At 35.5% G+C, this 144179-nt stretch overlaps 4 protein-coding genes across 9 annotated transcripts; 1 reads left to right on the forward strand and 3 right to left on the reverse strand.

Moving 5' to 3' along the window:
• Nucleotides 1–15888: 15888 nt before the first annotated feature.
• Nucleotides 15889–54526, reverse strand: LOC129266637 (sushi, von Willebrand factor type A, EGF and pentraxin domain-containing protein 1-like). Of its 6 annotated transcripts, none has more exons than XM_064104005.1 (19): nt 54244–54444; nt 49693–49757; nt 45961–46279; nt 42318–42422; nt 39705–39914; nt 38200–38388; nt 33217–33447; nt 31757–31909; nt 27164–27439; nt 25406–25552; nt 24070–24255; nt 23217–23396; nt 22322–22429; nt 21371–21445; nt 18766–18852; nt 18558–18632; nt 18185–18232; nt 17721–17799; nt 15889–16846 (listed from the first exon to the last, which is right to left on the reverse strand). In XM_064104005.1, exons 4-19 carry the CDS (start codon nt 42370–42372, stop codon nt 16558–16560), a joined length of 2388 nt encoding a protein of 795 aa, XP_063960075.1. In that variant the 5' UTR covers nt 42373–42422; nt 45961–46279; nt 49693–49757; nt 54244–54444; the 3' UTR covers nt 15889–16557. The 6 variants fall into 6 exon arrangements, with proteins under 6 accessions (XP_063960075.1, XP_063960076.1, XP_063960073.1 ...); XM_064104006.1 differs by having other exon boundaries at nt 45925–46279; nt 54244–54357; XM_064104003.1 differs by lacking the exon at nt 49693–49757 and having other exon boundaries at nt 45925–46279; nt 54244–54515.
• Nucleotides 54527–56209: 1683 nt separating this feature from the next.
• On the reverse strand, nt 56210–76539 carry LOC135154931 (uncharacterized). The gene is made up of 14 exons (XM_064103173.1): nt 76092–76539; nt 74098–74316; nt 73224–73412; nt 70852–71034; nt 69533–69682; nt 68483–68629; nt 67377–67649; nt 65743–65883; nt 64613–64798; nt 63643–63819; nt 63071–63247; nt 62558–62620; nt 60014–60092; nt 56210–59575 (listed from the first exon to the last, which is right to left on the reverse strand). Exons 1-14 carry the CDS (start codon nt 76153–76155, stop codon nt 58360–58362), a joined length of 3264 nt encoding a protein of 1087 aa, XP_063959243.1. The 5' UTR covers nt 76156–76539; the 3' UTR covers nt 56210–58359.
• Nucleotides 76540–77852: 1313 nt separating this feature from the next.
• On the reverse strand, nt 77853–97980 carry LOC129266639 (uncharacterized). The gene is made up of 11 exons (XM_064104008.1): nt 97409–97980; nt 92697–93110; nt 91886–92365; nt 88095–88331; nt 86979–87128; nt 85797–85949; nt 84392–84541; nt 83667–83906; nt 83190–83406; nt 82209–82382; nt 77853–80008 (listed from the first exon to the last, which is right to left on the reverse strand). The coding sequence occupies exons 1-11, from the start codon at nt 97464–97466 to the stop codon at nt 79861–79863; spliced, it is 2421 nt and encodes an 806-aa protein (XP_063960078.1). The 5' UTR covers nt 97467–97980; the 3' UTR covers nt 77853–79860.
• Nucleotides 97981–121523: 23543 nt separating this feature from the next.
• Nucleotides 121524–131070, forward strand: LOC129266547 (uncharacterized). Its single transcript, XM_064103174.1, has 9 exons — nt 121524–121880; nt 122587–122846; nt 123119–123215; nt 123927–124274; nt 125347–125460; nt 126987–127049; nt 127605–127877; nt 129264–129527; nt 129867–131070. Exons 1-8 carry the CDS (start codon nt 121859–121861, stop codon nt 129524–129526), a joined length of 1440 nt encoding a protein of 479 aa, XP_063959244.1. The 5' UTR covers nt 121524–121858; the 3' UTR covers nt 129527; nt 129867–131070.
• The last annotated feature ends 13109 nt before the right edge of the window (nt 131071–144179 follow it).

The raw sequence follows: 144179 nt of genomic DNA on the forward strand, positions 1-144179 counted from the left end.
GGTGTAGTTTTTTATGAAAAAAAAAACAGGTTGAAGAAATTAAAATGACAGTGGGCAAAAATACGTTTGCATTTTATGAAAGAGTGGACATAGTAGCTGCCACATTGATATGAGACTCTGTTAGGAGGAATCGTTGAGTGTTTACTCTTAAATCTTCTTTTCAGCGGCATGGGCACCGGGACGATATGGCCCGACAAAGTTTTCGAAGGGTCTAGCTACATGGCACGGCACTGGATGGCGGGGGTGCTGGAAATGCACCCCCAATATTTACATTGGAGTGATGTGTGTGTTATTTCCAAGAGGCAGCAACCCTAGAAATGCGGTGGGAATGGTAAATAGCAGAAATGTTAGCAAATTCCCCTAATTATCTTAGCGAAGTCACCCCCACCCTCTTTTCGCCTGTCAAATTCTTTCTCGACCTTATTTTCTGTTTTGTTTTGTTTTGCTGGCTTGACAAATTTCTCGTGACCAAAACGGCCTTCATGTTGTAGTTAAAACCTTTTTTTTAGGGGAGGGGACGCTTTTCAAATTTGAACTTCCGTCCCCGTTACAAAATCGTTCACAAGGCCCTTTAACTACGTGTATTGTAAGGATTCGGAACGCAATTGTCTGCAGAGAGTTCTCGGCGCAGGGGTTCGAGGACACCATTACTTGCTGAGTGAGACACAACCCTGCTAGTAAGAACACAGCGTGATCATAATGTGTTCACTTAGGTGACTGTGTTGAAATATTATTCATACTGTTAAAATGGTCAAGTTCAACAGTGTGAGGATATTTTCACACAGCGGACACCTCAACTGTTTCCAGCATGCTCACGTGGTCAGTGAATATGTGATTTTGTCTGTTGAAATGCTCACATTTAACAGTGTAAATGTTCATATCGTGTTCCACATCACTGCACACTGTAAACACACACTTTACGACGCTAGTAGCAGAGAAAGTCCTATTCGCGGAAGTGTTCATCAGGCGAGGTGTGTTCTTAAACAGAAATGTCCTTTTGGGTATTTTTTTTTACTATCTTACTCTACTGTCTCCTAAGCATTATTTATAATATTTGAAATCTACCATGTGAGTAAAAACAAAAAACAAACACACACACACACACACACACACACATGCAAACCCTCGCAAATCCCTAATTCAAACAAGATATTTAATGAACACATAATATTTTTGTATGGCATATCTTCTCCCAAATAATTTGATTCCATATTTATGTAGTACGTCTTCACGCTTCGATACTTAGCAGGTATCCCTTGCAATGAAGTACATTTTGTCTTGCGCCATGTAAGGCATGACTTCTTATTATCAATTCTCAAATTGATTTGATTAAAATGGGTTTGCACTCATGTGTGCTAAGTCATACAGGTTTATGACATCATTGGCATCTGGATTCATTCACTGCAGCTATGCCTAATACCTCGGTCACATTTGCTCTACAGCGGCCGTACGGCGAGTCGAAAACAGCCATTTTAACATTTGTTTGTACCAGCTATACATAGTTTGATTGAATAAAACGGCTGTTTTCGACTCGCCGTACGGCCGCCGTAGAGCAAATGTGACCGAGGTATTACTTTAGAACAACCCAGACTTTACATCACAGTAAAAAAATAATGCCTCCTGATTATCCAAGCATTAATACATACCTCATAAATACTGTATCAAATTATTTGGGAGAAGATGTTCAGACAATATATAATTAGTATGTATTCAATAAATAACAAAAAGAATATTTGTTAGGTGTCATTTTTTTATAACTCACACGGTAAGTTTGAACACACCATACTTGCATTTAAAGAGATTTCGGAAACGATGAATTGAATTCAATTGCACTAGAGTAAAATGGCTTATTTAGAAAATATCATAATTACCAAAGGCTGAATCGCCAAAATTTTTACAAATTAAATTGCAAAATATATGCGGTATCACTAATCATCACAGAATATGACAAGCGTTAAAAATACAATTATTGTTGTAATATTATATTCGTATTATGATCGTATTAGGTGAATGTATATATATGCGCGAGGGTGTGTGTATGTGTGTGGGTGAGAGGATGTGTGTGTTTTAATGGGATAACAGTAATCTGAACTACTAGTATTTGTAAGAATAATTTCAGTTGACATGTAATTTTTACTTATAAATTAAATTGTAAATCATATTAACGGGTAGGCTGATTCGTCTAACGAATTGCAAATAGAATACACATTGGCGTTATAAAATTGTACAACTTTAAAATGTGTATTTAGTAACTTAAAAGGCTGTGGTGTCAATGTAATGTTATTGATAATGTATTCGAACTTGTTTTCGGCATATATCCAATCGGTCCACAATGAGTTGATACGTCGTGTAATAAGATATACGATATATAATGGTCGGATGACATCATCGGTTCGGGACAATTGTCTTATTATGGTCGTTCAAGTGTTTGAAGGGTAAGTACCCCCCCCCCCAAAAAAAAAAAGAAAAAAAAAAAAAAAGATGTATATAAATTAAATTACAAAAACACGAATCAATGGAAACACTTTATCAAAGTCGGATAAAAAAGGAGAATCTACACTTGTTTAAACCGAGTTTGTTATATATACATAACCTATTTTGTTTCTTTAAAAAAGTACGATTCCCCCTCTCTCTCTCTATTTCTCTCTCTGAAGAGCAACAGCGTCCGTTACGGTCTTTAACAATAAAAACTCTGTAAAATCATGATATGCTTACATCATATTATGCACGTTTATGAATGGACGAGAGATCATGGTCCATTTTTAAAAAATAATTCATGGCATGATACCCTACTCTAACAACTCAATGAAGAGAGTGACATCAAGTGCCCTCGTGTCATGGTGGCATATACCATGCAGTAAACACCAATCCTTTCATTTCCAATCACCAAGGATACAGCATATTTGAATTGCCAGGACCAAATAAACGAGACACACCTGCCAGTTGAAGGCATGCAAATCTTCAAAACGGGGTTGGTGTGCTATTTCATGAACGTTCACGTGTCTAACAGCAGGTCCAAGCGATATATTCACTTTAGACTAATGCTATAACATACTTAAGTGCCATTCATTATGTTTAAGCTAGTAGGCAGGCCTTGTTGACCGGTTTTCTTTTTCTTGTAATATTATAATTCTTTGCAATTAAAAATAAGAAATTGGTAGGCCGTGAATGCTTAATTACAGATTGTGCCTGTATGATTTATACAGGCACAATATGTAATGAAGCATAATCTATGTACAGTTTTATATATATACAGTGCGTCCCAGAAAAAACGAAACCGAGATTAAGCGGTGATTTATCATAACTTAATCACAAATACAATAGACAAATGACCTACCACTGTAAAGCTTAGAATCTCCTCTTTCATCTGAAATTACTTAGATTATTTCTCATTCACGCATGAGTGAGCAAAAACAATTTGAAGAGGGGGTACCAAAAAGTCACTCGGCGGGCTGTATCTGGGTTTCAAAAAGAAAACCACATTGTTAAAAAGTTCAATATCTGCTCTTTAATTTGATACCTCAATTACAGAAAATGGTCGAGAAATAAAGTTCTGGTCATTTGAAATAAGGCTTGAATTTCAATAATTTCATAAAATGAAGAGGTTCTTTAGGCAACCGTTCAAACTCACTTGACACTCCTTTTTGTTGACGATCAGCCATGCATTAAGTCTTCTGTTAACCATGCGATAGCTTCTGTGGGAAACCGGTGAAAACACGTTTATTTAATGAAATTATGGAAATACAAGCATTGTTTCGAGGGAACATAACTTTTTTACATCTTGACCATTTTTTTGTGATTAAGGTATCACATAAAAGAGCAGATATTGAACTTTTTAGGCATGTGATTTTCTTTTTGAAATTCAGATACCCCCGCCAAATGAGTTTTTGGTATCCTTTGTTTAAATTGTTTTTGCTCACTCACGCGTGAATGAGGAATAATCTAAGTAATATCATATGAAAGAGGAGATTCTAAGCTTTATATTGGTAGGTATTGGTCTATTGCAGGGGTCTATTGTATTTGTGATTAAGTTATGATAAATCATCGCTTAATCTCGGTTTCGTTTTTTCTGGGACGCACTGTATATGTATGTACAAATATGATAAACTATACATGTACAACAGCTTTGACAACTCTTGCATTCAAACATGCTATGAAAAGAAATGATGTAGATACCAATGTAGGCGGTCAATCGGATGTTGGTTACCATGGCCACTAACCCGTCTCTGTGGTCAAGGTACCGGCGTTCTAAAGCGGGGGCCCTGATTTCATGACTTTAATCATATGATGAAGCTACGCCTACCATTATATACACAACAAAAAAAGTTAGTCCCCCCTTAATCAAATTGCTGTAACTTTTGAACGGAATTATTTTGAAATATGATATTTCGTAGGTAGTTTTCTACACTTATAAGGCAACTCCTGAAGAAAAATGAGATTGATCAATTGAGTCATGCATGAGAAATTAAAGATTGAATTAAAAATTACAATTTTTGAAAGTCACAAGAGTCGTTTTTCAGATTGTGCAAATACAGAGTTGGGCAAAAATTGTTTTTAGGTGTATTTTATGGTGTTAATGCCGTATTAATATCCATCATTTAGCCACTCCACAAGTTTGATATCGTATGTTTATGGTTGAGTGAGCACAATGTATTGCAGGGGCCGCGGAAGTGGGGGGGGGGGATGAAGCCCCCCCCCCCCACTTTTTCCAAAAGCATGTACAAAATGTAAAAATGACCATACGATTGTGATTTTTTGCATGGTCGGCCCCCCTACTTTTGGCTCAGCACCCCCACTTTAAAAACCGTTCTGCGGCACCTGTATTGTGACGTATCATCAAAAGGGTTTATGGTAGTATCCTCTACAACTTGTTAGATCATGTTAAAATTGGAAAATGTTGGTGGCTCCCCCGATTATAGGCCCCTCCCCCATTTTAAAATTCTGGATCCACCACGGATTTGTCCATACATTAAACTGATCCTGAGAAATTGTTAGAAAAAGAATACATTTATGCAGTATAAAGAGTATTCATTCCTAAGTTTTCGAATGTGCTCGCTCAACCATGAAAATGTTAAAAGATCGGAAAGTGTGTGGTGATAGAAATGATGGATGATAAAAACAACAGCAATTAAAAGTCACATTTGAAACCGAATTTGCCCCCAATATTCACTTTATTACCCTTTAAAATGAGTCTGTGTCATTGAAAATACAAATTTTCCCACTTTGATGCGTGCTCACTCATCCATAAATAAACAAATCGATTTAATTTTTGCACATAATTCTGCCCATAGGTTGATAAACATTACTGCCAAATGACATTGCTAAAGACAGCCTTGAAAATAAGTTCCACCATATTGAATAAGGGGTTACTTATTCTTAAACATATGCACCTAAATGTACACATTGTCTATGAGAGAGGAAGTCAAAATTTTAACAAATGTGAAATGAGGGTTTGTTTCATGGACGGTTTTTGTTACTTCTGCCAACAGTTATTTCATGGAACTTCGCACATGGCTTCAGAGTAACACTATGATCCAAAAGGCGCGCACACCAAAATAACCATTTGATACGGCACAGAGTGGGGCCAAGGCCTTGAACTTTCTTCTCATTTGCATAATTTTCGAATATTGTGTGCTCACTGACGCATGAAACATCGGAATTTTCATAAAAAATCTAATCAAATGAACTATGCAAGGAGGTTTGTGGCAGATATCCATAGTTACAAATTGCATTTTTTTCCAATAACGTAAAAAAGAGCTAATCACATTCCACATGTTCATTCAAGCGTGAATGTTTAATTAAACGCCTTTTAATCATTGAAACATGTTAATTTGTCATGAACATAACGAAAAAGTTGAGAAAATATCATTTTCAGTTACCAAAATGAAACAATACTTGCCTATGATATTTGTAAATCGTATTTTTTGTTTTCAATAAATGTTCATTGAAACATGAAACGATGAATATTGTTGAAGATACTCTTCCCAAAAATAACTGTCATCATATTCGATCATTTTAATTGATAGAAATGTGTAAAAAATCGAATTACAGCAAATTTTGACTTGTGTCTATTCGACCGTGACATTTAGCCAAAAAAGTTGTATCGTCTTTTAGAAAGTACCTTTCACAAGCCTTCTGACTATTTTTCATGATGAGAATGTGGAATTAGTTCCAATAAAATGGAATCAAAGTCATGATATTTGGCTTGTGACTTTTGAAAAGTGACATTTTTGCCTTCTGACGGTGCTCACTGAAGCATGACGTAAAATATGTCCATAACATTTACTCAGAGGGTAGCTTATAACATTACCTACACGCTCATGTAAAAATATATTAAAAACTCGCATTGGTTCGGAAATTATTGATGTTTGTTTAAGGAGGGACTTACTTTTTTTGTTGTGTATACATATAGATGTGTATGTGCGTGTGGGGGTGTGTGTGTCGGTGTGTATTTACGTGTGTATAGGCCTACATATATACACTCATACACACTCGTAACCCGCAGTCATTCCCACACTCACACTTGATTCGCTACAAGAATCTGTTGGATGGGCATGTTGAATGACCAAAGTCTTCAGTGGTTATTAAGCTGTGGAATTTTAAAATACTGAAGTTCATTATTAGAAAATGCTGAAGTATTCGTATATGATCGCTAGAAGGTATTCATTTGTCTCGCAATCTACTAGGTCAACAAGGACATTCGTGATCACTCTCGCAAAAAGTGTTCACTGGCTTTCTAGGAAATTCGTGATCACTCTCGCAAAAAAGTGTTCACTAGCTTACATGTTCACGGCGTTTTAGACATCATGAGATGTGTGCCATTTACAATGTGAGCAAGTTTGTCTTTTACATTGGGACTGCTCCATGGTCGTAATAGATCTCTCAATACCCTCTCACCAGGCGCAAACATGAAACTTAAAGGACAATTCACCCTAAACAATATTTGATTTAAGTAAAATGAGACAAACTAAACAAGCAAAACACTGAAAATTTCATCAAAATCGGATGTGAAATAATAATGTTATGACATTCTTTTAAGTTTCGCTAAATTTCACAAATTAGCTATTTGCACGTTCTGGTCTGTATGCAAATAAGGAGACTAATAAAATCACACACTTTTTTAAAAATTTATTATTTAAAACATAACAAATTCTAAATGTTCCCTCATTTTCTTGTGAGACAACGTTTAATTCCTTCCTGAACAAGTACAATTACCATTGTTTAAACACTTCATGGTTCAGTCAAATTGGTCATTACTGACAAATTTAACACAATTGAAATATTGTATGATTCAAACAATAAATAACAAAATAAATAGTAAGTGCAGGTCATCTACCCTTTCATTTGCATATCACTGAGTTTTTAATATAACTGTTATTTGAGCAAAACCTTAAAATGTCATAAATTTATTATTTTGCATTCGATTTTGCTGAAATTTTTTAGCAGCATTCTTGTTGGATTTTTATCTTTTCATTCAAATCAAAACTTGTTAGGGTGGTCTTGACCTTTAAGTTTCATGTTTGCGCCTGGTGAGAGGATATTGAGAGATCTATTACGATCATGGAACAGTCCCAATGTAACAAGACTAATTTGCTTGCATTATAAATGCCAAACATCTCATGATGTCTAAAACGCCGACCATGTGAGCGTTCTTTAAATGGAAATTTGCTGTTATAAACTCTGGACATATATATGACACCGGCCCATTATGCTCCGAAATTATCATAAAATCCACAGCGGATACTTTCGTTTCTATGATTAATTCCTCCAAACGGTAGCGCTTTTATATATTACTAAATTAAGAGCATACATTTTATATCAAATCTGGACCTGTCTAATGCCGACTATTGCAATGGCTAGGCCAAACTTTAAACTGGTTAATGTCCAGCTTTGAGATAAAATCAATGCGATATCCTTATCCTAGCCAAGCATTTTGTCTTGTCATTATTGGAAATTTGATAAGTGTTTAAGAATTGGATCTAGATATAGATCAAAGCCTAGGCTAAATTTGAGGGTGCTGAATCGTTCGTGGCAACGTCCCGGGGGGGGGGGGATCAGTAAAAATGTATTGCTGTACACATGCATGACCAAATTATTTCCAAACACCCCCTAAACAAGATTTTTTTGCGGGCTTCAATTGCACATTTTGGCCCCTAAACAAGTTGTCGCCAGAATATGACCCCTAAACAAGTATTGTCTGCTTGCTAACAATAACCGTTTTCCGTTTCCAAGGCCCGTTCCCAGGGTCATTGCTTACAATCGGGAAGAATCCAAACACTTTTCAGAAAAAAGGAGGACAAAGCCACGGGAAAAGGTTTTGGGGAAAAACATCCCCTAAACACGTTTGGCTAGTCTTAAAAAAAGTTTTGAAACATACCCTAAATACGTTTGACCCCGCGATTGACTATTGACCTGTCTTTCAAAACCACTCTTTTTTTTTTTTGGGGGGGGGGGATGGGTATTTTTGATACAATTACCGAGTGAACGCGCGGCCTGCGTCCAAAAACGAAAAAAAACACCCCTTAAACGCGTTTTGGGGGTCACGCATGTGTACAGCAATTCATTTGACTGCCCCCCCCCCCCCTGCAGTGGAGAAAAATTATTTTGCGCCCGGCGAAAGCAGTTTCGAAATTAGACAACATTTTTAATGTGCATGTCAGACCAAAAATTGCTCAAAAACGTGATTCCGTGTACAAAGTCAATGCAAATTGTGTTTTTTCAACCAACATTTTTAAATGTATGATTATTGTTTTATTCTAATTTCTTTTATGATATTCATCTTCACAAAATGGTAACAACAAAGTTTTTTGAAAAACCTAAAAAAAAGTTCTAAAAAAGGAATACATAAGAATTAAAAGAAAACAATAAAATACATTACAAATTAATGATGTTGAAACATTTTTTGTCGATATTTACTAGAAATGTAAAAATTGATATTTACACAAAAAAATGATATTGTACTTTCTTTAAAAAGTGAGTTACAGGCATAAACACACAAAACAAAAATGAAGGAAAATTTCCTACGCGTATTTGCATTACAAATTAATAAATACGTAAAAATTTATTCTTGGATTTTAGAATGAATGGAGATTAATTCTAAACTTTACCGAGGTCTTAAAATAAAGCTAAGTTGATTTAAATGACCCCGTTTGCATCAGCGCCCTAAAACTAGTTTACCATGTTTACTGGAAACTAGTTTACCATGTTTACTGGAAACTAGTTTAATGTGAAATGAGAACTGTCGAAGCGGTCTTGGAAACGATCTTCTAGTTTAATAGTTCAGATAACCCCCTTGAAAAACCATCTCACGATGTAGTTTTCGCGTAAGGACACAACCGTTCTTCGGGAAGCAATATTCGCATATTTTGAGTGCGTTTCTCCACGCACAGTGTGTACAATGTTTACGCTGCGGTTTCGAACCTCGCGCAAAACATTTGTCCCCCACTGAGTGCGTTCCTTAGCAACAAGGCCACTTTACCGATTTCCAGTAAACACGTTAAACTAGTTCCACTAAGCTTGTTTAAGGGTGGTAATGAAACCGGGATCTAGTTTAAGAAAGTATACTGATAATAATTTTGCTTGACTATTAATTAATCTGAACAGGATTTCTCGAATTTAGCGATTAAAAAGGAATAACAATTTTTTTTTTCATTTGAAATATCACCTCTCAGGCAGACAGCGCATTGTGCAGAGGGCACTTCAAAGAAGGCAAAATATACATGTATCAAATGAGGATATGGTGAGTGGAAACTAAGACATTGCCAATTGGAACCATATAGCTCTTGTAGAATGCCTATGAGAATCACAAAACTATGTGGTCAACACGTCAGTTTCAAATTGATCGACCCACATTTGTATTTGACATTTTGCATAATGGGACCTGAAAATGCAAACACTCACATCTCGGACAAACGTCTTTTTTGTTTACATTTTTTCTGTAAATTTACTCAGTACTTTATGAGCGGGAATGTTAGAGGGAAAGTTTGAGTTCTCAATCAAAGCGTCAGTTCACACCGAATAAATGATATAAGATTGATCACATGTACTTGAACCTCAATCAATATCAATACCTTAGCTGATATCCAAATTAAAATGAGAGGGGCTATAGTATTTTTACAACTAATACCTGATCACCCCTTGTCCTCTCGTGATGAAAATTACTCAGGTTTTGTCGCAGAAAAGGGGATTTTTACCCAACGTTATGATCACGTGTGGGGTTTGAGAAATCCTGTGCAACGTTTAGTGAAAACGGCACCGTTTAGCTTTTAACGTTGGAACCTCTTTAGTTTTATCCGTTTCGTTAAAATCCGAAACGATTCCGTTTTAAGCTGAGACTTCCTGACACGATTTGGTTCTTTAATGCATATTGTACCTAAGACTTATTCGGCTGAATTTTAGCTTGGAGAAAATTAAAACATCCATCCCCTCGTCTAAAAAATCTATAATAAAAATAAATCCATCAAAGTGTATTTGTTACGTTGTACTGCGTATCACTTTTTTTCCTATATGACATGTATGGAATCTGTTAAGGTATTATTTACTGGCGGATCCAGGGGAAGGGGCACATCCGGCTCGTGCCCCCTTTGAGAGTCACAATAATTTTTTAATGTAAACATGCCATTCTTAACCAGGTGTGCCCCCTCCCTCTTTGAAATCGTGGACCCTTGTTTTTTTTTTTTTTTTTTGCGGACGAAATGATTTTAAATTTTAGGTGCAAAACTTATCTCATTTTTGCTCGTCAAATTTTCATCGAGGAAATGTGCCCTCCCCCCCCCCCTCCCCTTGGAAAATCCTGGATCCGCCCCTGATATTATTCATCGGTGAATTGTGACAATGCGTTATGTAAAGTCACACAACATGTACTATTATTCTACAATAACAAAGGCATTTGACAGTCTTTATCCAATGTCTTCATTGTTTACCTGCAAATATTTCTAAATCTTATTAATTGTTTCTGGTTACACAAACTGGAACTTTAAAGTTGAAAAGAAAATCTCAATTCGGAGCAAGCATTTAAGACTTTTGGAATAAAATCTACATTCACGACGATTCGTCAAGAACTTCTTCAACTCTTCTTGGATCAGAAACGAAATGTAAGGTTTTATTTAACATCATCACATTACAGTGTTATATTTAGTGCCTAAAATATGTAAAGATAGCACAGTTATTGACACCGTTAACATTAATAAATAAATGAAAACAAATGAATTCAGATGAATTTGATTTTTCCTTCATTAAAGTAATGAAACTGACAAGCCTTTTTTTTATTAGAAAGTCAAAAAGGGGCCTAAGCTTTCGATCCTAGCACAATCTTCGTCGGAGGCAAAATGACAAACATATAAAGTGGAACAACCGTAATATAGACCACAAACAAGCTACAGCAACACTAGAAACAAGGAGACAAAAGGGGCATTAGTGAGTAGAGAAGACCAATCAGGTTAGTTAAGTGGATGAAAGAAAAGGAGTAGGCAGACACAAAGGGAAGTTAGTGTAAGTAAGGCAAGTAAAAGACCTCAAGCCAAGAGAGATTAAGATAATGAGGCAGGCAACATCAAACAGGATCTGGAACAAAACAGTGATAGAGGGATGAATAACAAGAGAATTAGTGAGAGGTGGGTCAAACAGGTTACAAAGAAAGGCATAATAAACTGGTGCTTAAGAGTGGGGGGGGGGGAAGGAAAAGAATGGGGAACAACTGATAATGTGCAAAAGACATATAAGTATATATGAAAAAGCATTAAACAAACTAAGAGAAGAAGGTAAGTGTAAATATGTATCTATAAGTGATATGTATATAAATATATCAAAAAAAGAAATGAATATGAAAAAATATATAAAAACATATGGTGTAACTGATATTGTAATCCGCTAGGTTTGACGGGAAAAAACAAGACTATATAGTAGGAAAAAAAAACTGTATATGTGAAAAAGAGGAAGCAAATTGCCTAAAAAGGTAAAAGCAAATATAGAAGAGAGGGGGTGTATATGAAGAAACCATAGTATACATGTAAATAAGCAAATGTGGTCAATCTAAAAGAGGTGAGTGGAGAAAAAAAAAATATATATAATAATTATTATATCGCCTGAATAAGGAAGGAAAAATTGGAGCTGAGCTTGTATGAGGTATGGGAGGAAAGTAGAGGAAGAAATTATAATGTAACTATTCAAAAGAGCTGAGGGGAAGAATTATATGTATGTATAAATTGAAGTGAATAGGAAAGAATAATCAGTCGTCCCCCTCTTGGATGTTCAGGCCATGAGGTTGGGTGGTGCGAAGTCGTCTCATCCAGAGCTTCTCTCTGCTAGTACGGACTGAGTCAGGACGGGTACCTAAAGATTCGATGCCCTGTAGCATCATGTCAGTGATGGAGTGGTTGGGGAGGTTAAAATGGCGGCCAACTGGAGTGTCCAGTGTCCAGTGTCCAGTGCTGTGTTGACGGTGGATCTGTGCCCGTAGAATCGTTTCTTGAGTGTGGTCTTGGTTTCCCCTATGTATTGTACCCTACAAACTCTGCAAGTGATGAGATATACAACATTAGTGGTAGTGCATGTGATGATGTGATGTTGCCCTTGATTTGGTGAGACAGGCTGGTAGAGTTGCTGGTGAAAGTGTCGCCCTCGTGAAGGTGTATTTCACATATGATGCACCTGTTGCTGGTGCATTTGAAGGTGCCATGCTGTATGGGAGAAGAATGGTTAGTGAGGGAGGGCACTTCAGCACGAACAATGAGGTCCCTGATATTCGGTGGGCGTCGGTATGCTAGAAGGGGAGTATCGGGAACGGCCTGTTGGAGACGATCAGAAGTGTGTAAAATGTGGTGGTTATCACACAGGATTTTGCGGAGAGGGGGTAGATTGGGATGGAAGGTGGTCACAAGCGGTATTCTGTCGGTAGTCTCCTTGTCACTTTTTGGTTTGAGAACTTCAGATCTGGGGAGAGAACGAACTTTGTTAATTGCCAGTTGGACTGCCCTGGCCCCGTGGCCCCTTGCACAGAGATGTTTCTGCAAATTCCTGGCATGGAAGTAAAAATCAGGGTCCTCGGAGCAGATACGGCGAAGTCTGAGGGCTTGACTGTAAGCGATGCCGGTTTTGCAGTGACGGGGGTGGCAGCTGGATGAGTGGAGGTACTGGTGGGTATCTGTGGGTTTAGAGTATAGGGTAGTGGTGATACCGTTAGACTTTTTCTGGACTGTGACATCAAGGAAGTGGGTTTCATGTTGGGAGAAATCAGAAGTGAATTTGATGGTCCTGTGAAAGGACTTTGTTGATATTATATGTGATGTTAGTTGGATCTCCCTTTTTTGCAAACAAATTATATTTTTTAGTATTATATATTAAGTTAGTTGAAGCTCATTTTTAAAACATATTTTATGAATATCAATAGTACAGTACATGTATTATCCAAACATCAGGTACATAATTTTAAGAAGAACTGGGTTATTTTTTCACATGAAATGTATTCAATTGAATGATAAATACTGATATCTTTAACTTTTTGTCAGAAAAAAATGTTTATATACATGCTAAGCTATACTGTCCCTATGTTAAATTTAAATGCGCCATTTATCTTTGTCTATGATGTATATACGTACATATATAATTCAATTAATTGGAAATATGTCGAAAATGCATTGATGTATTACCGATTTGTACGATACTGCTGTATTTAATAATAATAATAATAATAATAATATAGGGTATTTATATTGCGCACATATCCACCTTGTTAGGTGCTCAAGGTGCTCCTATATTACCCGGCTAAGCTAATTTATACACACACACACACATATATATATATATATATGCAGAAATGGAAATGCGCACTAGAGAGCTGACCTCAAGAAAACTGACCTGAAGTCATATTCGTGAACTTAGAATTGTTTCGACCTCGGAGAGTGTACTATACCCTAGCTATATATATATATATATACACATATATATATAAACATATATATATATATATATATTATATATATGAAGAGTTTAGTTGCAAAAGGGGTTAGGTCCACTTTGTACCATTCCGAGAAAAAACATGTGTTTCATTCTCACTTGTTGCAATATTCTTATGAGAAACTAAATTGTCATGATGTAGTAACCTATCATGTGATCATAAATTGGGTATGAAAGAAATCTACCTGTCTTCAATTCTTTTCAATATACTGTATATTTAAAAAATATTATTGTGGACCTAACACCTTTTGCAAGCAAACTGAAATTAATCCAATCTGTTTTGATTAAACAATTGGTTTTTCTTTGCCACTTTCATTCACGTTTTCATTTGAATTTCAAATTTTCTTTGATATCATCAGAGCGACTAAAATTTTAGAGGTTTAGAGACAGAAAAAAAATTTTAAATTAATGAAAAATGGACATAACCCCTTTTTACAAATGAACTCTTCAGAAGAGTTTGGTTGCAAAAGGGGTTAGGTCCACTCCAAGATTTGTTTCCCCCATATTGCAATATTCTTATGCGAAACTGAATTTTCATGATACCCTACCATTCGAACATAAAGCTGGGTATAAAAAATATACCGTTTTTATATTTTTTTTAGATATTCTTTTCAAAAAAAAAAATTATGTGTGGACCTAACCCCTTTTGCAAGTGAGCTCTTCATATAAATATGTACATATATAGTTGTATATATATATATATGTATATATATACATATATAAAAAAATATATATACAGTGCGTCCCAGAAAAAAACGAAACCGAGATTTATCAATAATTTATCATAACTTAATCACAAATACAATAGACAGATGACCTACCGATGTAAAGCTTAGAATCTCCTCTTTCGTCTGATATTACTTAGATTATTCCCCATTCACGCATGAGTGAGCAAAAACAATTTGAATAAAAGAAAATCACATGCCTAAAAAGTTCAATATCTGCTCTTTTATTTGATACCTTTATCACAAAAAATGGTCAATAAGTAAAAAAATTATGTTCCCTCGAAACAATGCTTGTATTTCCATAATTTCATAAATAAACGTGTTTCCCCGTGTTTCCCACAGAAGCTATCGCATGGTTAACAAAAGACTTAATGCATGGCTGATCGTCAATAAAACGGAGTGTCAAGTGAGTTTGAACGCTAGCCTGTAGAATCTCTTAATTTAATGAAATTATTGAAATTCAAGCCTTATTTCAAATAACCAGAACTTTGTTATTTCTTGACCATTTTCTATAATTGAGGTATCAAATCAAAGAGCAGATATTGAACTTTTTAAAAATGTGGTTTTCTTTTTGAAACCCAGATAAAGCCCGCCAAATGACTTTTTGGTTTCCCCTCTTCAAATTGTTTTTGTTCACTCATGCGTGAATGAGAAATAATCTAAGTAATTTCAGATGAAAGAGGAGATTCTAAGCTGTACAATGGTAGGTCATTTGTCTATTGTATTTGTGATTAAGTTATGATAAATCATTGATAAATCTCGGTTTCGTTTTTTCTGGGACGCACTGTATATATATACATGTTGTACATGTATAACTTAATAATACATTTGTATACTTCCTCCCACGTGTACTGTATCAAAGCAATACCTTTGATCCAGCCGAGGCATGGCGGCTTGTCATTGTTCAAAACCCCCCTTCATCCGACAAAGGAAATTATAATTGGTATAGTGTCGAAAATCTGTCTATCTGACGTTCAATCGGATTGGGGTCGCCCTAGCCACTAACCCATCTCTGTGGTCTAGTGGTTAAGGCACCGGCGTTCAAAGCTGGGGGCCCGGGTTCGATTCCCGGCAGATACATTTTTTTTGCATCACCAATTTTTCCAAAGGGTAGATATCTCTGGGGAACCTTGATTTAAGCTACGCCTACCATTGTTCTCTTCATCCATTTCTTTCACACAATATTTAAATAAAAGAGTTGCAAAAGCAGTTGTACATGTATAACTTCACACATTTATATCTATATATGTTTTCATTGCATTCATTGTAAAACAAAATGTTCATGTCAAGTGAATGAAGTTTGTTGAAAAATTCAATTCGAATTCAACACCTGGCTAATACATAAAACAAGTCCGAGTTATATCATCTGTAAGGAAAGCAATCAAGTCCCTTGAACAACTAAAAATATCAAAGGGGTAAGAATTAAATGAGCTTCTTATATTGTTTTGATAACTGACGTTCGGAAATGCACATTCATTTGCACTATAACATCACAAACGAGGTCTAATGACTCGATCGCTCCACTCTAAAGCTTAATTATATTTAACAAAATTCTATATTTTTGCAACTTGAGAACACGAGTATTTTTTTATTTGAAAACAAAAATGATATAGTGTAAATGCGTCAAAGATACAATAATATTGGCGTCTACTGCCATAGCTGAAGTGCGCAATGCATATATTTGTTCGTGCTAAGGATACTCTCCTTTCCGGAATGCATATTTACGTGTATATTTGACTAAAAAACTTTGTCTCTTCAGCGAGTGTCAGGGGCGTAAAGTTCATTATCAACTTTACCGTCGTAGGGGGCGCTATTCATATCAATCGGAAAGGTTGACGAGTTTTTAAAGTAAGATGCCTTCTGCCCGGAGTACCCGTCACTATCGCCAGCTTTTTCCGTACAGCTCGTTTTCCACCATTTCAGTTTTCTTGACCCGCGCATAGTTTGGGATTGACCCTGATGAAGCACTTCCGGGTTGTTCCTGTGAGACATAGAGTCCATTTATTTGTCCAATTCCTGTTGCATCTTCTCTAAAGCCTGCTTGGTCTACTTCCTCTACTATCCCAGGCGACTCAAGCTCACTCATGTAGTAAGTGTTTTTCTCCGCTTTCGTGTCTGGTTCGCCGCTCAGGATAAGCGCCCCGCTAGCTTTCGCACGATTTGATTTCCTGGTGTCGTAATAAAAAAAGAGAGAATGCATCATGAAAACATTATATTGACTGCGCTACTTGTTTTCTTTTCATAACTTATCCAGCCAGTCATAAAACCATGATGAACATTGGCTTTATACAATTTAAACAATAATTAAAAAAAAATGTACATTGAACTTTTTTTGGTAAAGAGTGACTTTGACCCCTGCAACAATATTTAAGTTTCGAAAATGGAATTGTGAAGGCGTATAATGATGGTAAAACATATATGGGAGTATATACAACGATCTATATGAACTAAGAGTTCTCCTATGCAATATTGAACTTAACCTAGTTGAATGGAAAATCATTCAATCGTTCTTCCTTTCGTTTAACACTATTTCAGTAACGTAAGATTCATAAGGTTCATATGGTAGTATTTATTGTCCAAATAAATAAATACATGGAAATTTGCATTTGTTCATGGTATTGATCAGAGAAAAAAAACATATTTACAAAAGGTCAAACACTGACATATTATAATTCATACGAATGTACACGTGCATAGGATTTAGAACGTTTTGTGTAATTAAAGTGACATTAAAATTGAGATTGCAATTGGAACTCTTACTAATATTGGAAATTCGAATGGAATCGGAACTAAAGTCAGTAATACATGTAAAATAAATAAATATATTTTCACAGCATCAACTTTACATACATTTAGTACGTCGTGATCAGTGATAACTACTGTTGTAAGTACGTACATGTAGAATATGTTGAGGTTACGTCATCTCTAATATTCATTACAAATATTCCCATAAGAGCATACGAGGTGACACCAATTTTTTTCAGAAAAAGGGGAATCTGATAAAATCATAATAAGCGGGTTTTATTATTCAAGTTTCTTTACCTTTTCTTGGTTAACGCAACAGCCAATATCAGCAGTATGATGACGATGACTGCTGCTGAAACACCTCCAACAATTGCACCTAGGTAACAAGAAGAAACACACGGGAACAAACGAGAGAGATATGGGTAAGAACAATAAATTGTAATGTCGAATTTATCGACACTGACATACATTTTTTAAACCATCACTTTACAGGTTCAGACGATATCAAAATGTAAGAAATTAGTTGAGCTTATACACTCCTATTTTCAACCCTTTGGGTGCGACAGGCTTCCACAAAAGCCAAGCTCCTTTACATTTGCAACGTTACATTTCGGAACTTCGGAACTGAAGTGGCGACCCTGGGCAAATATACTGCTATTATTATTATTATTATTAACAGAAGATTTTTGATACAGCAAAGCAGAATTAAAGTCAAGTATTAGGCTAATGCACTAATCCATAAAATCACCGAATGTACTTACCAATATTTGGCTGTGGGTCCCCGTTCGATGGTTCGGTGGTTATTTCCCCTGTCAAAGGTTAATTAATCGAAGGGGAGAAGTTAATAAAAATCATGCGCTTTTACCATCGATTTGACGAATTTATGACAATAATGGTAGTATTTTATATTCACTCATATTTTCTTGAATACTACAAAAAATTGAAAAATTTCATTTATATTAAAGAAATAATGGAATGAAAAAATGAGCTACCCACAACGCACAATAATAAGTCTTGAATCCTTTATATTTCCTTGATTGCTCAAGTACGATTTAGCATGTTTATTTGAGTCATATCTCAAATATCATATTTGTTATTTTAAAACCTCTTTTACTATATGAAATTAAGTTTTACCCTTTTCAGTAGGTGCAGTAGAGGATTCTGGAGTTGAAGAAATCTTGTCAGTTTTTTTAGATGAAGCCGGATAATCTGTAAAGTAATATTGTTATAAAATTAACTCATGAGCCCTTAATTGAATTTACTTCATTGGTCATTGAATAGGTCATTGAATTCATAGCACAACTTTAAATAATCTCCATGGCAAAATTCATTTTATATTTACCCTTTGTGATATGTGCAGTAGAGGAGTCAGGAAGTGAAGAAATCTTGTCAGTTTTAGAAGACGTGGTCGGCGAATTGGTCTTGGGATCTGTAAAATAGTATCATCATTATATTTATTCATGTGCACTCAATTGCTTTAAATCCAATATAACGTATTTCTTAAAGACTATATCGAATTAAAAGCGAAATTTAAATCTCCATGCCTACATCGTGTTTAGAAGACGTGGTCAGAGAATTGGTCTGGGGATCTGTAAAGTCGAATTGTTTTAATTTTAATATATGCGCACTGAAAAATCTTTCAACTTTCAATACACTGTATGTTTAAATGACTATATCAAAATAAATCACAATTAAAATTAATCTAACCTAGATCCATTTTATGTTTACCATCTGCGGTGGGTCTTGGGATCTGTAAAGAAGTAGTAGTAGTAGTAGTTGTTGTAGTATGATTTTGATTCATGTGCAATCAGTCTATTACCGGATATAATATACTTGTTAAATGAAGAGATATCACAACTAAACGCAGCCATCATGTTAAGTGTTGCAAATAAAATGGGAGGGGGATATTGGATTAAAGTATTTTAGAGTGTTGCTTTTCTTTATCATCAACCGAAATCCTCGAACCATATTCTTTTCACCTGTTTCTGAACACGAAATTATAGAAATAGTTAAAAATCTACCGGCGAAAAAAAGTTCTGGTTTTGATGGTATTTCTTATGATTTTCTCATTAAAATAATTCATGAAATCGTGATGCCCTTGACGCACATATACAATATTTCTCTACAGTGTGGTATTGTCCCTAATCAAATGAAGGTTGTTAAAGTTATACCTATCCATAAAAAAGGTTCAGAGGATGGATTGGGTAACTATCGCCCTATTTCCCTGCTGACTACTTTCTCCAAAATTTTAGAAAAAACAGTATATTCTCGTACAATAAAATTTCTTACGAATTGTAATGTTTTTATTAACTCACAATTTGGCTTTCGTAAAAAGCATTCAACCGTTCATGCAATAATGTTATTAATCGATAAAGTTACCAAGGCAATTGATAACAAATCTCATGTTGCTGGTATTTTTCTGGACTTCTCCAAGGCCTTTGACACGATCAACCATGAAATACTTTTATACAAACTTTCTCATTATGGAATTCGTGGAAAGGCCTTGGAGTGGTTCAGAAGTTACCTTATAAACAGAAGTCAATTTGTAGTCATTAATAACTCCAATTCTGAAATACAGCACATTGCATGCGGCGTGCCTCAGGGTTCCATTTTGGGTCCATTGCTATTTATTTCATACATCAATGATTTCCAAAACTCATCCTCTTTATTATCATTTCTTCTTTTCACAGATGACACGAGCTTATTTTTTTACACACAGCAATCCTCAAATCCTTCTCGAAAGACTAAATGTTGAATTATGCTCTGTGTGTGATTGGATACAAGCTAATAAATTATCCCTAAATTTTAAAAAGACACATTATATGGTTTTTAGCAACTCATTACACACATTGGCAGGTCTTGTTTATATGAATGGTAATGTTTTAGAACAAATCGTATCAACAAAATTTCTTGGTATCTTTATTGATAAATGTAAATTATCATGGAAAGTTCATATTGATCACCTTTGTAAATTGCTCTCAAGAAATCTTGGAGTAATTAATTAACTTAAGCCTCATTTTCCTCATCACATTTTGAAATTATTGTATTCTACTCTATTGTTACCATATCTGAATAATGGAATTTTAGCCTGGGGAAATGCCTCTAAGACAAAACTTGAATCCATACTTAAAATTAAAAAAAGAGCCGTGAGGATAATTTCTTCTTCTGACTTTCTGGCTCATACTAATCCGCTATTTTATTCAAACAAGTTACTGAAAGTAACCGATTTATATTATTATTTTGTTGGTATATTTATGTATCAACTAAATAAACAGGAATTACCGAGTGTATTCTTTGATTTGCTTGTTCAAAATCAAGAAATCCATTCCTACCCAACTCGACAAGTACACAATTTCCACATTTCCCCAGTGCGCACTGTTCTTGCCCTTAAATCATTTACTTTTACAGGGCCTTCCTTTTGGAATAATTTAGACACCCATATAACTGAGGCGCCCTCTTTATATTCTTTTAAATGTAGGCTGAAAATATTTCTTTTACAATCGTACGCTAGAGGGTAAGCGCCTTGCTCGAGTGACTATCATGTAGAACTCTTTATAATGTATTATTTTTCTACATTTGATTTATCTCGCTTCATTGCGTTAGGAGTTTTTAATCCTTGATTATTTTCTTCTGGGAACCTATATGTCTACAAGCTTTGCTTTTTAATAGGTTCCTCATATTTCACGACATTGTATTTCTTTGTAAAACACTACAACTATGTATTTTTTGTCATCTTCTCATAATTATGTTAAAGATGTATGTTTTTGTGGAATGTGAAACAATAAATAAATCAATCAATCAATCAATCAAAACCCCACTTCTCTCTCACAGTTATCCACATTCTAACCACACGACGAACTCACAGCCAAGAGACCAATGCCTAAATAAAATAATGTAAAGAAAAAAAAATGAGACACCAAGTATCCAACCACCTATTTTATGCTTACCTTCTGAAGTGTAAGTTGTAGAAGCTCCAATAGTTGAGGAGCCTGTTGTTGAATCTGAGATTTGTGACGTCATATCTGCAACAAAACATATAATTTAAAGCTCTTCCAAAATGGCATACGTCACTATTGCTATGTTACCTGATAAATCCATTTATCTGTCTATTGTCACATTTCAAGTCAAATGATTATTGTAGGCCATATGTGGATTCGCCATATTTCAATTATATATCATTTAAAATTGGTCCTAGGACCCAATCTTAATTACCATACCGCAGGGAGCAAATTTTCTTTATCCATTTTGCACACTAAGAAATGGTAGCCCTATATGAAACACTTGTACCAACGTTTCAGCGTGCGGTCTAAAAGCCCAAGTGATAAATGGTGAAACAAAAATGCACTTTTATATTTTATTTGCACCAAGAAATGTTCATTTGCACCATAAAATGCGCAACCTTTCACCGTTTAAGTTGCATAATACTTGACCTTAAAAATAAATCAATTCTAAACCTTTATTACATGGTTCAGCTCTGCAAAAAATTATTCCTAATAAAGACTTTATATACTAAACCCTCAATGTACACAAATGAGCATAATTGCACTTATAATCACGTGTAACAACCAATAGGGTTTAAATTTGTACCTCTTTTTAGTGTGTGGGTATTGAACCTGTGTATTCATGCATCACTCAAATAAATAATAATAATAATAATGATAATAATAATAATAGACAGATCTTTTATAGCGCATATCACATTATGAATAACGTCTCCATGCGCTTCCAAAGGACTTGGATATTAAGTTATAAAGATTGATGGCAAATAGTACCCCTTTCTGTTCAAGAATTCGCATTTATCTTGAAAGTAACATTCCGTCTGAATGCAGGATTTCGGCTAATGGTGTGTGATATAATGTTTAGCCGATTATAACACGCGGACATCTTTATACACTTACCATTAGAGGGTGAAGTAGTATAATCAGCGAAAGTCGTCGAAGCCTCGTCTGTTTTATGAGAAGTTGTCAAGGCATCGGTTGTGGGCTGAGTTGGTACTGCCATCGCAACTGCAATGGAGTGTGAAGTTGTGGTTTCATATTCATAAAACTTACGACATACACTGGTTTTAAAATTTGTGCATTAAAAAAAGTTAAAAACAACAATACAAACCAAAAAAAATAAAAATCAAATGATATATGAATAAATACTGATATGCAGATACGCAGTCGTACGAGGGTGTAGAACCTTGTAGAGTAAATTGTCCCATGTGTTAATTATGTTAATATTTGCATCAAATTGTAACTAAGTTTTATTCCTAAATCGAATTGCAGACCGACCGTAACAATCGTAAGGTCTACGATGGCCTATATACACACATATATATTACTTGAACACAGTTTTTTTTCAACACACACCTCCGCCCGCATGCGCGCACCCACTCACTTAGCATAAAGGTTAAACAAAGTTAGTAATCGCGGCAAACTATCATTTCATGAGAAATCAATGTTAATTGCTACTATATTATCATATATCTAGATTCGGTACATTAATTTAAACGTGTCTTTGTAATATCATGAAGTCTTGGCTCAAAATTCTGACGATCGCTAACACAGAAAAGCATATGTGGGACAGTGTATTAATATTGCTTGGATAAATACCCGAAATTTAATGGAATTCTGTGCGTATTTTACTAAATTCTCAGCAAATTCCATTTTCTTCCACAGCCATTTGGCGCATTTTTTTCTTATTTATACACGCAAACTCTTGGATGGAAATTTCATTGGATTGTTTGCGACCCCATTTTGAGATAGTTACTTCCCACAAACTGGTATTTATCTTTAAACATGTACTTACGAGTGCATGTAAAGTTAGGATTACTCCACGTTCCATCTGCCTGGCAGTAACTGACTGGAGAGGCATCGGGCACGTAGCCCGTGGAGCAAGTATAGACAGCTACCCCTCGATACGCGTACGATGATACCGTCACGTTCGCAGCGTTTTGCACTTCGATAGTCGAATTTGGGCAAGTAACGGCTGAAAATGCAAGAAAGAAATCAAAACACAAAATAGCAGGGTGGTATGATGTGAAAAGCAAAAAATTAGTGAGCAAACTATTCGAATTCCCCCCTCTACTTATCACCTTAGAGAGTTTATATTTTAAGTTTAGCTGAATATCCAAGTTACTTTGACTTCCTCCCCGGGATGTGTGTATGTTTACTATCCAGATATGTAGATTGGTGTCCAATCACAGCCATGGTGTAGTTTCCTTCAGCAAGAAATCATTCCACATTGTTCTGCACTCGACCCAGGTGAGGTGAATGGGTACCTGGCGGGAATTTATTCCTTGAAATTCCGAGCGCGTAAAAGCTGATTGAGCTACAACCAGGGTAATACTATCCAAGTCCTTTGGAAGCGGATAGACACGTTATATTCATAATGTGCTATGCGCTATACAAGAACTGACTATTATCATTATTATTAGTATAAACCTTTAATAGCTTCAGTTCCATGACATTTTCTCGGGCGACAATTTCTCCGCTGTAAATTCCAGACACTAATCGAATGACCAACTTCAACCCTGGGTATAGCACCATGCCCTACACTTAAACTTCATCCTAAACCTAACATAAAACCCTATTGCAACCCCAATCCTAACACTACATCTTAGACGAAATTAAACACAAGAGCAAATGTCGTGTCACTTTACCTTCACACCCCGGTCTCACTGAATCCCATCTGCCATTGAACATGCATGTAGCTAAGGTGTCTCCTTTGACCTCGTAACCTGGGTCACACTCGTAGTTTACGGTAGCTCCGTCTAGGAAAGAGGGGGTATCCGACGGCGACCTGGATCCATGGAGCGGCTCCCCGGGATCCCCACATGTTGGTAAACCTAGGGAATATATAAAGGAGAACATTATTATTCGCTCACATCAGTGAGAATTTTGGAAATTCTGATATTTATAATATTCTTCATTGAAAGTTTTTGTCACACACTAGGTTTTTGTGGGGAGGGGACGCATTTTATATATATATATATACAATATATACTATATACATATATATATATATATATATATATATATATATATATATATATATATATATATATATATATATATATATAAAGAGAGAGAGAGGGGGGGGGGAGAGAGAAAGTAAAATTCACTGGATAAGCGCTGAATATGTCATAAAACCGAGGTAGCAAACAACGTAATTATTAACATCAATTTTATAAATATTTTGAGAGAACAGTTACACTTTATACGCGATCAAAATATTTTATACCACGTCATAAAAATGGACAATCACCCCGGGGGGGGGGGGGCACTTCCATTGACGAGTGGATACCATGCGCGACCATGGAGTCTCGAAAAACACCCTAAACACTTATTTTCCATATTCTGAAAATGCACCCCTTAATAAGTATTGGCGTGTGAAACCCGACCGTTAACAAGCATTGGAAAAAAAAAACGATATCCCCTGAATTGAACCCCTAAACAAGTACAGCGATATTTAAATTGTTATGTCACGGACGCCGGTTGTCGGTTTTACCTTTACCTACATCATTGGGTTTAGTACAGCCCATAGAGATATATCATGAAGCTATTAATAGCTTCATGATATATTGGTACAGCCCCACCTTCCACACCTCGCGCAAATCGTACTCTTAACATGTATTGTTGACTCTTGGGGCAAAAAGTACATCTTTTATAAAACATTTTAGTCTTAATTTTTGATACCCTTGCACATTTGACCCTAAACACGTAGCTTTCCTTCATTATTATAGCGTTTTTGACACCCTTATTACGTTACGTACATTAATTTTGATTACGATACGTGCCCTATCTTGAAAAAGACATCCCTTTTACGTGTTTTTTTTTGGTCGCGCATGGTACCCCCTCCCCGGGACAATCACAAAGAAAAAAATCTCAATAGATCCCCATGTGACTGCCCTTTCCTATCTAAATTCCTACAATGGAATTATTTTACTAAAGTGCAACGAACATTGACGGACATCAGTTTTCCGCATTTGTATTTACCAAACTGACAAATAAATCGCCTAGGCTCGCTACATCGCTCATCGTTCCATTTAAAGTCTTTGTCATATGAAAGCTCAATGCATTCGTCATTTCCAAATAAGTCGTTCGGCTCCCCAGATGCCCACTGGAAGGTTGAAACTCTGGTGTCTGTGGAGCAGAGGAAATGACACATGTTTAGTATTAAATGGATCGTTTCACTTTGTGAGCATCTGATTTAAAACATTCGCAATCTCAGATGAAACATGATTGTGTATGAATGCGTGTATTTGTCCTCGAAACCCTGGAGCAGACCACAATATAGGATGAAAAATTCTAATTTATATACAAGAAACTAAATATTTGCCTGATTTTGAGAACCGTCTGGTAGACGGTTTCAGCTTATGACGAGTTTTCTCCAATTCAAAAATTCCATTGGCTGTGTTGACTGCCGTCTACTGTGTGTATCTCCTATACACACACCCTTATTAGCTGCACTGTACATTCAGTGTATACCTTGCACACAAAGTGTGTAGGCCAGGCTGTGTTCATCTAGGGTTAATGTGTTGTAGCGCACAGATTCGCTGTATACACACAGTCATTGAAACCAACCAATTATTTTCAAACTTTGGTTTACATCTCCAATGTTTATTAAAATCAACATTTTTCTGAGGTGGACTTGACCTTTAAAATTGTTCCTGTAGATATGATACTTTGAAACTTTTGGGATGGTGTTTTTACACCATAAGCCTAATGTTCAGCCCGTTTTCAAGAACCAAAATGAGCATTTTGTATACCAGAACAAAGTGAAATGATCACTTTAACGTCTTGATTTCCTAAATATCCTGACCTCTTTATGAATCCTAAACTCTTTTTGACTCTGAATACTAACGGCTGACAGCCGCTGACTATTTATTTTTACCCAATTTCCCTAAATGCTTACGCACAATTGGATTTTGCGAGGTAAAATGGTGAATGCTTTTGAATCGTAATATTGCTCTATTCATTTTAAATAAGATATGTCAACAGTATTTTTAAGTTGCTTTGTTGAATCGTGGGCAAAACCGCATAAGTACAATGAGAACAAAAATCACAAGCAGGTTAGTATTCCGCCCACCTTTTTATATTTGTATTGATAATGAGAGTAAGATTATTGGCACTTGATAGACATTTTATTTGCAATGGTCTGCATTTGGCAAAAATATTGACAAAGGTGAATCAACAACTTGCTCAATACTTATTTAATTAAATTCAATTTTTTTTTTCATTAATAATAAGGCATTTAGGAACGCTATACATAGTACACTATATCATAGCGTTTACACTGTAGATCAATTTACAACACTTAAAAAAGCTACATCTATCCTAGATACAAGTACGTTTTCAACTGTTTCTTAAATCTAAGAAGAGACGTTTCAGATCTTAATTTAATGGGAAGCTTGTTCCATTCTTTTGCCGCAGCAACAGTAAAACTACGTTCACCGGCCTTGCTCCGGGTTGTCTGATAGGTTAGTCTAAAATGATCTCCACCTGACCGCAAACCTTTTCGTTTAGGATTATGAACCTGAAGTGCCCCCTTGATATACATTGGTACATTTCCATTCAAAACATAATACAAAGTAATATAAATCAAAGCTTCGTATTCCAGAACTGTCTTGTCATTATGTATCATTGTGTTGTTAATTGATTATCATTTTTTTTGTAACAACATTTTGTATCCCCTGTTGAATTAATAAAGCAGTAATGATTTTTTTTCTTGGGGGGGGGGGACAATATACTTACTGTCAACCCAAAACCACGACCTAGGTTCTCCATTTTCTTCTTCATAGCCGCCGATCCACCACTCTATTCCATCTCCATACACTCTCTTTACCTCCTCTGAAATGAAATCCTGTGTACTCATATCCAAGATTTCAGCCAAGTATCCACCCTGATATTCGCAGGCAGTCGCTGCGCCATCCCATGTGGAACTGATGTTGAAAAAATGATAACAGTCTCCACGGTAGAGAGCCGTGTAATTTTGCGGATCCAAATAGCCGTCAGAGCATACCGAGCTGTCTTTAATCAAGAATAAAATAACGTATGGCAAATTTACGAGAATCTGAGCAAACAGGAAAAAGCTGATTGGTTGAAACGTATTGCCTATTTCAGCAGCGTATATAGGCCTTATCAAAACAAAACAATGTCGTCTGATAGAGTCTGATAGGTCAAATCTATACAGCTGCACAGAAATAAAATAAGATTTAAAAGAATGGTTTGACAAAATATTGTATGAAAGCTTACAAGGGTTTGTAAAATATTGTAAAATAGAACATACCATGTATTCTTAACTTGTTAGAAGCAACAATAAAAAAATATACATCTGAGAGGCTACCCCCCCCCTTTCTCTTCCCAGCCAGATCAGTATAACGGATAAAATAGTACCGTTTTTAGTAATTCGCTGGTCCAGACCAGGCCCGGGTTATGTCGTTAAAAAATTGAGTTCATGAATGGCGCGTGCTAAAATAGCCCTCGCCGGGCCCGGGCTATTTTGGCGCTGCATTTATCAGCACCAAACCTGCACCATCGTAAACGTATCGTAATAGTAACGCGGCTCTTCTAACATTACTGAGCGCTTGTGATGCGGACTATTTAAGTGCAGCCCTGGTGCTGTCTAAATACTTTTCAATTCAATTCAGGAGATGAATTTATTTCACAAATTCAATTGCATACATTGCAACCAAATGGATGAAATTTTAGCGTGCTCGCAATAATTAATTCTCAAACACATTACATTTCAAGTTAGAAGACTATATACAGAAAAGCATGATACCATTATACACATACAAACATTATGAGAATAATAAATTTCATTATAAATTCTAAAAATCAGAATTGCTATTAATATTTGTTAAATATTAACAAGTTAACACATTAATTAAACAAATATTAACGGAAAACGCATAATTTGCATTAAAATTCTGAGGTAAAAAGTGAAAGTGAAAGACTTGTACAAGGTATTGCACAGACAGACATATTAGAATTAAATTAATAAATTATTGTAAATTCAAAAGCTTGGTCAAATAATGTATTGCACTATACTGAAATCTCCTCGTTTTTCACCTACGTGTTTATTTTTCAGTTATTTCTTCTACATGTATCTTCTTTAGTGCTTTTTTATCTAGCAACTCATTGGTGCTACCATTTTTTTCAAATCCAATTCAATTCAATCATGGCCTATTTCGTTTATTAAAACAATAAACAGGTGCATGTAAGGATTTGTGATATAGATGGATAATACAAAAAAATAAATAGCAAGTGTAAATTTAAATATAATAACATAGAATGAAAAACCAATGCAATATTAAAAATCGATGAATATTAGACAATTGAAAATTCAAATAGTAAAAGGATTCAAATGGAGACTAAAACAATGATAAAGATTTGAGTTGATTTCAATGCTTTAAAAATAATTCTTAGTCAGAATCTATTGAATGTGGGATTGCATTTTTTTTGATGTGTTTTGCATTTTATCTGAGCAAAGTTTAGAATACTTCTTAATGAGATTGAGACATTTTTCCTTTTTGGTAGCCAGTTATTACAGTGAGGTTTTTTTTTAAAGAGATTTACAAACTCCATACACATAATTTTGTTTTTCTTTTTAGACATTCTAATTCACATTTTGTTAGTGCATAATGGTGAATATTTAGAAAGAGTAACTCTGATTACATTGCATTTATTCGGATTTAGTTTCATATGACAAGGTACCATGTTTATTCATATAGATGACATTGTAGTACGGAAGGTGTTTTTTATTGAAGGATTTTCATCTGTAGTAAGATCGTCAACATATTTCAAGTGTGGTAAAGATTAATTGTGACACGCATCATTAAACACGATCAAGAATGATATCGGGCCTAATTTTGTGCCTTGAGGCACTCCAGCATGATTTGCAATATCCGAATATAATATGCCCTGATATTTAACAATTTGTGAACGATTTAAAAAAAAAAACTAACTATCCACTCAATTATACACTGTCAGGGTCTTACACTAAATTCAATTAATTTCGAATCAGAATATTATGGTCAAGTCTATGGAAGGCTTTTGAAAAGTCTGTGCAAACAATAATATATATTGATTTAGATTTTTCACAGTTGTCCAATACACAATGCAATAATTTTACCAAATAATGGGTAGTTGATAGTACTTGTCTGTTTCCGTATTGATGTATGTCAATAGATGTTGAAATATCTTCCAATAACCATTTGTAATAAATGATTATGCAATTTAAGCGAATTGACATGTAAGATATATAGGTCGAATTTCTTTGATATACGGTGGTTGTGACTTGGGAATGGGAACAACCTGACTTCTATTCCATTGCCAATGTACTAACCCTTGTTGAAATGACGTATTTTAATATCATTAAAATGATATTATTGACAGGATGGCTTAGTTCACATGCGAATTCACGAATTACACGAGGGGTTAAGTCATCTGTTACTCCTGCTTTACTGCATTTTATTTATTTAGCATCAGGGGCCGCAGAACGCTTTTCAAAGTGGATTGGGGGGGGGGGGGCTGACCATGCAAAAAATCACAATCATATGGTCATTTTTACGTTTTTGAACACGGTTTTGGAAAAAAGTGGGGGCTAAAGCCCTCCCCCACACATTTTTTAAAGACTCGTTATACAGTATGCACAGCGCATTGAAATATGATAATTGCGATATGACAAGCAGTTTATTAAAACAATCTGAATATCATGTTTTTATTATTACCATATCAATGTTCTCTTTTCTTTAAAAAGTAATACAATTTGGGTATGGTTTATAAAGGGTTCAGAGGAGGTTTTGCCACATGTTTTCTATTGTTTTTTAGCAATGATCTCGTCCGTATATCCTTGCTTTGTGGAACTGCTTTTTGAAATCATCACATTTCGTTAGTCAGGCACATATTTTAAATCTCACTAATGGAAGAAGCTTAGGATCGAAACATTTTATAATAATGATAAAAATGATAATATTAATTATTGTTATAATAATAAATATAACAATTATTATTATTATCATCATAATCATCATCATTATTATCACTAATATTCAGTGATAATTCTATGAAAAGGTATCTCTTTTCTACTTAAAAACTAGTCCACCCCCAAGAAAATATTGAATTGCTAAACAGGGGAAAATCAACTTGATGTGTAAAAGAAGGGAACCGGTGAGGTCACTATCTGACTGTGTATTTTGGATGCTGTTGAATTAGGTATGAAATAATTTTTTTTTTCATAATTACAATGTCGTCCGTATTGCAATAGTCTTTTGTTTTAAATCCATATTATTAAAAAAGTGGGGAAAAATGAATAGATAATCGCATATGTTTGATTATGACCCATTTTACTGGTATCACTGTTCTATGAAAATGGAGCAAAACTGTTTATTTTGTGTTATTGTACATCATAAATTGAGAGATTTTGAAGCAAAATGGATTTATGTTTTGTGTGTGGGCTTATGCAAATCTATTCTTAGTTCGGGTGAATCAAAACCCAAATCCTTAATATCATATTTACCTATACATTGCGGTTGTTTATAGGGTTCCCTTTCGTGGGGGTGATGTTTATACCCCACACAAATGGATTTATGTTTTGTGTGTGGGCTTATGCAAATCTATTCTTAGTTCGGGTGAATCAAAACCCAAATCCTTAATATCATATTTACCTATACATTGCGGTTGTTTATAGGGTTCCCTTTCGTGGGGGTGATTTTTATACCCCACACAATCTGGTGATATTTGTGTAAGGAAGAAAAAAAAAGGCCCTTAACTATTCAGGGACAACTCACGAAATTGGCATATGTATCCCTTTTCTTCTGAATTTCCACAACTCTCATCATTCCAATTCTGACGGTAATTTATTAAAAAAGTGGGAAAAAAGATAAATAGATAATCGCATATGTATGAATATCACCCGTTTTTGGGGTATCACTGTTCTATGAAAATGGAGCAAAACTGTTTATTTTGTGTTATTGTACATCATAAATTGAGAGATTTTGAAGCAAAATGGATTTATGTTTTGTGTGTGGGCTTATGCAAATCTATTCTTAGTTCGGGTGAATCAAAACCCAAATCCTTAATATCATATTTACCTATACATTGCGGTTGTTTATAGGGTTCCCTTTCGTGGGGGTGATGTTTATACTCCACACAAATGAATTTATGTTTTGTGTGTGGGCTTATGCAAATCTATTCTTAGTTCGGGTGAATCAAAACCCAAATCCTTAATATCATATTTACCTATAAATTGAGGTTGTTTATAGGGTTTATACCCCACACAATCTGGCAATATTTTGTGTAAGTAAGAACAAAAGGACCCTTAACTATTCAGGGACAACTCACTAAATTGGCATATGTATCCCTTTCCTTCTGAGTTTCCACAACTCTCATCATTCCAATTCTGACGGTAAATTAGGTCTCTCATCTCGACGCACTTCTCACTGGTGCTGCTCGGCTCCCCCTCTTTCCAAAACAGTCGCGTTATGTTCCTCCCATCTGAAAAATATGGCAGTGATGCGTTTCATATTGAGGAAATAATCTGTCATCTAAGGATGATATACGAAAAGTTGATGGGATCAAGGGGATGATGCGTTTCAATAATGAAATTAGTTGAGGTTCTGGTGATTGTGATTTTAGTCTGTCAAAAAGAAATTTTTGTTATAATAATTATTATTTTTATTAGTAGTATCACTATTATCATTATTATTACGATTGTTGTTGTTAATAGCATTATCATAATCATTGTCATCATCATCATTACTATGGACGTTGTTATTATAATGATTAGAACGTTCGCGTTCTCGATGCAATATTATACACAATTAACTGTGAAAATTTACAATTTACCACTTGTCTTATTTTAATCAGCTTAGATATCATATCATAAATATGTTACTTCATATTCTTGCCCTAGCTTGCTGATACAAGGTGTTTAATTTTAATAAAATTATCAAAACGAACCCATTTCCTCTTAAAATTCAATGTGTTGACGATGGAAGGATATCTGTATTCGGAAAACAAGTTTATTTCTCTTAGACTTATCTATTGAATAGATTTTTGAAAATATTTTGGTTTGTTTGTTTTATTTACTTTGTCAAAAAGACGGTTTTCTTTTACCCCACCATCATATCCAGCTTCAATACCCTTGGACCCAAACATGCTGAACGGATTCCGACCACTTGAAACCGTTCTCTGAGGTCTCTGTTTAATGCACACCGACTGGCAATTAGGGCTAGTCGTTCTAGACCCCCCCCCCCCTTTACAAGATCTTAATCGCGTTTTAATTATACAAATAAAAAATAATTGAGATTGAAAAATTATGGGTGCATGCTCAATATTAATTTCTTCAAATAGAAAATGAACAGTACACAATTGCTAGTTGGAGTAATCCTTTGAAAATGCATTGGTTCGTCTAAGTTCGATTTCGTAGGATCTTGATTAGTTGTTGTCCGATTTTGATGAAATTTTCAGCATTTTGCTCTGTGAATTTCCGGACCGGACCATCCCTTTAAGAAAAACATGTATTGTTTAATCCCACTTTCAAAACATAAACGTATGGTGGAATAGCTACAGCATGTACAGGGTCCCGTTTCATAAAGACTTGTCATATTAAAAAAAGGGTGCACAATTCTATAGCATATTAAAGAGTAAACCAGATTTAAGGATTTCAGTCTCCTTTAACCGGCCCCCTTTTTTGGTAAATATTTTAATATAACAAGTTTTAGGAAGCGGACTGCAGGTCTGCGACCTACACATTGCGTTGATCAGTATTGGTGTGCAAACTAAATGCGATATATATTTACCTCTTCTCCACTTCCAATGCCTTCCTTCTTGTCCACCAATCCAAAATTGCTCATTAAGCCCCGCTAAAGTTTCATTGAGGAAAGTTTGAATTTCATCATCTTTGACAAGAGCGAGGAAACCCCCTTCTCTATCGCAGTAATCCCTGGCACCAGACCATTCGCTAACTCCAGAGGATACTGCAAAGCATGTACTGCGTTCGGGGAACGAAATTTGACTATCACTGCAATTGACTGGAAAGATAGAGAGAGAGAGAGAGAGAGAGAGAGAGAGAGAGAGAGAGAGAGACAGCGAGAGAGAGTCATAAAATACGTTGACTGGTATTCTGATAATTAAACCTAGGTTTAATCCTATAATTTTAAACCGCGCTTTTATGGAATGCTGGGCTTCATAATATTTATTCCATAATTCATAACTTTTATTAATTGATTAATTTGAATTCATATTTTGGTACTTTAACAATCTTCCCTTTTCATAAAGTTTTAATGCCTTTTTTGGCAACGGAATAAGAAAACCAAAACAAAGTTGGCAACGGACACTCTATTTAAAGTGTGATCTAAGTTAACCCTGGTTTAACTATAATCTTGAAAGCACCTATTGTGTTTAGGAATGTGCGTGCATTAGAGATGTTACAGATGACAACCATTTAAAATAAGTTGAGATTTTGTCGCAGGACGGAGTGCAGACTATCAGAGCGCTCCATAAATGTAAAAGGTTAACGGGACACCAAGGAAAGAGTATACAGTATTCCATTTTAATTACTTGTTTTATCTCGAGGCAAGATGACAAACTGGGTCCTGCGACACAAAGGGTTGTGATTAATCGCACGCCTGATTTTCACGATTGGTTATACATTGTATTCAAAGCAATCAATCGTAGAAAAAAAAACATGTTCTATGATCTTTGCTCCTGATTGTCGCACTCAGAGACAGAATGATACCAGTCAGTGGATGACTGGGTAGTTTCAATGGCTTGTGTCATAAGAAAAAAGGGAGTCGTAATAGTATTGAATGAATCATGGAGAGTTCATTTCCAATAGGGGTTAGGTCCACTTACGGCCATTCTGAACAACAAAAAAAAACCTATACTGCAGTGTTTCTGAATTTAATAAACTCACCATAGCATAAAACACTAACGTGTAAATGTAAAATGACGTTTAGAAAAACAAAATCGAGTGGTCTTTATTTTTTTTGCTTTATTGTTAACGATTGTTAATTCTGTTCAAACTGAATTTTGGCACAAAAATAAACCAAAATTGCTCACTCGTTATCAACCAATGCATCATCATATGATTCATAAATGTTGAAATATAAGAAAGGTTAATAAATACGTCTGGTTCGGCTATATTTTTATATTGATTAGCAACCTATGGCTACTCATTTTACTAGCAAGGAGGTATATCGTAAGTTAGTAACATTGTTACATGCTATACGTCTCTTTCGAGTCAATGTTCAAAAGTACATGTGTGATAAATGTTTTAACGATCTCAATTTTCAATAAAGTTAAACAACTATATTCACACGAATTCATAATAAAAATAATAAGAAAAAAAAACCACGCGTGGCTATTGTTTTTTTCAAGTATAGACATGTTTTGTTGTTCTTTCCCTTTTCAAACACTTGCAGATTTATATATATATATATACATATATATATGTATATATGAAATTTGTAAGTATTTGAAAAGGGAAAAAACAACAAAACATGTCTATACTTGACAAAAAACACAAGAGCCACGCATGATTTTATTTTTTGGCCAATTGTTTCTTTTGTACCTCTGATACCTGAAGAAGGCCCAATTATGGCCGAAAGCTTGTGATTAAACTTGATGAACTGAACCCCGGCTACGACTCATTGGTTATTCTCGCTGTATCTATAGCATCCTCTCATTCAAATATAAATATATATATATACATATATGTGTATATATATATATATGTGTGCGTGTGAGGGTGTGCGTGTGTGTATTCAACAGGGATACAAGGGTAATCAATTAACCCATATGTCAACTGTCGGTAAGGGAAAAACAATTTGGCTTCATTTTTTATTTCACTAAGATCGAGTATAAACATGATAAAGATGCTTGTTTAATCATAAGATTTGAGCAAGAAATAAGCGAATGAATAGATAAATAATTAAATACTTTGACTCAAGACTTGACAATAATGACAATGTTAAACAAAACAAAGATCAGAACGCAGAATAGAAGAATACAAACATAATGAGCCTGTTGAGGTGACTTTTCTTATGTCAAATGAGATTCATGGTCAAAGTAATTGATTACGTAATAATATGTAACATGGTTGTGCTAAATATACAGTGTATATCAATAAAAAAATACACTGTAAAAGTCCTGCGAATTGAAAAAGATTCAACATGGGAATACTTTTTACACCTAATTAGGTTTGGGTCTCATGGGGGGGGGGGGGGACGAATCAACAAAAAAGGCACTTAATATGTCAAAATTGGCATTTAGATGCGAACGGATAATTTCACAATGAGATTATCATCTGCGTAAAGCAGTTGTGTTATAGAAATCAACTTGAAAAAAAACCTTTTTGAGGTAATTTCTTATTGATAAAATATTCAGTGGGTCCCGCAAAAATACGGAACCGAGATTTATTGATGATTTATCGTAACCTAATCACAAATACAACATACAAATGACCTACCATTGCCAAGCTTAGAATCTCTTCTTTCATCTGGAATTACTTAGATTATTTCTCATTCACGCATTAGTGAGCTAAAAACAATTTGAAGAGGGGATACCAAAAAGTCACTTGGCGGGATGTATCTGGGTTTCAAAAATAAAACCACATTTAAAAATGTCAATATTTGTTTTTAATATTACACCTCAATAAACAGAAAATGGTCAAGAAATATAAAAGTTCTGGTTAGTGGAAATAAGGCTTTAATTTCAATAATTTCATAAAATGTAGAGGTTTTACAGGCTAGCGTTCAGACTCACTCGACACTCCGTTTTGTTGACGATCGGCTATGCATTAAGTCGTTTGTTAACCGTGCAATTGCTTTTGTGGGAAACCGGTGAAACCACATATATTTATTGAAATTATGGAAATACATTCAATATTTTTTACTTCTTGACCACTGTGATTAGGGTATCAAATAAAAGAGCAGATATTGAAAATTTTCGGCATGTGATTTTCTTGTTGAAATTCAGATACCCCCAGCCATATGAGTTTTTGGTATCCTTTCTTCAAATTGTTTTTGCTCACTCATGCGTGAATGAGGAATAATCTAAGTAAACTTAATTTCAGATGAAAGAGGAAATTTTAGACTTTACATTGGTAGGCCATTTGTCTATATATTGTATTTATGATTAAGCTATGATAAATCATCGCTAAATCTCGGTTTCGTTTTTTGGTGGGACGCACAAAATATTTAGATTTAAACAAAAATAAAATGTTAAGTTTTGAATCTCGCTTTTTGGACAATTATCGCGCAAATTAAAGTTAATGGACATTCTTGCAAGATGTTGCGAGCACAAATCGCGAGCTCAATTGTTGGACGTTTCATGTACTAATAAGACCTGGAAATTAAACATTTATCATGATAAAGATGTGTATCCAACTAAAGAATTGACGCAAGTGCGACGCGCAAGCTGAAATTTTAATATTCTGACCAAAAAGGAAGCTAGTCAGGACTGCATTAAGTGACTAATGCATAGGATATATATTCCACCAATCGAATTATGCGAGCGCGAAGCGCGAGCTTAAAATATTTGATATTTCAACCTGAAAACTTGACATTCGAAGCACTCTTTGTAACCAACAAGAACAGAATGAGTACCTTGCTTAACAAACGTTGATGCGAGCTCGAAGCGCGAGCTGAAAATGTGTGATATTCCAACCTATAAACTTTACATTATAAGCAATTTCGATAACCAAGAAAAGAATGAGTACCTTACTAAACAATAATTGATGCGAGCGCAAAGCGAGAGAAAACAATTGTGTGATATTCTAAACCTAACATGTATTTTTTTTTTTCAAACAAGGTGTTTTATTCTGAAGAAAGAGCACATATCATTTTGAAAAAAAAGCATCTTTCCATTTTGAAAAGAAACATTTCTTTTCCTACTGGGATTTTTATTTTGGGGGAGGGGCAAGTGCCCCCTGCCCCCCCCCCCCCCTCCCTGTTACGCCGCCCCTGCTAAGCTGAAATAATAATTTTCAAACTGTGTTAAGGCGAAAACAAACTGGCCGTGCGGGACATTTCTCATATTTTGCTTTGGCATTTTCAGCCAATTGAAATAAAACAAAATGTCAAAATATAGCTGTTAAATTAGCTATATTTTGACATTTTGTATGACATTTGCCACTCAAATCAACTTTTCAATTCTAGGTCACAGAATCCTAACCTTTCTTTTGTGCGAGCTGGATTTGAGGACATAACTAAATATAAACAAAAGTTTTGTTTCAGGCATCTTGAGCAGTTTTTACCAGGTTTTCATCATTTAGGTAAATTTATATTTCATATTTCATTTAATACTCGTTTTCCCACACTTTTTCCTAGGTATAATAATCACTGCTAGGTGTAAAGAAAACATCATCACGATCATGACGATGCCCTAGGTGTGTGAGGGTGGGGGTGCTTTGTCGCTTGACAAAGTGTTTTTGGCACCGAAACATGTTGGAAGAACTATCTTCAAATCAATTTTCTTAGCTAAGGTTCATGTGCTCTTTGTGTTTAACGTCTTATTTTATCCATATAACTATTTTTGAGTTATGTGCACGTCTTTTTTTCACGAACTTTCTAAAGTAATTGAAGCTCATTCAAACGGAAAGTTATTATTATTACTTTTTTTGTGAGGGAGCAGTTATATCATCATTCGCTTAAAAGGGATCTGTACCAATGTATAAACTCGGGAAAAGGCTTCAGGATGTTACAAATATATCATTTCAAGGAATTAATTCTAAGTGATTTTTTTTATACGCATTGTATAGTCACCGAGTCATAATTGCTTACTTGAGCAGTATGGTTCCACATTGGACCAAGAACCGCTTGGAAGGCACGTGCTGGTTAGGTCTGTGTTATTTGAGTAATAATTTGCATTGCATGTATATTGGATCACGTCACCGGGTGTGTAGAAGTCCTTCTGAGTCCCGTTCTCAATATCGCCATTGGCCGGGACAGGAGGGCTGGGACACGTGATGACTGCATTCAGAAAAAAAAAATGATTAAAAGGGACAGGTCTACTAAGAAAAAAAAACAAACAATTGAAGTAAAATCGAATATTGATAAGTAATATTTTAGATTTGTACAAAATATTGAAGCTATTGATCAAAAGATTCAAAAATTGACATATGTATGGAGAACAATTATATACAGTTGAGATTGTCGTAGTCAAATGTTAAGTTTACCTTAATCTAAACTGATTCGAATTATATAGGAGACAAAAGCCAAAAAAACTAATAATGCTGCAAAAAGTTAAATCTAAATCGGAAGTGGAATGACACAAATTCTGATATTTTGAAATATTGTATCTTTGACTGTTTTTTGGTTTGCCCATAATGCACATCATAAATGAATGAGTCGGTGACATCCCTCACTCTTTATTTTATTTTGCATTCCATCAATCAAATTTCCAGGGACCAAAACGCCCTTCAATTAGGAATGAAAACACTTTTTTTTCCTTGTCAAATTTACTTCAGCATCCTCACCAAAAAAACCATTCCCAGGAATGATTTGTCGTTATGAAGCATAAACAATCAAAACCATTAAACATAAAGAAAAACACTGAAACAGAAGAAAGGTGATTTTAATGGATATTAAGTCATAACGTTTTCAAAACAAAGGTTTCAAAATTAGTTCTGATGTAATTGCAGCCCGCGTTTGGCTTGTATCATATGTAATCAATTGCTATTAACAAAAAACTATTGATAACTTAAAACTATGCTTATTTTGGGAAGAGAGTTTCCAAAGACCCAGGAAATCCCCTTTCATTGTAATTCATATACGGCTGCGAAGTTCCATTAGCCAATTAACTTTTGATTTTCCAATCAAAAAGGGCTACGCGAAGACCAAAGCGGGGAGGGGGGTTAAAAGGATATTTTTCCGGGGGAAAAATCTAAACACTGGTAAAGACCATTATCTCTGCAAATGAATTGCCCCTCAGCTTGTGCTATACATCAATTTAAAGCTTGAGAAACAGTTCATATGGGTTATTAAAACATTATAATATGATAATATTCTGTCTGCTTATGATGTGACCCCAATCACAAATAAGTGTCCACGGAACTTAACAATAAATATACACTTTCAAACATTTATGTGTGTTTTAATCGTAATGATTTTGCACATTCCATTTCAGTATTGTAGATCTATCAGGACCTTGTATCGACCATGGGAACTATGATTTTATATGCTTTATATACATGTATATATCCTGGAAGCAATGCGTTGCGTTTATTATTCTTGCCAAATGAAAGTTAATAGTTTCTATAAAACAATAATGAAAACAAAATAGTTACATGTGCAATTAGGTTCGTCACCCAGCCACTCCCCATCTTCTGCGCAAACCCAAACGACGGCGTCAGCATCACCACCCATTGCAAATCCATCATTGCACATCCATGTTATGTAAGAATTGGCAGGGTAGGAGTCTACATCGTTGAGGCCGGGGCTGGAGGTACAGTTTGAACAGGTAGCGTTCGGCGAAAGGCATTCTGAATTCACACCAGCTAAGGCAAATACATAAAATGAGGATGTGAGCATGATCACGATAGTAATTGAAAACAAAATGTCTAAGCAAGACTTGAGTCAGCAAAAACTGTAAACATTACACTGCAAAAACTATGGTGTTGATTTAACATCAGCACGGAATCTATATTATATCCACACCAGGAAAGTATTAAACAACACCAGATAAGTGTTTGTTTTTTTATTCATTCATTTATTTATTCATTTTTCCAACAAAATTTACAATGCAATAATTACAATAAGGAAAATATAAATGACATAAACATTCAAATAAACAAAATATAACGAATATACACCTGATATACAATATACAACACCAATTAGTATTAAAGCAGCATCGGTTTGATTCCAAGCTGGTGTTGTTTCAATACTTCTCTGGTGTGGGCATATATAGATTCCGGGCTGGTGTTAGATCAACACCGGAGTTTTTGCAGTGTACCATGATTTATCACATAAGTTCAAACAAAGATGTGTATTTTAATGGTACGCTTTGATAGTAGAACGTACTTGATCATGATTTTAATATAATTTGTATATTAGTCGTAATTTGTTATTAATACTCCATGGCGTAGCCTATTCCTTGCATTAAAGATAAATACCTTTTGTGGTAACGATGGCAAAATTAGTTCGAAAAGCATCTAACGATATTACCGCCAAATTGTTTGTATGTATAAATAAAAAAAAATATGTGCCAAATGGCTCTGGAAGAAAATACGTAATTGCTGAGTAATGGTCAAAATAATTCAAGTCAAACTTTATTTTCGCAAATACGATAAAATACAAAGAAACATCAATTATTGCGATTAGATAATAAAATAAATTGTGTGGCTTTCCATGAAGTTTATGAGAAACATGTAAAGGCTGTTTCTCCAGAACATAGTAAAAACACAACAATATTAATAAAAACAATCTCAAATCATTATATTAAAGTCAATGCAGGAAAAAAGGAAATAAAGAGTACACAAAATACGAGTTGAAGGGGGTGGGGTAAATACCGTACGAGTAATGCATTGATATCAACTGTGAAACTTAATAATCATTTACTATAAATTTCCATACTGTTTTCTAAATGAAGATATAAATTATGAAATGGTTATTATTTGGAGAATCTCATTCAATTGTTTGGGACCCACATAACTCAATTAATTAAATTCTGTGACTAGACTTGATAGACCATAAATAAAATTAATTGGAAGAACGGGTATTATAATTATGTACTTGATTATTGTATTGGAACAGGTCTGAAAAAGGAGTTCATGCTTATTAATATCGTATATGTTAAGTAAGGATATTTTCTTAAATAAAGGTGCGGATGTTGCTAGGTAATGGGAATTGGTAATTATTCTTAAACATTTCTTTTGAATTTTGAATATTGAGTCTAATTCATATAAGGTTACATTGGTAGTCCAGACAATATTGCAATATCTTAAATTAGATAAGGGAAAATTATGGAATGGTATAGAGTTATCAGATTTAATATGAAGCAAACACTGCTTAAGTTTGTAAATCAAATTGGTATTCCTACTTATCTTATGTAAAACATTGATCATATGGTACTTAAAACTCAAAAGATTATCCAATATGACACCTACACAGTTAATGAAATCACTTAATTCGATATGTTTATTGTCGATATAAATATGAATATGGGCGTTGTTAATTAGATTATTATTATAAGATTCGTCAGTAATATGGGTTCGTGTTAAAGATTTATTTCTTTTTCATTTTTTTTAATAGATGCATCTAGTTTTATTGATACTTGATTTTAACCAGTCGGATAAATGATTTTCTTTTCACTGACAAGTTGTGAAGATGGCTATTTGTTCTTAACATCAAACAGATCCATACAGTAGATGCACATATTCGCCGAATTTCACTTTTGTATGACATGTTACACAATTATTTATATTATTACAAATTAACTTTTCTTAAAGAACCTCCTTTGTTAACATCGTTTTCTAGACCCAAAAACGTCAGTTTGAAAAATAAAACGGTAACCACGTAGTTTGTACAAGAGCAGTAAAGATCATTGTGTGTGACAAAGCTTTCGAGGAATTATGTTAAATGAAACCAAAACCCAAGAAGAAAAGCAATTTTATTGGAAAGAGTAAAATGAGAGGAACAATTAAAAAAAACGTTTCATCAAATTGGTTATGAAATAAGCAAATTATGGATATTATTATTATTATAACCATCATCGTCATCATCATGCTAGAATCATTAATGCTGCTATTTTCATCGTTTTCAATAATTTGTGTGGTTATTGTTCATTATTGTTTTTATCAATACTATCATTTCTGCTATTATCAATTATCTTCATCCTACACACATAATCAATAGTATATATTAAAGTACTGTGATACAAATGAGTATGGCATACGTACCGAAGGTAAGTGCGCCGGCAACAATCAAAAGAAGGAGCTGTATGCATCTATCCATATTTCCAATCTACGAATGACCTTGGGAGCTGGCATTATTCAATATATGAGCTGGTCAACAAGGAAACAAACTGGGTGTGTTATTAGTATCATAAAAACTATTAATAGCATTGTAAACTTACAAATTATTAAATATCTCGATAAATCAAAGGACTTTGCTCTTCGCGCAACCTTTTAGGCTAAAAGCATCAATACCACGCAAACTTCTGCTCGCGATCATCGTTTTAATGCATGACCAAGGAGAGAGAGAGAGAGAGGAAACGATATATATGTATATATATACACACACACACACACACACACACACACATATATATATATATATATATATATATATATATATATATATATATATACATATATATAAAGAGAGATAGGGGGTGTGTGTGTGTGTGTGAGAGAGAGAGGATAGACAAAGAGAGGCAGGGGCAGTGATTCTGGGAGGCCAGGGTGTACAGTGCCACCATTGTTTATAGCACTGAAAAAAGTGCCCTTTTATGCAAGAAAAATGCCTCTCGGGAACGTGTACTGCGCCCCTTACACCTGAAAACGACTCGTTTTGTGTCTGAGCAAGTTCCCCCATTGCCTTTTTGTTAGTGCCCTGTCAGTCTCGTATCAGTTCCCCCTTTTACCCCAAAAAAGGCCGCTGACGAACATGATCTGTACCCCTAAGAAGGACCCGTTTTATGTGTTAACGAGTGCCCCTATGAAATAAGACAACAATATTCCCATTTTCGTTATCTCTTATGAAGAAAAACAAAAATTGTACGAATAGTCCTATGTGCCTTACGTTTCATGAGTCATGTGAGTGGGGTAGATAAACAGTGGCGTAGAGATGAGGGGGGCTCTCCCTCCAAAAAAATCACAACCAAGAAAAAAAGAGAAAAGGAAAGAGAGAAGGGTGAAATATGGTACTTTTTTTTGAAAAATATTCAAAATGTTTACGTGTCAAAATTTATCACAAAATTGAATTTTCGTTTAAAAGTGTTAAAATTTGTGCTCGCTCGCAGCTTCTTATAAATCGTACGTGATACGACATATCGGGCCACCACAATTTTTTTTCTCTCATTACACATCTGTAGAATAGTCTTCTTTTTGTTTCCTTTGTTATAAAATAGTGCCCTTTACGAGTGAAAATGTGCAATTTTCCCTGTCCCCCCCCCCCCCACTTTCAAATTCGCTCCGCCGCCTCTGAAGAAAGGAAGAAAATTTTCAGCTGCTCTATATTAACCAGTTTAGTCATTTAAACTACCTCGAAGAATTTGTAAATGAAAATACATAATTTACTGGTTCAGTGGTTAATCACCCTGAACTTTTTTTTACAAGTGCTAACTTTGAATAAATTAACATTTTATACAATGTTTGCGGAGCTTTTTATGTGCAATGATAGGCGGATTTGTTCGTTGTGTACAATAAGGGTCTATTTTGACACCAGGAAACAGGCATATCTAAAGATTTGTTGAACTTGATTTACCCTGACATAAACATAGCCGACGGACTAGTAAATACATCGTTTAAATATTATATAAACTTAAAGAGATCACGCGAATGTTCGTTTACAGGTTAAGTAAACCATCAAAACAAACATCGAATGATATCATCTTGTCCAAGCTATTTAGATAACTGTTTTAACAATCGTTGTTTGCATGATCTGGTCTAACAACCTAAAATAGAACGCATGCAATTTGTGTTAATACAAGTCGTGAAACGATCGCAAGAAAAACCATCAGAAACAAAGAGGGGGCGATTAACTAGCCGATGAACTATGATAATTTACATAATTAAAATTCCGCAAAACAATATTTGTATGTAGATCTTGACCTTCTTGATCAAACTTTTGAATTATTTTCCCCGCTTTGCGGAATATAAAAAGTAAGTTCACCAACTGTTTTGTATACGATCATTATTGCAAAATGCTATTTTGTACACTTGATTTAAAAAAGTTTTGCTTATTCGACTTGACTTCATTTATTACTGTTATCTTCGGTCTAGAAAATCCCTTTGATATGACGCTTCGTGGTGACTCCCTATTAAAGGGGCATTTCGGGCAGAAGAGAGAGAGAGAGTAAAATTCGCTGAAAAAAAATCTGACTTGAATAAAGAGGGAAAAATCAAACGAGCATAATGCAAAAAAATAACCGAAATCGGATGTAAAATAAGAAAATTATGACATTTTGAAGTAAAAAAAAAAGTTAAGCTCATAACTCAATGACATGCAAATGAGAGAGTCGATGATGTCCACCACTCACTATTTATTTTATTGTTTGAATCTTACAATATTTAGATTTTTACCAGTTTGACATAAATGACAAACTTTAACTGAACAATAAAATGTTATAACAATGGTAATATCACATGTTCACGGTGGAATGAAAATTTATTTCATAGGAAAATTAGAATATTTCATAATTATTATAATATACAAAATAAATAGTGAGTGAGTGATGTCATCAGTTCTCTCACTTGCATACCGACCAGGATGTGCATAATATCTGGTTTATGAAATTGAGCTAAACTTTAAAATTTCATAACTTTGATGAAATTTTCAGTGTTATCCTCATTGAATTCGTCTCTCTTTCTTCAAATCAATTTTTGTTGGGGTTGACTTGTCTTTTAACGGTATTTTTTTTTCTCTTTAAACCTCTTTCGAGGGACTTTATTTAAATCTCTATAATACAATTTACAAATCACAAAGTATGTACAGTAATCAAATTAATCAATCAATAAATGAGTTCCAGCAATTTGTCAATTTCTTTTGTATCCTTATTTTTGGTAACATATTTTGAACTTAAATACCATCTTAGTTTCATTTTCAAATTCATCCATAATCTATTTACATTAACAAAGTAATAACCCTTTTTCATACTCGTTTCAATATAATTTCTAAAAATGGTGTATTGAGTAAAATTCAAAATTATATTAATTAACCAGTATTTCGGTTCCTGTATATTCCAACCTAAAATTACTATATTTTCATTAACACAGACCTGTACTTTAGAAACAGAAATAATTGTGTCTTCTACCATTTTCCATAGAGGTTTTATATTCTCACATTTTATCAACATATGCATAATTGTTCCTTAAGTAAACAAAGATTACATTTATCATCATTTTTTAAACTCCATTTAAATAAATTTGACTGGGACGGAAGTATTTTATGCAGGAGCTTAAAATTAAATTCTCTAACCTTGTTATCTTTTATTTGTCTAAGTTTAAAATACAGGACTTTGTCCCAATTAATTTCTCTCTGAAGTCCAAAACATAAAGAACGGTCTTTTAATGGTATAGTGCGCATGCGTAAATGCATGACACACACAACGCGTACAATGAAATCGATTCGTTGCGCAGCATAGAGCACAATGAAACACAACGAACAACCTCTACATGTCAAAGACTTAAATACGATATTAGTGATGATGCCATAATTTGGCAAGTAATATGACTTGTTCAATCACGTTTCTCCATCTTATATATTATTATTATTATCATTTTTTTTTTTTTTTGGGGGGGGGGATGTGATAGATGTTAATAACTATGGAGGTGGCAGGTGTACCAGAACGACCGGGAGAGGTTCCTGAAAGGATCATACTCAATATTGCAAAACACATCAGCCCAGAGCTTGCAGCATCCGACTTCGATGTGGTTCATCGGCTGGGTTCCAAGCGCCAAGCTGATAACAGAGCCCGTCCAATCATCGTGCGATTCACCACAAGACGTGCTCGGAACATCATGTATGATGGAAGAAGAAAGCTGAAGACCCTCAGCACAAAAGATCTTGGATACAACAGCGATGGCAAGATCTACCTCAATGAAAACTTGATCGCTTCCACTAAGGAGCTAATGAAAGATCTCAACAAGGCCCGCCGAGATGCCGGATACAAGTTCTTGTGGACCCAGAATGGCCGAATCTATGTAAGGAAGGATGAGAAGTGTCAACCCATCATCATTCATTCCAGAGAGGACTTTTCCAAACTGTAGTAGGACTATCCTTCATCCATTCCATGTTATTCGATTTTCCAGTATTCTTTTCATTTATTATGAAATTCTCGTCCCAAAATGTTTCGCATTGTTCAATATCTGTGTTATTTTCCGTGGTATATTTTGCATTCCCTCACTGCCCTTTCAATAATGTTTCAATACCAGACATTTTATGGAGGTCATTTTACTTATTTTTGTGTGCAAATATTCTTCATCGCCCGTTAATAATTGTATTAGATAATCTTTATTTTGTTAACTATTACAACTGTAGTATTTTCCGAACTCGAATTTTGGGTCATGATGGTATCAAATCTAAAAAATGCTTTATATGCTTAGCTTACAAAGATTTTGTTTTAAAATGGCAATATATTATATTTCATAATGGTGGATAATATGCGTGATTTCCCCTTTTATCATCTGAATAATGATGATTTCTTATTACTAAATCATCAAGATAAAAGCAATGTTATCTCAAATCATCATACTCCATTTGATAGATTTTCTACTGATATTCTTACAAATAATTTTGATGAACTTCAAGTTGAATTCGATATTCATGATAAAGCATACAATCTTTCCTCTTCTCCATATTATACAGAAAATTCATTCAAAGACTATGCTAAATTGATTGGAGAAGATGATGTTTTTATTTTGCATTTGAATATAAGAAGCGCTAACCAAAACTTCGAGAAATTACGATTATTATTAGAAAATACACAGTTTGCCAATCCCCCAATTATTGCTCTTACTGAAACTTGGTTCACGGAAACCCCGAATTCCTTATGCACCCTCCCGAATTATGATATTGTTATAAACAATAGGAAAAATAAAATTGGAGGTGGACTAGCATTGTATATTCCGTCTTCATTTGATTATGCAATTAGACATGAATTTGAATATATGAATGAAATCATCGAATCCTTATTTGTAGAAGTAAAAATTCAAAAAGATAAGAAAACTCTAATAGGTGTCATCTACAGACCTCCTCAAACTTCTTGTATAGAAGATTTTTTACTTGCTACTAATGAACTTTTGCAAAACGGAGAATTGATAAATAACAATTGTATCATCACTGGTGATTTCAATATTAATCTCTTGACCAGTAATCACTCTTTAACAAATGATTTCCTTGAATTAATGTTATCTTCTACTTTTTTGCCCATTATTTCTAGACCAACCCGTATTACTGATCATTCTGCTACGCTTATAGATAATATATTCTGTAACTCTCATCCTCTTCCGAAAGCTGGCATTGTAACGACAGACATATCCGATCATTTTCTTATTTTTACCCATATCCAAACAATGCAATCACTCGCAAAAATGGAAAAGAAATATAGGATCTGTCGCAACTTTAGTGATAAAAATATTGAACGCCTTCAAGAAGATTTAAGCTCTGTTGATTGGTCTGACGTTTATAACTCGAATGTGAATGTCGATGACTCATTTGACATATTTTTGAAATCTTTCAATGACTGCTTAGATTCTTGTGTTCCTTTAAAGAAATATCGAAATTACGATTATAAACGTGTTCCAAAGCTCCCATGGGTTTCAAAATTGATATTAAGGTCTATAAATCGGAAAAATAATCTGTATGTTTCTTATATATCAAATCCAAATGATATTTCAAGGAATAGATACACGTCTTATAAAAATACCTTAACAACTACTCTCCGAATAGCAAAAAAGAGGTTTTATTCAGAAAAATTAAATTCATATAAAAACGACCTTAAAAATACATGGAAAACAATAAATGGGGCCCTAAACAAAATTAACAAATCTAGTGCTGTTCATAAATTATGTGTAGATGGAAATATGGTTGAAGATACTCAATCTATAGCAAATGAATTTAATACATATTTCTCTCAAATTGGACCAAAGTTAGCTGGAAATATTATGCCTGTAGAAAATTCGTTTAAGGACTTTTTGGATAAACAAAATGAAAGTTCAATATTTCTTACTCCAGTTCATAGAGAAGAATTACTTGAGATTGTATTTAATTTGAAAGCAGAAAAGACTCCCGGTTATGATGGCATTACAAATAGAGTTGTGAAAAACATTATACATTCTCTTGCTGATCCTCTGCTTCATATATTTAATTTATCGTTGCAGCTTGGCCAGGTCCCAAAGAAGATGAAAATAGCTAAAGTTATACCCATTTTCAAGAAGGGAGACCAATTAATCACTAGTAATTACCGCCCAATATCTTTGTTAACTTCGTTCTCAAAAATTCTTGAAAGGATAATTTATAAAAGGACAGTTGCTTTCCTTAAGAAATATAGTATTATATGTAATAATCAATTCGGTTTTAGAGAAAAACATAATACAACTCATGCTATATTGACATTAATAAATAAAATATCTACTTCTTTTGACGATTCTGATCACACCGTAGAGTTATTCCTCGACTTCTCAAAAGCGTTTGATACAATAGATCATGAAATACTATTATGTAAGCTATCAAATTACGGTATCAGAGGGACAGCTTTACAATGGTTTAGGAGTTATCTTACTGATATAATTCAGTTTGTTACAGTAAATGAATCAGAATCTCCAACAAGGCCAGTTTCCTGTGGAATTCCACAAGGTAGTATTCTTGGCCCTTTGCTATTTGTACTTTATGTTAATGATATGAAAAATTCATCTCATGTTCTCTCATTTATTCTCTTTGCTGATGATTCCAATATTTTCTTTACACATCATGATCCACATGTACTTGTGAGCACTATGAATGCAGAATTTAAAAAAGTAACAAACTGGATTAAAGCCAACAAACTGTCATTGAATCTGCAAAAAACTAATTATATGCTTTTTAGTCATTCATTGAAACATCTACCGCATCAAATACTTTTAGATAATACTGAAATCAAAGAAGTGCAAACAACAAAATTCTTAGGTCTTACTATTGATCACAAGCTTACGTGGAATGCTCATATCAACAATATTTGCAAAACTGTGGCAAGAAATATTGGAGTCATCAATAAGCTTAAAAACGCTCTTCCAGCACAGGCGCTATCCATGTTGTATTGTGCATTAATTCTACCATATCTTAATTATGGAATTCTGGCATGGGGTAATGCCTCTCAAACGAGACTCAATAAAGTCTTGCTACTTCAGAAAAAAGTACTGAGAATAATATGCAATATGTCCTTTAGAGCTCATACAGATGAATTGTTTCGTCATAAACGTATCCTTAAAGTCAATGACCTGTACCGCTTGCAACTATTCCAATTCATGTATCAGCTAGATAGAAATAGTGTACCTAATGTCCTACAAAAGAAACTTATGAAAAACAATACTTTACATTCATATAATACGAGACATTCAAATGACTATCACTTACCCAAAAGTAGAACAGTATTTTCTAGCAAAACTGTATTTTTCACAGGACCAAAACTCGGGAATTCTCTGGACAGAGTAATAAAAGAGGCAGCTAATCTAAACCGATTTAAATTACTCATCAAAAAATTTATTCTGAATTCTTATTGATTCAATCAAATATTTTGTGAACCTCATACTTACCCACGGTAGTATTGATTATTTTAAAGTCAATATTTAATTTTGTATATAGTGTAAATACATTTGTGTTACAGTGTTTATATATAATTTTATAGAATTTTGCTGATTATTTTACTCTACTTATATCATATTACCCTTGTATAAAATTTTGATAGGGGGTCTACATTTTACAAGCTTTGCTTTTTAGTAGGCCCCTCCACTTTGTTCATTTCATTGCTACGTTTCAATCCTGTGTGTTATGCATTTTTTTCAGTGTTAAAATGATTTATTATAAATGTACTTTGATGATTGTGGAATATGAATATATCAATAAATAAATAAAATAAATATATTGGATGGCTTTATTACATGGAATACCAGAAATATTCCACTCGTTAGAGCCAATATTTCACGCATCTCACTTATTAATTTTACTCATATGTATATATATATATATATATATATATATATATATATATATATATATATATATATATATATATACTTATATAGAATTATGAAGAGCTCACTTGCAAAATGGGTTAGGTTCATTTTTCATCAAATTTGATTTTTTTTTTCTCAAAGTCTATATTTTTAGTAGCTCTAAAAGATGATACCAAGAAAAGTTGAAATACCTATTAAAAAGTGACCTAAAATGGCAAAGAAAATCACTTCTTTTCAAAAGGGTCCATTTCAGTTTAGTTGCAAAAGGGGTAAGGTCCACACATATTTTTTTTGGAAAAGAACATCTTCAAAAATGAAGACAGGTAGATTTCTTTTATACCCAATTTTAAGTTCTCGTTGTTGGGTATCATGAAAATTCAGTTTTGCATAAGAATATTGCAATATGGGAGAAATGAAAAAAAAATATATTGGAGTGGACCTAGCCCCTTTTGCGACTAAACTCTTTAGAAGAACTCATTTGTCAAAAGGGATCAGGTCCATTTTTCATAAATTCTATTGTTTTCTGTCTCTAAATCTCCAAATCTGATACCAAATTTGAACATTTGAAATTCAAATGAAAACATGAATGAAAGTGGCAAAGAAAAATCACTTTTTTAATCAAAAGAGATTGAATTCATTTTAGTTTGCTTGCAAAAGGGGTTAGGTCCACAATGATAATTATTGAAAAAAATATATATAAACAAATTGAAGACAGGTAGATTTCTTTTATACCCAATTTTATGTTCACATAATAGGGTAGTACATCATGATAATCTAGTTTCTCATAAGAATATTGCAATAAGTGAGAAATGAAAAAAAAATATATTGGAGTGGACCTAGCCCCTTTTGCGACTAAACTCTTTAGAAGAACTCATTTGTCAAAAGGGATCAGGTCCATTTTTCATAAATTCTATTGTTTTCTGTCTCTAAATCTCCAAATCTGATACCAAATTTGAACATTTGAAATTCAAATGAAAACATGAATGAAAGTGGCAAAGAAAAATCACTTTTTTAATCAAAAGAGATTGAATTCATTTTAGTTTGCTTGCACAAGGGGTTAGGTCCACAATAAGATTATTCGAATAAGCGAAGAAGATAGTTTGCGAGAGAAGACAGGTCTTCTCAAAAAACCAATTATTGGCAAGCCATACACGGCCCGCGAAAACAAAGCGCGCCCCTGCGATTCCGCGGGAATTCTCCAAGGACACGCCCCCAGCAACATGTCTGTGATTGGCTGGGCATGTCATGGATGGCGCCGTTACACAGCGCCCTTGGTGACAGCCAGGCAACGGCAACGGGGGCACAGCCTCTACGCTAAAAAGAACCAATGAAATGCATTGAAAGAATTCAGGGACGTGCGCAATACGCGACAGATTTGGAAGCACATGTTCATTCTCAACTAAGCTCTGGGGGATGCAAGACGTTAATTTGCCCTCCCTCCCGCCCATTTAATAATGGTTGTGAGTGGTTGGTTATAATATTGTCAGGGTCGGAGGGTATTGTTTCTGCCTCCAAAAATGTGGTACACATGTTATGAAAAAAGATTGGATGATATAATACATGGTTGTTAATAATTCTGTCGTGATTTTTGTTTATACTCAAATCTGTCAAAGGCGATTGTGCTAATTAATCTAAATGTGGTAATAGCGAATTTTAAAGACGGGGCTCGAGATTGCTCAATGAGCCTGTTTAAGTGCAAGTTGTGCCGGTTACAGTTGATTGAAATAACCTTATATTTTGGTTGGTTATACTGTTGATAGATAACATGGATTTATTTTGGTTGGTTGGCTGGGCATGTGTTTGGATAGAATTGCATTGGTTGCATAGGCTTGTATTAGTTGACTGGATGGGCTTGATTGGCTTGTTGGTCGGATAGACTTGCATTGGTTGGTTGGGCGATATGTTTGGTTGTTTATTATCATAAGGATCCACGCTCTACACGCAAGGCTTTTAGTGGATCCCCTCATTTCCAAACAAGTTCTTGTTAATACAATTGCCCAAATTTTCATAATTTGTCTATAGTTGATTTGTAATTACAATTGTTGTGTATTTGTGTTTATGCATTTAGTGCATATTTGATTTGTACCGTGATTTTTTATGATGTACATGACGGAAGTACAAAATGAACTCGTTTTTATTCGGTTGGATGTGCTTGCGCTGGTTGGGTGGATGGGCTTGCTATGATTGGTTGGTTGGTTATAATGATCATAGGGATTCACGCTCTATCAGCAGATCCTTTAGAAAGATCCCCTCAGTTTCAACCAAGCTGATAATACTATTGTACAAATATTGAAATTGTGTCCGTAGTTGACTTGTAATTACAATTGATATGTATTGTCATTGTTTATGCATCATATCATTTATTATTGATTTATGTTTGTATTTGGTAATGATGTACAAGGTGAACTTAAACTCGTTTGGCTAGTTAGATTGGCTTTACATGGTTGGATGGTTGGATGGGCTTGTTATGGTTGGTTGGTCGGGCTTGTTATGGTTGGTTGGTCGGGCTTGATATGGTTGGTTGGATGGGCTTGTTTTGGCTGGTAGGATGGGCTTGTTTTGGTGTTTGGCCTGATTACTGAGTATTTTTTCTTATATCGGTCAAATTTCAACACCAGGGGGAGGCACTGTATACTAATTATGTCAAGAAAATCGGGACAGGGGAACCCAACTTTCCAAAGTCTCCTGGTTTGGAAGTCCGGCTGGATGTCTTCCGGCAGGTTCCCCTTCCAAGAATTCACGTTCTGGTCTTGAAGCCTCTCCCCCAATTTTATTTCACACATGAGATAATCTTGTATTGAATAGATGATAAATGTAAAGAGGGGAATCCGCACCCCAGGAAATACCTGTCCTGGGATCCCGTTGGATCTCTTTCTTCTGGGAGGTCACGTGACCCGGTTTCCCCCTTAAAATCTGGTTGATTGTGGCTTGATGAATATTGTTTAGAAACTGTGTACTTGTTAAAATATTGTAAATGTCGTTTTAATGATTCTGGTAAAATCCCCCAGAGGCAATAAAGTTGAGAAACGGCAATTTCATGTTCGATCTGTATTTATTCTCGCAATGATAATTATTGAAAAAAATATATATAAACAAATTGAAGACAGGTAGATTTCTTTTATACCCAATTTTATGTTCACATAATAGGGTAGTACATCATGATAATCTAGTTTCTCATAAGAATATTGCAATAAGTGAGAATAAAAAACATGTTTTTTCTCGGAATGGTCCAAAGTGGACCTAACCCCTTTTGCATCTAAACTCTTTATATATGAAATTAGAAATCAACCAATTCTCTACTCTTTATTTTACTTTGCCGCCTGTGAAGTATTGATTTTGCAATTTATTCGTTACATTTTGTCATAAGAAATTGATCCGACGAATCAATAAATCTAACATCAACCGGTAAATTGCAATTCGTCTACTGCCAACTCGTCCACTCACCACATGGTCTACTTTAATGTAGTCTAGGCCATTCCGTCCATCAACAATTCGTCTAACAATCATTTGGCCCAATCATCAGTGTCTAACGACCACTTCGTCTATGACCATTTAGTCTCACAACCGGTTGGTCTAATATCCATTTCAATTTCATCTATATTTTTTCAAAAATGTAACACTTAGTCCAGTTAGACCAAAATGGTATATGGACTAAATGGCTATTGGACCAACTGGGTATCAGGCGGAATGGCGTTAGAATAAATGAAAGTAGACCATGTGATACATGGACGATCTGACGGTAGACCAAATGATAGTAGACGACTTGGCAATTGGGCAAATTGGCATTAGACGAATTTGAAATAAACCATGGAAACCAACCTTCATTAGCACCTGAATCACAATAACCAACACCGCCACCATCACCACCAGCGCCACTATTACAACCACTCACAACACTATAATTAGATCCGCCCACCGTCATCAACATCGTAAAAAAAAAATTTCTACATACATTGCCATGAGATTTAGTAGGCCTATCTCCAGGTTTCCTCGGCCCAGGCACCTGCAGATCCTATTATGTTATCTTTTTCAATCAGAAAGACACGAAGTTATATACCGATGGCGTCTAATATATATTTGTCAGCACCATGTCCATCAACATCTTCTAAGCGGGCAATATTTATGCACATTCAACAAACCTAGATTGAACTCCAAGTACAGACTAAAGATATTCCCATCTTTTGAGCCAGTAGCCACTTTACACCAATCCCCATTTCATGTAGCGCGCATGGACCTGCGTGTGTATCAAAATCTCAATGTCTGCAAACAAGATTACCTTGTCCAAGGGTTATTGTTATGTAATATGAGATAGGTCTACATATCTAGAAACTTCATTTTTTTTTTCGAAAGATGGAACCTTGGGGGGATTTCCCCAGATATATGTAGATGACCTGATACACATTTTTTTCTGACCCTAAGAGGATACTTTAATTTTCATCTGTATTTTTTTTGGCAGCGTTAGCGATTGCTGACGACAGCCTAGCTTACAACGAAAAAGTAAAGTACATGGAAAAACACCAACTTTATCACAGAAAAGAGTATTTGCAGTCATGAAAAACCGATTAACTTTTATTCTGCAGTGCGTAGCACTCGTTCAACAAGATGACCTTCACAGCTATTATTTTTTTGTCGACAAGAATTTATATGAACGTACATTTTTAGCAATGACATTTAGATATGACGACGGACCTTTCTCAGTTGAAAGAACCAATTAAGGTATTTATGCATACACACATAATTATTCTATATGTATGTACATTTGTATACTTATTTACACATGCTGATATAAATACATATAGAAGGAGTATATAAAGTATCTATTACGCAGTTACCAAGTTGAAATTATCCACAGGAAACAATCTTAGGCCGCATTTTTACATGTTAAAAGAAAATTCGTATATAATGGCAGTTTGGATGAAAGGATTTGTAAAAATAAAATGCTAGGATTCATAAATTTCAAAATCTGTTGTGTTTGAACAATTGGTTTCTCTTCATATGTTTTCCAACATGTGATTATAGAGGCTTATCAGCATATGATCTGGGGGTGTTTCACAAAGATTTAAGTATGACTTAAGTCGCACTTAAATGCCTACGCGTACATGATATGGAACGCACGATCTTATTGATAGACACGCAGTAGTGCGCGTCCTCATGACACGATCTGACCAATGCGGTCAAGCCTTTCATACCGTACGCAACTTGGTATTTAAGTGCGACTCTAAGTCATACTTAAATCTTTGTGAAAAACCCCCCTGGTCTCACTTCCTTACATCGAAAGAAGGAATGTGATACAACGATTCAGAAACTAAGAAAACACCTTTGCAGATCTTGTTGTTAATTTACGTAAAATGTATACGGACCAACAGATATGCAAATATTAGCCTGCCCTTTGAACAGTTAACCACCGTGTAATTGCTACTATTAAAACCAATTTGTAAAGATATAAACGTTAAATCCAGTGTTATGAGAACAACGATCACTGACCATTGACGGAGAGTGCACAATGGTAATCTGTGTATTGGTTGGTATGGAGGGGGTGGGTGGGGGTGGGGGTGTCACGTTTGCTTACTTCACTCTAAAGATATTGGGTTAAAGTGCTACATGATGGTAATTATATGTCCAACCAACACTGGGCATTTCTTTTGGGTAATTTTCATTCCTCCAGTGTGATGAAAATTTGGCCCATTCTAAATTATTAGTTATTTTTTAACCTTACTGGACAATATACTTCCCGCATTGGGTAAAATACTGCCCCAATAGGTTGGGAAAAAAAATTACCCTCGTGGTGGTTGAACAATTTACACAATATTTGTTACACTGTACATTCACAACTTTGATTTGTTTCCTAATGAAAGCAACATGGAAATACTTATCACCAATATTTTATTTTTTCATTTGTTTTATATTTTATTCCAGATATATATTCCATTTATTTTATTCGACGCAATTTTCGCGTTCAATATAATGTTTCAACTTAACGTTATGACAATTATATACAATGATAATCTACAATTAATGAATGAAACAAAATATAAATCCGAATCATTTCGAAGCATGCATTTTGCGCAACAACAATGTTTCATGGCATGTTCAATGATGCGCCAAAACCAACCATGCAAGAGGAACAATATCATTGTATTAAATTATCACGGAATTACTTTTAAGAACAAATGAATTGGTTATGCCTTGGTACGAGGAGTCAAAATACAAGTTAAAAGCCTAGATATACGGCAATCACCTTTAATAGACAGAATATCACCCGTTTCCTGAAGTAAATGAAACTCAGAAGTTGAGAATCAATATACAGTGCGTCCCAGAAAAAACGAAACCGAGATTTGGCGATGATTTATCATAACTTAATCATAAATAAAATATACAAATGACCTACCCATTTAAAGCTTAGAATCTCCTCTTTCATCTGATATTACTTAGATTATTTCTCATTCACGCATGAGTGAGCAAAAACAATTTGAAGAAAGGATACCAAAAACTCATTTGGCGGGGGGTATCTGAATTTCAAAAAGAAAATCACATGCCTAAAAAGTTCAATATTTGCTCTTTTATTTGATACCTTAATCACAGAAAATGGTCAAGTAGTAAAAAAGCTATGCTCCCTCGAAACAATGCTTGTATTTCCATAATTTCATTAAATAAACGTGTTTTCTCCGTTTTCCCACAGAAGCTATCGCATGGTTAACAACAGACATGGCTGGTCGTCAAGTTGAGTGAGTTTCAACGCTTGCCTGTAAAACCTCTTATTTCAAATAGCCAGAACTTTGTTATTTCTTGACTATTTTCTGTAATTGAGGTATCAAATTAAAGAGCAGATACTGAACTTTTTAAAAATTTGGTTTTCTTTTTTAAACCCAGATACAGCCCGCCAAGTGACATTTTGGTATCCCCTATTCAAATTGTTTTTACTCACTCATGCGTGAATGAGAAATAATCTAAGTAATTTCAGATGAAAGAGAAGATTCTAAGCTTTACAATGGTAGGTCATTTGTCTATTGTAATTGTGATTAAGTTATGATAAATCATCAATAAATCTCGGTTTCGTTTTTTGTGGGACGCACTGTATACGACCCACAAACATCGACCTGGCAAATATGTACATGCTATATGGTTGCCCAATGTATACATGTTAATATGGGTACGATATATATGTTGATGGAACAGACTTTTAGATCACCTACAATAATAAAAATAATAATTTTGCTTATTTTTCCTAATAATTGTAAAAAAAAGCGAGCACGAACAGACGCAATAAATTTTTGTTTTGCGTAAGCGAACTTTAGAGCAAGATTATCGTTTCGAACAGTCTGCATGCCTTTGTGTCAAAATAATAATACGCGCAATCATTATTGATACATGGACACATGGCTGGGAAGAGGAATTGAAATGCAAGTACAATGAAAGTCGGATTCAACTCATTTTTTTTCTTTTGGAAAATATCACAACCAGAATCTAGCATCAATAGGAAGATTACAATTATCATGGAATACAATAAATGACTTAAAAACGCTTCCATGTTATTTTCCCCTATATTGTAAACCTGTGGAAATATAAAGCTCTTGAGGTTACTTAGGCTTATCATTCCAAGCTGCATGAATCACTGAACATCATGCCTGTTTTTTTGCAAATCAAATCAGATAAAAAAAAATAAAAATTCCATTGCCAATTTGTTCTTCAAAACATATCAGAATCTGTTTATGTTGGGGTAACTCCAATAGGAATTCGGCAAAGCAGCATTCCGCTGCATGAACGCCATGCTGGCATATAACCAATTACATAATTATGAAACTATTTACGTCTTGGTTTATCAGTCGCATGGCCTGGCTGACCGTTATAGACGACAGAATCCAGTCATACACATGATAAACGATGGCCCACCGACGTATTCCCATTTCCTTGCATATAGCAGAACAATTACATTATATCTAGGAAAGTGTTCGTAAAAGCAAACTTCCCCACTACCGTGTACATAATTGTATTGATGCCGACTTTCCCATCAGCTTTCCCCAAAAATATGGACAATTAAAATGTATAACATTGGGAATGCTCTTTTTGTTTAACTGGGAGGTTCCAACGTAAAGTATGGTAGTGATTCAATATCTTCAAATTTCCCGTCGACATTTTCTCGACTGTTATCGTCCTTTTTTGTCTGTAGGGACATCCCCGCAAGAGGGACACCTTGTCTAATGTTTGAGACCCCCTGTGCTGTTATTGGGTCAGTATCATCAGAATGGTTCAGGCAGAAATAATATGGATTCGGGTGATCCGCTGACTCAGATGATGCACTAGCTTTCCTTTGGATTTTCCCATTGGCTTGGTGGATCGGGCCTTCGGCCATTACCGAAGGTTGGTAAAGATCGTTGAACAATAAGTTAGCATCATCAACCTTATCATATGTTGACATTCTTTCTTCCCCATTTTGTTTGAGAGCGTTCGGTGTAGGTGTATTTGCTATGTGAGTTTTACATGACCAATTACACTCAACAAAATCGCTTCCGGATGGGCGATAAAGGTCATTGAAAATCATGTTTTTGTCATCCACTTCGTTGTATGTTGTATCAGTGTTGGTGGTTGCCATTGCATCAGCCTCTGATGAATTGCTTTTGGGAGCAGCATTTATTCTTGGACGAGGAGATAGTTGCCTTGTAGATAGGTCAACGTCCTTGTTAGAGTTGATTTCCGTGTAATCAAGTTCCTCATACTCGTTCTCCCCCAGACTACCTTGTTTGCGTAGGACACCCATGTCGATTGATGGCCTTGGGGTTTCCAGGGTTTCATACACATTACTGTTCGTGTCTACAGAGCTACGGTGTGATTCCAAAGCAGATCGAAGTCGGTCAAACTCACCGACATCCCTTCCATCCACATCCCCCGAAGACAGATCATTCCCACTCCCTTGGTTGCCATCCCTGCCATGTGACAAACTCGTGTAAGGTAGCTGGTGGGTACTCCGTAACGAAGCATAACCTTCGTCATCTACAGGTACAAGAAGCGTAGTACTGTTCGCGGTATTCGAGCGCCCTCTCGGGCCGGTTGATCCGGTATCTGCTCTCGGACGTCCTGTAACACCTTCTCCAAGTGCCATGTATCTTGATTCGTGTGTTTCAATGGTTTCCATGCTACCCACGCTTAGACCAGTGTATGCATCGTTGCCAATGCCGATCGAGACCTCTGTATTCGGGTTAAAAGCCACCTTATACTCATTGCCAATGGAGTCATAGACGGGCGCATCAAAGGTTGGTGTCTTAGACGAGTTCCGCACATGTCTCCTCCTATAACCATTTAAAAAGATAAACAAAGATAATTTTTACCAGTACTTTCATGAAAGAAAAGATATCGATGCTATCTGATACATACATTGCAATTTCGTAATACTGCAACTTTTATCCAACTGATAATCGTCATTTATGCCTTACCGTTTGTTCTGCAACACTTATACATTTCGGTCTTAAACCCTATCAAATTCTCCCAATTTATGCATTGACCGTCTTGCATATGCTGACCTGAAAATGAGACATTATTTCCATTACAAAATCCACATGTTGATGATAATAATGGACATTTTATACAGCGCTTTGCAAAAAGTTTCAAGTGCTGTTATGCGAAAAGAAATAGAAAATTACATAAGAATAATTATAAACGATCTTACCTGTTAAATATATTCTAATTAACAATAATACAAAATACATAAGTATTTAATGCAATCTTACCTCCAAATAAGTATAGATATGACAACGGCAATCACGATGATGAACGCAGTAACACCTATTCCGATGGGCATCATCATATCTATAAATTAAAGAAAACAAGAAAAAAAAAATCAGTTTTAGTTAGGACAATTCTACTCAAACTATTATACAGTGCGTCCCAGAAAAAACGAAACCGAGATTTAGCGATGATCTATCATAACTTAATCACAAATAAAATAGACAAATGACCTACCAATGTAAAGCTTAGAATCTCTTCTTTCATCTGATATTACTTAGATTATTCCTTATTCACGCATGAGTGAGCAAAAACGATTTTAAGAAAGGATACAAAAAACTCATTTGGCGGGGGGTATCTGAATTTCAAAAAGAAAATCACAAGTCTTAAAAGTTCAATATCTGGTCTTTAATTTGATACCTCAATTACAGAAAATGGTCAAGAAATAACAAAGTTCTGGTTATTTGAAATAAGGCTTGAATTTCCATAATTTCATTAAATAAACTGTTTTCATCAGTTTCCGCACAGAAGCTATCGCATGGTTAACAAAAGACTCAATGCATGGCTGATCGTCAACAAAACGGAGTGCCGAGTGAGTTTGAACGCTAGCCTGTAAAACCTCTTCATTTTATGAAATTATTGAAATTCAAGCCTTTGTTATTTCTTGACCATTTTCTGTAATTGAGGTATCAAATTAAAGAGCAGATATTGAACTTTTGAAAAATGTGGTTTTCCTTTTGAAAGCCAGATACAACCCGCCAAATGACTTTTTGGTATCCCCTCTTCAAATTGTTTTTGCTCCCTCATGCGTGAAGGAGAAATAATCTAAGTAATACCAAATGAAAGAGGAGATTCTAAGCTTTACATTGGTAGGTCATTTAGCTATTTTATTTGTGATTAAGTTATGATAAATCATCGCTAAATCTCGGTTTCGTTTTTTCTGGGACGCACTGTATATAACCTTTCCTGGGAAATTAATGACAATGATAAGAAGCTTCGTCTCTGTATTTATCAGGTATTCTAAGAAAAAAACATGATCAACTTAAAATACCAAGCATATTTAGCAATGTCACGTCTGTAACATCTTTTTAGCTATGCACTATGCGAGTTTCTAGTCTGAAATGTGAAAAGTTGCAGTTATAATGATGCTTAATCAATAATCTATTTCTTTAGTAAAAAAACGAACTTGTCACAACAAAGAACCATGAGCTTGTTTGGAAAATAAAGGTTTTTCATTGGAAATGACACTCTGCAGGGAGGATGAAGTATGTTTACATCTAAAGAAAGGAACTGTTTGTCAAATTTCACTAAATGCGAGATTTCAAATGCGACAAAGAGGGGTTTCATACGCTCTCATTTTGCGTCATTTGAATGCTTAATTGCATTGCCGAAATCCCCAATTGTAATGACGTTAGAATCATCTTCCGTTTTTAAACGGCTCAAGAGGATTCGAGAATTCTGCGCCTTTACGTTTCGCACCGACAAGAAGAGATGTGGCTGCTTTTTGGTACCGCGTCAATCACGCGTGCATTGCTAAAATTTGCCAACAGAGCAGAATATTTTTTTTCCGCGGAAGTGGTTGAAATGTCATCATGAACTTCGCCCCAAGAATTACGCTTTAGAGGTCAGAGCATTCACACGGCTGTTTCGCCCCGTCATTCCTGAATATTGTCACTAGAAAACACCTCGATACCATAAATTAAATTGCGCGCTGTTTTGCATTTCACACGTCAAACTGCGTCATTCGAACGATCACTCGAGTTACAGACGCTCTCGAATGATCATTCGAATGACTCCAAATGCGAGTGTGTGAATAGCCTCATAGATACGCAAGCATGATCTGAACGGTATGATCGGAATACGAGCCGCATTCTTAAAGGTCAAGTCCACCTCAGAAAAATGTTGATTTGAATCAATAGAGAAAAATCAGACAAGCACAATGCTGAAAATGTCATCAAAATCGGATGTAAACTAAGAAAGTTATGACATTTCAAAGTTTCGCTTATTTTTCACAAAATAGTTATATGAACGAGTCAGTTACATCCAATTGCGAGAGTCGATGATGTCACTCACTCACTATTTATTTTGTTTTGTATTGTTTGAATGATACAATATTTCAATTTTTACGAATTTGACAATTAGGACCTCCTTGCCTGAACCACAAAAATGTTAAAATAATGGAATTCCACATGGTCAAGGAGGAATGAAACTTCATTTCGCATGACAATGACGAGAAAATCAAAATATTTCATATTTCATATCATAAAATACAAAAGAAATAGTGAGTAAGTGATGTCATCAGTTCCTCATTTGCATACCGACCGAGATGCGCATATAACTTTTTTTGTGAAATGAAGCGAAACTTTATAATGTCATAACTTTCTTATTTTAAATTCGATTTTGATGAAATTTTCAGCGTTATGCTTGTTTGATTTTTCTCTTTTTATTCAAATCAAGTTTTTTTTGGGGGTGGACTTGTCCTTTAATATGAAAAAAAAATGACGAGCTGGATGGATTTTTAACAGAGAATGGTTGGCAATGTAGCTTACCCATTTCACGGACAGCAGAGTAAACAGGTGGGTGTGCCGTACTGGCCAGCGACCATGTATTCCCTGGAATGTAAAGTGACAATAAAAGTGGTCAAATGTCCATATTAAGCATTTTCGTCAAAATCAAAGATGATTAAGTGCAAACAGAGCATTGACAATACTATTTTGATAAGTGTTTAATGTCCAAATTTGGTTCTTGATTTAACGTAATGGATAATGCCAATGTAAAATCCATTTGATTGTTACTAATACGATTTCTTGTTGATTGCCATACGCGATTATTTTTTTCCTGGGGAGTTGGGGCGCCCAAATTTCCTTGAAAATACGCTTTCGCATTGAAATTGAAGGATTTCGTGCAGACTTTGCTATATTGTGTTGATATTTTCATTAAAAATGCGGGTTTTCAAACTTTATGGGAGTGACCCCTCCCCCCCCCCCCTCCTGTGTATTGCCAGGTAATGTATTATGCCCGATTTCGCAAACGAGTGAGGGGGCACAAATTGGGGGAAGTACCTTCAGTTGAGACTACAGGGAGCACTGTCGTCGACTGGACGCGAAGCTGTGATTGATTTGTTGGATAAGACGTAGATGGTAATAGCGAAACGGTGGTCAGTCGACTCGTACGTATATCAGGGGCTTGTGTGGTTGCAGTTGTGGTAGGTGTGGTAGTTGTTGGAGGCACTGTAACTTCTGGAAAGAAAGCAGAAAAAATAGAAAATGTCTGTGATTTATGATATCAAGCCTGGCTATCAGCATTCCTGACATATAAAATGATACACTTTTTTGTGTGCGTACTGTGGTTAGAGGATATTGACCTGTAATAACATCTTATTTGTAAATATATTCATGCATATAGGCCTGTATATGATTTTATACTTGCAATTACTTATACACCTATATTATTTGTTAATATCACTTAAGCTAATCCAATCCCAAGGAGACATGTAGGGCAGTTTGATTAATTTTCCATATTATTACCCGTCCCCCATATTTTTTACAACCTTATGGTTGTAAAACCTCTTGTATTTGCACTTCGAGCATTCATTAGCAATTAAGGGTTCATGTATTTTGAATTTTTGGCATACCATTGCACTGAAAATCCGGCCGACTCCATGTTGAATTTGCTTGACAGTGTGATAAAGGGTTTCCTGAAGGGAGTAATCCCTGGTTGCATGTATAAAGAGTAGTTCCTCGGAAAGAATGTGAACGGATCACCTGCATTGCGTTGTGCACAGTATGGGGATTATCCCCACAAGATATTGCTGCAGTTTGGGGAAGAGACACATACAGATTTATTAAGTGATGAAGGTGCATGATGTGAGAATAAGATAGACTCCGTGGAAGGCGGGGGGGGGGGGGTTGAGGGGGCAGAGGGGGAGGGTATTGTATTGTATTGTATTTATTTTCCATTCATAAAAACATGCAAAATACAAACAAAATACATCAGATATAATTACAAAATAAAATGAATACATATGAATGGCTGGATTGCCCATTCAGAGTGGTAATTTTTACCACTCTGTTCTGCCTAGGGGTCCAGAACATAATAAAATAGATCAGATTGTATTATAAATAGGGTGTATAGGGTGCATGGAAGCACAGGGACAACACTTGTATGTCTTGGGGCTGTTTATTTATTCAAATGCACATTTTGTAACATAATTTGTTACACATTCTGCGATACATTTGCTTACGCATGACTATGTTTAAATTTGAATACACTCTCCTTTATTAAAAGGCACATGCATGCAGTGCACATGTTGACCATGATTATCACTGCAACGCATTTCCTTTCGCGAAGAGTTTGATACAAAGTACTTTTCAGGAACCAAAAAAAAATGACTTGATTAGTACGGTGTTCAGTAGCTGAAATTACTTTGTTTAAGGTCCGACAACGACAAGCGTAGAAAGGATTTTTATACAGCTAAAATGTGTAATTGGTTGGATTGATAGCAATATAGAAATATGATCACTCTCAAATCTCAAATGGATTTGCCTAGTTCTGTGTTTTACAGACCAGGATCGACCTTAGAACTTGAATCTGCACGTTCTCACCTATGCATGATGGTTTGGCGTTATCCCATTCCCCGTTTGGCTGGCAGATGATCTCAGTGTTTCCGTGTAGTTTGTATCCAGGATCGCAGGAGAATTGCATGACAGCGCCATCCATGTAGGTAGACCTGTCCCCCGGGCTTCTACTTCCATTTGTTGGAGCTCCAGGATCTCCACAAGCGGCGATTCCTGTGTAAGGAAAACAGGATAGAAAAGGGCAGGAGAAATGTCAATCTACAACTTGATGATGAAATCCGAATGAAAAAGATGGATACCGTTTCACATGTTTAAGGTGATACAGCGTGATCATGGTATCATACCATGGTAAATAATAACAAAATGAATAAATAAGACAAGAAAAGGAGTATCAGGGCAGAGGTTTCACAGTAAGTCATTTATACTGAGAGAAAAAAAATATTCGGAGCTCATATGGCTACTTTAGATAAATGTACCGGTAGTGTCATTATAATATTTCTTTTTATTAAAAGGCCTTTTATATCATTATTGTTATTTTTATTATCACTATCATTATTATCATCGTTGAATGGTCCTGAAAAGGACCGCCCAGATTCGATGTTTCGAGAAGTAGACGACACGAGGATACTTGTAAGATATCGAGTTTGGGCATTCCTTTTCAATACAATCACATGCCCTCCAAAGGATACGTGGTGCAAGGTGAAACCTCTACACTGTGCATTTCTTTTTCAAACAAGTAGTAGCAGTTTTATTTTTTAAAATAATACTGATAACAATGATAATAGTAATAATAACACTACTAATAATAGAAATGGTAATAATATTAATAATAATAATATAAGATTTGTATAGCGCACGTATCCACCTTGCTAGGTGCTCAAGGCGCTCCTATATTACCCCGGCTAAGCCAGTCTACCGATTCTGGTGCGCACAGCTTTTTGAGGAATTGCTTCCTTTCCGGTACCCATTTACCTCACCTGGGTCGAGTGCAGCACAGTGTGGATACATTTCTTGCTAAAGGAAAACACGCCATGGCTAGGATTCGAATCGGTGAGATTATCTTTCACCGGCCCATGCATAATATAACATTTTAGTATTATTATTCTTATTTCAAGATAAGCCAGGATGGAACTTTATGTTGTGATCTAATAACATACCAATTTGGCACATAGCTAGTCGTTCTAAATTGCAATTCTCGTCATTCCAGTCGTGTTCCATGTCACTGTTAACCTCAACGCACTTATGTAAAGGGTCGTTCGGCTGATTACTGTCCCATGACATGAAAGTGGCCCGTGTATCTGGTAAAGGAAAAATAATAATAATAATAAGAACAAAATACTAGAAGATGTTTGGTAAAATCGCTTTTTTTCGAGATATTCATACATTTCTTAAACCTAATAATATGGGGGATGATTTATCAGCCCTCTCCTCTATATTTGTCGCGATAAATCCGCCGTGCATTTCTTTTTTTTTACCGCTCGGTGACTTTTACTTAAAAGTCTCAGGTAACTTTTGAGACCAAAATTACGACCCCCGGGTACGTCGTTCCGAAATTACGCAATATTTCGTAAGTGCATGCAGACCAAAAATTGCTCAAAAACGTGAATTCGTGTACAAATCTAATGCAAATAGTGATTTAAGCCAAAATTCATACATGTATCATTATTCCTTTTTACTGATCGAAATCAATTAATGTCATCTTGTTTATGGTTGAAATGAAGTCCCCGACAATATCCGTTAAAAATAAAATGAAAAAAAAAATAAAAAAGCATGGAAATACAAAGGAAATAAAAAAACAGTAATATACATTCGAAAATAAATGTTATTTTGACTTTTTATGTACATTTAATCAGATTCCTATAAAGAGTCTGCGAACCAAAACTTATCATTTAGGGTCAATATTTGGTAATTATCGTAAATATCTTTGACTCAGATTTTGATTTTATTTGTATGATATGTTGATTTTCGTTATTATGTTTTCAATAGGTCATTGATGAAAAACAGTTTTATGCTGATCTTTTGTACCTGAATAAAAATGCTGTAATAAATGAATAAATGACAATAAATGAATAGAGCGAACTTTTGGTTTAAATCATAAATTAACGTCATTAATTAGCAATAAGATATTTTCGCAGTATTTGATTTTATAGTTTTGTAGATTATGCAGTTATTAACGCACGTGCCAATTTTCGTGGTGTTCGCGCAATCGTCGGCAGAGATCATACATTGTAAACAATTAAGTATTAATTTAGCAATTACAGTGCATTCAATATACATGCACTGCCAGTGCTAGTTAGCACTTCATTTTTACAGTGTAAGGGGAGGGTGGCTGAATCAGCTCCCCTCCCCCCCCCCCCCCGTCTTCTTAAGCGTCGAAATAGCCCAGTCTATTTTGGGTTATTGTGGAATGATTTAGCGGTCATGCGTAATGGTGTACATATACATGTAGCATAATTATGAGAGAAATTAACGCAATCATACCATGAGGTGGTACAGTGTAAAAAATGAAGTGTTAATTTAGCACTTACAGTGCAGTCACTATAGAAGCACTGTAAGCATTAGAAAATGCTAAATTAGCACTTAATTTTTTTACAGTGTAAGCAAAGTGTCATAAAGGAGGGAAAAAAATCAATAATTCATGTTACCGAAATCATAATAACATATCACTTTTAATTGATAGTGTTAAACAATGCTGTCAGTTTCTGGGATCTATTAAACATACATGTATAAACATTTGGCCCGAGTCTACACAAAAAAGCTAAACTGACATATTGTTACCTAAATTACTTACTATCCATCCAAAACCATGCTCTGTCTGTCGCAGATACATCATCGTACCCTCCTATCCACCAGTCACCTACATCTCCCACTACGTTCGCCGCTTCGTTGGCCAAAACGTCTTGCAGGCTCTCATCAGTGACTTTTACCAAGGAGCCTCCTTCTGAGCTACAAGAAGTCTTCGCATCAGACCAAGTCGCTTTAGAATTACTAAACCAGTAGCATTTCCGACGTTCATCGAGTAAACGAGCAGCATGCTCAGGACTTCTCCCGGTACAACTCCCATCTAAAATGCAATACGCTGACTGTTAGTGACTTGATACGATTTATTACTTCTGTTTATGTAACAAAGTATGCTTAATTATCATTAAAACAAAATCAACTTACATTTTGGATTAAGATTAATTTTTTGAAATGTCATCATAACTTCGAAAGACATATCATAGAACTATTTCATTATATGTGGTCATGAGCTTATTGATAATAATACAGAGCGCAGATACTATAATTGCATATACGCTTCTGCGGTTGGTACTCTGTGTAGCCGAGCCCCCAAAGAGGCGCTAAAGTATTCAATAAATAAATCCAACCGGGCACCCATTCACCTCAACTTGGTCGAGATGAACGCAATATTGGAATTTTCTTTCTGAAGGAAAACACACCGTGGCAGAGATTCGAAACCATGTCCCTCTGACTGGAAGAGAGAGTTTTAACCACTTCACCACGAAGCGTAGCAACGCCTCCAACAATAAACTTATAGCCAATCATCTTGTTGGAGTTTCATGTCACATAATTTAGATCAAACTTCATTTAGGCCAACACAATTTGACAATGATGTGAGTATTTTTATTTTCAAATGGTATGATGACTGTCAACACACTAATCAACAGCTTAGTATACTCATGCTACAATAATTCTGCACCAAGTATCAAACCAGTTCCTTTTCCTCTTTAAAAAAATTCAACTTTCTCTACACAAATGTAGTACGAATTTCAATTGATGACAAGTGAAATTATCCCTTTAACTCAAAAGTTATACTTTTGGACTACCCAATAGCACATAGCCAACGAGAGGCACCACTCTCAGTGTTAGTCAGTTCGCTTCCCCCTTCAAACTTACCGTATTGACAGATGAAACGACGACTACTGCCACACGGAGCATCTACCCACTGATAGCTGGTAGACGAACTCAACGAAATACAATTGGTTCCAGAACTCTCACTAGGATGATTATCGGCCCAGAATAAGCGAAAGATGTTCGTATCACCTAAATTGAACGAAGTAAATTCATATTAGTGTTGCTTCTTACAACAGGCATCAGATAAAAAATGTGAAGGAAAAAATATCAACAAAATATAGACCCTATTGGCATGATTTGGTTAACCTGGAAAGGATCTACGATCTTAACCTGGATAGGATCTACTTGATTTATTTGCTTCGACCTTTCTGCATCCGTGTTGAAATGTAGTATAGGAGTCCCCCTCTCCTCTTATCAGTGTTTATTATTGTATTAAACACATCGGTGGATGTCCAGGATCTCTTCGAATGTCCGAATTCTTGATAAGTTAAGAGCAAAAGATCTCAAATTTATCCTGACTGGTGTTCTATACCCGCTTTTGATTTATTTAAATTTAGTAATTCATTCATTCATATTTCATTTTTTGTATAAATGTATATAAATGAATATAGCAGCATTACGGCTGAATTGCGTATAATTTACAATATAAATTTTGATTGATACACTAGCTAGTTGTATTTAAGAACATTGAAATATGACAACAATAGATAAATCTGATCTAGATTCAATTAATATTGATGCTGAAATGAAAAAAATAATAATTTCAAAATAAAGATTTCATAAAATTATTTAATCTGGTTGTTTTGGAGATGTATTATGTCTAATAGGCATATGGTATAATAGATGTCATCTTTCATATCATTCATGTACTTCATGCAAACTAATTATTAATCTCTACTGCAGTCATACTTATCGCTGACCTCCATGAATTAAGACATTTTCGGTATAAGTATATGGATAAGGAAACATACATGGGGGACTCTATTTGATTTATATTCATTTATTTGGAGGATGGGCAACCAACTTTATTTTCTACTCATCACCTTTTCAACATTTTTTTTGTTTCTACTGTTTTAACCGAACAATACCCACCGGTAGCATCATTAGACCATTTCCAATTTCGACCTTCTTTGACCCCTATCCAGAAGTAGCTTGATAAATCCATCCCTACCGTCTTTGGCAGATTGAGAAGTCGTCGAACGTCCTCCTGCATTGTCGGCGTTTTTATCATTGCCAGCTCACCTGTATCAGGTTAATTAACATTATATTAGTTTGGATTGGAATGCGCTTTATTTTCATTGGTCAACGGATCATCGGGATTTTATGGATTTCGCATGGATTCGAGAGTATCCAACTGTAAATAAAGAAAAGTCTTGAGTTTCGCATGTCTTTCTCGTTGGTTATTAAGTATTTCATACACGATAGGCATTGTTTCTGGTACAGTTCCAATACAGGAATGCCTGGGGACACTCTTGAATAACTATTCCCTGTAAGAAATGATAGGTAGATTATGTTATTCTATATGCCTTTTCTGTTAGTTTCTTTGCGTATCTATTCATTTATTTAATTAAATATTTTTTTTTACAATAGATATCAAGTTACAGTGTACATGTATTTCAGCGTAATCTCACCTTAATAGACACATTAATGTGGTACATCATTACCAGTTAAATGATTGAAAGGGTAGGTTTACAAAATTTAGGGGAGGGGCATGTTTATTATCACGTGCAGAGTCACAACTGCTTTGTCCTTATAGTAAGCATTTTATTAATGCTGGATAAAACATTAGCAGACCATCCCCGAACTCGGGAACATCAAGAATGGGTTTGCACAGGACTGAACGGGAAGATGCTCATCGCTGGTCTGCACATTGTCCTTGCTATAAAAATTATAAAACACAGGAGTATTTGCCATCTTAGGTCATTATAGTCCGGATTATTTTAGCGCTGACCTTGGGAGAACCAGGCTTTGTAAGAGCGCTGTAGGGAAATTACATGAAAGGATCTACCGAAACCACAACCGCGAGGTAAGTGGTTTATTTTCAATTCGTTTAATGCCAATTCGTCCAATTGACAACTCGTCTACTACCACTTGGTCTATCTTCAGTTCGTCTACTATTCCCATGCCTAATTGCCAAATCGTCCACTTACCATTTCGTCTAATAACCATTTGGTTATATTGCCATTTAGTCCATGTACCACTTGATCTAATTGGACTAAGGTTTTAATTGTATATGAAATGGATATTAGATCAACTGATAAAGAGACGAAATAGTCATAGACGAAAAGGTGATTGAACGGAGCGATGATTAGACCAAGTGGTTGTTAGACGAAACGTTGATGGGCGGGATGGTATTACACGAAATCAAGGTAGACCATGCGGTGTGTGGGCAATATACTGAGAGTAGTTACCTTGGAAAGTACCGCCTCGATCTCGACAAGTGGTCTTGGCTTCATTCCATGTCATGATATTTTCTGACCGCCAATCATTTACCAAGTGTTGTCCTATGATGCAGCTGTGAGATGCCATGACCATGGAATTTTCAGCACCTATAAATTCTCCTAGTGTTCCTGCATCACACACCGTAGCTGAAACTATCAGAGAAATCACACATTTGAATGACATTCTAATATATCGTTGCCTAACCGCAGAAAGGCCATAATCGACATTAAAAAAAAAGTGGTTGTGTTATTGCTTACATGAAAAAGGCATGTCATGAACTTTCTTCTGGTACAATTCTCGAATCTAAAAGTGACGTCATTATGACATAATAGCAAAAAACATTTCCACGTGCTTTCTCTGGGAACAAGACACTTATGTGCTTAAGGCCCCCTCACACCTGACCGAATGTAGGCGGACGAAGGGTGACTACTGGGGAAAAAATGCACGTGGACTCAACGAATTTAAATAAAATTTCCGTCAAATCATGCGATCAGTAATTGTTGTCAAATTTTATCAACGAACGGTAAGCGAAGGATAAATATGACATGCGAAGGATATCGATTTTCGGTTCACCTCTTTGAGTAAATTGCAGCCGAAGGCGAACGAATGGTTGGTATAACCCAATAAGACGAACGATCAGTGAGCAATGGTTCGATATAACGTGCGATTAGAAACGAAGACGAGGGAATAGATCGGGCGTTCTTGTACGTTTGTGTCATCGTGTTGCTTCGTTATTGGGTTCTTTCGAGATCGGCCCACTTTGGCAAAAGCGCGATGAGGGAGTATGCGCGACTATAACGCACGAACGATAAACGAACGATTACCGCAGACTAAAGAAGAGATGCGAATTCAAACAGATGACCAACGATTTTTCAATTCGTCGGGAATTCTTAAACATTCAAAATTTCCGCGTGAATTTGAATAATCGCAGCTGTTAGCTCGGAAGGTGTATGAACCCAAACACGAAGGGTAAATGTGATTTACTATCAGTTACCATTGAAAACGATTTTTTTTTTTATGCATTTCGCCAGCCATCGCAAGGCATATTTCAGGCAATTCAGTATTGGCCCCCTCACACCTAACCGAATTGCCAGAAATATGCCTTGCGATGGCTGGCGAAATGCATTTTTTTTTCATTTCAATGGTAACTGATAGTAAATCCTATTTACCCTTCGTGTTTGGGTTCGTACACCTTCTGAGCTAACAGCTGCGATTATTCAAATACGCGCGGAAATTTGAACATGTTTAAACATTCCCGACGAATTGAAAAATCGTTGGTCATCTGTTTGAATTCGCATCTCTTCTTTAGTCTGCCGTAATCGTTCGTTTATCGTTCGTGCGTTATTGCCGCGCATAGTCCCTCATCGCGCTTTTGCCAAAGTGGACCGATCTCGAAAGAACCCTTGACGAAGCAACACGATGACACATACGTACAAGAACGCCCGATCTATTCCCTCGTCTTCGTTTCTAATCGCACGCCATATCAAACCATTGCTCACTCTTCGTTTGTCTTATTGGGTTATATCAACCCTTCGCTCGCCTTCGGCTGCAATTGACAATAGTTACTGATCGCAAGATAAGACGGAAATTTTATTTGAATTCGTTGAATTCGCGTGCCTTTCGTGCATTTTTCCCATTTGTCACCCTTCGTCCGCCTACATTCGGTCAGGTGTGAGGGGGCCTTTACGTGCATTGACCGATTTTCGCTAGCGGTCTCTCAGGTCACTGGATCAGTGGATTGCGTATTTTTGTTACCGGGAAAAGGACGCAAGGTATTATTTCTAAAGATTAGAAAGTGTTTTGAGTTTTTTAAATAAGATACATATATATCAATGAAAGCAACATCTTGCTTTGTCAGAAAGTATGAGAATTAAGACAGAAAATAATACATAAGCGCAAAAATAAGGTCAAAACTTGATTTGCTTTTTCTCAAAAATGTACGTTTCACGCGATAAGGAGACGATATATGAGGTCATTTGCAAGATTCATTTACTCATTCTCAAATATTGTTTTTCTTTAATAAAAAGGGATGAGGACGATTAGTGCTGGCTCTCACTCTTTTTATAGAGTGAAAACATGACATTGACGAAAATAGTTCCCTCTATTTCTACTAGCTGTTCTTTTTTAAGCTATTACCGTTACCAATCATACTCCAGTAATTAGAAAAAAATAATACTGCCTATTATAACTTAAACTCCTGCAACTTCCCCTCCTCTTGCTACTACTATAACTTATACTAGACTACTACTATTACTACTTAGTATTGTTTTTTTTTTGCTTTGAAGTCTATAAACCAACTTCATGCTCGGATAAACTTCCCATTTAATTCAAGCTCTCTTACTTTTACATGTCGGAGCCGCATTCTTCCAAGAATGGTCATTCCCGCACGTATTCTGAGTACTCCCCATACGCTGGTATCCAGTCTTGCATGAGTACTGAACGGTATCACCAGGTCTGTATCGGGCCACACCCGCCGGGTTCACCTCACCATATGCAGGAACGGGAGGGTCGGGACAGGTTGATATCGATTCTAATGGAATATAAAACATACCATAATGCATTTTGACATCATTCAGGCTTTTGGGTACACCAATAAAGACAAAAACAGAGGTAAATTGGTATTTTTTTAGAGAAGGAAATCTTCCTTTGTAATTGATTTGAATCGATTTCTATGATGTATAGAGGTAGCCAAAGGCTGATCGATTTTAGTTTAAATTTGATTTATCTATCTTCATTTATTACATTTTTCAATTTATGTACTTCTTTTCACTCATCTTAATTTATTAATTAACTCTTCAATACCGATGTCTTTGTATATTCCGTTCTCTGTTTCATTATTTTCATGTTTTGGGATTGTTTAAGATTCTTTTCTTGAAATATATTTCCACGTTTTATCGTATAGGGCTTTAAGTAATCTGGGGAAAGTGCAGTGTATGAATGAAGATAATATAAAGTAATGATAATGATTATAATAATAATAAACAACGATTATAATTTTAAGAATAGGTCAAATAGCAATATTATTGATAATAATGATAATACTAATGTATTATATTGATAAAGTGATAAAGACAACAAATAATCATATTTTACTATACTAATGATAAAATGTATGGAAGTTACAATAAATCACATAATCAACTTGTCGACCCCCCCCCACCCCTCTCTCCCTCTCACACAGACACAAACACACACACACTCACTATATTATTTACCTGCGCAGTAAGGTGTTGGCTCTCCAGTCCATTGGCTATCCGCACCGCAGATCCACACTATGACGTCAGAAGGTCCCTCCATGACATAGTTCTCTTCACACCCCCATACCAGGTAAGTTCCAATAGGAAACGCAGACGTTTCTGTAGCTGTAGAAGCACTCTCAAAAGTACAATGTGGACACGTCCAATCCGGAGTGCTGCACTCTGCACGCGCATATACTGTGTTATATGAAAAGATACAAAAATATACATATACTTTTTTTTTCAGATGACATCATTATCATTCGTCTTTTGTCGGGGAAATGTGTGTGTGTGTGTGTGTGTGGGGGGGGGGGGTACTTCGTGTACCAAAGTATAGAGTATGATAAATAAACATATACTACTACCTGCAACTACTACTACGAATAATAATGACTTATGTTTTTTTTTTTTTTTTTCTTGTTTTGCTTCCTTTATTATGATTGCCCTTTTTATTTATTTATTTATTTTTTTTTTTTTTTTGGGGGGGGGGGTGGTATATTGAATGTCGAAAAAAAAAGCCACGCAAGAGATACAAATGGTATCGTAGGGGTAATGTGTGTAATGTCATACTATTTGTCCCCGTACGCTCCTCGTGCTATGCGTTTTAGTTGTATGATTATTGCATTACAAAAAAAAAAAAAAAAAAATCCGTTGTTCAGTTGTTAATCAACACACTCAAAGGCAGGAATAGATTTCCGTATCCAAAAATGAATCATTTATTTATTTAAAAAAACGCTTGTGTTAACTCAAAGTTCCTCTTCAAAATCACAGGTTTTTTTTTTTAACAAACAGCAAACGTCATAAAACAAATGCATTATAACAAAAGTATTTTGATAGGTTTGCTTGAACATTTGTTTTTTAAAGTACCCATACAAATAAAAAGAAAAAAATAAGATGAACAAAATGTCCGTGATGATATGGGAACCATGAATACAACGATAAATACAAACACGTTAAGAGAAAGTAATCGCAGTAAGTGATTTCACATAACTTACGTTTCAGTGTCACGATTTGGGTTATTCTTTCCGGTTTCGCGCGATTGATAATGTCCCTGAACGGTATTACTCATCTCCGTAGATTAATATTGCTACGTGAAATGATCAATATTGATTTCCTAAATATTTACATAATGGCGACAAGCCTGGTCACTAGACCGATACATTGATCATATTGCGTGAATAAAATTTCAAAGCTAGTAATAGCCCCCCCCCCCTTCTGTCTTTATCTCGCTTCTCTGGGCCAATAAGGTCAATAAAAATGTATCTTATTTTAAGAAAATTACCATCTCATAAACACAATAAAGCTTTATGCATGATATATATAATTTTAACTGCTGCCGTCCTAAATGATTTATTTGTGGTTATCGCTGATTCGAAGAATGACATTCTAATAAACTGAAACCTAAAGTTCATTAGTCAGTATGTTACAATATCACTAGTTTGGGCATTATTGTAGAAATGAAAATTAATATCCTGAATTTTAACGGGAATTTTAAGTACATTTTCAACGTCTTATCAAGCCAGTAATCATCCATCGTGAGACCAAAGGAAATCACTCTATCCCTCCCGCATCCACCATAAAGGCTGATCTGCGCCACAACAAAATTATTTTTGTACACTGAAAATCAGAATGTCGCTGAAATACCATCAACAGGATCAATGTAAAAACTTTAAAAAATAAAAATAAAAAAGTAAATTGAAATTGCATGTGTATATCACAGTTTGAAATTAAAGAATCGATGACGTCACATTATTTCTTTTTTCCTTTTCGATATGATATCAATACGAAAATCGTCTAATCATCCTTTTCTAATGCAGCTCGCGTTTTTTTACTCAAACTTAAATTTACAAAGGCGTCACTACCGTAACGTTAAATAATTTGATAAAGAGATTTTTGTGAAAATATGAAAAAAGGCAAAACTTAGGGAGTGTAACTTAACAAAGATATATGTATCATTTTCTTATCGATCTTACCAGTCATACATGAAGCGACTATGTACAATACGAGTGACATCAAGGTGGTCATGACGACGAACATCCGATTTCCAGGTTAAGAGATGAGATACAATCCCACCTCTGATTGAATATTTGAAGCCCTGTCGAATTGTCTGACAATGATGCTGTATAGGTAACCCCGTTATCGCTTAGCAAACAGAAAAACTTTTCAAATCGAAAACAATACACTTTTTCAAACAAATTCCTGTCCAAATTCATTGTTTGCTATTCCAACGCGATTATCATAAGAAGTCCCAGAGATATATGTGTTTTTAAATAAATTGATGTTCAAAATACTGCGATCCTTCTTCTGGATGTTAGATTTCAGACTAACCAATTTTTTCGTATTGTTCCCATCGACTTCTAAGCAACATTTCTAAAAGCAACTGAACATGTCCATTTATAACAATATTGCGTTATGAATAGTAAATGTGGTTGAAAGAGTATGTATATGAACAACTTGCGGAAATTACTGAAACATGGAACCAAGGCCCACCAAAAACCATGGCAACTGAAAAATATAAAATTGTGGTCATCATCAGGATGACAGAAAAAAATTCTGTATCGCGCACGCGATTTGTTTAATGAAGGTTTTAGCGAAGGTCGGATGAGTTTGATTAATCAAACGGCTTTTTTTCATGTCACCACGCATCGATGTCTGTTCATAATTATTGTAAGGAATATATTGCCCATATTGGCGGTACAAGTTTGTTCTGTTCTGGCTACTTGGACTTGCATACATAATTTTTTTCTGTCATGAAATTTATTTGTATATAGGTACAACTATGGTAGTTGTACCTATATACAAATAAATTTCATGACTGTGTTGGAAATAAAAAGTTTGCTCTGTTCCGGCCCCTTGAACTTGTATACAATTATCATAGTTGTCATAAATAAATACCCAATCAGTTTGTAATTACTGTTTGCACATCGTGTGAGATTCATAACAAGCAAGGATCCCAATATAAACAAGGGCTGACAAATATAATTATATTGGTTTCAAGCAGGCTGCGTCGATTTCCAATTTATGTAGAATAATTTCTTCTCTGGACTTCTCTTCCTTCTCTGACTATGTTTTAACCCGTTTCCAAAACATAAAATGGTGGTCTCTGTTTAAAACCTGTAGAATTTAAAGTAGTAGTATACAGTTCAACTGAATCTCAACTGCTTGAGGTAACTTCTGCGTCTTATAATCTAGCGCATGCAAATTGCAATCTGTGGGATTGAAACGAGAAAAAGAATATGCCAAATTCCTGAACACTATAAAGACAATTTGATAAATAAGTCGTGCACCAGAGACATGCGACATTTTGTGATAAGTTAATTCGGTTGCGAATTCCGACGGGAACGCTATCATGGTTATTAATCACAAAACTAGCTAATGACGAAAAGTGACAATTTTTTACGTTTTTTTTCTTGTTTTGTTTTGTCTTGTTTTAACACAGATGCGGAGCAGATATTGTGGAGAAGGTTCCCGCATCACGTTCCTTCATGTCCTCACGAAGACACCCGCTTTTTTTTTTAATGATATGTAAAAAAAGGCGAAGGCGAGAACCGAACTCACATCATCATCATCATCAACATCAGTGAAAGTACAGTCCACCAGGATGGTAAAACATCACAATCACTTGATATCTTTGTTTTAATAAACGATATGAAACTCATACATTTATCATTAGTTACTTCATTTCCTTTTTTTTTTACTTAACATGCCATAAAAACAACTGAATTAACATGAAATTGATTATCGATTTTCGATTCCTAAATATACGTTTATTGTCAATTTATTCTTATATTTCAGAGGAAATATTACACTCTTGATACATGTAGTAAAAAGATGGGAACAATAATTCTGACAAACGATTGTTTCTATATAGTAATTGTTCTTTACTTTTGCATGAATGTTAAAAAACAACGGATACACAATTTTCTGAAGGAATGATATAAAATCATTTGCATTTGGATTATTTGTTTTAAGATGTTAAACAATATACAATACCGAAACAATAATATTCACAAAAATATAATACCATAATGATCATACTTCTCATAAAAAACTTAATTAAAATATTTTGTTTACAATATGTTACAATATTGAATATACCACCGTTCTTAACTACCGTCGCAAATGAATGTTATAAAACATGAACAAGATAAATATTTAAACCTACATTTCTTCGTATTTAAAATCAGATCATGTTCACAATAAAAATTATACATGTTTTGTGCAAAATTAATTATGAGGTAAAGCGCGTCATGGTAATACTGTAGGGTCTTAATTACTCTCCCTAGATTAAACGAATAATACATGTACACCCTCCCCCTTTAAAAACTACACAATTAGATAACAAAGTTTTAAGGTTTGATATAATTGAGCTTCATGTTTTCGACATCTCTCCCGGAAACTAACTCCTGATAATTTCGAATAAATTCCAGGTTGTGGTAATAACTTCATATAGAGTTGCAAACCGTTACTTTTGCAGACATCCTTTATTTTCCATTTCTTGTGTTATCTTGTCTGAAGAAAGGTACATCTAAAACAGATGGTTCTTCTTGAAAATAGACAAGACAACCCAGGATATATTTTTAGTAAAGCTCCTATGGCAGCAGTTAAAATAATGCTCCCTGAAATAACCTGTTGCAATAACAGCGCGTGTGATGAAAATATTACAGATCGTTTCAAGCCAGTCATTTGGCAATCTATATCCAATTCGTTGAAAGGTAAAAGGCGTCGTTGATACCGAAACACCGGAGACAATTGCTCCAGCTTTATTTCGTCTACGATGTAGGGTTAGGGTTGCAATTATGTTTAGGACAGGGTATAGCGTTAAATCCAGGGTTGAAGTTGGTGTGAGGAATTTACAGCGTAGCAATTGTCGCCTGAGCAAATGTCATGGAACCCGTTGCAAATGTATGCCTATACCCACATACTTTGAATAAATAGCAAAGAAATAGGTACATGCATATTCAGCATACTACAATCATCAAAGAAAAAAAAAACATAATAGCATATGTTTGGGAATTGAATTAATTGTCCATGTTAACATGTTTAACAGTGAAAGATAGATTAAAAGTCTTTTGATTCTTAACCTAGATAGTAGGAAATCTGCAGAAAATATGAATGTATCCTTTCTTCTGGCTGCTTGGCGCAGTCACATTTTCCCTCTGTTAATTATTTTTTTATGGTTATCTAATGAAATTCACTATTTTATCTGAAAAAAAAAATGATCTGTAAGTATCCTATTTAATACATGTTCAAGGACAGATTACGCTTAATTTGATGACCGTGGTGCCTTCTTCGAATGAACTTTGAATGACATCTCTGAATCAAGATACTGAAATATTCGATTGTTTTTTTTTTTTCGATTCATCGCATTTCTCATTTCAAACAACTGTCAAAGGATGAATGAATACATCCGAGATGGATGTCTAAATATCCAGAAGTTCAGAGCACGTTTCTGAGCACCATGGTGTAATCTGAGTGGAGGGTTCTTCTATGGCGTGGATAGATTAGGCCAACTGCTATCCCATTCCTTTTGAACTGGATTCCACTTTTTAAATGGAGAAAATATGTTCCCGTCCAGACCATCTGGGACCCGTTTTATGAAACGAAATAGTGATTATCACTTGCAACTGTCATAAGCTACATAAATCCTTGCTTCTGATTGGTTCAAGCCAAATCAGTCAGTTGAAATCACTGACAATATGTTTCGTGAAACACTCCCCTGGAGTTTATTGCTGACCACAACTACGGATATCCAAAGAAAGGATCAGCGGTGAGGTAGAAGCAATCCATCGGTGAGCTTTCCGGTGTAAAATCCCTTTCCTGACCCTCGAATCCAGCAGGTCCAGCTTTCATACATACAACCGTTGTATCCGGCACACTTCCGACGCATCTGTGGTGTTATGTTTTCAAAAGGAAGAATGAAAAAGTCTATTATAAATACCGCAGTATCGATTTGAAAAGTGTAGTCAAATATTAAATTTACACTTTCAGAAGTTTGGAAATTGAGAGAATGAGAATGGGAAAACAGGGGGCAGCGGCAAAATTAGAAAAAAAGAGAGCTCAACATGGCGTGTATCTAAGACACCCTTTCTTCACAGTCCCAAGAGAGTGAAATGTGCGAGTTTTTTTACCATTTTGAAATGAAAATTTGATTTTGTGGTAGGTTTTGATACAATACTTCCTCGTAAAATAACACTATCTTTGCCTTTCTTTTTCCCACATTCTCTATTGATCGTATAACTTGTTGAGTGGCATGGGTCGAAGACACCCCTTGTACGTCAGTGAAGAAGACGTAGTTAGGAAGTAAGGGAAGACTAATCTCAAAACGAAATAAATTAAAACAACCCGACTTTGAACCCCCAAAAGCCCAGAAAATTAGAAGTGGGAGGTGGCATAACTGGCAGAGAGGAGGGAGCGAAAAGTAAGAAGATAAAGCTAATTAGAAAAAAAAAATAGATGGAGAAGAGAATAAAAATCAGGTACCAAATAAAATTAAAAAAAGAAGAAAAACATAATGGTAATGATAGTGCACTCCTTGGTAGTACTCTTCCAAAGGTATTATGTTTGTGTACGTTACCCAAAATAAATTAGAAATGCGACAAACACAAAACGACCAACCAGGAAAGGATTATAGTCACTAGCGTACCTACGGGGGGGGGCAGAGGGGCAGTCTGTCCCCCTGACGAGCCACAACCCATGCAAAGGACGTATCACTGCCCCCCTGACGAGCTTGAAAATCCTTTTTTGCCCCCCCTGATGAGCTTGAAGACCTTTATTGCCCCCCTGACGAGCTTGAAGCTTGTCAAATTTTTTTCTTGTACGAAATCCTTCATTTGTGATTTTATTATTATTATTTTTTTTTGCTTGTCAAATTTGTTGGCGGATGGTTTTGCCCCCCCCCCCTGTGAAAAATCCTAGGTACGCCACTGATTAAAGTAATTTCCATCGTTACATTATGAACAATAAAAAACGCATTATATCCACCCATTGACCATGATAACCTTTCCGGTATGTTGATGATTCATACAGTGGTTCTCCTGCATGTATACATTGTATCGGGTAACAATTATTGCAACACAAAATCAACTAAAACTGAATGAAAGTGTTTCATTAAAACATCGGATAATGATACCATTTGCATGTGTTTGTTTATATCTACTTTTGTTGATTCGCATCAGTATTCAGCTGCCATAACCCCCTCCACACACACACATACACCCTCACACACACACACACACACACACACACACACACACACGCTGTAAGCTCCTACGTGAACGGCGAACACCATCCATATATCATTAGTCATTCGTAAGACGTATTTTTGTTTAGTGATTTGGGAACAGTGAATTGATTCTTAATATATCTTCTATTCCTAATTTTATTTGTAACTTGATAACATACCGAGACAAAAGGGGTACCGTTTCAATTAAATTGTTTTGCCATCGCAAATTGCAGCATTGGAGAGCATGCAAATTTATGGTAGGTTCCTTACTTTAGCCTACGTCAAAGTTTAAGAACCCAATATAGGTATCACAGGCCAAAATACTTTCCCATAGACTCGTGTGTTAAAGTGGCACTTTAAAAAATCATAAAAAATAAGGAGGAAATTCGAGGGTTGAATGTTTACTACCAGTGGATGGGATATATGTCTGACATTCCATATCTTACCAGAAAAGGGTTCCTCGACCGGCTCATTTTAAAAATAAATCGGCATTTATGAAGACTACACCTGCCAGGATCAAATATTCACTATTAATTTGGCGCAAATATTCACTACTGAATGATACGCGCCGTATAAGCTAAAAAAACAACAACAACAAATTCATCACTTAACGGAGTAAAATGGCCCTTATTCTTCCGCCTGTAAAAACAATAATTCCAAAGTGGTGACATATCTTTCAAATTTGGAAAAAGGAAGTTCAGTAGGTACCCTCCCTAAAATCAGTATTATAAACTGTCAGTCATATTCATTAATTTTTGTCAATCAGCAATATCAAATTTAAAAATTGAGAATGGGTTGGCTCGAATGAATATCTTTTGCCTGCCAGTTGTAATTAGGCCCATGAAACCTATAGCCTTCTAAATACCTGCAATAGTCGTCTCGCCCATCGCTATCTTCGTCTTTCATATACCAAGTATTGGAATAGCCTGGGTCAAACCATTCTTCGGAGGGGTTTGGAGATGTGTACGCTAATAGGTCATCTTCCATCGAACCAGCCAGTAAGCAGGACATGAATGGTTTTCCATCAGTTCTTACTATTCTGTAAAAAAGAAGAATTAATGCAAATTTCAGGGCTGCGAAAGTCGAATAATGCTAGCACTAATGAATCTGGAATTAGTGATACTAGAGGTAATTATGATATTGATGATGGTGATGACGATAATGCAAACATTATTGTGTTTAAAAATATTAATCATATGGAACTAATGCCTTTTTTTAGTTTTAGAACCATGTTTATGTTCATAATGGTAAATTGATATATGAATTTATTAAATCAATATTTGTTTACATGACTAAACGAGAGACAAAAAGAGACTCTAAATCGAAATGTTGAAACAAAAAACTAAAGAAGTGAAAATAAGACTATGTATTCCGTCTTTCAAAGCCTTTGACTGGAGTGATATTGCATGTAAGAGTACAGAAATTGTGAAATTAAATAAGTTGCAACAGGTTTAAATTACCACCGTCATTATAAAGTCGATAATAAAAAAGACAATAATAATAATAATAGTTATACTTATATATGTTACGTAATCAATTTCTTTCTCCGGTTTAGAGTGGTGAAGGTCTCTGACCGAAAAGTTGGCTAGATTTTTTTAATTCAAATGTATTAAGGGTCTGTTGTCTAACACATTATTGCAGAATTTTCCTGTCTTATCTGTTTAAAAATTAAAGTAAATTTCACATGTAAAACAGGGGGAAGCGACTGAACTTAGGAAGCTCTTTCAATTCAATAACTGCAAAAATACAACAAAAGTTTCGAGGTTAACAAATGATGATGTATACATGATTTATTAAACGACGGTATCCATTGTTTATAATGACTTAAGCTATCGTTGCCCAATACCTGCAGAAGTCATTTGCCGCTCCTCGTCCCTGTACGTCAACCCAACCCCTGAAGAATGACGTCATTCCCCGATCTTCGATGACGTAGGACCGCTCTAAAACTGTATTGTTACCTCTCCATTGTGGACAGATTGAGGGCGTAGTACTGTTTACTGATGGTGTTGTGGCATTTGACATAGATGCATTCTGCGGCTTGGCCGGTATGGTAATATTAATTTCTTTTGGAAGAGAAAAGAACAGAAAAACACATACAAAGTGCCTCTTGGAAAAAAAAACAATTCTTATTACGTTAGGTTTTGGGCATTTAGATACAAGCGGCAATTACAGAACAAGAAATTAATAAAAATCAATATACTGAAATGATGAACGGCTTGCATAAATGCACTCGCTCGCTATGTCATCAGGTATTGCATCTCCTTTACACACACCTAAAACTGCAAAACTACACGCAACTTCGTAGTCACATTATGTTTGGTACCTGATGCCGTGGTGTAATTTATCATCATTGTGACGTTGTGTGACGTGTCATTCATGAAGTACGGTGTAGGTTGGGATGTTACGTTATAAACCATTGTGACGTTTTGTGTTGGAGTCGTAGTGACGTTGTACATCATTGTGGCATTGTACACCATTGTCTCGTTGGTCGCTACCGTTACATTTGGAGTCGTTGACTGATTTAACGTGCCATTGCTTTCAGATGGTGATGACGTTGGCATCCCTGATTCGAAAGAAGAAATGAAAGAGGATATTCTGCATATGTTTTTATTTTGAAAAGGACTGAGGAACAACTCCATAAAATCTATAAAGTAGATTCAAATGTTCATAAATAAAGAAAGATTAAGAATATGGACGTTTTGAAGAAAAAAAAGTAAGCTATTTTGGTCAAATAGTTTTAACATCAATTTGTTTTATTATCTCAATTGATATTATTTTTCATATCATTCATACAAATCGATTAGAATTATTTAATACCCCCAAAGTAAAATATAATTACAATGTTGACATATTATTTGTATACAAATAATGTTTATATTGAAAATATTACCAGACGATCTTGTCAGTTCCATTTATCTTAATTCGAGAATACAAAAAACGAAAAAAAAAATCAACTAGATTGCTACTCTCTCTCTCTCTCTCTCTGGCTTACATTGAATATATATTTGTTTAACAGTTTGAGGGTTAAAATTGAAAAATAATACGTACCAACTAGTTGAACGGAAATCGTTTTCTCTTGATTTTTGAACCAACAGATATACTCGCCAACCCATGATAAATTCAATGATGTTATCGTCAACATAGATGTAAATGTACCAACATTGGTGGTGTATACATCCTTGATGGTATTTTCTATTCCTATTGATGACGAAAAACACAGAAAATGTGAAAAAAGATGGGGCCTATTATTGTAATAATAACAATAATAATAATATAGGTATAATGCCCTAGGGTAGCCACTTCAGTTTCGAAAATTGTTCTACCAGCATGACCAGCGGGCCCTGCTATTATTATTATTACCCCGGTTTTAGCTGAGCTGCCTATACGCTCAAGCATTCAATGATCTTTTTATCCTACCGGGTACCTATTCACCTCACCTGGGTTGAGTGCAGCACAATGTGGATAAGTTTCTTGCTGACGGAAATCACGCCATGGCTGGGATTTGAACCCACGACCCTCTGTTTCAAAGTCAGAAGACTAATCCACTGGGCCACAGTGCTCCACTGTCGTGAACGTTCTCTCATTATGGTGTTTTATTTCATCTTATTTTGTATAATTATGGATAAAAGTATACAGTGCGTCCCAGAAAAAAAGGAAACCCGTTTTCAGAGACAAATTTTACAATCATAAAATATGTCGGGGTTTTTTTCTGGGACGCACTGTATACAGAGAGGAGGGGGGAGGGGTTAGAGATGGAGGGAGGAGAAGATGGAGAGAGAGAGGGGGGTATATTATAATCAGAGAAATGCGTATACTTGTATAAGTCAAGAGGGTGTAGCTGAAGAGAGGTTTAAGGAAATAAGGAAGTTTATTGAATATAAGGAAACAGAAAGACTGGGTGCAATAAAATAATATAGACAATCATGGGGGAGAAGTAGTGGAGAGAGTCAGAGAGTCATGCGTGTGTGCATGTGTGTGTCTGTTTGTCTGTGAATGGGGATGTGCGTGTGTGCGTATGACGGTATGTTCGTGAGAGAGTTAGGGAATGAAGACAACAAACTGGAAAAGGTGAGGAAGATTGAGAACAAGAAATTATCAGTTTGTCTAAGAGCAGAGAGCCTATAAACCTTTATTCCATTGTAGCTTAAGATGCATGTCAAGTCAATTTCAATGCAATTGTAATAATTGCATACTATAGAATGAAAAGAAAAAGCCGATCCATTTATATTTCCAAATTGTAAGAGTGCAGAACCACTATTTATTTGGGGTAAGTCAAATTTAACTCCATCTTTATTAATTTTGAACATATCTTTTTTTAATCTATGTTTTTGTTGGTTTGTTTGATCAACATGACATCATCAATTATTACAATGATGATAATAATAACAGAAAAGATAGTGTAATTAACAATCGATGTAAAATCATAAACAAGGAACATTAATAAGGAACGTACCGTCTTCAGTGATTTCTCTGCCGTTAGGATCGTGCCACTGCGGTCGAGAGCAGTTCTCACAGCTGGCGGAGCAGAAAGCGGTGATATTTGAACCCTCGTCTCTGATCACGTGACCTTTTCCGGCAACAACAGGCCACAGTGAGATCTCAACTTCTGTTATCAGGCGGTGATTAGTGGAATATAATGGGATATTATTATTTATTATTACTTTATTTATTCTAGTATTATTATAAGAACTTTTGTCACCTTATATGAGGCCTGTAACTGAAAACAGGTAATTTTCGCAATCAGGACGCAGACGTGTTTTATAACGCAGATAATATTTATTGTCAAAATCCAATGACAAAAAAGTTAGCCTTTGTCGAAAATCAATGAATCAAAGCAGTAGCGTTCCCAAGAGGAGCATTTAATGAAAGACTTGTCGGACAGTTTATCCGACGCGTCCCGTTTTAACCGACAATTACCATAATAACAATGGTTCTTAGCCAATCAAACTCCGGAAAAGTTGTCAGATCTGACAACTTATCGGACAAAAATATGAATGATAAGCTCCCCCGGACTCTGGGAAAACGGCATTACTTTGGACAAAAAAAAAACCCTCTATGATTTGGTTTTCATTTTCAAAGAAATAGGTACGTTGTAAAAGGTGTCTGCGTAGAGATTGGGAAAATACGCTATTCATACGAATCGCATTGGCGCATCCACGAACAAAAATGTTCTGACGAGGAAAAACTGGTAATACATATAAGTCAATGGCCACAATACTAGCACTTTCCCGTCGAAATTTCTTTGACAACATTTACGACTTGCTTATGTGTCGATTTCCTTTTGCGAGCATTGGCGTGGCGGGGAGGGGGGGGGGGTGCTCATCTTTCTTATGTTTTTTTCTTTACATAAACCACCACTTTTTAATACAGTGGTAGCCCTGTTGGGCGGCCCCCAGCCCCCTTGATCCACCACTGAACAGCAAGTTGAAAACGATCGTGTATTTAATCGATTTAATCATTTTTTTTTTCGTTGTCGTAGAAAATGCATCGTAGAAAATACAATATAACATGATGCATGAAGATAAATATGAGTAATTAAGTTGACCAATCACACATTTGCAAACAGTTAACAGATTGCGGGTGAGACAGGTGGGGGCAGCGCCAGTTGTAGGTGTAGTGAAGCTCATTTACACACCATTACTATAACAAGTTGCATTGTCGTCGAATATTGACGGGAAATTGCTGCAGTTGAGGTATCCCATTTCACTGAAAACGTCCGATGTCGGGTCGGCGCTGCACGAATCTACGACACGTTGACAGAGTTCACGGCAAGGTAGCAAATATCCTAAAAAAGAAACAGAACAAGTGCAATGAGTCAAACAAATTCTCAATAAATTTGGTGAAGAAAATAAGAGCAACTTTTCCTGAGGATAGGCAGTGAATGAATAAGAAATGAGGGGTGGATCAAATTGATAAATTGAAAATTAAAACCACTTGTTTTGTAGTCACGCGCTTGCGAAATGTTTAGATATTTCATTCTATACATTTTGTGTTGTTTATTTATCATTTACATGGTACACGTTGTTCATGGTAAGGTATCAAGACAATTTATTTTCGCATAATGATATTGCAATATGGGATAATAAAAAACGTGATTTTCTTAGATCTATCTTTTTTTGCAAACTCTTCTGAAGAGCTCATTTGCAAAAAATGTTAGATCCTATTTTCATAAATTCATTTTTTTCTCAATGTATAGATTTTTAGTCGCTCTGATTATACAAAAGAAAAGTTGAAATTCCCATTGAAACGTGAATATAAAAATGCCAAGAAAAAAAATCACTTGCTTTTTTCAAAAAGGGTTGGATCCATTTTAGTTTGTTTGCCAAAGGGGCTAGATCCACATTTATAGGCTATGACGACTGGTAGTTTTCTTTTAAACCCAAGTTTATGTTTACATGATAGGGTTGTATATCATGTCAATTTATTTTCGCCTAGGAAAATTGCAATATGGGAGAATAAAAACAAACTATAATATTCCTAAAATGTTATAAAGTGGATCTTAGCGCTTTTGCAATCAAGCTCTTTAAATATTGCTACTAGTTCCAATGATAATGAAGGTAATAATATTAATAAGGATAACGAAAAACTAATAACTGGTTGAGCTTTGTAATGTCGATTTTTAATTTAAAAAACAGTCTCAAAGGAAAAATATGAATTACGAAATCAGGGAACTGTGAACATCAAGGTAGAAACCTATTTCTGAATAGTTATTGTTGTTGATTTTGTACTTGTTTTTGCTTTTGTAATTTACCTGGTCCATGCGGTCCCATCTTTACACAGGGCGGTGCATAAACCGTGCACAAGAATTGTCTCATAAAATCAGCGCACTTGGTATCCATGGTTCTCAGTATCTTCTCAACCGGTGCAATGAGGCCAGCAGCAGCGGCCTGGGAGGAGAAGGCCGTTCCGGTAGAATACTGAACATGGCGGTAATGCACGTTACTGCACAGGCTACGAAATGTTGAAAATGTAATCTCTTCACAGTGAGCTGTAGTAAGATACATAAGAAAGGTTTTCAGATAAAATTTCACAATCACAAAGTTGATAAAAAGAACAAAATGGCTGAGTTAAATACTTACAAGTTACTTTCTACATTCCTTAGATTGAAATAGATTGTACCGATCCAGAGTTGGATTTTCAATCCACTAGATTTTCAATCCACTAGATTTTCAATCTACTAGATGTATAATACATTTTGTTACGATTTCTTTTTGATTGGTCCCCGACCACAATTTTTTTAGATTGACCTTCAACCGACGGAATTTCGAGAATAAGAAGATAATAATGTATTATTGATTTATAAAAGAGAGGGAAATTACTAGGATAAAGACGGGGCAGATTTCGCCTTCTAAAATAATATGAAAAAAAAAGAAGAATGAAAAAGGGAAGAAAGATAACGTAGAATTTTAAGAAAATAGATATCAATAATTGATTTATTGTAAAGCTTTATCAACGAATTAAAATTTTAAGAAGGGCCCCTTATCACGCTACTGAGAAAATGTATACAATATATGCAAAATGATAATTTAATGACTTCTAAATAATTAATCAATCAGTTGGAAATATTGCAGGCGACGGTCTTACATTGTGAGCCTCGTGTTATGTCCGATTTTATGTTGATTGATATATTTATATCAATGATATTTACTCCCACGTGATGACAAAAAATTGTAAATGAGCACATGTTAAGGACAAAGCAATGTAACCATAGACTGCCCATTCCATGACTTTTTAGTAATAGTATTTATTAAAATCATTCAGTTGAATATCACACAAGTAATAGTACATCAACAAAAACACTGATTACAAAGTCAAATATTCATAATACCAAAATTGTACAAAAAATACACAATATAACATTCAAACAATCTAGAACGAAATATATATATATACTTAGTCTGAAGAAAAAAATACAGATATAACAAAATTGAATTTATAGCGACGCAATGGAATGAAATAAAACTGAATGAGTATTAAGTAACATACACCCTCCCACCCCAATCGCCCCCCCCCCCACACATCCCATCCAAGCCCAGCAAGCGCGGCCTCCTTCCCCTAAACCCCAGCCTACCCTCCCCTTCTATCTGCATTCTGTAATGCATTTTAGTTGATAAAACACGATATCTTCTTTACACAAATACAATGGTGCACGGGTTTAATAAAAAAAAAGTGTACTTGAAATCAAAAGGTCGGGATGTTTCTACTATCACAATGTGACGTCACCAGTTGATCTGTTTAGCAGGTTTACGGGCTGTGATTTCAATCGTTACTTTTGTTGTTAAAAGTCAATGATAGAATAATAATAGGATCATCTGCGTGTTTATATTTCAAACAATCCTTGCATGGTCCTCGCGCTTTCAACGGTGGATCGATGAAGGGATGCCAAGGGGTTTCGGCAAGCCACTTTCAGCAAAAAAAAGTAAAGAAGATAAAACTAGAATTGGTGAGAAGATAAAATGCTATTGAAACTTTAATCGGTCGAGTCACCACACTAGCTTAAATAAAGAGAAATTGGGCAAAATATTAACAACCGTCCCAGAGACGATTTTCAGTGTGTCAGATCTCTTGATAATAGGTTTGAATCGGTTGGTGCTTTGTACCTTAGGAAAATAACACAAAGTAAAACAATTGAAAACTGAAATAACAATACTTAAACAAACCGGATGGATCCCTCTATTTGGTGCCTTTAATAATAATATTATTGTTTTGTTTTTCCTCGGGGTCCGAAATGGGTAGTCATTATTGGGGCAGACAGTTCTTGTATCAAATGCTTCCAAGCTGCTTAATCTTGCACTTGCCCCAGGCACAATATTCACCATATGCACCTTTGTACATTAATACATTTACTACAGAGAGAAAACAAAACAAAATTAATCACACCATGAAAGAAATTCAAGGCTAAAATCGTTGTTCTGGTGCTCGGAATTCCGCTATTAGAGACAGATAACCTGAAAAGATGTCCGTACCTAGTACTATTAGCCCAGATTACAGTCTCAGTTGATTTATCGTAACGGAGTAAGCGTAATACTCTAGACAATATTAAAAAGCAAACTACTCTGCGTATGGCTACGTAAGTCCTTAGAATTCCGTTATTAGAGACAGATACCCTTGATTGATTTCCTCGTCTTTTCCATTAGCCTAGTTTTCAGTTTTCGTCTTAATGTGTGTTACAGTAACAATACAACCAATAAACATAATCCACTATGGACATTGGGATGTATATTGTTTGAAAAAGAGTTATACGAAGCACCGTGGTATGTTCCAATGACGGCTACCATAACATTTTTCTACATAATTTACCACTTTTTTAATGTTAGTCAGATTATCATGTGAGAAACTGACCGACTCGTGGGCACTTGTATTATGATGAAACCCAAAACACATGCTTGATTATATTCACGCAGAGACATTGACAGAGAGAGGTCGGCCAACCCAGTTTTAATAGGCTACCATCATGGTGCAAATTAGTTCGTTTGGGGTTTGCCTAACAAAGCATCGTATACCTTGTTGGTAACATGGCACATAAACCGGGTTGGCCGAACCATGTCAAATAATTCTGTATTTATGATGACGACATCGCCCTCTGTATGTCAAGAAATCCTCTAAACGTTCCTTGGACTTATTATTGGTTTGGGCTTCATTTTCACTGAGTCGAGAAAATATGTAGGTCACTATGAGAAGGCAAAATGAAAATTGTCTTACTGTGTTAATGACCGACGCATTTGATTACTGTTAACGAACATGTCGATCGTAAGAGACTAAAATGGGTACTATATCTAATGCCTAAAGGAGAATGTCATGGGGGAAAAAATGCGTGCAACCTTTCATATTATATATGAATTGAAGTGAATATTTTTTTTATCCTATTCAATGATTTACCAATCCCTGATAAAATCAAGAATGTGAGTCAGCAACGAATAGGATGGAATGGAAATATATATACTTATTTTGGAAGGATCTTAGTATTTGAACAAGTTTCGTCTTTGGATGTTACAGCTCAAGTATGAAATATAAAAATGTATGCAATTTGTATTTAAAAACAACCACACTGTAAATCTCAAAGATTTGAAATAAATTCAAAACGGGTGTGAATAGCAACAAGCCCATCATCGGATTTTATTTTCACCCCAGTCCAACGGATTCCAATTTATTGATATTCATGCACATGAATTACCACCTTATCCCCGTGGTAGGAATATCTTCAATCTTTATTTGAAATCCAAATGGTTTATTTTGAAAATCGAAATGGTTGACATGTATGAGCAAATATTTGTGCTTTTGATTGAAATCCAGCTTTAGGTGTGAGTCACGATGTGACATCGACTGTCCACTATTTGAAGCAGCTACGAATGTAGTAAGATCCTGGAGATGTGTGGTAATAGGCACGTAAGCAGCGCTGTCTATCTAGAAATATTCTATTCAGAGGCACACAAGAAAACTACAATTAATATGGGAATTGATAAAGGTATAAAAAATGCATATTCAGCATAATTTATAATGGTATGTATATATAGCGTAAGGAAAATGGGTGTTGATTCTTACGATGAATGTAGGGTTCCATACGGGCATCCTGATAAACACCTGTGTCAGTTTCACTGAAGGCTCGGATCAACACAGTGTACGCATCATCAGAGTTCAAATGAAGTTGTATCTGGTCTTGACCATAAACCGTCCTCACACCGCCGTCATCACCGTGGTCGTTGTAGTATACGACCTCGAAGCCGTCGACTGCGGGAATCAGGCTTGGTTTAGGTTCCCTGATCAGCACCCAGCCGTCGTTCGATGCGGATCGCTCCAGGGTGAAAATAACAGAAGGAACGCGGGACTCCTCCGACGTGGGTCTGACGGCAATGGTGGTTGTGTTAGTGGCTGGGGTGGTAGTATTGGTGATATGGGAGGTATTGTTGGGCATCGTCATATTAGATGTAACATTTGTCATGCTAATAGAAGTGGTGGGTGTTGTAGGACTGGTGGTGGTCATGGTGGTGGTGGTACTTTCTTGCTCTCGGTAATTGCTGAGATCTAAAAACAAAAACAAAAGTTCAAATTGTACAAATATATTATAACAGCTATAATCGACGATAGAGTGTATGTGCAGCGATATCTTGAGCTTTTCTGTCAATTTTTTTTTTTTTAATCATGGGATCATAGCCATTAAATACATCGTAAAAACATCTTACGACCTCCGCATGGTATGTGTACGGCATTATCCCGGGCTTTGCACGATTAAAAACCCGACTAAGTGTACAGTGAGCGAATGTAGGGTTGCTCTCAGTTTTAAAGAGAGAGAGAGAGAGACGGATACAGAGCGAAATAAAGGATGGCTTTATGAACATAATTGACCTCGACCTACCATTCAGACATCGCCTCTCCTGTCTTTTGGAAGGGTAGTTTCTGCATTGCAAGACTTCCTCTGACCTGAATCCCAAACGCTTCATCTGTCCCTTGCACTTCTGGTTGATGATCTTCCTGCAGGTGTCCCTGCACGGCGGCATCCTCTCCCCAGTCTCATGGTCACACGGTGGGTGGTAGGCACCGCAGATCAGAGCAAGAAGGTCCCGGGAGCACCCGGTATCAACTAGAGGCATCAGGTGATCTACTGCATCCACGATCCCGCTCTGAGGGACAAACAAACCGAATATGTCACTCAAGGAGATGTTGCGGAATCCGAGTCTCCTGCATGCATCCACCTCGCTTTGCTGGCAGAGCTCCCGATCAGACGGGTAGGGACCCCCTGCAGAGGTCACTAGGAATACCTGAAATAAAACTGGATATGTAAGACACAAACATTATGCATTTATACGTGGGCACTCTGGGTTTTTTTTGTTATGAGGGGATTATTCCTAAAAAAATTCTCAACCTTTAGAAATGACATTCAAAATTTCATTTCTGAAATATAATTCAATTCACTTTATTGACGTTCAAAAAAAAAAGTATATATATAATTTTATCTCATTCATGAGAATGAAAGACCAACGAGCAAAAGCAAAAGGCCTTTAACACGTTGATCAAACATCTAAAACAAACATAATAAATATTGCAAAACTAATAAAAATAAATGAGAACAAATATATTAAACATGTACATTCAGAGTCACATAATTATACAAGGAACTTAATATTACAAGCTTAAAATGTGTAATTTATTATAACGTCTAGGAAAATTTGGGGTTCGGAATCTATTTTAAGAATACAACTTAGAGGTTGTTTTTTTTAATGAAAAAAAAAGGAATAAAAGCAATTATCATTATCATTTACACGGTTTTATTTATCAAGGGTAACCCCGTCAGAAAACTAACTACTGTTTTCATTGAGGGCCCAGCCCAAAAAATAATATATTAAACAAAAAATGGATTTAGGAGTTAAAACATTTCAAAAATGAATTTATCAAGACTACCGGTTTGCAGGGTATAAATGCATGTTAATACACACAGGCATACATAAATGTATATGTGTGTAGAACAAATGTTCACATTAAATTATTTAATGTGCATGTCCATATATACCAGTAAGTGTGATAAACTGGAACGAAGACATTCAATAAATTTGACGTCAGGTTCCTGTCTTGTATTTCCCAAATGGTGGTACTTTCTTTTCAAGAAAGTTATTGAAATGAATTGAATTTATTAGAACGTCACTGGCATTCGCCAATATTTTGTTCAAAACAAGAAGTACAAAATAATACAAAACAAATAGGAATATAAGCAAATAAAAACAAAATAGCATTTCGTCAAAAAAAAAATATATGTCTACTTATAAATCGTAAATGCAAGTAAGGGGTCGAAAGGGGTTATTGTAAGGAGGATTTATCATGATGATTTCCATAAAAAATAGGTACTTAATCTTCACTGAAGTTCTGATCTATATCAATAGCGTATAAAAAAATAATATTTCTTTTTATACATGCATCGAAATTTGTTTCCTTGGTCACAATTATAAAAATGTGTTCTTAGTAGGTAGCAATGGTCACACTTAAATGTATGTTCAGATAACTACCATATATATATATATATATATATATATGTCCAATAGCTATTGGATAATCCTAATTTAACATTACCGATGTAAAACATTTTCTTTTAAGATATACCTATATTTAGCAAATTAATCCAAATATATGCATGGTAACTGTAAAGCCATTATGTCTTGTCGGGTGTAGGTGGGTTTTGAACAATGACAAGCCGCCATACCTCAGCCGGCAGAGACATTTTTTCGGAATCACCCATTTTTTCAAAGGGTAGATAGCTCTGGGGAACCTTGATTTAAGCTACGCCTACCATTGTTCTCTTCATCCATTTCTTTCACAATATATATATATATGGGGCGAGTTCCGATGGCCTGAAAGGGGAAGAATATACAACCGAAAGAGGGTCGTTGACACCTGGTTTTGAAACTTTGTCAGGGTAGGATTAGTTAAAATGTAAAGGGGTCAAACATTACAACGGTTTGATTGCCAAGACAAACAGTATTTGTGTTTACATAAACGTTGAATGCCTGAGTAACGCTTTCAATGTAAATGCACTTTTGGGAGTGGAAAGCTTCAATATATGCATTATTTTATTGTAAACGTGTCAATCATGTACTGTTTCCCCATCATCACTGAAGTTTCGAAGTACCGAGGGCTACAGTGTCATTTAAGTGGTATATTTCAAATTCAATACTTCTTCGTTCAATATTTACAGTCTAAGAAAGAGATCTCCTAAAATATAAGCTAATCTCAAAGTCATATGAACTGCACATCGATAGCATAGGAAAAAGATTATTAGAACACAATGGCCCGTATTCTGAAGTCGGGTTTAATTTAAACTCAGGTTTAAAATTGTGGTTTAAGTATGGGAAGCCAAAAGTATCAAATTTTTTATTAAGTTGTATGTTTCTTATGCTATTTTCTGTGCTCTTTCCTGATTCATCGATGGTGAAGACAATAATCTTTTCATATTTCCTAGACAATTATGAATGATTTGAGAGCCAAATGAGCTGAAGTATGATATATCTACTGTTAGTGATATATGTAACAATTGGCTGTCCATACTGAAACCACAACTTTAAACCTGAGTCTAAGTTAAACCTGACTTCAGAATACGGGCCAATGAAGCCGTGGCAGACAAGCTGCGGTTGCTGCGGCTCATCTCACAAAGCAATTTTTCACATCTAACTGAGTGGATCATCCAAATATCTTCGTGTTGTCAACCTTCTAACAAACCTAGTTAATTGTTATTTAGGTATGTTAAAGCCAATTATCAAGTCTTGGCCAATGGGATGACTAAAATATTCGACAATATTGAAATGAGGTAAATCATTTTTTTTTATTACATAATTTACTTACCAAGACCAGAATTTAATTCAGGTATTTAAAAAAAAATTACCATCAGACCTTTTTCCATTAATGGTAGGATCTTTAATGACTAAAATTTGTTTCTAAATTATTATTAAAAATAATTGCATGAGCTGCTTTTTGAAAAAAAGTATTTATTATAACCTTATAATAGAGGACGTTCAGGTTGTACAAGTTACCGGTGAATATAATTTATTATAATAAAAAAGGATATACGGGTTATAACGAGATATAATACAACTAACCACACAAAATACGAATATTGATTTATTTTTTTAGATTGCGTGCCAGATCTTTTCAATTGAAAAGTAATCACCAGCAAATTAAATAAGATCAATGAGACCCCACGACCAATTAAACTGCGATTAACGGAACTGTCTTCAGGCATTATTTCCGAAACAGGAATACCATCTGCCAACAAGAAGTTGATGATTTATTTCACACGCGTTGGCATTTCATAGTGAAATTATAAAGGCGTAGGTTTTTTTTGACATTTGTCTGAATACATTATTTAGCAGTGTTTAGCAAAAATGGTAGAATTTACTATGCCCATGACAGTATATATACAGTGCGTCCCACAAAAAACAAAACCGAGATTTAGCGATGATTTATCATAACTTAATCATAAATACAATGGACAAATGACCTACCAATGTAAAGCTTAGAATCTTCTCTTTCATCTGATATTACTTATATTATTTCTCATTTACGCATGAGTGAGCAAAAACAATTTGAAGAAAGGATACCAAAAACTCATTTGGCGGGGGTATCTGAATTTCAAAAAGAAAATCACATATCTAAAAAGTTCAATATCTGCTCTTTTATTAGATACCTTAATCACAGAAAATGGTCAAGAAGTAAAAAAGTTATGTTCCCTCGAAACAATGCTTGTATTTCCATATTTTCATTAAATAAACGTGTTTTCACCGGTTTCCCACAGAAGCTATCGCACGGTTAACAAAAGACTTAATGCATGGCTGATCGTCAACAAAACGGAGTGTCGTGTGAGTTTGAACACTAGCCTGTAAAACCTCTTCATTTTATGAAATTATTGAAATACGAGCCTTATTTCAAATAAACAGAACTTTGTTATTTCTTGACCATTTTCTGTAATTGAGGTATCAAATTAAAGAGCAGATATTGAACCTTTTAAAATGTGGTTTTCCTTTTGAAACCCAGATACAGTCCGCCATGTGACTTTTTGGTATCCCCTCTTTAAATTGTTTTTGCTCACTAATGCGTGAATGAAAAATAATCTTAGTAATTTCAGATGAAAAAGGAGATTCTAAGCTTTACAATGGTAGGTCATTTGTCTATTGTATTTGTGATTAAGTTATGATAAATCATCAATAAATCTCGGTTTGCGGGACGCACTGTATATAACAGTTATTGCCTGGTCTGTCATTTTCATAAATAACATTTCAACTCCCCTCCGAAACCTAATTTTTTTTTCCTCTGGACAATATTTTCCCTCGGCTGCGCGCTTCGGTTAAAATATAATCCTTCGGGAAAAACATAACTCCGTCGAGGAAATAAAATGTTCAATTCAAACTCTAGGTAGGCAATATTTGTATATTATTCTTGTTGTTTAGATGATATATGTATTTAAATAATGAGATTGAAACTGCATTACCCACCCCCCCCCCAACAAAAAAGGGAATGAATGAATGAAATAAAGAAATGGTAAATAACATTCAATAAAATAAAGCAAAATGTTTTAATAATACTTACCAGATGCCCAAATTAAACATGAGACAATATAAGCGCTGACTTTCTTATGCTTTGTCATCCTTACGTTCTGCTATGCATCCGATTTTCAGAAGACGTCGATCACGAATAAAACCAGAGACGATTACAGCTTTTCGTTTTGCCAGGTTAATGGAGGAAGCTAATCGATGTACCAACAAAATGTATATTCAATATAAAATCATTATTATTGACTATAAAATCAATATTATTGACTATGAAACAAAATGAACGAAATTTCTCGTAATATATTTTGATAAATATTACACTTCCACACCACTTGTATGGTGAATATCACAGAGATAGTAGCCTTGTTGAGGTGCCAAAATCAACGTCTGTTGGCAGGATAGGATGGATTGAACTCGGTGTATTAGTTTAATCTGCTTTCGATTACTTTCGAACTCTGGTTGAGGCCAGATCGGATGAGAACCCAAAGTTTGTATCGGTTGGTTGGCTTGTAGGGATATTTACTATTGCCTGGTAGGAAAACAATTGTAGGTTGTATTCGGAGGTCAAAAGCAACGAGGACAAGGACTTCATACGGGTCTCACTCCACTAATACCGGACGGAATCGAGTCCTGGTGAGGTATTAGGGGCGTTCATTGACAGTGTAAATTGAAATTTCGACCGGGATCTAAATTTCATTATACATGTTATATTTGTACAGTTCACACACATCGAAAATCGCAATCAAAGAGAGAGAGAAAAAAAAAAAAAGCTTCAAAAGTAGATTTCAGGAGTTGGATCGACACCTGTACACTATGCATGTATGATAAATCCCCTGTCCCCCCCCCCCCTCTCTCTCTCTCTCTCTCTCACACACACACACACACACACACCATACACTTGAATAATTTCATACATTTTCAAACACACGGCACGAAAATTCTTGAACAAATTATGTCCATAAATGCTAACAAGCGACCATTCCCCCCCCCCTTTTTTTATTCTCAATTCAAAAATCAATGTTCATATTTCTTTTAATCCACGATTATTCAGTGAACTTGGATCTATTCGATACTTTGTCAGAAACTAAAAAAGTCAATTCTGTTTGTGATATACGCGAACAAGGTTGTACGAAAACCAGGCTGGGCACTCTAAGGTGTGGGTACGCGTCATGCTCTAAGCACATGGAAAAGAGCAACAATCATGTTGCGGGAGTAGCATACATGTATACGTACATTTAGAGGCTGTCCTGTCCAAGAACTAATAATGATAATAATAATAATAATGATAATAATAATAATAATATAATGATAATAATAATAATAATAATGATAACAATAGTATATTTACCCAGAGTAGCCACTTCAGTTCCGGGCCCTGCTATTAGTATTGCCTGGTTAAGCTAGGCTACCTATTTAGGTGTACACAGCTTTTTGAGAAATTACTTCATTTACCTCACCAGGGTCGAGTGCAGCACTCTGTGGATGAATTCCTTGCTGAAGGAAATTACGCCATGGCTGGGATTTTAACCGTCGACCCTCTGTTTCAAAGACCGGAGACTAATCCACTGGGCCACGACTGACAAAAGTATTAAAATGTTATTCTGTTATTTAAAAATAGCCGACTTTTCTATGACTCTGTAGTTATGCTAGTGTTTTGCTTGAATAGGAATGCTTTTGTGCAAATATTTGCTTGATGAAGCATTATTTTGTTCAGGAATTGAAAATAGTGAGTGCCGTTACAATATAACATATTATGCAAATACTGTGAGTATGGAGAAAATTCGCCCCTAAAGATCCGAAAATGGGAACAATATAGAGCGATGTATATAATCGCAGTGTTTGGTTGTAAGGTAATACAACTCATTTTCCATTCCCACGTTACATCGTATTATTTTGATATTCTGTTATTTTATTTCAAATGTCGTTTTTAATTCTATATTTTCTGTAACAATAGTAATATTAAAAAAATAAGGTCTTAAAAAAGGAGAATGGTCATCGAAAGAATTCAAATCCAAAGTCAGATGTGTACCAGCACACCTAGATAATGGACTGAAACTACTGTATAAACACTGAACATGCTGAATATGTATAACTTTCCATTGACTCTAGATTACAAGGCTTTGACAGGCTGTACTTTTCAAAGCTTAATATGTAGGCCGTGTTGTGATTCTAAATACCTGTTTCGCCATTTTCCCATTTATTTCATTGCCACACAGGTATTTTCCACAAGGTAAATGTATTAGTTCGAGGTAATGTAAGTTCGTGTACTTTTTTTCAAAAGGGTCATGGAAATCGTACTTTTGTATTTTCTTTAAAATTCAAAATATCAGGAAATGTCTGGTATTTGGCTATAAATTCCGCGGACCTTATAACGGTACCCCTTTAAACATCACATATGATTACATATTTATTTGAATTACATATCGAAAACTTGTATGCAGTGTACCGGACATGTAAAAACATAGCAGACGACGTTTGCAGACCTCGCGATCATCGTATGACTAGTGGTGCGGAATGTTCCATTGCGGCTTTATGGGGGAAATAGCATTACAGAGGGATAAAATGTATACACAGATAATGTTTCAGCGTTGATTCGCAATATTTTGAGTCAATTTTCATGATTTATCGTTCTTTGAACATTAAAACATCATTATACAATGAAAGAAATAAGCAAACCTTAATTTTCAGACTTAGCTATGCAGTGGTAAGCTAGGATGCACCCCTTGTATACATAATGGACCCGTCACGAGTGTAGGGTTTGCTCTTCGGACATCACTATCACAAAGAAAATCTCCTCTGATTTGATGATAAAAGTGCCCTATTTCCTTATTAACCAATCTCCATGGTTCTTTCATGAGTATTTGCCTTACAATGTGCCCTTTATTGTAATCTGGGCGGAAATTCATGATACCACCACCCACCGATGTGACGACGGAAATAATCCACCCGGGTACTATAAAAATGTCCCCAAACCCATTATCCCAATACATATTCCTGACTATGGATGGTTTCTAGTGATTTTAATGTAATAAAGTGCCATATTTCCCACCAATTGAATGTAAAAAAAATTATGGTCATCTGATAGAAGAAGTTGTTACCATTCATTTCAGGGGGGCGGAAATTCTATCTGAATCAACGCTTGTCCTTGATACACATTTGTTTGTGAAAAAAGGGTATAATGCAAGGGAATTCTGCGTGTTATAAGGGTGCGCGCGTGCAGCGAGGACCTTCTGTCCGCTAGTTTTCCATATGTTATATTAATGCATTATAAAATTTTTCATAAAAATAATACAGTTAATACATGCACATTAAAAGAATAAAATCATAAGGTGCAAATATTTTTTTAAGTAATCGTTTAAAAGAAGAGACGGAGGAAGCTTATGTGAGAGGAAGAGGGAGATTGTGTCACGGAGAGAAAGCTGCGTGGGAAAAACTATGCACTGCAAAAATTCTGGTGTTGATTTAACACCAGCCCGGAATCTATATATGTCCACACCAGAAAAGTGTTAAACAACACTAAGTTTGGTTTTGGTCTAACACCAGATAGGTGTTTATACAACTCCAAATTGTATTAAAACAGCATAAGTTTGATTCCAAACTAGTGTTGTTTCAATACTTCTTTGGTGTGGACATAAATAGATTCCGGTCTGGTGTTAAATCAACACTGGAGTTTTTGCAGTGTGGACTGTGTGGTAATGAATGGAATCAGCTTGGGTACTGGGTTGCACTTTTGTTCAGAAATCTGCAGAAACTTGCTCTCAGCCAGTTATAAACGTCTTTCAAATTACAAACATGAAACACGGAAAAGGGGCGTTTGGGAAGACGTTTCTGTAGAATCACAAGCGAAAATGGTCGTATAAACGCAATCGTGATTTGAATCATGATTCTATGTCACTGTGTTGGGCTGCTTTCAGTTTGACTCTTGCCAGGCTCAAGGCATGTGCTATTATGTGCTACGCATGCATTTCTGTGTTGGTTATCGCATCGTCCACTTTTTTTTTGGTCATGGCTCTAACTGCAAGTTCTGGTAAATTAACTAACTGGACAGACAATGATCTCAGTTGTTGAGTTTACAATGTCAATATTAAATTGGATTACGCTAAAAATCACTTCGAACACCATTTTCGATGAACTGACAAGATAAATAAAAGTTAACAAAATGAGGTATAATAGACTGAATATTGGAAGCAAAAGATTGATTTTTCGACAGCCGAGACACGTGCGAAAAGTTGACCTATACTTTTTGGGTCTGCGCACTGTGATGCGCACTTGAACGGCCCGAATCAAAGGAGAAACAGCGTTAGAATGAAGGTCGTCTAAACGCTGATTCTGTATATTGTGATTCATGTTCGTGTTTTGAATCATGATTCAGATCATAATTCAAATCGTGATTCTGGCTTGAGGTCGCATAAACGCAGCCTTATACGACCATTCTCGCTCGTGATTCTACAGAAACGTCTCCCCAAACGCCCCCTTTTCCGTGTTTCATGTTTGTGATTTGAAAAACGTTTATTTTCACTTTTGACTACGTAATCGTGATTCTGCAGAATCATGATTCAAATCATGATTCTAGGGTAAAAAAGTGGCGCATAAACGCACCCCTATAAATATAGCATCGATAGAAATAATATCGTAAAAATTATTGACACACTTCGTCACCATTTAAAAAATACCCAGTTGCGCAAAATTCTCCCGTCACTGTTCACAGACTTCCCGTTTCCTTGCCCATAACGGAAACGATTGGAAATAGTTATTGTAGAATTTTTCATCAATGAACGCAGATGTCACCTTAAATGTTAAGCAATAAAAAGATCAAACCTTACCTCTGAAGACTGTCGTTTGAAGATAAAACACGTAAAATGACTGTCTTATTTCGACAAAAGTAATTGAAATATATATTTCTACGATCTTTTACCGAAAGGTATATAGAAAAAAAAATCGATAAAGGGATGCTCTGGACTGATAATTACGTATTTGTATTAAAATGTAATTCATCGAGCAAAACGTTGGAAGTAGCATCATAATCTGTCAATTTTAAATCTCAGTAATAATTTACATTAAAGGATTATTAAGATAACCATGCTGTCATGATTAGGCAATATGCTGGTTCAAGACGACATATCTCCAAATTCTTGTATTATTATTATCATTGTTGTTTTTGTCGTTATCATTATTGCACTACTATGACTTCATGAGATAAAAATCAAATCGGTAATCCAGGCTGGAAATAAAATAATATGAATGAATAAAATAAAAAGTCATACAATTAAAACACTGGCAATTTGATCAAAATCGGACAAAGAATAAAAAAGTTATGGGATTTTACAGATTAACGTTGTTCAGGTAAAGCAGTTTTTTGTATTTTTTTCATGAATATTTAGTGAGCAAACTAACGATGTCACATCCCAACTTTCTCTTGTTATGTATTGTATGAAATTCGGTTTATTCAATATCCTCCTCCAAGAACTAGTATACAAATATACAATGACACTCGATGATCTGGCTAAAACTATTCGCATCGAAGGAACATCACATAGTACTATTCTCCCGAGGGCCATCGGCCCGAGGGAAAATAGTACTATCTGATGTTCCTGAGTGCGAATAGTTTTAGCCTGTTCAGAGAATGGGCCAATGTATATTTGTTTTATATCCCTTCCACTCATACCATTTTACAGCGAAACGATTTTTAATAAGTCGATATAGAACAATCGTTGAGAAGTTGAGAAAATAATATTAAAGTCTTGCCGTATGGATCGTCTGTTCAGCGAGCGCACCTGGTTAGGGCAGCTCGCTGAAAGTTTCCCGTGGCATGCAGTGGAGAGTCCCATTTGGCTGAGCAGCGCTCTGCTGGCATCGCGTCGCACAGCTCGCGAATTGCGAGGCAGGGGGAGGGGGGGGGGGGGGTCAAAAAACGTATAGGTCACCTTTTCCCTAGGGAGAAAATGGACTATGCGTGACGTCACCAAGGAAAATGTACTATTTCATGGCAAACGTTTTTCGTAGTAAAACTATTCTTTTTCTCCTTGTGTACACTCTCAATACAACAATCCTTATAGTAAGGGATATAATACAAATGATTTAACAACTGATTAAGTGCAATCGATATTCATCGCTGAAACTTTTTTTTTTAAATGAGGGAGACATGTCTTTCAGACAACATAATAAAAAGGAAAGTGAGGATGTGACATCATCAGCCCACTTAATGAATATTCAAGACGACGTGCGTATAACTGTTTTCACAATATATTGTTAAAGTTTAAAATTAAATAACTTCCTTATTTGTTATCGAATTTTTATGAAATTATCAGCAAATCCTCTTTGATTTTTACTCTATTTATTTAGATATCAATATTTGACGATTTTGGTTGCAAAGGGGGGTCACTTCCACTTTGGACCATTCCGAGAAAAATAATATTTTTCTAATTATTCTCACTTATTGCAATATTATTAAGACAAACTAAATTGCTATGATGTACTACCTTATCATGTGAAAATAAATTTGGGTATACAAGAAATTTACCTGTCCTAATTGTTTTTCTATATCTTTTTTTATTATCATTGTGGACCAATCTCTTTTGAATAAAATAGTGATTTTCTTTGCCACTTTTATTCACTTTTTATGTGAATTTAAAATGTTGTTTGGTATCATCAGAGCGACTAAAAATCTATAGGTTTTGAGACAATTTTTTTTTTTGAAAGAAAGATGGACCTAACCCCTTTTTAAAAATGAGCTCTTCAGGAGAATTTGGTTGCAAAAGGGGTTAGGTCCACTCCATTAAACTAAATTTGTATTTATTCTCCCATATTGCAATATTCTTACGCGAAACTAAATATTAATGATACCCACCATGTGACATAAAATCGGGTATAAAAAGAATTTACCCGTCTTCATATTTTTGTTTTATTCTTTTCCAACAAATCTCTTTGTGGACCTAACCCCTTTTGCAACCAAACTGAAATGGACCTAACCCCTTTTGAAAAAAAGTGATTTTTCTTTGCCATTTGTTTTCACTTTTTAATGGGTATTTCAACTTTCCTTTGGTATCATCTTAATATAGTGCTACTAAAAATCTATACATTGAGACAAAAAAATTCAAATTTGATGAAAAATGGACCTAACCCCTTAGGCAACTGGGCTCTGTATTTTCAGCCCAGAGGAATCCTTTAACTCTCCCCTATTAGAAAGTGGTTTTCTGTTTAGCCAATCCTACTTTTTTTTCATTCTTGAACGATAAATTTGATTAAGCACAATTCAAAATGATAAAATACAAAATGATAAGTACAGATATAAATATTGAGAGTTTGCTCATTGCATATTTATAGGGACAAGCACAATAAAGCATTATGAAAATAACACAAATCATTGACTGTTTTTTTTTCTTGAACGATAACTTTGATTAAGCACAATTTAAAATAATGAAATACAAAATGATAAGGACAGGGATAAGTACAGCGAGTTTGCTCGTTGCATATTTACAAGGACAAGCACAAAAAGCATCATGAAAATAACACAAATCATTGATTGTTTTGCCTTTATCGTTTGTCCATTACTCATTAGGTATTCAGTAGGGGTATTTCTGATTTTTCGTTTTCTGTTAAAACCCTATGATTTTGTGTGCCTTGTTAGGCAAGTGGTCTATATAATATAGGAATGCGTGATTGGTATTCATGTGTCATTTAAAAGAAGCACTAACCATGCTAAAGTCATGTGCCTATGGACTGATATCATGTAATTATCCTTGTTTGTGATTTGCTGGTGACGATGTGTATTATTTCCATTTTTAATTAAAACATTGAAATGAATCGAACAAAATATTACAATATAAAAGAAATGGAATGGAAAAGGCGTAATAATAAACAATATCAATAACGATAAATTTAAGCCAAAACAAATTATAATGAAAATAACGATAACGATGAAAATCATTATGATATAACGGCAATACTTAACAAAATAACAACATTTATATTGCAACTATTCTATACAAAAGAGCACTTTATACTGCGATATCTTTTTTAGGGGGGGGGGATTTTGACCAGAAATATGGGAATTTTGTGTGCAATGTTACTAATCATTGTAACAACTGCCACCACCACCACCAACGGCACCACTATCCCAATCACCCTTCCCAACATTAAAGTCCCTGACAGCGTAATTGCAAAGACTTGTACCACAAGGGACAATGTCTTCTGATGCCATTTCTCCATCACCAAAGGTGTTTATTAGAGGTGAGAACAACCGCCATGTCGTTTTCCTCCTTTTCTTTGCCTTGATCATCTGAGTGAGCCTTAGTTATATTTTGGGTGTCTTCATCTGCTTTCCGGCTGCTTACAAACCTGATGTGGACGACCCTTCTGATGATCAGTGTGAGACCGATGAGAAGCATTGACAGGAAGGATAAAGTTGGCGCTGAACGAGCCAAATCTGCTTCCGGTGATGGGTACACTAGACGGGTCAATATATGGTTTGACCCGGAACAAATTGCAACAAATGATTTTTCAATCCTTTCTGGCAGTATTTGACCTCAGGAATAACATGGAAAATATACCAAAATCCGCATCTGGGAAAGTGGTTATTTTCAAGGTGGCGTCCAAGATGGCCGCCATTCACTAAAAATGGATATAACTCACTCATTATCCACCCTAGAATCCTATTTGGGTTCATATTCCATGGTCCAATGGGTAAACGAATTTATTTATACAAGTTAGAGTGAATATTAGCACTCCAGGGTACCAGGAAATCCAAGATGGCGCCCAAAACGGCTGCCGTAGTTTAAAAAAAATCCAAAATTAATATATTACTTACTTAAGTGGCTTTAATTTGGTTTCCATTCGATTGTTTTAATGATGAAGTAGTACATCGGGAAAAGTTACAAGGACAGCCAGTGGTCTGGTGTGTCCCAAAATACAAGATGGCTACCAAAAATTGAGTTTAAAATGGCTGTTTATCCTTAAAATGGGCATAGCTCATATCACATCTACCTGAGAGATATGATTTTGGTGTCTAGACCATGGTTTCAATGGTCAAATAATACATTGTGACAAGTTATAAGGACAGTCAGTGGTTCGGAATGTTCAAAAATCCAAGATTGCTTCCAAAAATGGAGTAAAGAATGCTGTTGCTACTTAAAAAAAAAATAGTTTGTTCAATATCCGGGAATATGATTTTTGTGCCTATACCATGGTTAAATCGGTCAAATAATAAATTGGAATAAAGTTACAAGGACGATGGGTGGTCAAGTATGTCCAAAAGTCCACGTTGGCTTAAAAAATTGTATCAATTAGCCGCGATGGTATTTAAAAATGGACATAGTTCATGTAGTGGAGCGGTTATGTGACAAAAAATGGCCAAGATGCTCGGATCTGGCAGAAAGTGTGAAATTTGGCACACAGGGGTATTTTTGGGCGCTGATTTCAAAAATTGCCGGCCCCAAGCGATTCGACCATCAGGTCGGCCGCCATTTTGAAATCCAAGATGGCCGCCATGAAAAATCATTAAATGTCATTTTCTTGAGTTTTACATGGCATGTGATACTGAAATTTGGCATATAGGGGTATTTTGAGGCACTGATTTCAAATATTCCCGGTTCCCAGCACTTTGACCATTTGGTCGGCGGCAAAATGGCCGCCATCTTGAAATCCAAGATGGCCGCCATGATATACTATTGCAATCATTTTCTCGAGTATTATGTGAAATACATTATTGAAATTTGGCATATAGGCTTAATTTGGGGAGCTGATTTCAAATATTGCCGACCCCAAGCGATTTGACCATCGGGTCGGCAGCCATTTTGAAATCCAAGATGGCCGCCATAAAAATCATTGAAACTCATTTTCCTGAATTATACATTATATGAGGCACTGAAATCTGTAGTATATGGGTATCTGGTGCGTTCATTTAAAAAACTGTCGGCTCCAACCAATCGGAAAATTGGTCGGCGGAAAAATGGCCGTCATCTTGAATTCCAAGCTGGCTGGCATGAAATATTGCAATAGTTTTATATGATCTGCGGTATTGCATTTTGACATATAGACATAGTGTGGGGTGCTTATTTCAAATATTGCTGGCCCTCAGCGATCTGATCCCGTGAATGCGGGTTTCTGGTCAAATATGGAATGCCAGACATATATCCTATCCACTGGTAGTAAACATTCAACCCTCGAATTTCATCCTTATGTTTTATGATTTTTTTTTAAAGCACCTCTTTAACACACGGGAAATGTTTTAGGCCTGCGATATCTCAGCTGCAAAATGGCAGCCATCTTGAAATCCAAGATGGCTGCAATGAAAAAATCATTAAAAAAATCAAGTACATGTATCATATAACGTAGGTATTATTTTGAAATGTGGCATCTTTGGATATTGAAATTTCTTCCTGTATTCTATCCAATAGATATGCTGCAAAATGGCCACCATCTTGAAATCTAGAGAGGATCAAGTGTCATGAAAATTCATTAAAATAATTTTCTTGAGTTTTAAATGATTTGAGGCACTGCATTTTAGGCATACAGGCAGGTTTTGGCCTGCTGGTTTTAGAATACTGCCACCCCCAGTGATTGATACATCAGGTCAGCTGAAAATGGCCGCCACTTTGAAATCTAAGATGGCTACTATGAAATATCTTTCAAAAATGTTTTCTTGAGTTCTACGTTACCTGTGACACTGTAAAACATGAAGCAAAAACTTGTATTATATGTTAATTTCAAATATGGATAGATAATGAACACAACACATAACACACTTTATAACTACCATTTCAAATTCCCATATGACCCATCATGACACAATGGACATGATTAGCTAGCTTAGTTCTGAATATTGATTATTGTGGGGGAAAATTAAGTACAATAAGTAGCACGAATCTAAATTCATGTATGGTATAATTGATGGCAATCTATTTATTATTGTTATCAATCATTTATATGATAGACGGTTGAGAGTGATTCTTAGTTATCTTACAGATCTCCAGGAATTTCTTTGGAAGATTCAATTGATAACCTTCGTGTGTTCGACAATGTGAGCATGTTCGCCTCACAACCGGGAGATCGGGAGTTCAAGCACCGACAGCGTCAGACCAAACGATGTTCGAAGAGGGGAGTTGCTTACCCTGTTTGGCGGTCAACGAATCAAAGGGGAAGTTCACCCTGGCAAAAAGTTTATTGAAACAAAAACAGAATAAATAATGAAAAAATATTGAAAGTTTGAGGAAATTCATTAAAATTTTCAAAAAGCTATTGGAATTTCATTTAGTGTATTTGTGACGTCAGATGCAACGAGTTCCCGAATGTATTTTATAGTGAAAAAAATTAAATGAAATGTATCCTAAAAAAAATTAAAATGTTTTTTATTGTACCCTCAGTATATCAACAAACAAACGATTTCACCCTGCCCCAGAAAGAACAAAATTCCCATCATTAACCATTTATTCATTTTATATCACATAACATTTAGGGCAGCTGCTCGTACAGTAGGTCTATATGACTTCACAAATCAAAAACTTAAAATTCGAATAACTTTCTTAATCTTTGATTGATCCACCAATATTTTCAATGCTATATTATCGTGTGTTTTTACAACAAACTTTTCTCCAGGGTGAACTTCCCCTTTTTAAGGGATAGAGCAACGTAAACGTCCGATGTGGTGCTGCTAGGTTTCTGCCGAGCTTACGATCTACAGAGTATGGGCAAAATAAACTTTCGGAGAATTTCTGTTAATGAATTATATTTGAACCATTAAATATGTATTATTATCATTAATATAAATATCATCGTCATATCACTATATAACCATCAAAACTTTAAGTCTGGAGCAGTTTTCGTCATGTTGAGTTTTGCACCAATACACTGTATTCTAAAACCAGCAGGCAAAAACCTGCCTGTATGTCTAAAGTGCAGTGCCTCAAATTATTTAAAACTCAAGAAAATGATTTAATGAATTTTCATGACAGGCAATCCTCACTAGAATTCAATATGCTGGCCATTTTGCAGCATATCTATTGGACAGATTACTGTGGCGACTTCAATATCCTCCGATATACCTCCGATATGAGATAAAGTGATTTTTTTTTCAATGATTTTTTTTATCATGGCAGCCATCTTGGATTTCAAAATGGCTGCCATTTTGCAGCTGGCTCAAGCGATCACATCACTGAGGGCCAGCAATATTTGAAATAAGCACCCAACACTCCGCCGATATGTCAAAGTGCAATACTGTAGATCATATTAAAACTCAAAGAAATAATTGCAATTTCATTACAGTCTCTCAACAGAATATGATTGTTTCGGATGGTTATTATTCAACCAAAGCCCACTTCAAATGTGTAACTGCAGAATATTCATACGTGTAGAAGCTAGCTGGTTTGTGTATTATGGTGCTTCATACATACATAACATCTCAGCAATTAAGGGTGCCAAAGTATTATAATCCTTGCAACAGACAAAGATGTGGTTGTGTTGGATTTGTTTTCAGTGCTAATACAACGGGTTTTACTCACCATTATAATGTTGTACATCGTTCAAACTTGGTAACCATATTGGAATTCAAAAAACATCTAATTTATAATGTTTTTTCATTAAGGATGTAAAGATCGATTTTCCTCCAAATTTACAGTGTAACATGCCATACGTAAAACTTGAGCAAATTATCTTCCATGGCGGCCATCTTGAATTTCAAAATTGCAACCAAACAGGGGTCTGACAAACAGTGCCTAAATATATGACAATTTTCAGGGCAAGAATTCATATAGAACTCAAGAAAATTATCATTGCCCTGCGGTCATTTTGCCGAAACCCGGTGGTCACATTGCTGGTGGCCAGCAAAAATCAGTGCCACATACTTCTGCATACAAAATGTAATGTAATGTAAAATCCAAGGAAATTATTTTGATATAATGTGGTTTTTCATAGCAGCCATCTTGCCGCTGAACTGATGGTCAGCAATTTTTTAAATCAACACCCAAAAAATAGTTCTATTTGCCAAAGTTCAGAGCACATATGTAAAATTTAAGAAAATGAATTTGGATTTTAAGATGGCGGCTGACCTGGTGGTCAGACTATTTGAAATAAGTGCCCTAAACTACACTTACATGTACACTGTATATGCTTAATTTCAATACCATAGTTCATACACAACTAGAGAAAATTATTGCAATATTTCATGGAAGCCATCTTGGATTTCAAGATCGCGGCCATTTTGCCGCCGTTCTGGTGGTCAAATTGCTGGAGGATAGCAATTTTTGAAATCAATGCCTCAAAAAAACCCTATTTGCCAAATTTCAGTGTCACATGTCACGTAAAACTAAAAAAATTACATTTAATGATTTTTCATGGTGGCCATCTTGGATTTCAAGATGGCGGCCATTTTGCCGCTGACCAAATGGTCAAAGCGCTGGGGACCGGCAATATTTGAAATCAATGCCTCAAAATACCCCAAAATGCCAAATTTCAGTGTCACATGTCACGTAAAACTCAAGAAAATGACATTTAATGATTTTTCACGGCGGCCATCTTGGATTTCAAGATGGCGGCCATTTTGCCGCTGACCAAATGGTCACAGTGCTGGAGGATAGCAATTTTTTAAATCAATGCCTCAAAAAACCACTATTTGCCAAATTTCAGTGTCACATGTCACGTAAAACTCAAGAAAATGACATTCAATGATTTTTGACGGCGGCCATCTTGGATTTCAAAATGGCGGCCGACCCGATGGTAAAATAGCTTGGGGCCGGCAATACTTGAAATCAGCACCCCAAATTAAGCCTATATGCCAAATTTCAATACCGCAGTGCATATAAAACTCGAGAAAATGATTGCAATAATATATCATTGCGGCCATCTTGGATTTCAAGATGGCGGCCATTTTGTCGCCGAACAAATGGTCAAATTGCTGGGAGCCGGCAATATTTGAAATCAGTGCCTCAAAATACCCCTATATGCCAAATGTCAGTATCACATGCCATGTAAAACTCAAGAAAATGACATTTAATGATTTTTCATGGCGGCCATCTTGGATTTCAAAATGGCGGCCGACCCGATGGTCAAATCGCTTGGGGCCGGCAATTTTTGAAATCAGCGCCCAAAAATACCCCTGTGTGCCAAATTTCACACTTTCTGCCAGATTCGAGCATCTTTTTCACATATCTACTGGACTAATGTTATATTCGTCAAGGGCATATGATTTTGTTGCCTATATCATGGTTTCAAAAGGAAGAAAATTAGTTACAAGGACAGTCAGTGGTCCAGTATGTCGAAAATCTAAGAAAACTTCCAAAAATCCGAGTCTAAAATGACTGCTGTTACTTTTAAAATGGACATAGTTCATTTAAAATCCACCAAGGAGATATGATTTCGGTGTCCACACTATGGTTTCATGGTTAAAACAATACGTTTGGACTGGTTACATTGATATGCAGTTGTCCAGTTTGCCTAAAACACAAGAGGGTTTTTTTTTTTAAAAGGAATCTAAAACGACTCATATTCAATAGTGGTCAGAGTTCTACAATATTAATCTGTGAACAATAATGTTGGTGTCAAAATTTATAAAAACTATGCATACTTTTATGTAGCAACAGACAATTTACACCCCATTTTTAAAAAGTAATCTTGGATTTTTTACATACAGACAACTGACTGGTCTTGTAACTTACCCTAGTGTAATACTTGACATTTTTAACCATGGTTGAACACCAAACTCATATTCCCCAGACAGATATTAAACAAACTATGTCCTTTTATAAGTAACATCAGACATTTTTTACTCCATTTTTGGAAGCCATCTTGTAATTTTGGACATACTAGACCACTGACTGCCATTGTCTTGTCCTAATATATAACTTGACCCTTGAAACCATAGTTTAGACACCGAAATCATATCTCACAGGCGGATTTAAAATGAGCTATGCCACTTTTAAGTATCAACAGCCATTTTAAAATCAGGTCTTGGTAGCCATATTGGATTTTTGGTCATACCAGACCACTGACTGGCTTTAAACCTGTCCTAATGTATTATTTTGGCCCTTAAACCAGTGGTTTAGACACCAAATTCGCATCCCCCAGGCCGATATGAAATAAGCTATGTCCGCTTTAAGTAGCAGCAGTCAATTTAGAATCAATTTTTGGAAGCCAACGTAGATTTTTTTTGACCGACCAGGCCACTGACTGTCCTTGTAACTTGCCCTAATTATTGATCCTTGAAACTAGTGGTTTAGACTACAAAATCGCATTTCCCAGGCCGATATGAAATGAGCTTTGTCCGCTTTAAGTATCAGCAGCATATTTTTAAGATAAACTTTTGACGCCATCTTCGATTTTTGGACATACCAGACCATTGACTGTCCTTGTAACTTATCCTAATATATTATTTGACCCTTGAAACCAGTGTCTTAGACATCAAAATCACGTATCCCAGGCCAAAATGAAATGAGCTTTGTCTGCTTTAAGTATTAGCAGCCATTTCAGAATCAATGTTTGGAATCCATCGGGGATTTTTGCACATACCAGACACTGACTTTCCTTGTGACTTGTCCCAATGTATTATTTGACCCATTTAACCATGGTATAGACACAAAAATCATATTTCTGGACATTGAGCAAACTATGTCGGGTTTTTAAAAGTAGCAACAGCAATTTCCGACTCCATTTTTGGAAGCCATCTTGGATTTTTGAACATACTGCACCACTGACTGTCCTTGTAACTTATCCCAATGTCTTATTTGACCATTGAAATCATGGTCTAGACACCAAAATAATCGTCCCAGGCGGATATGAAATGAACTATGTCCATTTTATTTATCAACATCCATTTTAAACTCCATTTTTGGAAGCCATCTTGGATTTTGGACACACCAGACCACTGACTGTCCTTGTAACTTGTTTCAATGTACTATTTCGCCCTTAAAACCATTGAATAAAAAACAAATTTAGATAATAATAATAACTTAAACTTATATAGCGCTTTTCATGAAATCATATCAAAGCGCTTTACAATGTAGAACATACAAAATATATTAACAAAAGTGAAATTAGAAATCATATAACTAAGAGAGGAAAAAGGACACTGTAAATGGAGCTATGTTGAAAATGCTTTCTTCATGAGGTATGTCTTTAAATTAGAATGAAATGAAGTGATATTTGGGATACAACGGAGGGAAGCTGGAAGAGTGTTCCAAAGACGTGGGGCAGAGCTTGAAAAGGACCTATCACCAAAAAGTTTAGTTTTTGCTTTTTTGACTGTTAAGAAATTTTGATTTGCAGAGCGAAGGGATCTACTGGGAGTATATGCCTGGATTAATTCGGAGAGATATTTTGGAGCATGTCCATGAAGAGATTTGAATGTTAGGAGTATAATTTTGAATTGTATACGGAATTTAATGGGGAGCCAGTGCAATTGTTTAAGAGTAGGGGTTACATGGTCATGTTTTTTTGTGAGGGAAACTAGACGGGCTGCAGAGTTTTGAATTCTCTGCAGCTTAGAAATATCCTTTTCTGGAATTCCAAGGAGCAGGCTATTGCAACTGTCAAGAAGTGAGCTAATAAATGCATGAATGAGGACTTCAGTGGATGACTTTGAGAGATATTTTCGAATTTTACCAATTTTTCTTAGGGCGAAGGATGCTTTACGACAGATGCTGTTGACATGGGGACGCATTGAAAAGTTTTTATCAAACAAAACACCTAAGTTAGTAACCGTTTTAGAGGGATGTATATGAACATTTGCAATTTGAATTGGAGGTAGCTCAGGGGTATGTCTACGATGGGAAGAGATATGCAGAACTTCCATCTTGTTGTCATTAAGGAGTAGATAGTTCACAGTCATCCAGGAACGAATGGCACCAAGACAATCTTCCAGTTTCTGCAACATTCGGAGAGCTTGTCCAGACTTGAATGAGATATATAATTGTGTGTCATCAGCATATATCATAGACGAGAATCCATAGGAATGAATAAGATCTTCCAACGGTGTCGTGTAGCATGTAAAGAGTACAGGCCCGATAACCGAACCTTGCGGCACCCCCCATTTAAGTAGAGTTGGTTCAGATCGTGAGCCATCAATGATCACCTGTTGATATCGTCCAGTGATGTAAGAGTCAAACCACTTTGCTACAGTCCCAGAGACACCAAATCGTGTTTTCAGCCTGGAAAGAAGAACATCGTGATCAACTGTGTCGAAGGCTGATGTTAGGTCCAAAAGTATGAGAATAGCATCATCTCCGGTATCCAAAGCTTGTAGAATATCATCTTGAACACGAAGTAGCGCCGTTTCCACACTATGATCTTTTCGATATGCAGACTGTCGGGATGCGAGAAGGGAGTTTGCAGTAAGGTATTCAGTAAATTGATTTGAGACAACTCGTTCTATTACCTTACCCAAAAAAGGTAAATTTGAAATTGGTCTGTAGTTCCTTAAACTTTCTGCATCCAGTGACGGTCTCTTTAGGGTGGGAATGACCAAAGCAGATTTGAGCGCCGAAGGGAAGACTCCGCATTCTAGTGAATCGTTGGTAATGTCCGTGATGGCCGGTACCAGGAGCTCGAGACACTGGCTAAGAATTAGCGCTGGAAGAGGATCTAGGTCACATGATTTTATTTTATGTGACCTGATAATCTTTAGTACATCTGCTTGGGAAACTGGCGCAAACTTCTCAAGACGACGATCACAGGTTTCCCCCTCCACAACAACAGAAGAGGAAGAAAATGAAGATCTCAGTTGTTCAATTTTACTGTCAAAAAACTTTGAGAACTTCTGGGCAATCTCAGCACTTGACTGATGTGATGGCAATGATTTATCAGGCTTTTCAGCAATCATCTTGTCAATCACATGAAACAGTTGTTTGCTGTTGCTAGTGGATATAAGTTCTTGAAGATGCTGACGCTTAAAGTTATTGACAAGTTGGTAATATTCTCTCGTTGCTTCCTTCATGTCATCAGATACAACTGTTCTAGATGAACGCTTGGTCTTTCTCCATCTCCTTTCCCTTGCACGAAGGTCTTGTTTGGCCTTGCGGATTGCGTCGTTGTACCATGGAGCATAAGGACGCACTCTCACTTTCCTTTTCTTGATTGGTGCATGACGATCTAGATTAGAAGCAAGAGAGTCATTGAAAACATGTACCTTCTGGTCAATTTCCATTTCCTCTAGGTTTGTAACTGCTTCGAAGGACTCGATGATATCTAACTTGAATTGATCAATGTCAAGTTCACGTAACATACGGGCATGAATGACATTAGATGTTGGCGATGGTCTCACGAAGGGGAGTGAAAAGATGATTGCAGAATGATCTGATGGCAAAGTCTGGGTTACCACAATGTCCCTAATTGAGTGATCATTATCCCTCATAATTACCAAATCAAGAGTGTGTCCTTTAATATGAGTAGGTTGGGATATACGCTGACTCAAACCCGCTGATTCCAGTAGATCTTTAAAGTTCTTTGCGTCTGCATTTGTGTCACTGTCAACATGTATATTGAAATCACCCAAGATAACCACTTGATTCAGAAGCAAGTTGGCCGATTCAAGAAGTTTTGAGAACTCAATCAGAAAATGTCCAAATGATTGACCACGCAAGCACGATGGTGGTCTATAGATTACAAACAAAGAGAGACTTCTCTGGCTACTCATCTTTCTAGAGCTTGCAGTTACCTCAAGGCATTCAAATGTGTCAAACACATGTGGCTTCTTTTTAGTAGAAAAAGAATTTCGCAAAATTACACAGAGACCACCACCCCTCTTTCCTTTTCTGGGTAGTTTTAGTAGCTTGAAATCCTGAAGTGTATTCTGTATGCCTGCTATTGTAGGGGAGTCTCTCCCGTCCCCTCTGAGCCACGATTCTGTGACAGCCAAGACATCAATGCGTTCCGAGATGATAAAGTCACAAACTTCAGTCTCTTTGTTCATCAAAGATCGAGCATTCCAAAGTCCAATCCTTGTTGGAGAATTTTCATTCCCCTGGAGACTAATGGTTTGTGGGATTTGCCTGAGATGCTGTGGTGGATGTTTGCTTTTGAAGACAGATGCTCTTGATGTCCTAGAAGTAATGAACACAGGAATGTAAGTGTCCTTTGGCTCTGCATCTTCAACAGATTCAAGCATGGTCAAGGATGGGTTCTGACGAGGCTTTCCTCCCCGTCTTTTACGACGAGTTCTTTTCTTCCGTTTCACTGATCTTCCTGTATCATGTTGCGAAATTCCAAGATCTAGTATAAGGCTTCTGACGTTCATTGGAGGATGTGCATGTGTCAAAATCCATGATGACTGATTAATAGACTTCATATATAGAGGATCATATCTATGCATAACAGAAGGTATGTCAGACGTGCCAGTAAGTCTAATCTTAACACCAGAGCCATCATGTTCTTCAGGGCCAGGATTTGGACACACGTCACCACATTTCATTAGCTGTAGTTGAAAGGATGATGACGTGTTGGCATAGTACGGGATTGGGAGTCCAGAGAACTTCCTCAACACTTTGGGGCGACTTGAATATACATTGGTATCCTTGTACATACATGTGTGTGTAATACATGACAGTTGAAAGTTTGGTAGAGAGTGGCTGCATACCAGTACAATAACATGAATAGATAGAAGCTTAAGTAGCTCCATTGTTCCATAGAAAATAAGCACAAATACTCAATGGAACAAGTTCAAAGGCTGGCTGATCGTGAAGAATAGGGAGTCACAGTAGAGGCTTCTATGATGGCTGACTGTACATAGTTGATGCTCACTCCATTACAAACTTGATGAAATTTGTCTCACACTTACAGAAAGAAAACAGCAACAAGGATCCATCCAAAAAATGGCCACAAAACTCCAGGTAGTTGGATCAACACACTGGTAACCACAAATTAACCCGAGACTGCCAATAACATAGATAAACAATGAAAAATTCAGAGAGCCAAAAAGAGAGCGCCTGTAAGGGCGCTCAATCTTTTTGCATATAAATGAATATATAGATGAATTGTGGATTTCCAGCCTACGGCAGCCATTTTGGGCGCCATCTTGGATTTGCCAGTTACACTGGAGGGATTATAATTCATTCTAGCCTAAATCAATGTTTTAACCCCCAGACCATGGAATATGAACCGAATTGGGATTCTAGGGTGGATAATGTGTCAGTTGTATCCATTTTCAGTGAATGACGGCCATCTTGGACGCCATCTTGAAAATAACCACTTTCCCGTATGCAGATTTTGGTAGATTTTTAGTATGTTATTTCTGAGGTCAAATAGTACAAAATACCGTTGAAAAATCATTTGTTGCACTTTGTTCCGGGTAAGGCTATTTTTGGTCGTATATTGACCCGTCTACACGGCCTTGAGGACTACAATAGCGAACAGACCGTTCTGAACGCCTGTCTCCATGGAAATGACAATCGCTTTGTTGTTGGGAAGTTTCAACATTTTTGCAATAAGTTCACCGAAGAATAGTCCACTCAAGGGTAGCAGGAAAGGAGCGATGTAGACATCTGAGGGAGACGAAAAGATATACCAAACCAACGGCATCAGCATACAAAGAAAGGCTAGTAAAACGACCACCACAGCAGGCTTTAGAATCTTCATTACATTGTCCTTTATGTGAGGAAACTAATACTTGAGCAAGATTCCAAGTATAATGGGGATTATGAGAACGGCTATCTGCATTGCAATCTGAGCATACGGGGTTGCAATCTTTCGGAATCATTCAAGAACCTTGTGTATATGAATATATTCAAGGGCATATTTGCCAAGGCCAGTATTGTCGAGCAAGCTGTCATTGTTACGCTAAGGGTATAATCTGCATCGAGTAGAATAGTAAGGTCATTGCTGAGCTTACCACCTGGGCTGCACCCCTTTAGAAGAAGGCCCAATGCGTACCCAGCCTCAAGTCGTAGTACCTTTACAATACCAAGTGACAAGGCGGGCATGATGGCGAACTGGCAAAATAATCCGATAAAAAATGGGATGGGATGCTTGAAAGAACTTACGATCTCTTGGAGGTCCATACTTGCGCCCATTACGAAGAACACCAAGGACAACGGAACGCATAATGCATACTGGAGAACTGCCTGGGTAAATCTATTTCCGAGGTTGACGTTAACAACTATAGCTGCTACCTGAGTGCTCTTGGCAAATTCCACCGCTGACATCAAAACTCGCAGCTCAGAAATTAATAAATAAAATAATTACATATGCATGGCATTATACTACTGCATTTAAAAAGCACGAGGATAATCCAATAAAGTAATTATATACACCAGGCTATCTCTCTTTATCTTAATGATGGATTTAGGATTACCATTTTGTGAAGTCGAAAGTTCAATATTGTTTTGATAGCATTTTAATAACATAAGAAGAAGAGACCTTGGATTTCCTCAGTGGAGTTAGCGTTTAAAAATCTATACTCAGTTGTTTAAGATTAAGAGGTTATCTCAGGAGAAAAGGGGGTACTTGCAAAGAGGCATATCTTTGATGCAAATGCAAAAACAGATAATGCAAACGGTTAAAACTTTAGATAATCCTCACACATAATTGTTAACGACCTAGTGCAATTTTGATGATTCTCACGTAAAATTCGGAACACTTCTTGAATTCCGAGAAAAAAAAAGTATCATTAATGACCAGGTAGAAAACCAGGGCCCCTTTTCATAGATTTAACTATTATGGTGAATTTGCCCTCCAAAGGTAACTGCCATCGTAACATGACCCAAAGCCCAATCAAAATCAAGTATTCCATGGAAGTTACCATTTGATGAAAAAGCTACCGCAATGATAACCTTTAGGCAAGGGGCCCTAGTGTTCAATTTTTAACTAAATTACTACTGTCAATTATTGCAACTTGCGTGCCATTTACAATGAGACAGCCTTTGATCCAACAAAAGTGTCACCAGATTTGATCGTGACGTTTCTTTAAACGGTCAATAATGTGAATAGCATGATATCATCTACGTTTTAATATGTTCATGTTGAATCCTTTGATCGGGGCAGTAATAATATTATTTAGAAAAATAAAGTATGAAGCGCTATAATGTAACTTGTATTATCATTATTATTCTTATTATTATTTTGATTATTATTATTACTATTATTATTATTATTATTGTTATTATTATTTATTATAAACTTAGTATCATTATCATTAGTATTATTACTAGTATTATTAGTAGTAGTAGTATTATTATTTATCATCATTATCATTGTTGTTATTATTAAAAAAGTTTTGTTATCAGTTTTATTATTGAAAGAGGGAGCAACTCTTGTGAAATCGTAGATGTTTATGATCTTCTGTAAGTTGCCATATCGTATTAATAAATATATTGCAACAAATAGTGTTTTTCAAACTGTATGGATACTCGTGGAATGATAATCATTTAAGATAACCACCCCGGTGAAAAGTGAATTTAACATTATCATATTTATACGGATAGGTCACATTTTAAATATGGCAAAATCAAACAAAAATAACTCTAATATCGTTGATAACTGTTAATATTTCATAGTGGCGCTCTTTATCTTTTGGTCATGTGCTAGCATGGATTTTGTTTTACAATTGCACACCTAGTTACCAAGAATGCTTACAGCTTTTCCATTTATTTGAATGCAGGATAAAAGAGCATTGTCGATAAATTACTTTGCTCACGGGCTTAAGTGCCGCGGCCGGGGATCGAACCTCGGACTTTCCATGTACAGCCAGGCGCCTTAGACCACTCGGCCACGGCACCTTAATAATATCATCTTTATATTAGAGTGCGCCATCTAGTGCTGCATGAAATCACCATGTTACTAGAGGGTAGCACTAGTCAGTCTAACAGGTGTTGACATTCCACTCAATTATGACGTCTTCTTTCTGGCTTTTTTTTCCTACCCAGGCTGGAAGCCCAATGGCATTCGGGCAACGATCCTATTGCACTGATGTATGGGGCACAGTTACAATAGTAGGCCTACTCGCTCCCGAAAGAAGGAGGGGTTGATTCGTTTTGTTCTTCTCCAGTTTTAGAGTGATGGAACAAAGTAAGGATGTTACCAATAGCGGATAAAGCGTTACGATAGTCTATATGGTTCTAGAAGATATCAAAACAAACCTATGCATTCCTAAACGATAATTATAGACTCGTCTAATATCAAAATGTGTGGTAATGTGCTTATTCCGTGCGTCCCACAAAAAACGAAAGGGAGATTTAGCGATGATTTATCATAACTTAATCATAAATACAATAGAAAAATTACCTACCAATTTAAAGCTTAGAAATCTCCTCTTTCATCTGAAAAAACTGAGATTATTCCTCATTCACGCATGAGTGAGCAAAAACAATTTGAAGAAAGGATACCAAAAAGTTATTTGGAGGGGGTCATCAGAATTTCAAAATGAAAATCCCATGTCTATAAAGTTAAATATTTGCTCTTTCATTTGATGCCTTAATAACAGAAAATGGTCAAGAAGTAAAAAAGTTCTGTTCCCTCGAAACTATGCTTGTATTTCCATAATTTCTTTAAATAAACGTGTTTTCACCGGTTTCCCACAGAAGCTAGCGCACGGTTAACAAAATACTTAATGCATGGCTGATCGTCAACAAAACGGAGTGTCGAGTTAGTCTGAACGCTAGCCTGGAAAACCTCTTCATTTTATGAAACTATTGAAATCCAAGCCTTATTTCAAATAACCAGAACTTCGTTATCCCTTGACCATTTTCTGTAATTGAGGCATCAAATTAAAGAACAAATATTGAACTTCTTACAGATGTGGTTTTCTTTTTGAAACCCAGATACAGCCCGCCAAATGACTTTTTAGTATCCCTATTCAAATTGTTTTTGCTCACTCATGCGTGAATGAGTAATAATCTAAGTAATTTCAGATGAAAGAAGAGATTGTAAGCTTTACAATGGAAGGTCATTTGTCTATTGTACTTGTGATTAAGTTATGATAAATAATCGATAAGTCTCGGTTTCGTTTTTTGTGGGATATATATATATATATATACATATATATATATATATATATATATATATACATATTTATATAAACAAAAGAAGACTTAATAGAAACGCCGTGAGGAAACATACACACGATTTCTTTCGGCAGGAGTAAACGAGTCCTTATATCTTGTAACGATGGAAAAATATCTGGATTTTGTATTCGGGACTGGTGTGAAATACCTTATAGTTCCCCCAAATCTCTACAATTTATTCAAATCGTGCGAGCATCTGAGTCATAATCGTTAACGTGAACTGCTGCATTTCTTTTTGTTTATTTTTTTCCGATGAAAGTCCAATTTGAACAAATGAACTTAATGTACCATAAATACTATGAATACAAGTTTCGCTTTGAAGATCTTTTCATTTAATAAATTCTTTGCAGAATGATCTAAATCTTATTGTCTCTCTTGCGATCGGTATTTCTAAGGGATTGTAGTCAGTCTGAACCGGGAAGTTTTGTGTTTAAATCTAATTCAATCTAATCTTCAAGTCGGGAATGAAATATTGGGTTCCTTGAGCTGCTGCAATACAACACACGTAAACAATGAGTTCGTCGTTCGCTATAGGTAAGTGTAGTTTATATTTTTTTTTCTAGTGATAATAATCCCCGTATCTGTTCCACTTATACTATTGCAAAAAGCATCGGGAGTGTACATTCAGAATACTTTACCACTGCTTATCGAGACATTACTTTGGCCACACGCTACACCAAGCCAAAGTCATTGTCGCATTAATGCCACTATGGGGGCAGAATGAAGGAGTTATTTCTTCATACTGCTAGTATTTTCATTGAAATACGAGTAGAATTACCAAGAATTTATAATTGTGTAATATTACAGAGCAATTCCAACTAATAAATGCATAGACTATCGCAACAAAGTGTATTTATAGGGCTCACCGTAAGTATCCTACTGAACTGTATATTTTGGGACAAAAAAAATAATGGTAAAATAATATTGAATTCATATAGCGCACGTATCCACCTTCTTGAGTGTTCATCAAGGTGCTCCTAAAATTACATCGGCTAAGATAGTCTACAAAATCCGGTGCGCAGAGCTTTATGATGAATAACTGGATACTGGTACCCATTTACCTTTGCTGGGTTGAGTGCAGCACTATGTAGGTACATTTCTTGCTAAAAGAAAACACGCCATGGCTAGGAATCGAACCCACGTCCCTCAGAGTAAAAGACGAGAGTCATAACCACTAGCCCACGATGCCCCCAATGACCAAGGCGCCATATTAATATTCTTTGAATGTTTATGTTGACAGCTATTCGTCTGACAATAATGCTCAGCTTTTTGCCTGCCACCTTGTCTAAAACAACTTCCGATGTGTCCATTACCATGGGTGGTGCAGCCAAAATACCATGTCCGTTCGATGAAGGCGCTGTACGAAACATCTACTGGTACTACCTTGATGCATCTGGACCCCGAATGATTTTAAGCCTTGTTAAGTATGTTGAAGAAATAGATGAAGCCTATACAGATAGAGCTGGCTTGGATAAGGACAACTCAACATTGATTCTTCAGGTATATATGGGGTCAAGTGCTTTGTAATGATTTCTGCTAAAACAATTCTTTCAAGGATAATGTACTGCTGACCAATACAAAATACTCTCTTTTTTTAATGAAATGACGATATTCATTTTAAAGGAGTTTATGTTTATTGTTTAGTTCATTTTTATGCGCGCAATCATGCTTCTCCACCCCCCCCCCCCGTCACCAATTCGAATATAAAATGTTGGTCTAGAGTCTATTTCGATTGTAAGACTGTCGCATATATATATTCTTTCGCCTTTCAGGAAGTGACAATCGATGATGAAGGAACATATCGGTGCGATGTTGACAGACTAGAACAGCCGACACTAATAAATATCACTATTACATTGAGTGTGTTTGGTAAGTATAGCGTGATACGAACATACAAACCACCTACAGAAAGATGCGTTTTTGCATGTAGCAAATTTATATGACAGTCTAAAGTGTTCCTCATACATTCGTATTGTTATGGTGGTCTCAAAGCCGGAAGTAAAGAGAACACCAATAGGGTTTTTAATTTTTCATGGATATTCCATTTTTGGTGGAAAACAAGAATATTTGTAAACATTATGCCAGAATTATATAAACATATGATTGTCAGCTGTTATTTTAAATGAACGCTTACATATCGAGTAAAATATATTTTTGATGGACAGATATGAGACCATTTTGATCTGGAAATGAATCCATTAGCTATCATGATCAAATTTGGTCTAGTACATTTGACATAATGCCGTTGTCCATTGGTTGTTTCTTTAAATAATTTGTTTATATTATAAAGTAAAAACGAACAAACTGAATTATCGGAGACCGAAGACGACAAGCGACAGGAGCAAGATTCACAAAATTATGAAAACCTCGTTACCACGCAGTTTTCTCATTGATTATAGTACCGTTACACCAACGAAAACGACTGCAAATCGACCAATGGGACGTCATTGGAAATAACGTAAGAGATACCTGGTCATGTGTCGATTTTGTCAGTGTAATTGTGCTTGAACATGTTGACGCTCATAAGAAACACGAAAATGCGTTCTTTCATGTTTTCTCATTGTTGTAAACCTAACTCAGTCTTATCTCCAGGAACTCCTCCGGTGATTAAGCAGTGTCTCCAAGAACAGCCAGACAGTTCACCCTGCACACTAACCAGTGAGGGACCTACCAACCTTACCTGTCAGTTAACCAATGTATACCCGGTAACCAATCTCTCACTTGGCTGGTACCAAGATGGCCGTGGTCCGTTGGAGGCGCCCTTTTCGATGTCTGAAACCAAAGAGGATGGTAGCTTTGATCTGGAAACCAACGTCGAAGCGTTCGAGACCGGGGAATGGTTGTGCAAGGCATCGTATCTCTCTGCAGATGGTGTCGAAGAAACCTCGGCCTCTATTTCACTCACAATACTAGACAAGAGTGATACAGGTCAGTCAGTGTATCCAATTCATCATGTTACACTTTATTATGTTTTTTTTCCATACAAATACCCTACATACTTGCAACGTGTATTATTGTTATACATACGCATGCAGGTGTTATAGTTTTATCAAGTATTCAAGTCCACTCCAACAAAAAAAAAAACTGATTTGAATTAAAAAAGAAAATTCCAACAAGCATAACACTGAAAAGTTCATCAAAATCGGATATAAAATAAGAAAGTTATGATTTTTTTTAAATTTCACTTGATTTAACAAAACAGTTATATTCACATCCTGGTCAGTATGCAAATGAGGGGACTGATGACATCACTCACGTACGATTTCTTTTTGTATTTCATTAAATGAAATATGAAATATTCCAATTTTCTCCTTGTTGTCCTGTAAAACAAAGTTTTATTCCTCACTGGACATCTTGTATTACCATTGTTTTAGCATTTTATGATTCAGCCAAGTGTGTCCTTATTGTCAAATTTGTAAAAATTGAAATATGGTATCATTCAAATAGTAAAAAACCAAAGAAATAGAGAGTGATGGACATCATCGACTCTCTCATTTGCATATCACCAAGTTGTGCATATATCTGGTTTGTGTAAAATAAGCAAAACTTAAAAATGTCATAACTTTCTGATTTCACATCCGATTTTGATAAAATTTTCTGTGTTATGCTTGTTTGATTTTATCTATTTTTGAAGTCAACATTTTTCTGGGGTGGACTTGACCTTTAAGCGATACATTCACAATCGAATTCACATTTAGTTCAAGCCTGTTTTTAAGCTATCTCTGTGCATGATCTATCTTAGTGAGATCAAGTTGTAAATATTCATTATGTAAAAAGTTATCATAATACGGTAATTTGAAAATGGCCATCCAAAAAATGAATAACAATAAAAAGCAGTAGTAAAACAATATTCCTTTTTACAAGGAAGCAGTATATCTCTACCTTGTTCGCCAGCATCAAAACCATACCGCACGATAATTTGAAACTGTAAATGAAGTTGGAGAAAAATGTAATTTCACACTCAATGATATAACTAACTCATCCCTGTTCAATCCCATAGGTTCCCCGATGGATCCTGTGAAGATCGTGGTACCTATAGTCGTATTACTGGCTGTGATCGTAGTGAAAGTAATTATTCCAATCATGAGGAGAAAAAAGAATCGAAAACTTAAAGGTAGACTACAACATTTTGTGTTCACTTGACTGTTGGTTCTTTTGTATGTTTATTGTATCCCCCTACCCCCTTTATTCCTCTTTCATACTGCCCTCTTCATTTTTCACCGGCGAACTTCTTCGCCTCGCATTCCTCCCTTCCCCGGCAAAGAAAAAAAATGTACCCTTTCGCACTGACATTTCCTCCCCGGCGAAAGTCAACGGGCGAATGCAGAACAAACGAAAGAAAATTGTAAACATTACTCCTTATCTATTGCAGAAGGTATGAAAAAATAATTACAACATATTTTCAAAGTATTACAAGAAAAACAAACAATATCACATCGTTTTTATATTTTAGCGCATTTCATACATGTACAAAATGCTTTTTAGTAATTATTGTTAGTAAAAAAAAAAAATATGTTCGAGGGGTATTTACTTGGCCATAATAGCATTCAGCTGAGCTTGCAACTATCGCGCGCGGAATCTCGGTACAGGGGACTTCAAGAGAGAGAAAAAAACACCTCTGACGTCATTAAAGAGGAGGAGTTCTCCGGTTTGCTTTCATACTGGTCTTTTCGCTGGCGAACTTCGCCGGTGAAGTTCACCGGTGAAAAGCGCAATATGAAAGGGGTTAGTTTCAAATATTGGGTGCTGAATTTTCTTTATGATTCAATAATCCATGTGTGTTGTTTATGGGGGTTTTGGAGTTTTTATTTGAGTTTTTAAAGGAGACAGAAAAAGACAAAGAAAAAAAAAAATTGCTGGAAATTTTGGCACTAACTCATTTAAAAGTCTTTTTGAATAAATATGTTTTCAATCTATAATATTTGATATGATCTATAAATTCCCTCAATTGTATCAAATCCTCAAAGTATCAGCAAGAGCAAAAAGAAATGCCAGCGATGCTACATTTGGATGTATGCATGTAGGGAGCAATTTTAATTCATCCGGAGGTCCGAGAGTGTTTCTTTGGAAAATTGTTTCAAATGATTATCATTGGTAAAGATATCTGTTCGCTTCCAATTTTGACCTGACACCCCCAAAACATCAATGAGTCAACAAAAATAAACATTGAGATGTTTATTGAGCTTAGAGGCTCATTTACTAAGCTTTAAAATGATGTGTAATACGTTAAAATGGGCATTACAAGTACTTGATTGAGTGCAAGAGCTTACAAAATAAGGAAAAAACAAGGTTCGAAGTAAGTTTGGGGTTCACTCAAGCATTAGATATGCATACTGTCATGTACTGTGTAATCTCAGTGAAACTCAGTGAAACTTCCAAGCAGTCCGAAAAAGTAGTGTTCAAGAAACCCTTGTATCTTTCCTTTTACTCAACTTCACGACTTCAAAATTTTCCATTATGAAGAAGAAGAGTTGCTCTTTCAGATACGCTATTTTTTTTTTGCAGGAGACATAATTACTGTTTTTTGCTATTTACAGAGAACTTTACCTGGCGACTTATTGGTGGTTTTGGGGTGGTAGGTCGCAATTATTATGACTTCTGGAATTTCATGAAACCGAAAAATGTTTTAACTTCCTACAGCGACAAGACAGTATGGAGAGATAAAACCAGCTGAAAGGGTAGAACTTGGTGACAAAGTTTACGGTAGGACAATTGGCCTCATATTTTTTTATAACATCTTGTCGTAAATGTACATGGTTTAGATGGGGTATTCATACTACAGTGATTCACTTCGGCCAACACAACATTCCCAGTGTGAATCTGTTTTAGGAAGAGCACATTATTTTGTGACATCAGACTTTGTGAATGTATTAAGTGCTGTATAAAAAGCGGAATATTATACGTATTATTAGTATTGAATGAACACTTAAACACGTCAGCTATAATTCTTAAATTTGAAACCATTTTATTGTATTTGGTTGTAAGGAAAAGAAATTAAAACTAATTATGATTTTAAAATGAGCAATTTGCATTTTGCCGAAATGAGAATACTATCTTTAAGCAGGAGAAAGTTTGTTTGCTTTTTCAAAATATTGTCAAAGTAGTCAACGGGGGGTGTAAACATCCGCTATGATCTGGTGTGCTAAATACATGATGCATTATTCATTCGAAATTATAGGGGAAACAATCGATTTAAAGACAAAACAAAACGAACACTGCAATTTTTTAGCTATCTTTTGGCACTGAATCTAAATTCAGGGAGCATTGATGATGAAATACTGGCCAACATCGCAGAGGAAGTGACGGACGAAAGCGACCTGTCAAAGCTTGGTCGACATCTTGGCATTCGACAGTTCAAGTTGAATCAAATCATCAAGGAGAACGAGCAGGCCAAAGACGTCTTCCCCGCCACGTCCATGCTGTTCACCTGGAAGGAGAAGACACCCGCAGCCAAGCAAGTCCCTAAGATGGTGAAGGCTCTTGAACAGTCGGATATGGAGAACCTGATAACGGAATACTTTCCAAACGAAGGTGAGAAGTAAATAGGTGACTCAAGGATTTACTGATTTTAATATACCGCTTACATTTTGATGCACAAATTATGTTATGTGTACTCCTTTATCAGTTTATTTCTTTGGTTCAATTAATATGATTCATGTGAATTCGAAAGAAAATAATTTTTCCTAAATTAAACAATTGGAGAAAACGTCACTTTTGGTTAGGAGCAAGTCTGGGGACGTCGCATTCATGGAAATGGTATTGTGAGTTCCCATTGTGAAAAGAGGAGTTTAATAATATGTAGACTTAAAATGCGATGTGTTTAGACCAGTGACTAAAGATATATATATATATATATATATATATATATATATATATATATATATATATATATATATATATATATATATTTAATATATTTATATATGGGGAAGGGGTTCTTATTTTTTTTCAAGAGCATCAAAAGTTTATGTTCTAAGTTCGTCAAAAAACTAGCAAAAACGCATATAAACTTTTTTTTCCGCTCTCATACCGAAATCATGAATTCGTTCCTGATTAAGATGGAATTAACCAGTTCCTTCTAGTCCACTGCTAAATAAGAACCAACAATTTTCTTCATATTTTTTCCTGCTGAGAAGGAAAAAAAATCACCTTTCTCCCTTCTGCTGCTTACCCTGGATCCATCATTGGTTCAGATGGATCAAAACCCAGTACCCTTTGCAAACACTGCAAAAATTATATGTATAACCCATAATTGTTGTCACCTTACAGCTGCAGTTACAGATTAGATATTGTCAAATTAATCTGACATTCTGAAAGATGCAGAACAAAATTAATATTCTGTTCTGCCTTCTTCTATTAACTTACATCTGGGTGTACTCCTCGATTAAGATCATTCAAAACTTAGCATCTTTGGTATCACTGTAAATATCAATTTCATTATTAAATGTATTCACAACCATTAAAATGATACATTATTACTTACAATGATTATATAAACAATGAACAAATCTATACCTAACAAACATTATAGTAATACAAGAACAGGGTAAATCCAAAGAGCAGCGGATGTATGGGTTTGGCAAAGGCCAAAGGCCTATTGGGACCAATCCCCCTTGGATCTGATCATTGGTTAAAAAAAAAATAAGGTGATAAACAAATACGAAATGATGCACAGACAGAACCCAAAATTGTCTCACGGTCAGACTTACAGATGAGGGATTGTCAGACTTGGCCTTACAACCTCAGTGATGCGTAACAAACTTGATAATTTCTCTGCCTTCTCCCGTTAATACAATCTTGTTCCCACCCCTTTTTCAGATGGGTTAACAACTATTACCTTCGAATCAATTGTAAAATAATGCACATTGCCCAACATTAATTGTCCTTAAATCATTATTAATTGTCCTGAACTTTCAGCTGGAGTTACAGATAAGAAATTGTCTGAGCTAGCCGACGACATTCAAGATGTAGAGGCCATCGAGCAGCTTGGCATCAACTTTGGCTTCAGGCAGTTCAAGGTGAACCAGTACCTCAACATGAACAAAGACCGTGGTGACCGTTCAGGGACTTTGGCAATGCTCCTGGAATGGAGGAAGAAGACACCTAGGACAGCCCAGATACGGGATCTGGTAGACGCCCTCAAGAACGCTGGTGTTGATGGTTCATTTAACAACAATTGAGGTAGTAGTCCTAACTGGATTTTTTTAAAGAGTGATTATGTGAAAGATAACTCTAGTATCAATACAAACATTGAAACGATTAGTTCAAAAAGAAAGAAAAACTGCGTACAATCATGCCATACTATATAATAAAGATGTTAATGCAAAAATAATAAAGATGTTAATGCCAAAAAATATGGATTCTAGTTGGAATAAAGTGTTGGTCTATAGAATAATTTTCATGATCATATCCAAAATTCGAAACACTGGAATTGACATTCATAATCGTCCATTCAAGAAGATAAAATCGCTGTATTCCAAATACACCTTTAATTTCATTCATTCATCTTTTTTTAATCAGACCACCTTTATCTGGTGTAAGGCAAGGTTGCCCCTCTGTGACTTCTTTCTACTGCGAAAAATCTACCAAGAAAGGACAGCGCATCATTTGGTACAGACATTGCAGAGTGGAAGCCTTTGTCAAAAATCAAGCCGCTTGAAGACATTGTAAACGAGTATTGGTTTATTTTGTCAGTGGGGGTTCCTATGCTCCTTCGCTGTAAATTAGACTTTGATTAAACAATGGAAATCGACTGTAAACTATGGTATGAATTATGAAAATTCAAGAACGAATGAGGCGTCTTTTCACATTTTTTAAAGGTATAATCGTGAAATTAAATGATTAAAATTGATGCATACTGTATAAATAACCATGAACTGGTTGAACCTTTCAATCTTGTCAATCCAACCTAACAAAAAAAGAACGAAAACGTTATTAAACGCATAAAGATTATTATGGCTTATTATTGAGTTCCTCAAAAACAATTATTCATCACATCAAAATTATCATGGAGAATTATTACTGAGTAACTAAAGAACTGCCAAATAACTGAAAAGGATCTTTTAATTTTGTAAAATCTGTACAAAACAAATATGTAAGAAAAAAAAAAAAAAAAAAATCACAGTCGGAACTGAAACAATTCATTGACCTTTTGGAGATCATGATAAAAGACTGTATGTAGTAATAGTTTTTAAGTTTTATTAAGACACATTGTTGTATTTTTAAACATGCATGGTTCCTTTGAAATATATCATGCACAGATTGGATGATTTGATATTAAAAATTGAGAGGCAACCACGCTAAACGTCACATAAAATGTACCTGCAATGTAGTCTCGACATTGCCAACAATGTTGGGAGGATAGTGTGATGACAAATGATAACTCTGTTTGCTTGTGGAAAGGAAATTAACTTTACATTCGCAAGGCGATACCACTTGCGAACTAGATAACTCTTGAGTGACGTTCTAGTCGCTGTTAAGTTTCAGTAGTTCCCCAACATGTCCGATAAGTTTCATTTAGAATGCTGACCAATTACTCTAACACCTGAGTGAGTTTCTTCGTAACCTGTAGTGGTGTGTAATGTAAGCGTATTTGAGTGGAAGCACTTTTGCGAGTGTACATGAAAATAGGTTTTCATCATGCCCCCGATCAAGATTAAAATGGATATGTACAATATTTGTGTCTGTTTAGAATAATAAAAAAACGAACAATCTTGAATAATGAGGTTACCAGAATGTGTGTGTCTTTTTTTATACTAAATTTGTAAAAATTAGTCTTCTGGCGGGGGTGGGGTGGCTTCTTAGATGAAATATATATTTCCGAGGTAGTATGCCAAGATTTCAAATTTTAAATTTCACCCCCCCCCCTTCCTTTTTTTAAAGAATCTAGAAGTAAAAAAATAACAATAGGTCAATACACCTTTGGATAATTGGTATGATCATAATATTAATACAATTTCCATTATTGAACAATTTTGGAGTGAATTTCTTTCATTACCTTCTTCTTCTCCATCTCCCCCTCTCTATCCATTTTATTTTGTCCGATATTGTCATTCGCAAACTTTTATTGTCAGTCTTTATAAGTCTCTCTTTATTTCAGTAAACACCGAAATTTTGTATCTGGAAGTAAATATCTATTGCCATACGCCTGTTTGGTGTAAATTGTTTGCTGAATTGTATTTTTTTAAAGGAAAAAGTACAGACGCACTTTCAGTCTTAGCAGCCTAATTATTTAAAAGAACTAAACTAAATTATGGTTTTCGAAAATCAGTTGTAATATGTCAATATTTGGGAACTATTATGGGCAGAAGCTTTCTGCAACATAGAGAAATTGATGTCAAAGCCCTTGATGACAAAGCACTCTTTGTTGAAATCGTTGAATCAAAAGAGCAGTTTCGTCATTGGCTTTGGAGAAACAATTTTTCTTCGGCTCCGAATCTTAGGACAATCCGCTGTCTCGGTTTACCAATTTTCAACAAAGACCACTTAGCTGTTTATTGTAAAATTAACTGGAATTTTCATTTTATTTACTGTTATAGATCCCGTACCCGTTGAGATTGCAAAATCTCGCCAATAGCTAGAACTTCAAAGGTCAATTTAATTATTGATTGTATTTGCTCTGCCTCTGGTAAATGCCTACTTTGAAAATGAAGTTTTGAAAATATTCTGTACTAAACATGTTAAAATATTGTCTAATGTTTAATAATAATAATAATAGTAATAACACGTTGCATTTATATGACGCTTTTACGAGTGTTTCTAAGTGCTTTACAAAAAATAACGTAATAGCCTAACAATAACAATTACATTTCAATCATAACAAGAATTAAGTCAACTAAAATTACATGTAATAATAGAAATCGATCACAATTACACACAATTGCAATCAGTACTTAATAATATTGAATAGATTAGGAAAATAAGAGGTGTGTTTTGAGGAGAGATTTGACGGAATCAAGAGAGGTGGCCTGACGAATATGTAGAGGGAGACTATTCCAGAGAATTGGAGCATTAACTGCAAAGCACGGCGACCATACCGAGTAAATGTACGAGGAGAAGGAGAAAGGGACAAGTGTGTAGAAGAAGATCGGATATTTCGAGATGTAGGGGCTTCATTAGGGATTAGATTTTGGAGGTAAAAGTTGCAAGATCATTTCTGATTCTATTAACAAGAATAATTTTGAATTGTAATCGTTTTCAATGGGTAGCCAACAGATGGAACTAAGAGTAAGCGTGCAGCACTACTTGGGACACGCTTAAGAGGAAGTAAATGCGTTGTTGGCAAACCAGAAAAAAAAAAGACTGTTGCGATAATTAAAGTAGTCCTGAGTATAGGACGACACAAAAGCATGGAATAGACGTTCAGTGGATGATTGGTCTAGATAACGTCTTAACCTGCATATCTTGTAGATGCCATATGAAGCAATCCTACAATCATCATGATCATTCCGAATATGTAAATTTGCCTGTTGGTAAAAGAATCACCTTCAAAATTATTTTACTAATACATCATTCAATTTATTCTCTCTTCCCCACATATCTCAGCAGCTCTATCTCACAATATCAGCCTTCACGTAGTCTTCGCTCATCTGATTCTCTATTGCTCCAGACACCCAGAACAAAACACTCTCTGTTATAGGACCAAATCTATGGAATCAACTGCCTATCCAATTACGCCAAATTTCATCAACAGAAGCATTCAAGTCCCAATTGAAAACTTATTTAATCTCCCATTAGCAGTTTAATAGTGTGTTTATTCAGGAGAATTCAAATTATATTCTTTTTGTGTTTTCTATTGTGTTTTGTGTTTATTTTCCTTGAAGCGCCATGAGCACCGAAAGGTGGACCTGTGCGCTATATAAGTAGCCACCATTATTATCAATATTATTATTAAATCCAATTAAAGTCTCCGTGAATAATCCCTCCAAGATCCCGTAAGCCCCCATTACACTTATTAGGAATCAAGCAGAAGCTGGAACGAAAAAAAAATTTCAAAAAAAAAAATCTAGAAATATTTGGATGGAGCTTATGAATTCACCAAACTAGAGTTCTAAATCAGTAAATTGACCAGGTGAATCATCATACACTAGTCAAAATGAACCGCAATGGAGTCAGATTGATAATTCGTGCTGCATTCTTGGCCATTCTAGGCGCATGCTGAATATTCTGACTGCATTCTGAGTGCATTTGAAATATGTTTGTCATTTCTTTTGGCCGTCCCGAAGGTTTTGGTCATATTCAAAATATTCGAGGGGTATTTAAGAACTGTGTTCGAAGCAGATTTAAATGACCAACTGGTGGTTGAACAATAATTCTTTCATTCCGGCCAATCTGCTTGATACGGAATAAGCTTGATGGAGGCTCAATAGAATGTTATACCTTCCACATTACCATTAATTTATAAAATACAAGATTGGATTAGTCTTACGAAATCGAGAAGAAAAAAGGAATTGGTAATTCCCCGAATACGCAAGTTACTACGTTACACAATGGTAATTGTAACATCGACAAGACGGAATTACCAAAAGTAAACGAATACTTTTTTTTTAATTGTAATGGATACATAATAAAATGTGATTTATTGCATTAAATCAAATATTTACATTCCATGTAAGATAATACAAAAGCGTGTAGTTGTTATTATTCAAATATCTTCCAAAGCATGAAATACACGTAGACTAAACGATCTTTGTCTTTAGATTTGCATTATCTTATTACCAAATCCGAATACAAGTGCTCGCCCTGTTTATTTTTACATTTGAAAAAAAGGTCCAGATAGGGACACTATAGACAAGAAACCAAGAAACAATTCCAAAGTTTATTACATGCATAACGGTCGAATAAACCATGCCTGTATACTTTACTTTTTTGCATCTTTGAATATAATGATACATTAAACACCTACTGAGAGACTTAATTGTGCCATCCGCAGCCATATTGCTCTGCCCATGGCATTTAAGATGAAACACGAGGATCAGCAACTGAAAACCTTTAAGACGAATCTGGGCTCTTTCTGGTAAAGCCAGTTGATCTGAGGTTAACAGGAAGCCAATATTTTTGTTGGGACAGCAAAATCGGAAAATATGGAGCTTTCTTATAGTAGGTAACACATTATTTAAGGAGGAAAGACATTTGCCAAGCGCAATTCGAGACAAAGAGCAGCAAAAAGGTTTATCGACGAAAATTGGTGATTCAAAGCACAATTGTATCCTAGAATCTGGACGAATGACATGTTTCATTTGTTTCGTCAACTCCGAGACTTAGGACGTAACTATTGTTCTGGTTCACAACTTTTCCGGCAAAGTTCTCCCAGCCATGATTTTGATTAAGTGGGCATTTTTACTCTCTAATGCTAGAGGAACGTGATAAGGGGGGGGGGGAGGATAGGGGTAAGGGTTCTGGGGATACTTTTTTTAGATCATCGAATACGCTTTAGAAAAGCGTCATTGTAATCAATAGATATATTTTTTCTTGTTCCCCGTTTGTGTCTTTGATAAAGAATTGCATTGAATTTTGCACGCTTGATATGTCCCATTATCTGTCATTTGCGCTTTGTTGGAAGCGATTTCATGCCAGATATATTTTTTTTTCCCACACAATTTTTTTTTTCAGACAACAATGCCGTGCTCCAGTTATAATGTTCTATTTTTATTTGTATAAGCCATTCAATAAGAGCAGCGCTTTTGAATGCAATATTCTCAGTAGAGAATTGAGGAACTTCATGATTATCATAGGGAAGACCTTCGCACTGATAACGCAAATGTAATTGTCTAAGGGCCTTTTCACACGCGAATTTCGAATCATCATTGTAACGATGACTGCTATTGTTAATCGTGACTTTGATTAGCGTTTGTGATTCTAACCATGCTCCAGTTTGGTTTCACACGTGCTAAATATTCGTCAGTAGCCTTATTTTACACTGGAATCATCATCATTCAAATTACGATTTATTTACCGTGTGAAAGGGAGGATAGACGTGCTTTAAATGCCAATTTTAAGTGTAAATAATACGTATTCTCTACGAATCAGCGGCACATTACCACGTAATATATCACCAGAGTAGATTTTTATCTGATATCTTAATGAAACAATCCGCCCTTTCACCCGGTACACAAAACATGCAAAATGGTAATTTGAATGAGGCTTCCAGTGAAAAATAAGGCTAATGACGAACATTTAGCACGTGTGAAACAAAACGAGAACATGATTAGAATCACGAACGCTAATCACAGTCACGATTACAATAGCAATCATCACTACAATAATGATTCAAGATTCTCGTGTGAAAAGGCCATAAAAAGAAACACACAAAACCATGCGCTAATAAAGAAACGTGCATAACTCAGTAAAATTTGAATGATGATGTTAAAAAGATTATGTCATGTTGAAACTCAAGCAAGTCACTCTGGAAAAAGTCGAAATTTCAAATTGTTATGCTTTATACATTGATGTCCCTTCTGAAATCTGAAGTCTCTATTTTTCTGAATGCATGGGAATTAAGTGCTGGTAGCTGAGCTCAAATGATGATATTTATTACATGGACAGTAAATGATTGGAATAAATATATCCATGCATGTATAGGATAGCATGGGTGTTATCAAACTTTTCTAGCCTTGAGAGAGACAACGTTTTGTCTTAAAGTCATTTTTATCCTTGTGATGCTTAGGGAACTTAGAAAAAAATATATATCACTTTGATTGTGTACTTCACATATCATTGCTGGTAATAAACCTTTTTTTGTTCAATTACAAAGTTGTCGAAGGGGATCATGCACAAAATCAATTAGGCACCTGTGAATCTCAGTAGGCCAATCATGGGTAGGCCTACTTGACCGAGATTTTAATACCACTCAATTTGGTACGCCCTTCTAACGCATAAATGCAGTTCTATGAAAACCTCTCTTATAGACATCACTATAAAAATGAGAATAGAGGTTGCCATGTGTATGCAGAATAAGGCAAAGTCTAAAAAAAATCATGTTTGAGAACAACGGTCATTCCGTTTATTAATGCAAATAATGATAACCCGTCTGCCCTCTGTGATATGAATCATAATTGGTAGCGCGTCGTCATTCGTGTTATTGACGGTTGCTAATCAAGTACACAATTGTTATGTGAAAACCGATTTGGGGATTTCCAAATGTGTGTAGGCTCTTCCATAATTGATCATTTCTTACTTACAGTTCCTTCAATAGAGCAAAAGTTGACTGGAAACCCATAGGGCCTAATATACGATATGAGCTTTTATCAATAGACCAGGTCTGATCTTTGCCATAGAGAATTGAGTTTGATATAAAGATTCGTTGATGGTTACAGAGCCAAGAAATATTTACGAATGTTTGTCTAAATCAAATCATGTTTGTTTGTTGTTACTCGGCGTACTTTGGGAGAATGTGAGATGAGCACAATCAGCTGATCAGTGTACCTACTTCACTTGGCACGTGCAATTGTGAACCAGCCACAGCGAAGGACTGGGATTTACTTCACTCTTCAGCATTTCAACCAGAAAATCATGTCTAGTATCACCAGTAAGTACAATTCAGAAGAATATTGCATTTGTGTTTGGTTATGCGCCATTGAAACTTTTAATGTATATTATTGATAAATTCATACTGCTCATTGTACATGGTGTATGTGTTAATGTCGAGAGGTGTTGTTTGCATGCGCGTTCGTTTCATGCCGGGGGGGGGGGGGGGCACTTCCATTGACGATCACTCTTATGTCCGAGTGTCATGAATCAGATCCATAAACTTTCAAAGTTCATTGATCTATAAACTTTGAAAGTCATGACAGCAATCTAATAATTACCTCTGAAATGGCTAAAGTTCAATGACCTTTGACCTGAAACTCACGTGAGATGTTCAGTGATAATTGGATACTTGATTACTACTATGTCCAAGTTTTATGAACTAGTTCCATACACTTTCAGAGTTATGATGGTTATTCAACAATACCCCCAACATGGCCAAAGTTCATTGACCTTTGACCTTGGTCATGTGTCCTGAAATTCGCACAGGATGTTCAATGACACTCGATCACTCTTATGTCCAAGTGTCAGGAATCAGATCCATATTACATTCAAAGTTATGATGGCAATTCAACAGATACCCAAAACTTGGCCAAGTTAATTGACCCTAAATTACCTTTGACCTTGGTCATGTGACTTAAACTCAGGCAGAATATTCAATGATACTTGATTAATCTTATATCCAAGTTTCCTGAACACTTTCTAAGTTACACTGTCATTTAAACAAGAAGAATGCCTCTGGTGGTCTCAGGCGGCGCAGTGAACCATCCCTGGTGAGCTCTGTTTTTAACAACACAAGTTATTTACCCTTGAGCAATGACACTTTCTACATGATTAGCCAACGAATTCAGCTTAACAAGTGGAACGCCTCTAGCTGTCTCGCCTGCATTACGCGATTCAATATAGCAGCAGTGCTCACTTTAAAACAGCGTTTGAATAATTATTCACAAAAGAAATTATTCATATGTCTATTGACCCAACATGACCTTTGACAATGATCATATAAGACGTGTGCAAAACAATCACTTATAATTGATGACACTTTCTACATGTACATGATTAGCCAATGAATTCAGCTTAACTAGTGGAACGCATTTGGCTGTCTCGCCTGCATTACGCGATTCAATATAGCAGCAGTGCTCACTTTGAAATCAGCTATTGAATAATTATTCACAAAAGAAATTATTCAAACATGTATGTCCATTGACCCAACATGACCTTTGACAATGATCATATAAGACGTGTGCAAAACAATCACTTATAATTGATTACCTGTTATCTATGTTGCATGAACTACATATTTTAATCAAACAAGTGGAATGCCACTGGCGGTCTCACCTGCATCACGCGATTCAATATAGCAGCAGTGCTGACTTTGAAAACTACTATAAAATAATTATTCAAAAAACACCATTCATATATAATGATACAATACTACGTTCATTGACATTTGACCTTGATCATGTGACCTAAAACTTATCAGTGATACTTGATTACCCCTATATCTACATTTTATACACTTTATCTATAAACGTTGAAAGGTCATGTGACATGAAACTCACACAAGATGGTCAGTAATACTTGGTTTCTCTTATGTACAAGTTTCATGAATCAGATCAATAAACTTCCAGTTATGATGGTAATAAAACAGATACCCCCACATGGCCGAAGTTCATTGACCTTTGACCTTGATCATGTGACCTGAAATTCGCACAGGATGTGTAATGGTACTAGATTACTCTTATGTACAAGTTTCATGATGTACAGCAGTCAGAATCCAAGAATGAAACCATTTACGCATAACATACCTAGGTTTGTTGAGAGCCATTAATTGGCTATCAAATGCTGTTTCTATTATGTTTTCCAGCTCATCCTCTGCTGCATGCCTGTTGAGTTGCACCAAGCAACAGGCCTTCCCATTATTCAGGGCCTGTATTTTGCTTGGGCTCGTCAATGCCCCAAAGTCCAGGAGGACAATGTCCTTGTAGAAAACTCCTGCAAAAAAGGAGAAAAACATTTTTCAACAAAGAAATTACCTTTCATGCCTCAACTCAAATTGTAGATTCTTCACTGAATTTCAGTTTATATGAACGATAGAATTGTTATTTTAGTTTGCAATAGCTTTTTATTCCCCAATGATCGAAGTTAGGAGAACATTTATACACACTATGATAGTAGGGGTATATATTTTCTGAAAAAAGGAATTTGCAAATATGCACCAGGAAGTAGCTTTATGTGTACGGAATAAGTGTTTTATTGTCTTGACTAGAAAAGTAATATTTATGTTCTAAATCTCATTTTATGATCACAATAATTCTGATGGCCCCCTATGATCCGCCCCAGAAAATTGTTGATTTCAATCGATAGAGAAAAACACACAAACATAATGCTGCAAATTTCATCAAAATCGGATGTAAAATAAAAAAGTTATGACATTTTTAACTTTCGCTTATTTTTCACAAAACAGTTAAATGCAGAACTCAGCGATATGCAAATGAGAGTCGATGATGTCCATCACTCACTATTTCTTTTGTTTTTTATTGTTTGAATAATACAATATTTCCATTTTTACAGAATTAACATTAAGGACCAACTTGACTTAACCATAAACTGTTAACATAATGGTAATTCCACATGTTCAGTGAGAAACAAAACTTTGTTTCACTTGACAAGGAGGAGAAAATTAGAATATTTCATATTTCATATAATACAAAAAAAATAGTGAGTGGGTGACATAATCAGTCTGCCAATTTGCATACCGACCATAACTTTAACTTTCTTATTTTACATCCAGTTTTGATGAAATTGTTGGTGTTTTGCGTGTTGGACTTTTCTCCTTTTTTTTTCAATCAACTTTTTGTTGGGGTGGACTTGTCCTTTAATAATCATATTTCTGTACACTACATTGAGGGTCACGTTTATGGTCATTAATTTTGACAATTTTTAAAATATATATTTACATGATTTGTTTATATTGTTTTTGTTTTACATGAAATAACATTTTTGTTTTACATGAAATGACATTGCCAAACTTATTTTTCAATCAATTAACAGTAAATAGGAATGTACTAGCTTTAATTTGATACGAAATATGTGTTTACAATGCAAGTTTTCACTATAAATGACATTGCCAAACTTATTTTTCAATCAATGAACAGTAAATAGGAATGTACTGGTTTTAATTTGATATGAAATATGTGTTTAAAATGCAAGTTTTCACTAAAATATTGTATTTTTTCCCAAAATAGCAGCACAGAATATTGAAAATCCCATTATTTAACTTTGTACAGGTGGCACCACTCCAGGCGGCACAGTTCCCTGCAGCTGGGCCATCCCTAGTGAGCTCTGTTTTTAACAACACAAATGATTTACCCTTGAGCAATGACACTTTCTACATGATTAGCCAACGAATTCAGCTTAACAAGTGGAACGCCTCTAGCTGTCTCGCCTGCATTACGCGATTCAATATAGCAGCAGTGCTCACTTTAAAACAGCGTTTGAATAATTATTCACAAAAGAAATTATTCATATGTCCATTGACCCAACATGACCTTTGACAATGATCATATAAGACGTGTGCAAAACAATCACTTATAATTGATTACCTGTTATCTATGTTGCATGAACTACATATTTAGATCAAGCAAGTGGAATGCCTCTGGCGGTCTCACCTGCATCACGCTTTTCAATATAGCAGCAGTGCTGACTTTGAAAACTACTATAAAATAATCATTCACAAAAAACACCATTCATGTAATGATACAATACTACGTTTATTGACATTTGACCTTGATCATGTGACCTAAAACTTGATTACCCCTATATCCACATTTTAAACACTACAGTTTATCTTAAACTTTGAAAGTTATGATGGTAATTTAAAAAAATACCCCCATTATGGCCAAACGTCATGTGACCTGAAATACAAACAGGATTTTCAGGGATACTTTACTACTCTTATATCCAAGTTTTATGAAAGGACCAATATACTTTCAAAGTTATGATGGTATTTCAGGGATACTTTACTACTCTTATATCCAAGTTTTATGAAAGGACCAATATACTTTCAAAGTTATGATGGTATTTCAACAAATACCCCCAATTTTGCCAATGTTCATTGACCCTAAATGACCCTTGACCCTTGACCTTGTGACATAAAACTCAGGCAGGATGTTCAGTAATACTTGATTAACCTTATGGCCAAGTTTCATGAATTAGGTCCATATACTTTCTAAGCTATGCTGTCATTTCAAAAACTTAACCTTCGGTTAAGATTTGGTGTTGACGCCGCCGCCGCCGCAAAAGCGGCGCCTATAGTCTCACTCTACTATGCAGGTGAGACAAAAAAACTGCCTTTTTAATAACTTAGAGCAGAAAGTATGATTTAGGCATTAATTAGCAGCAAACATGCCTGCATTGCAATTCAATATAGAAGCAGTAAAACTTTGGAAACAACTATAAATGTAATTCACAAAAAAACACCATTCATATGATATAATACTATGTTCATTAAACATAAATGGCATTTTACTTTGATCACGTGACCTACGGCTAAAAAGTAAAGCAGAGGTTAATTCATCAATTTCATTTTCGGCCGTTGCCATTGCTAAGGAGTAATAGATGAACAGAAAATTATTTTTCAAGCTTTGAATTATTAATTTTCGACATATTCAAAATCACCAAGATATATGTGCATGCAGTTCCACTTGGTCTGTTGCCATGGTAACAGCTTGTTTTGCCATATATAAGTTACTAAAATTGATTAAAACCCATTGTAGGATCGGATTTATTTTTAATTTTCCCTAATTTTCAAGTCCTAAATAAAGATGTTATTTGGTTGCCATGGCAATGGCTTAAAATGACACATACGTAATTAATAACATCTAGATGTTGATAGTAATTACATATCCAAAGTTAATAACATCTAAATGCATAATATATACCCGGTAGACTTTAACTCTCTAAAATAACCGCCCCCTCCAAAATTAATTCCTGGCTACGTGGTTGTTTTTTCCCAAGAAAAGTAGATCTACCAGCTTTGCATGTCACTTTAATAAAATACTGTATAGCTGACTCATTTACATCTAGTAGGGCCCCTACTGGATTATAACTTATAGTTATAGAGTCTAAATCTAAGCCTGCGCTGAGACCTAATGTTAGATCTTAGGCTAGGACCTAACTCTTTAGTCTTAGACCACTCATTCTATGAACAAGATTATGAGTTCTCTGTTACTCCTCCCTCATCATCATCATCATCATCATCCGTTCAAGTAGAGTCCACCAGGGTGGTGTATCATCGTACTTGTAGAATTGTGCAGGAGTTATGTACAGTGTGGTAAAATAAGGTTGGCAATGTTCGGCTTATTTTCTCTTTTTCTTTGGGACAAATGCTTGATTTTTTGACACTGTCGGGTTCCATCACAGCTATTCATCATATAATTTGGCTCTTAAGTAAAATTTAAAATATTTTTCTTAATTAAAAATAGAGATTGAAAACTACAATTGTCTTGCCATATCACTTTCCACCAAAAGAGGGCGTACACAAAAGTATGCCAAAAATTCAAGTTTTCAAGCACTCTGGGCCCAAGTTATTAATGAAAAATATATTGAAACTGTATGGAAATTAGTAATTTTGGTCACAAAAGTGATATTTTAATGATTTTTTTTTAATTGTGTGCTGTGTACAGCATTGGCATACCATAGTCCTACTCCTACCTGTAGATTCCCCACAGGCAGGATGGTAATGAACCCTTGGGTGGTCTTAGACAGGGGCCAATTGCACGAAATTTAGGGTCTTTGCAAGAACCGTCTTTCGTGTCACCCATTTATTATGATGCGCCATGTCATGCATGTGAAACGCATTTTAAATAAATTACCTGCAAACATATTTTATTCATCCGTTAACAGTTAAGTAACAAAATCTTTGTTAATCGCTAGAGGGTATTCATTTGTCTCGCAATCTACTATGGTCAACAAGGAAATTCGTGATCACTCTCGCAAAAAGTGTTCACCGGCTTTCTAGGAAATTCGTGATCACTCTCGCAAAAAGTGTTCACTAGCTTACAAGTTCACGAGCTTTCGAGTGCCGCTGCAACTCTTTATCAAGTGACGAAACTTATCTGAAAACGTACTCTATTTATACTAATCTCCAGGACCGTACGCACGAACGCGAGAACAATAGGTGGGCATTGATCCGTTGCGTCGGTATGCGGTGCGGCCGGTAATCCGTATATGCAAATAAGCCGGGGGTATATGCAAATACGCCGTGGGTCGGCAATATGCAAATTAGACAAAGTTGGCGGGCTCGCTAGTTTCCCGTGGGCGGGGGCTGACTAGCTGAGCGGTCCCTCGTTCGGGGCCGGGAACGATCGGGTCGGCGTGCACTGCTTGTTCGACAGCGCCCCGTACGGCCGAACAAAAAGAGGAACGTATTTTGTCAATTGAGTGAAATGAATTTTGCAACAAGAGTGAAATGTAATACGAAGCGAGAGAGGAATGGATTTTCACGTGCAGTAAGGCACGCCATGTGCCGTATGTGTTATCCAACGAATGCGAAATGATTTGTTTTCTCTCACAATTAAAATGTAACGGGTGAAATTATTTTGTCGAAAAGAAATATATTTTTTGGAAAAAAGTGAACATATTTTTTTCAAACTGAAACATTTCATTTGAAAAGTGAAAAGAAGTATTTTCGGTTTTTTTTGAAAAGTGAAATATATATTTTTAAAAAGTGAAACATATTTTTTTGGAAAAGTGAAATACATTCTTTTGAAAAGTGAAATATATTTTTTTTGAAAAGTGAAATATATTATTTGAAAAGTGAAATATTTTTTTTTTTGAAAAGTGAAACATATTTTTTTTGAAAAGTGAAATGTATTTTTTTTTTTAAGTGAAATATATTTTTTTTTGAAAAGTGAAATATATTTTTTTTTTAAGTGAAATATATTTTTCAAAAAGTGAAATATATTTTTCAAAAAGTGAAATATATTTTTTTTGAAAAGTGAAATATATATATTTTCAAAGTGAAACATATTTTTATGAAAAGTGAAATATATTTTTTTTGAAATGTGAAATATATTTTTTTTGAAAAGTGAAATGTATTTTTTTGGGGGAAAGGGAAATATTTCTTTTTTTTTGAAAAGTAAAACATTTTTTTTTTAAAGTGAAACATATTTTTTTAAAGTGAAATATATTTCTTTGATAAAGTGGAATATATTTTTAAAAGTGAAATATAAATTTCTGGCAAAAATGTCACTATTCGAAAGTCACAAGCCAAATATTATAACTTTGATTCCATTTTATTGGAAC

Source organism: Lytechinus pictus, chromosome 8, assembly GCF_037042905.1.
Source record: "Lytechinus pictus isolate F3 Inbred chromosome 8, Lp3.0, whole genome shotgun sequence".
Classification (NCBI taxonomy): Eukaryota; Metazoa; Echinodermata; class Echinoidea; order Temnopleuroida; family Toxopneustidae; genus Lytechinus; species Lytechinus pictus.

Bases quoted from the DNA above. Each gene is read 5' to 3' on its own strand.
- LOC129266639 (XM_064104008.1), bottom strand. From the start codon at position 97,466: ATGACAAAGCATAAGAAAGTCAGCGCTTATATTGTCTCATGTTTAATT. The intron at 93,111-97,408 runs GTAAGTATTATT...TTACATATCCAG, and splicing joins ATGTTTAATTTGGGCATCTG to TTTTATTTCAGGTATTCCTA. The intron at 82,383-83,189 runs GTATTGGGCAAC...TCTTTTTTACAG, and splicing joins GCGGCAAATGACTTCTGCAG to AATAGTAAGAACTGATGGAA.
- LOC129266547 (XM_064103174.1), top strand. From the start codon at position 121,859: ATGAGTTCGTCGTTCGCTATAG. The intron at 124,275-125,346 runs GTCAGTCAGTGT...TCAATCCCATAG, and splicing joins ACTAGACAAGAGTGATACAG to GTTCCCCGATGGATCCTGTG. The intron at 127,878-129,263 runs GTGAGAAGTAAA...CTGAACTTTCAG, and splicing joins GGAATACTTTCCAAACGAAG to CTGGAGTTACAGATAAGAAA.
- LOC129266637 (XM_064104002.1), bottom strand. From the start codon at position 42,372: ATGGATAGATGCATACAGCTCCTTCTTTTGATTGTTGCCGGCGCACTT. The intron at 38,389-39,704 runs GTAACTATTTTG...TTCTGAATGCAG, and splicing joins TGACGAACCTAATTGCACAT to TCATCACGTGTCCCAGCCCT. The intron at 17,800-18,184 runs GTAAGTACATTC...CTTGTTACCTAG, and splicing joins GGACCCACAGCCAAATATTG to GTGCAATTGTTGGAGGTGTT.
- LOC135154931 (XM_064103173.1), bottom strand. From the start codon at position 76,155: ATGTTCGTCGTCATGACCACCTTGATGTCACTCGTATTGTACATAGTC. The intron at 71,035-73,223 runs GTAAGAGAGCTT...TTTCTCTGATAG, and splicing joins TGCGGCTCCGACATGTAAAA to TTTCAGCTACGGTGTGTGAT. The intron at 69,683-70,851 runs GTAACTACTCTC...AACCTGATACAG, and splicing joins TCGAGGCGGTACTTTCCAAG to GTGAGCTGGCAATGATAAAA.